Source organism: Hyperoodon ampullatus (assembly GCF_949752795.1).
Source record: "Hyperoodon ampullatus genome assembly, chromosome: 10".
Classification (NCBI taxonomy): Eukaryota; Metazoa; Chordata; class Mammalia; order Artiodactyla; family Ziphiidae; genus Hyperoodon; species Hyperoodon ampullatus.
The window spans coordinates 67893875-68015770 of NC_136923.1; the positions used below are offsets into that span (position 1 = coordinate 67893875).

Consider the following 121896-nt stretch of genomic DNA (forward strand, 5'->3'; position numbering starts at 1 on the left):
AGGGAAGCAGGAAGGTCAGAGTGAGATATGATGACAATACAAGGAAGGGGCCATGAGCCAAGGAATGCAGGCAACTCAACTTCTAGAAGTTGGAGAAGACAAGGAAATGGATTCTTCCCTAGAGCCTACAGAAGAAACAACACGCTGCTGACCCATTTTGGACTTCTAATTCACAAAACTGTAAGATAATAACTTTGTGTTGCTTTAAGCTACTAAATTTATAGCAGCCATAGGAAACTAATACAGCAGCCTAGCATTACTCAAACTAATAACATGCCAGTTCAAGAAAACATTCAAATGTTCTATAAATGCATGAAAAGATCTCAAATCAATAGTAACAGAGAAAAAATTAAAACAAAGATCAATTTTTTGCCCAGTGCCTTGGGAGAAATCAAAAAGCAATTTCATATATTGACAAGGATTTGGAAGGAGTGGGTAGGCACTCTTTTATGCTGTTGATGGGAATAAAATTGGTGAAGTCTTGGGCTTCCCTGGTGGCGCAGTGGTTGAGAGTCCACCTGCTGACGCAGGGGACACAGGTTCGTGCCCAGGTCAGGGAAGATCCCACATGCCGCGGAGCGGCTAGGCCCGTAAGCCATGGCCGCTGAGCCTGCGCGTCCGGAGCCTGTGCTCCGCAACGGGAGAGGCCACAACAGTGAGAGGCCCGCGTACCGTAAAAAAAAAAAAAAAAAAAAAAAAATTGGTGAAGTCTTTGTGAAAGGTAATTTGGCAGTTTAAAGTTTAAAAAATATATATCCTTTGACTAAGTAAGTTTATTTCTGGGAGGCAACAGTTATGGAATATCAAGAACACAGGTACTACTGAAGGGTGACTTCTTGAACTGGGAGTCACTTAACATCCCAAGCCTCAAAAATGACTATTTATAAAATGGGGATAGTAGCTGCTATGAGAATTTGACATTTAATGTAATTAGCATAATGCTTAGTACACAGGTAGTACTACTTGATACATACTACCTATTATTAATGCATTCTAAAGTACATGTATATTTAAAATAACTTGTTGATGAGGATGTGGAGAAATTGGAACCTTTGTGCATTTTGCTGAGATATAAAAATGGTGCAGCTGCTATGAAAAACAGTATGGTGAGTCCCTCCAAAATTAAAAATAGAATCACCATATAATTCAACAATTCCTCTAGGTATATACCTAAAGAATTGAAAGCAAGGACTCAAAATGTTTACTGGGTATAGGGTTTCAGTCATACAAAATGAAAAGCGTTATGGGGATAGATGGTGGTGATGGTTGCACAACAATGTGAATGTATTTAATACGACTGAACTGTACACTTAAAAGTGGTTAAGATGGTGGGGACTTCCCTGGTGGTCCAGTGGATAAGACTCCCTGCTCCCAATGCAGGGGGCCCAAGTTCGATCCCTGCTTAGGGAACCAGATCCCACATGCACACCACAACTAAGAGTCTGCATGCCACTACGAAGGACCCCATGTGCTGCAACTAAGACCCAGCACAGCCTAAATAAATAAATTCAATGTTCTTTTTTAAATATTTATTTTTAAAAATGGTTAGGATGGTAAATTTTGTTATGTGTATTTTACCACAATTTAAAAAAAAAGATCAACATAGGAAAAAAACCAATGCCAAAACACTTTGAGTGGACTTGTTAACAGTGCCTTAGCATGATGCTGTGATGTCACACAGTATCTAGAGTCCTAGATCTTTTAATTAAGCAGGAAATAAATACTGAAGCAAAAAATAAAAAAGCCATCACTTTATTGTTAGTGTAAAATAAATGAATATAACTTGTAATCAATAGCAGCAGTTAAGTAATTGATGGCACATCCATATAATAGAGAGGTACTATCAAGGAAAGTTAAGACACACCATTACAATGAAAAGGACAAGTAACTGGATAAGATAGATAGGTAGGTAGATTAGCTATAGTGTAATCCATTTAATAGCTGATTCACTTCATTGTACAGCAGAAACTAATACAACAGTGTAAAGTAATTATCCTCCAATAAAAAATAAAATAAAATGTATATAGGTACATATATTAGTATACAAACATATTGAGAGGGGTTTAAAGGATACAGACAATTGTTGATAGGGTTCCCCTCCTGGAAATGGTGAAGGAATAAGGATGTGGGGGAATATAAAAGGGAGTTTTCATATTTTGTCTTATATAATACAATTCTGAATTGTTGGAATCTTTTCCTATGAGAATTACTCATGAAATATTCACATCATTTCAAAAACACACAAAATTACAACAAATACAACTCACTGTTATGTTGGGAAGAGTGCAGGGACACTGGACTGCTACTCTCATACTCAGCTTCTTCTGTCTGGCATCATTTTCCTTTCAGGAAATAACCCTCCACAGCTTGGCAAGGCTACTAATCACCTGGTCCTATCCACCCTACCTTCCCATAGGTAGGTACCTCCCTTGCATGATCTAAGCAAGATTAGAAACTTTTAGGGAAGGAAATAATGGACGCTGGAAGCTCTACTTCTGAAATCTTAAGCAATACGGACCAAGGAGTTGTCAGAGGGGATTACTGTCACCAAATAGGAAGAAAATGTCTGAGAATGATATTAAAATACAGGAAAATAAAGCTCAGACATTCACTGGCTAAGAGTGGAGAAAAACAGGGAAATCCACGGAGATATATTCAGAGTCCAGCCTCATAGATCCCTACCTATTAACCCCTCTAGATATAGTCTAAGAAGTGAGTTTGAATTTGGTTATTTATAACAAGAAGCATTCTAAATAGGTCATATACATATACATAATTAGGCAATAATCACAACAATTTTGAACTATTTCACTTATAAATATTTATCCTAAAAATTAAGATAATCACACACTCACCACATACTTTACACCAATGATATACCTAGTTTTGATATTCTTACAGAAGAAGCAACCATTGGGGGAAACCGGATGAAGGGTACCTGGGACCTCCCTGTCTTATCTTTGCAACTTCCTGTGAATCTGCAATTATTCTATTTTATTTATTTATTTATTTATTTTTTGCGTTACGTGGGCCTCTCACTGTTGTGGCGTCTCCCACTGCAGAGCACAGGCTCCGGATGTGCAGGCTCAGCGGCCATGGCTCACGGGCCCAGCTGCTTCACAGCATGTGGGATCTTCCCGGACCGGGGCACGAACCCACGTCCCCTGCATCGGCAGGCGGACTCTCAACCACTGCGCCACCAGGGAAGTCCATGCAATTATTTTAAAATAAAAAGTTTTTTTTAATTATGGAAAAATTAACATATGCACAAAGATTTAGACACAATGATGGCTATCACAGCATTTATTAAAGCAAAGAGCTAGAAACAAAAACTTTAATAGATTGCATAATTATATCATCTCCCCACTCAAAGACAATAAAACTAAAATAAAGAATAAAGTTATAAATCTACCACATGTAGAAACAGGGAGAGGGAGCAATGCTCTGGCAACCTAGGAAAAAACGTGTAGGGTGAGCTGAAGTGGAGAAGGGGGATAGGAACACAGGTGTGAGAAGAGGGATGGTAAAGAGGGAGGTTAACTGAAGGTTTGTATAACAAAGTTGACACCTTACATTTACCCTGCAGGGAAAAAAGGAAAGGAGGGTTATTCCCTAAAGAGAGTGAACAAAACTGGAAAGAGCAAAGGCTGTTAATGTAGATGATGGTATCCCACAGTAAAATTTTCCAGATTCTGGTGCCCAGCATCACTGACAGATCCCTACCTATTCACCTTAAAGAAAAAACCTTGCTAGGGACACAGGGCTTTCAATGAGATCTCTAACACTTCATCCATAAGTATGAAGAGATGACCAAGGATCACTAAACCTTTGACGAAAGTCTTCAACCTCAAAGGTAGAGACCAAGAGAAATAATCGGGAAACTGACCCTACAGGTCAAAAATGCACTCAGGAAAAACACAATTTTTAAAACTAGTTAACATGAATAGAGAAATCTTAAATGATATTGACTTCCAAACAAAATAAGGTGCTCTAGAAGTAGTTGAAGTGAGAAAAAGGATTTTGGGGGGGGGGGGGGAAACGAGTTCTCTAAACGTTGAGAAAAAATTATAGAAATGATAAGTGCACCAAAAAGAGACAAGATACAATCAATCCAGAAGTCCCAACATCCGAACAATGAGAGCTGCAGAAAAAGATGCTTAAGAAAATGGAGGGGAAGAAATATTAAAGAAATACAAGAAATGTCTGAGGATTAAATGGAATCCTCATTTAAATCAAAAGGGCCCTCCTGGTGTTAAACAGGATTACTTTTACCTACAGATAAATATAGTACTAGAGAAATTTCAGAATCCAGTATTAAGAAGATCTTAAAGGCTTCTATGAAAAAGAATAAGGTTAAAGGGGAGTAATCAGACTGGCATTAAATATCTCATCAGAAACCCAGGATAGCAAAAGACCATCAGGCAGTGACTTCTAAATCTGAGGAAATGAATTTTTTACCCAGTCTAACTCTCAATAGCATTGCTCCAAAGCACTAGTGTCTCCTGGAGGGAAGCTTTACCTGTGGCAGATAGGTTTTTACATCTGTTGTCCCGGTTTTTGCAATTGCCACCCAGAAGATGCCCCTTAATTGCCTGTCTCTGGTGGCCAGTTGGTCTTGCATTCTTGAGGCCCAGAGGGCTATGGCAATCAGAGATGACTCTTGGCAGGCTGTCACTCCCAGGGCACTGCAGACAGTAAACTGAGGAACAACTCCCAGTCTTTCTGTGAAGGAGGCCTCTTGACTGTCCTAGAGCTTCGGCCTGAGGAGCAGGCTTCAGGTTTGGCACACATCTGATGCTCTCTGTCTTGTTCCAGCTCACCAGTATCTTACAGAAGAGAACTTATATACTCATCTAGTGCCCTGATTTCTGCAACTGTTACTCAGGGGACACCAACAGACTGCCTGGCCAGCAGGGTTTACACCGGCAGTTCCATAGAACTGTATCAATTTACATACTTTTAAAAGCTGCTTGAGAGTCAAGCTTCCAAACAGCCTGAATCTAGGTGCTGAGATCCTCCCCTTAGGGACAGTGACAGATCTTGGCACCTCCTCAACAATTAGGAGCTATTAAAAATATAATAGCCTGCTAGACTTTCCTGGTGGTCCAATGGTTAAGACTCCACATTTCCACCGCTAGAGGCATGGGTTCAATCCCTGGTCAGAGAACTAAGATCCTGCATGCTGTGCAGTGCAGCCAAAATAAAAAATAGTAACAGCCTGCTTGAACAAGCACAAAGGTTTGAGAGAAGACAGAGTTGGGGAAGTCGTTGAAAGATAAGGTTCAGCTCCTACACGAGGCCACTCCTTCAAGACTTGGAGAGGTGGTTGTTTCCAACCAGTCAACATGGAGAATGAAGCAGAATGAAGAAACAGAGTAATGTATTCCAAATGAAAGAACAAGATAAAACCTCAGAAAAAATCTTTAATGAAATGAAGATAAGTAATTTACCTGATAAAAAGTTCAAAGTAATGGTCATAAAGATACTCAATGACCTGGGAAAAGGAAAAGATGAACACAGTGGAACTTTCAACAAAGAGATGGAAAAAATAAGAAAGTGTATCAAATAAAAGTCACAGAGCTAAAGAATAAAATAATTCACTGAAAAATACACTAGAGGGGTTCAACAGCAGACTAGATGAAGCATAATAATCAGTCAATTCAAAGACAGGTACTGTAACTCACCCAATCAGAGAAGCAAAAAGAAAAAAGAATGAAAAAAACTGAAGATGGTTTAAGGGACAACATCAAACAGACTAACATTCGCATTAAAGGGATACCAGAAGAAGAGAGAAAGAGACAGAAATCTTGTTTGAAGAAATAACAGCTGAAAACTTCCCTAATTTGGGGAGGAAACAGACACCCAGATCCAAGAATCCCAGAAGGTTCCAAAGAAGAAACCCAAAGAGATGCACACCAAGACACATTATAACTGAAATCTCGAAAGTTAAAGACAAGGAGAGGATATTAAAAGCAAGAAGAGAAAAACAACTTGTTACATGCAAGGGAACTCCCATAAGATTATCAGCAGATTCTTCAGCAAAAACTTTGCAGGCTAGAAGGAAGCAGCTGATACACTCAAAGTGCTGAAAGAAAAGAACTAACCAAGAATACTCCACCCAGCAAAGTTATCATTCAGAATTCAAGGAGAGATAGTTTTCCATACAAACAGAATCTAAAGTTGTTCATCACTACCAAACTGGCCTTAACAAGAAATGTTAAAGGGGTTTCTTTAAGCTGGAAAGAAAGAGTGCGAATTGATAAGAAAATATATCAAAGAACAAATTTCACTGGAAAGGTAAAAATATACTAAAGTGGACTAAACACTATTATAGCTAGTATGAGGATTAAAAAACAAAAGTAGTAAAAATAATTATGGTTACAATATTTTTTAATTACTTAATTAATTTTAATTAATTTTTGGCTGTATTGGGTCTTCGTTGCTACACGTGGGCTATCTCTAGTTGCGGTGAGCAGGGGCTCCTCTTTGTTGCGGTATGCAGGCTTCTCATTGTGGTGGCTTTGCTTGTTGCAGAGCCTGGGCTCTAGGTGCGTGGGATTCAGTAGTTGTGGCACGCGGGCTTCAGTAGTTGTGGCTTGCAGGCTCTAGAGTGCAGGCTCAGTAGTTGTGGCACATGGGCTTAGTTGCTCTGCAGCACATGGGATCTTCCCAGACCAAGGCTCAAACCCCTGTCCCCTGCATTGGCAGGAGGATTCTTAACCACTGTGCCACCAGGGAAGTTCCCTTGTTGAGTCTTTAGTAGTTAGAATTTTTCAGAAGTTGAGAGAGATGAACTGAATTGTATAATATCACATATAAAATTGTACACATCTTAGGTCTTTTTGGCTCCAAGTCTATTTCTAGTCACATTTTTCTTGATCCAGAGTTCTATTATTTGAAAGTTTGCTAACCCTTCTTATTGGGTAAATGCTGTGATAGATTCTATGTAAGATGTAAAAACAGGCATCTGCAGTGGCAGGCGGATTCTTAACCACTGCGCCACCAGGGAAGTCCACAATAATTAATTAAGGGATACACAAGTAAAACGTGACATCAAAAACATAAAATGAGGGGAGGGGAAGGAAAGAGTAAAAATGCTGAGCTTCAGAAGAGGATCAAACTTAGTTGTTACCAACTTAAAATAGACTGTTACAGGTCTAAGTTGCCATATGTAAGCCTCACTGTAACCACAAAGCAAAAACCTATAGAAAATTCAAAAAAAGAAATATAAATAAACCATTAAGGGAAATCAAACCACAAAGGAAGAGAGCAAGAGAAGAAGAAAGGAAGAGAGAGGCACTACAAAAACAGCCAGTAAACAATTAACAAAATGGCAATAAGCATATACCTGCCAATAATTACTTTAAATGTAAACAGATTAAATTCTCCAATCAAAAGACACAGAATGGCTGAGTGGATAAAAAGAACAAGATCCACCTATATGCTACCTACAAGTGACTCACCTGAGATGAAAGGACACATACAGACTGAAAGTGAAGGGATAGAAAAAGATATTCCATCCAAATGGAAACCAAAAGAAAGCTAGAGTACATATACCTATATCAGATAAAACAGACTTTAAGACTGTAATGAACAGACAAATATGGGTATTACATAATGAGAAAGAGGTCAATCCAACATGGGAATATAACATTTGTAAATATTTATGCACCCAACAAAAGAACACCTATTGATAAATATATACAGCAAATATATTATTAACAGACCTAAAGGGAGAAACAGACAGCAATACAGTAATAGTAGGGGATATATCATCCAGATAGAAAATCAATTAGGAAAAATACACATTAAATGATACATTAGATCAGATGGACTTAACAGATACATACAGAACATTCTGTCCAAAACCAAAAGAAAACACATTCTTCTCCAGTATACATGGAACATTTTCCAGGATAGATCATACATTAGGCCACAAAACAAGTCTTAATTTAAAAGGACTGAAATCTTATCAAGCATCTTTTCTGACCACAATGGTATGAAATTAGAAATTAATTACATGGAGAAAACTGGAAAACTCACAAATATGTGGAGGTAAAACAACATGCTACTGAACAACCAAAGGGTTAAAGAAGAAATCAAAAGAGAAATTAAAAAATACCTTGAGACAAATGAAAGTGGAAAAGTAACATACCAAACTTTGCGGGATGCGGCAAAGGCAGTTTTAAGAGAGAAATTCATAGTGATAAATGCCTACCTGAAGAAATTAAAAAAGTCTCAAACAACCTACCTTTACACCTCAAGGAATTAGAAAAAGAAGAAAAAACAAAGCCCAAAATTACTAGAAGAAAGGAAATAATGATGAGAGCAGAAATAAATGAAACAGAGATCGAAAAGACAATAGAGAAGATCAATGGAACTAAGTGCTAGTTTTTGAAAAGGTAAACAAAACTGCCAAGCCTTTAGCTAGACTCACCAGGAAAAAAAGAGAAGACTCAAATAAATAAAATCAGAAATGAAACAGATATTACAGCTGATGCAACAGAAATACAAAGGATCATAACTGATCGTATTATGAACAATTACATGCCAACAAATTGACAACCTATAAGAAATGGATAAATTTCTAGAAACATACAACTTACCAATACTGAATCATGGTGAAATAGACAATCTGAACATAGACTGATTACTACTAGTAAGGAGACTAAATCAATAACCAAAAATCTCTTAACAACCAAAGGCCAGGATCAGTCAGCTTCACTGGTGAATTCTAATACATATTCAAATAAGAATTAATACCAGTCCTTCATAAATTCTTCCAAAAACAGTAGAGAAGGGAACTCTTCCAAATTCATTTTATGAGGCTAGCATCACCCTGATCCCAAAACTAGACAAGCATGCCGCAAGAAAATTACAGGTCAGTATCACTGATGAACATAGATGCAAAAATCCTCAACAAAACATTAGCAAACCAAATTCAATAATACAGTAAAAGGATCATAAACCATGATCAAGTGAGATTTACTCCAAGGATGCAAGAATGGTTCAACAGCTGCAAATCAGTTAATGTGATACACCACATTAACAAAATGAAGGATAGAAATCATATGATCTCAATAGATGCAGAAAGCATTTGACAAAAGTCGGCATCCATTTATGATTAAAAACTCTCAACAAAGTGGATACAAAGGAAATATATCTCAACACCATTAAGGCCATCTATGACAAGCCCACAATGACCATCATACTCAGGGGTGAAAAACTTAAAGCTTTTCCTCTAAGATCAGGAACAAGACAAAGATGCCCACTCTCACCACTTGTACTTAACATAGTACTGAAGTCCTAGTCAGCACAATTAGGCAAGAAAAATAAATAAAAGGCATCCAAGTTGGAAAGGAAGAAGTAGAACTTTTACTATTTGCAGATGACATGACATTATATATAGAAAATCCTAAGAACTCCATCAAAAAACTGTTTGGACTAGTAAATCTAGTAAAGTTGTAGGATACAAAATCAATACACAAAAATCTGTTGCATATATATATATAGGGTATATATATATACCCTAATAATGAATTATCAGAGAAATTAAGAAACTATACTATTTATTCATCAAAAAGAGTAAAATACCTAGGAATAAACTTAACCAAGGAGGTGAAAGACCTGTATATTGAAAACTACAAAACAGTAACGAAAGAAATTGAAGAACACACCAATAAACGGATATTCTATGTTCACAGATTAGAAGACTCAATATTGTTAACATGTACATACTATCCAGAGCAACCTACAGATTCAATGCAATCCCTATCAAATTCCAACAGCATTTTTCAAAAAAATAGACAACTCCTAAAATTTGTATGAAACCATAGAAAACCCTGAATAGCCAGAGCTATCTTGAGAAAGAAGAACAAAGCTGGAGGCATCATGCTTTGTGATTTCAAACTACATTACAAACCTACAGTAACCAAAACAGTATGGTACTGGTATAAAAAGACATAACACAATGGAACAGAATAGAGAGCCCTTATATAAATCCACACATATATGGTCAATTAATTTAAGACAAGAAATATGCCAGGATATACAATGAGGAAAAGACAGTCTCTTCAATAAATGGTGCTAGGAAAACTGTAGAGCCACGTGCAAAAAAATGAAACTGAACCCCACCTTACACCATACACAGAAATAAACTCAAAATGGATTAAAGACTTGAACATAAGACGTGAAACCATAGAACTCCTAAAAGAAAATATGGACAGTAAGCTCCTTGACATAGATCTTGGCAGTGATTTTTTTAATCTGACATCAAAAGCAAAGGCAACAAAAGCAAAAGTAAACAAGTGGGATTACATCAAATTAAAATGCTTCTGGACTTCCCTGGTGGCGCAGTGGATAAGACTGCACACTCCCAATGCAGGGGGCCCAGGTTCAATCCCTGGTAAGGGAACTAGATCCCACATGCATACCACAACTAAGAAGCCCTCGTGTCACGACTAAGGAGCCCTGGAGCCATGACTAAGGAGCCTGCCTGCTGCAACTAAGGAGCCCATGTGCTGCAACTAAAGAGCCGGCAAGCTGCAACTAAGGAGCCAGTGAGCCACAATGGAGAAGCCTGCTTGCCACAACTAAGAGCCGGTGCAACCAAATAAATAAATGTTAAAAAATAAACAGTGTTTAAAAATAAAATAAAATGCTTCTGCACAACAAAGGAAACCATCAAAAAAATGATAAGGCTAGCTATGGAATGGGAGAAAATATGTGTAAACCAAAGATCTGATAAGGTGTTACATGGGGACTTCCCTGGTGGTACAGTGGTTAGGAATCCGCCTGCCAATGCAGGGGACATGGGTTCAATCCCTGGTCTGGGAAGATCCTACATGCCACGAAGCAACTAAGCCCATGCCACAACTTCTGAGCCCATAGGCCGCAACTAGTGAAGCCCATGCTCCACAACAAAAGAAGCCCGCACACCGCAACGAACAGTGACCCTGCTCACCACAACTAGAGAAAGCCTGTGTGCATCAACGAAGACCCAACGCAGCCAAAAATAAATAAATTAAAAAAATATATAATGAACTCATACAACTCAGTAGCAAAAAACCAAGCAATCCAATTAAAAAATGGGCAGAAGACATAAATAGACTTTTTTTTAAAAAGAAGACATACAGATGGCCAACAGGTACATGAGAAAGTGCTCCACATCACTAATCATCAGGGAAATGCAAATCAAAACCACAATGAGATGTCACCTCACATCTGTTAGGATGGCTTATTACAAAAAACACAACAGATTGTTGACAAGGATGTAGAGAAAAGAGAACCCTGTGCACTATTGGTGAGAATGTATTGGTGCAGCCACTACTGAATACAGTACGAAGGTTCCTCAAAAAATTAAAAAGAGAACTACCATATGATCCAGCAATTCCACTTTTGGGTATTTACCTGAAGAAAACAAAAACACTAAGTTGATAAAATATACAGATCCCCATGTTCACTGCATTATTTAAATAGCTAAGACATGGAAACAACCTAAGTTTCCATGGATGGATGAATGGATAAAGAAACTGTGGTACACACACACAATGGAATATTATTCAGCCATAAGAAAGAACAAAATCTTCTCACGGACAGACCTCACAGGTATTACGTTAAGTGAAATAAGTCAGAGAAAGACAAATACTATAAGATCTCTCTTACATGTGGAAACTTAAAAAGAAACCAAAAAATAAAAACAAAACAGAACAACTCACAGATACTGGTGGTTGCCAGATGTGGGTGGTGGAGGGTGGGAGAAATGGGTGAAGGCGGTATAAATTTTTTTTTTTTTTTTGCGGTACGCAGGCCTCTCACTGTTGTGGCCTCTCCCGTTGCAAAGCACAGGCTCCGGACGCACAGGCTCAGCAGCCATGGCTCACGGGCCCAGCCGCTCCGCGACATGTGGGATCTTCCCAGACCGGGGCACGAATCCGTTTCCCCTGCATTGGCAGGCGGACTCTCAACCACTGCGCCACCAGGGAAGCCCCAAAGGGGGTATAAATTTTAAAAGGGTAAAATAAAAAGCTTAACATGGAACAAGCTCAACAAAATCCTTTTGAATCTGAAAAAAAATCTGAATTATCTGCATAAAATCATAAAAGTAATAACCTATACATGTATGATTACTTGCAGTATAGAAATCTGTAGATTATCTCACTTTTAACAATGTTGAGACTCATGCCCTTTAAATTGGGCAAACAGAATCAGAGAGGTAGAAAACTTTCCAAAGGTCATAGAGCTAAAGAATGGTAGACACTCTAAATCCAATAATCTCCTTCAACCTTAGAAACTTCTTTTCAGAAGTAAATTTGCAAATTCAGTCTTAATCACCAAACTACAGAATGGCACAGAATGATTCATGCTCTACAACCACCCATTTTAGGAAGGATCAGCTCTTTTTAAAAAGCAACATGTTTTTTAATTATCTACACAGCTCATTGAGCAGTTAGGGGAGTGACACTAATAGAAAGAGACAAGTCTAACAATAAGCTGAATTTGATAAAAATTCTTTTAGATAATCTTGCAGAAGTTTGGGGATCTTGGAAATATCAACTATAATCTTCTGATCAAGTTCCTATTTTAGTTTTAAAGTCTAAGTATTTTGTGTGAAATATGCATGTACTTTATGCAATGATGGAGTCCTAAAAATTGTGTAAAATAAGTTTATAAAATGAATTATTACATGCATACACGGAGGATGCTTATTCCTTCACAGAATCAGTGAATCTTAGAACTAGCAAAGTCCTGAACTCTAACCAGAGCCCCATTTTACAGATGAATACTCAAACCCAGAAGTTAGGGAAGTGTACCAAGTATAGGTAGTGACAGACTAGAACCTAAGTGTGTTGCATTCCAGCCAAATGCTTTTTTCATTGTGCTACCAAGAAAACAAATAAACAAATATTTATGGTGAAAAAACAAAACACAAAATAATTATTGTTACAGAGGAGAATGTAAGGTAATCACCCTAAGATGGTAAAGACAGAATTTAGGGGCAGAGGTGGGAAGGATAGGAGAGGTGTAGATCCACCAAAATTCCATTTTACAAAGTAGGAAATTAAAGTCTGCCTAAAGGGATATGGGGATATATGTATACATATAGCTGATTCACTTTGTTGTGCAGCAGAAAGTAACACAACATGGTAAAGCAATTATACTCTAATAAAGATATTAAATTAAAAAAAATAAAGTTTGCCTAGAGTGGATGAAACCAAAAATAAAGGTTGAGGCACATTAAAGTTATGAAGTAATCAAAAGTGGATCTAGGCAGACAATAACAAGTGAGGATGTGGAGAAATTGGAACCCTCATGTATTGCTGGTGGAAATGCAAAATGGTACAACTACTTTGGAAAACCGTTTTCAGTTCTTCAAAATGTTAAACATCAGAATTACTATATGGGGACTTCCCTGGTGGTCCAGTGGTTAAGACTCCATGCTCCCAATGCCAAGGGGCATGGGTTCAATCCCTGGTTGGGGAACTGAGATCCCACATGCCATGACCAAAAAAAAAAAAAAAAAAAAAAAACTACTATATGGCTCAGCAATTCTACTGCTAGGTATATTTCCAAGAGAAATGAAAACATGTGCCCACACAAAAAATTGCACATAAATGTTCACAACAGCATTATTCATAACAGCCCAAAGTGAAAACAACCCAAATATCCATCAACTAATGAATGGCATCCAAGTGGTGTACTTGCCCCAAAACGCGTCATCTCTAATTCAGCCTCTAGGTCATGGTACTCTATGGAAAGAACTGTCAATGCTATGGAAGAGAACCCCAATAGAGAAAACACTATGAAAGTCTGGAAGGATTAGACAACTGAAGATGCCATCACTGTTATTTAAAAAGCCATGAAAGAAATCAAGCCTGAAACAATAAATTCCTGCTGGAGAAAACTGTGTCAAGGTGTTGTGCATGACTTCACAGGATTTATGAAAGAGCCAATCAAGGAAATCGTGGAAGAGATTGTGGACATGACAGAAAAGGGGGGGCGGTTAAAGTGTTTCAAGATATGGATCTTGGAGAAATTCAAGAACTAAGAGACACAACAGAGGAATTAACAAAAGAAGATTTGATGGAGATGAGTGCTTGCAAATCAGTGACAGATAAGGAAAAAGACATAGAAGAAGCAGTGTCAGAAAACAAACTGACATTATACAGTTCGGAAGAAGGGTTCTGACTATTCAAGATTGCTTTTGGCTTCTTTTATGACATGGACCCTTCTATGTATCACTGAAACTGAAACTAAAGCAAATGGTTGAAAAAGGATTGGTACCATACAGAAACACATTTAGAGAAATGAAAAAGCAAAAAATTTCAGACAGAAATTTCCATGTACTTCCATAAAGCTACACCAAGTGTGCATACCTCTCCTGCCTCCTCTTGCCACATCCTCCACCTTTGCCACCTCTGTGAAAGCAAGACCAACCCCTCCTCTCCCTCCTCCTCCTCCTCACCCTACTCAACGTGAAGACAAAAATGAAGATCTTTATAATCCACTTCCACTTAGTAAATTAGTAAATAATCACCACAGTACACTTAACAAACTTATCTGTTGTGTATGTCTATGTCTTCGTGAAAATCTAATAATTGTAGAGCAAGAACTGTATGAAGTGTTTTTTGCATCATCATCATCATCGCCTAAGAATGCATCATGTAAAACACTGTGTGTAAGACTTGTATTGAAGTGGATAGCCTATCCTTACATAGGCATAAGAATTACATTACTGTATTCAGTATGTCCCCACCTCTTAATTGGAGAAACTGCATGTCAGCCTATCATTACAAGTAAATGGTTTTTTAAAAAAGTAATAATGTTTCCAATACTGCGTTATGAATATCACTATAATATGTAAAACTATATGCCATTAAAATTTTACAATTTGGGCTTCCCTGATGGTGCAGTGGTTGAGAGTCCGTCCGCCTGTCGATGCAGGGGACACGGGTTTGTGCCCCGGTCCGGGAAGATCCCACATGCCGCAGAGCAGCTGGGCCCGTGAGACATGGCCGCTGAGCCTGCGCGTCCGGAGCCTATGCTCCACAACGGGAGAGGCCACAATAGTGAGAGGCCTGCGTACCGCAAAAAAAAAAAAAAAAATTTTACAACAATTCATTCACTAATGTATAGGCCAGGCTACCGGGAAGCAACTGTATCAATCACACAAGGATACCATAAAGCAATCATATTGCTGTTTTATTGTCAATGCATGAATCACTGTACCTGTAAATAAAAATGAATTTTATTTTCACATTATTTTTTCATTTTGATGTCTAGTGTTAGTGATATGTGTAACATCTACAGTGTTTTATACTATGTAAGACAATACTGATGTAGGTACGACAATTTATCTTATGAATAGGTGATGTAAATTTACAATATCGATAAATATAATGCAGTGCTATAAATGTATTTTCTCTTCCTTATGATTTTCTTAGTATCATTTTCTCTCTCAGTAACATTTTTCATTCCTCTTTGCTTATTTTATTGTAAGAACACAGCATGTAATACATATAACATACAAAATATGTGTTAATCGACTTTATGTTATCAGTAAGGTTTCCAATCAACAGTAGGCTATTAGTAGAAAAGTTTTGGGGGAGTCAAAGGTTACCTGCATCCTATATACTAACAACGAAAAATCAGAAAAATAAATTAAGGAAACACTCCCATTTACCACTGCAACAAAAAGAATAAAATACCTAGGCATAAACCTACCTAAGGAGCAAAAGACCTGTATGCAGAAAACTATAAGACACTGATGGAAGAAATCAAAGATTATACAAACAGATGGAGAGATACACCATGTTCTTGGGTTGGAAGAATCAACATTGTGAAAATGACTCTACTATCCAAAGCAATCTACAGATTCAGTGTAATCCCAATCAAATTAACAATGGCATTTTTCACAGAACTAGAACAAGAAATTTTGTAATTTGTATGGGAACACAAAAGACCCTGAATAGCCAAAGCAATCTTGAGAAAGACAAACGGAGCTGGAGGAATCAGGCCCCCTGACTTCAGAATATACTACAAAGCTACAGTAAAGGAAACCATAAACAAGACGAAAAGACAACCCTCAGAATGGGAGAAAATATATGCAAACGAAGCAACTGACAAAGGATTAATCTCCAAAATATACAAGCAGCTCATGCAGCTCAGTATCAAAAAAACAAACAACCCAGTCCCAAAATGGGCAGAAGACCTAAACAGACATTTCTCCAAAGAAAACATACAGATTGCCAACACACACATGAAAAGATGCTCAACATCACTAATCATTAGAGAAATGTAAATCAAAATCACAATGAGGTATCACCTCACACGGGTCATAATGGCCATCATCAAAAAATCTAGACACAGTAAATACTGGAGAGGGTGTGGAGAAAAGGGAATCCTCTTGCACTGTTGGTGGGAATGTAAATTGATACAGCCACTATGGAGAACAGTATGGACGTTCCTTAAAAAACTAAAAATAGAACTACCATATGACCCAGCAATCCTACTACTGGGCATATACCCTGAGAAAACCATAATTTAAAAAGATACATGTGGGCTTCCCCGGTGGCACAGTGGCTGAGAGTCCACCTGCCGATGCAGGGGACACGGGTTCGTGACCCGGTCCGGGAAGATCCCACATGCCGTGGAACAGCTGGGCCCGTGGGCCATGGCTGCTGAGCCTGCGCGTCCGGAGCCTGTGCTCCGCAACGGGAGAGGCCACAACAGTGAGAGGCCTGCGTACCAAAAAAAAAAAAAAAAAAAAAAAGATACATGTACCACACAATGTTCACTACAGCACAATTTACAATAGCCAGGACATGAAAGTAACCTAAATGTCCATCAACAGATGAACGGATAAAGAAGATGTGGTACATATATACAATGGAATATTACTCAGCCATAAAAAGGAAAGAAATTGGATCATTTGTAGAGACGTGGATGAACCTAGAGACTATCATACAGAGTGCAGTAAGTCAGAAAGAGAAAAACAATTATTGTATATTAATGCATATATGTGGAATCTAGAAAAACGGTACAGATGAACTGGTTTGCAAGGCGGAAATAGAGACACAGATTTAGAGAACAAACATATGGACACCAAGGGGGGAAAGTGGGTGGGGGGTGGTGGGGGTAGGATGAACTGGGAGATTGGGATTGACATATATACACTAATATGTATAAAATACATAACTAATAAGAACCTGCTGCATAATAAAATAAAATAAGATAAAGAGTCTTAAAAAATAAAAATATCACTAAGGGTCATTGTAAAAGTGAGCCAACTTTTAGGTACAGCTTTAGAGGTAGTGTTGCTTCATCTTAAATTACAAAAGAAAATAAACTAAAATTCAGAATGAAAAAAATAGAAAATAAAAAAATGGTACTGATGAACCTAGTGGCAGGGCAGGAATAAAGATGCAGACGTAGAGAACGGACTTGAGGACACAGCGGGGGAAAGGGAAGCTGGGACGAAGTGAGAGAGTAGCATTGAAATATATACACTACCAAATGTAAAATGGATGGCTAGTGGGAAGCTGCTGCACAGCACAGGGAGATCAACTCGATGCTTTGTGATAATCTAGAGGGGTGGGATAGGGAGGGTGGGAGGGAGGAGATATGCAGATATATGTATACACATAGCTGATTCACTTTGTTGTACAACAGAAACTAACACAACATTGTAAAGCAATTATACTCCAATAAAGATGTGAAAAAAAAGTTACATGCAAATTTTCAACTGGTGGGGAGACAGGTGCCCCTAACCCCCACAGTGTTCAAGGGTCAACTGTACTTAGAAAGCACACAATGCCTGTTAGCCAATCTGTGGTTTCAAGGGAGTGTGGATGGGGCTGAAGACTTTAAAAAATCTTACATAATTCTCTGTATTTTATGGGGAAAAAAACAAAACAGTACTCCCCTCTCCCCTCAGAACTAAGTGTGAGTATCTTCACACCCCTAGTGTAGGCAAAGATTTCCTAAAACTAAAAAAAACACCCTGACAGAAGAAAAAAATTTTGATAAACTGGACTTTGTCTAAATTAAAAACCTCTGTAATACAATACAAATCTAAGTACAATACAAATAAATACTAAACAAAATTAGAAACCTTTGTAAATACAATACAAACTGATAAAGGACTTGTATCCAGAATATAAAAAGAACTTTTACAACACAATAACAAGACAAACAACTCAATAAAATATGGGCAAGAAATTTGATAACTTCAGTGAAGACAACATACAAATAACTGCATTTTGTAGCCAGACTTATCAAGAAAAAAAGAGGGTCAAATCAACAAAATCAGAAATGAAAAAGGAGGAGATACAACCAATACCACAGAAATACAAAGAATCATAAGAGATTACTGCAACAACTACATGCCAATAAAATGGACAACCTAGCAGAAATGGACAAGCTCCTAGAAATGTACAATCTTCCAAGGCTGAGTCAGGAAGAAATAGAAAATATAAATAGACCAATTATTGGTAATGAAACCAAATCAGTAATAATAAATAAATAAATAAAGACCTCCCAACAAACGAAAGTCCAGGACCAGATGGTTTCATGGGTGAATTCTACAAAACATTTAGAGAAGGGCTAATACTTATCCTTCTCAAACCATTCCAAAAAACTACAGAGGAAGAAATGCTTCTGAACTCATTCTAGGAGGCAAGCATCAAGCTCATACCAAAACAAGAAGATATCACAAAAAAAGTAAATTACAGGCCAATCTCACTGATGAACATACGTGCAAAAATCCTCAATAAAATATTAGCAAACTGAATTCAACAATACACTGAAAGGATCATACACCATGATCAAGTGGGATTTATCCCATGGATGCAAGAATAGTTCAATATCCATAAGTCAGTCAATGATATACCACGTTAACAAGCTGAAGAATAAAAATCTTATGATCACCAACAGATGCAGACAAAGCTTTTAACAAAATTCAACATCCATTTATGATAAAAATTCTCCACAAAGTGGAGCATAAAACATAATAAAGGCCATATATAAGCCCACCAATAATGTCATACTCAACTGCGAAAAGCTGAAAGCATTTCCTCTAAGATCAGGAACAAGACAAGGATGCCCACTCTCACCATTTTTATTCAACACAGTATTTGAAGTCCTAGCTACAGCAATCAGACATTACTTTAAAAATAAGAGGAGTCCAAATTGGAAAGGAAGAATTAAACTGTTTTTGTCTGCAAATAACATGATACTATACATAGAAAATCCTAAAGACAACACCAAAAAAACTACTTGGAGCTCATCAATGAACTCGGTAAAGTTTCAGGATACAATTAACATACAAAAACCTGTTGCATTTCTAAACACTAATAACAAACTATCAGAAAGAGAAATTTTAAAACAATCCAATTTACCATCGCATCTAAAAGAATAAAATACCTAGGAATAAATCTAAGGAAAAAGAACTATACTCAGAAAACTGTAATACACTGATGAAAGAAACTGAAGACAACACAGATGGAAAGATACACTGTGTTCATGGATTCAAAGAATTAATATTGTTAAAATGACCATACTACTCAAGTCAATCTACAGATTCAATGCAATTCCTATTAAAAGACCAATGGCATTTTTTCACAGAACTAGCAATTCTAAAACTTGTATGGAAACACAAAAGATCCTGAATAACCAAAACAATCTTGAGGAAGAATGACAGAGCTGGAGGTATCACGCTCCCTGATTTTAAACTATACTACAAAGCTACAGTAATCAAAACAGTATGGTAACAGACACATAGATAAATGGAACAGAACTGCGGGCCCAGAAATAAACCCATGCACTTACGTTAACCTATGACGAAGGAGGCAAGAATACACAATGGGGAAAAGACAGCCTCTTCGATAAGTGGTGCTGAAAAAACTGGACAGCTACATGTAAAAGAATTAAATTAGAACATTTTCTCACACCATATTAAAAAAAACCCTCAAAATGGATTACACTTCTCTGGACATTTTTTGGGTTATTCTTATGTTTGTATTTTCCATAAAGTTTGGAATTGGTGTCACAGAATGCTGTTACAGGAATAGGAAATTTATATATTAATTTAGGAAGAACTAATTATTAAATCTGAGTCTTCCAAACCAATATATCTCTTCATATATTCAGTATTTTAGATTACTTAATAACCACACACGGAAATATGGAGCTTCAAATACAACATTAATTATCATTGCTCCAGTAGCCTACTCAGCGTAAGGCAATGTCAAAGAACGGGCTCAAAAATAATTATCAGATTTGTCACCTAAGTTTTTCACCAGAAATAAAGAACTGTGATATCACAGAAACCTACCATGCTAACATATTTTCTGACACAAAATTTTTAAGAACTTACTTAAAGTCACACCCAAATCTTGGTTTCTAAATACCAATCCTCATTAAAAGGAACCAGAGCTCCTCAGAGAAATGATTGATTCCAGGGTTGGGGCAGGAAAAGGACAAGATGAACATGGAATATCCTGTGCCAGAGAATACAGAAGTGCTCAAAGAATAAAGGAGACATGTCAAAGAACAAGAAGCCAGCTTGAAGGGGCTCCCAATGGCCAAATAGGAAAGAATTTGAGCATCATAATAATGAAGGTAATGGATTAAAACTCACTGAATAAAAGAATACTCCATAAATTCATGCTAATGTTGATGATTATAATGATAAATAAATGAATGGGGAAAAGGGAAAGTTTTCTACTAACAGAATGCTGACCAATAACTATAGAAGGAAATAGTAGAATTAGATAATTACCATTTTGTAACCATCACATTAATAACTGATTTAGGTGAGAATCAACAATGAATGCTGAAACAGTGAGATTTTGATGAGGAAAAAGTTATTTACATAGGTCAAAGTATCTTCCCACAAATAACTTATGAATTGCAAAGGGAAAAATCGTAATTTTATGGCAGAGAAACTTGGAAGTCACTACCTTATCTCAGCAGTCAAAGGTAACATCACCAATACTGGCAAGGATATCATGTGTCTCCTGATGTGATGCACCAAGGAAGATACATTTCACTTAGGTAGTGCCAGCATGCATAAGCTGAATCACAAGGAAACATAAAAACGCAAACTGAGAGACATTCTAGAAAATAAATGGCCTATATTCTTAAAAAATATCAATGTCAGGAAACACAAAGGCAGGCAAAGAACTGTTCTAGATTTAGGAAACACAAAAACTAAATGCAATGCATGATCCTGGGTTAGATACTAGACCAGAAAAAAAACCCTTTTTTCTACAAAGGACATTGGCACAACTGACAAAAGTTGAATAAGACCTACATTAAATACTGTATTAACTTTTTTTTTTTTTTTTTTTTTTGCGGTACCCGGGCCTCTCACTGTTGTGGCCTCTCCCATTGCGGAGCACAGGCTCTGGACGCGCAGGCTCAGCGGCCATGGCTCATGGGCCCAGCCGCTCCGCGGCATGTGGGATCTTCCCGGACCGGGGCACGAACCCGTGTCCCCTGCATCGGCAGGCGGACTCTCAACCACTGCGCCACCAGGGAAGCCCTGTATTAACATTTTATTTCCTATTTTGATAATTATATTTTGATTATGTAAGCGAATGTCCTCGTTCTAAGGGAATATGTCAAGTATTTAGGGATAAAGGGGCACAATATCTGCAACTTACTCTCAAACAGTTCATATATGAAGGGTTTTTTTTTCAGACATCCACACTTTGCACTGATATGATTAAGCTAGCAACACAAACTTCTGTAGAGCTTGCTTATTTTCTGGAAGGCTTACCCACATTTATGATAAACAGCCACTAGATGGCAATCTGTGATCTCCTAACCCCAGCAGCCTAGGATTCTGCAGGGAGCATTTTAGACTCAATTATACTTAAAAAAACAAAAACAGAAAACAACTGGTGATCTTTAATAAAGCCCTATTATATAATAACATATTATTATGTATTAGGCAACCACTACACTCAAAATAGATGTTTTCACAATGGCCTATACAGGGCTTACATGATCTTTTCATTGCCCGCCCCTGCCCCCCATCTCTCTGACCTTATCTTTTTAGGTCCATGTTAAAGTGTTGCCTTTTCAGAAAACTTCCTTGACCCGCCTGTATAAAACAGCAGTTAGAGGCATGCCCTCCCCTGCCCTCTGACCTTGCTTCATTTTTCTTCAGCACTTGCCATTTCTTCCTACCCACACTCCCAGAATGTAAGTTTCATGAGAACAGACTTTATTTTGCTAACTGCCTGTAAAATAGAAATACCCAGAAAAAGTATCTGTATAAGACAAGTATCTTCTTTTTCATTTTTAGCTGTTACTCATCATTCTTCAATTGAAGACCATTACACCCCACCCCCCCTCCAACCAATCCCCTAATGGAACTAGACTGTGAAGAATATTAAATGTCAAGTGTTGAAGTGTATTATGTGGAAGGAAATCATCAAGAAATTTAAGCAGAAGTAGTGCTTTAGAAAAATTCTTCTGACAAGAAGGTGGTAAAAATGTAGGAGGACTGGAAAGCAAAGATGCAGGAGACACAGCCACGGTCTCTGGTGTCAGGAGTTAGGTTTGATCCTGGTTCCATAGTCTACCAGAGCGCCATGACTTTGGATGAACTGCTAATTCAAGAAGCTCTCTGTGCTTCAGTTGCCCAGTATGTAAAACGAGGGCAGAAAAACATCTACCTCGTGGGGAACACAGAGGTTATGTTTATTCTATATCAGTACCTGATACATAAATTTTAGCATTGCATGTAGGAAATAACGGAAAAGAAACAAGCAAACATTTGTTTACTTATTTAACTTATTTTTACCGAGTGCCTGTAGGTATGTCAGATACCTTTCCAGGCACTGGAAATGCAGCTGTGAGGGAAAAAAAAAAAAAAAAAAGAGTCCCTGGTCTTCATCATACTCGCACAAGGTGACAAAAAATAGCCCTAATTTATATGAATCTATCTGGTTTTTGAGTTTCTGCTGGTGAATAGCTAAAGTTGGGACAGCAAGTCCCATCAAAGTCCTCTCTCAACGTCTCTCAAGGAGATAGATGTTCTAATAATGTCAGGCTATGAGAGGGGCTATAAAGAAAAATTAAATGAGGTAAGGGGACAGAGTATGCTGACATTTTAAATAGGGTTGTGACGTTTTAGTAAAGAGGTAAGAGATGCTAGAGTTTTATCTGGAATGATTCAAAAATAAAACTGAGGGGCTTCCCTGGTGGCGCAGTGGTTGAGAATCTGCCTGCCAATGCAGGGGACACAGGTTCAAGCCCTGGTCTGGGAAGATCCCACATGCCGTGGAGCAAATGGGCCCGTGAGCCACAACTACTGAGCCTGTGCGTCTGGAGCCTGTGCCCCGCAGCAAGAGAGGCAGCGACAGTGAGAGGCCCGCACACCGCAATGAAGAGTGGCCCTTGCTTGCCGTAACTAGAGAAAGCCCTCACACAGAAACGAAGACTCAACACAGCCAAATAAATAAATAAACAAACAAATAAATAAATAAAACTGAAACTCAGGAAGAAGAACTGATTTGAAGATGATGCGTTTGGGTCTTAGAAATGATTTGGCTTCAAAAGACAAACTAAAAGCTGACTGGAGGAACTTCCCTGATGGTCCAGTGGCTAAGACTCTGTGCTCCCAATGCAGGGGGCCTGGGTTCCATCCCTGGTCAGGCAACTAGATCCCACATGCCACAACTAAGAGTTCACATGCCGCAACTGAAGATCCCACATGCTGCAACAAAGATCTCACACACCGCAACAAAGATCCCGTGTGCTGCAACTAAGACCCGGCACAGCCAAATAAATAAATAAGTTAAAAAAAAAAAGCTGACTGGAAAAAGCACCTTAGAAACTCTAGTTTACTTACATATAAATTTCAGTCTTCTATTTCTTCCTGCCTTGGGGAATGCATAATTGTAGGATCTCCTAATGCAGAGATCTATCTTCTATGGACTGTGTTATGGGTTCAACTGTGTCCCCCCAAAAAGACACATTGGAGTCCTAACCTCCAGTTTCTCAGAATGTGACTATTTGGAGATAGGATCTTCATAGAGGTGATCAAGGTAAGATGAGGTCTAGGATGAGTCCTGATCCAATATGACTAGTGTCCTTATAAAAAGAGGAAATTTGGACACAGATTAAAACACAGAGGGAAGATGATGCACAGATATAAGGAGAAGATGGCCATCTTCAACCCTGCTGACACCTTCATTTCAGACTTCTAGGCTCCAGAAGTGTGAGACAATAAATTTCTGTTGTCTAAGCCACCTAGATTGTGGTACTTTGTTCAGTAACCAGAGCAAACTAATAGAGACTAGAAGAAAATCATATTTGTGTACTTATCTCTCTTAAGAAATCCCCTTGAGGGGAAGGCTTAACTGTTTATTTTTAAAATTTATTTATTTATTTATTTATTTATTTTTGGCTGCATTGGGTCTTCGTTGCTGCACGCGGGTTTTCTCTAGTTGCGCAAACGGGGGCTACTCTTCGTTGCGGTGTGCGCGCTTCTCATTGCAGTGGCATCTCTTGTTGCGGAGCACAGGTTCCAGGCGCACGGGCTCAGTAGTTGTGGCTCTCGGGCTCTAGAGTGCAAGCTTAGTAGTGTGATGCACGGGCTTAGTTGCTCTGCAGCATGTGGGATCTTCCTGGACCAGGGATCGAACCTGTGTCCACTGCACTGGCAGGCAAATTCTTAACGACTGCACCACCAGGAAAGTCCCCTTCACTGTGTTTTAAGTCATTTTTGTATCCCTTCTGGAGTACCTAATCTGATGCAAAAATTTAATTAGATACTATTTTAAGTTGCAGGAACTACACACAGTGGAGCTCAATAAATGCTAAATTTCTCCCACAACCTTTTCCATGTATATCTTTCCTGACAGATAATTTCTTTCTTTTGCAAACTGACAAACTGAATTTAATTTCTGAGACATACTCAAGTAGCAATCTCAATTCAGTAATCCTAGGAGCTAGGGTTTGGCAGCACTGAAACAAAAATTTGAGTGCCTAAATTTATCAGATGATATATACACATAATTAAATATAAACTATCCCTGATCTTTAGGGACTCTAACCCAAACTAGACCTGATACATATATATAGGAAATACCAACAGGTGAGTTAAAACCATTATTTCAACACATGAATAGTAATAAGACATGTTACATAAAAGTCAAGGGTAAACCCATTTTAGCTAAGGAAAGAAGCATGAGCATGGGAGTAGTCACCAAAGCACTATACTCCTAGCTGAGTACTGAGCTAGGCATGCAAATACAATTTCAGCATCAGAATCTCGCCATCTGCAGATAAGGCAACTCAGACTCAAGGAAATCAAATGATATTGTCCAAGTTCATCCAACAACCACGTTGGAGGCAAGCTGGAACCTGGGACTGTGTGATTCAAGAAAATAAGCTCTTTTTTAATAAACAGTATTTGAGCATATACCTATTCTATCCTTCCACCTACAACACGAGCATAAGTTAGCTAATTTATCTCATTATATTCTATCTTTTTAAAATTTATTTTATTTATTTATTTTTGGCTGCACTGGGTCTTCGTTCTACGCATGGGCTTTCTCTAGTTACGGCGAGCGGGGACTCCTCTTCATTGCGGTGCGCAGGCTTCTCATTGCAGTGGCTTCTCTTGTTGCGGAGCATGGGCTCTAGGCACACGGGCTTCAGTAGTTGTAGCACATGGGCTCAGTAGTCGTGGCTCGCAGGCTTCTAGAGAGCAGGCTCAGCAGTTGTGGCACATGGGCTTAGTTGCTCTGCAGCATGTGGGATCTTCCCGGACCAGGGATCGAACCCATGTCCCCGGCATTGGCAGGCAGATTCTTAACCACTGTGCCACCAGGGAAGCCCTCTCGTTATATTCCTAATACTAGCAAGAAATATGCAACATACAATTCCTGCAAAATCTATTCTCAAAGGCATAGGTAGTCATAAAAGAGAATAGGAGTATCAAGGGAGCTTGCCACCAAGCTCAGGTATAGACAGAACCTGACATCTGTGGTCAAACTGCTTGGCTTAAAGGACATTCAAGGTCCTTCACAGGCTGAAGGGCAGCACCACAATCAAGAACAAAGTGAATGAGAAGATACAGTTGCCCATAAACTACCTTTATATTAATAATTAGTTACAACATAAGGCCACCTTAGTATTTCAGGAAACAAAAGTTCACAAGACCACCCCCAGAAGAATGGGTAGCATTGTTTAAAATGCCTAATCACTCAGAACAAAGAAGTAAGAATTTGAGTAAATTAAATAATATATAAAGGTCATCAACATGACTCATGGTACCAACACCAAACTTCATGCCATTGATGACAACTCTTATACTGGTGACAATTCTTATATAGTGGTTAAAATATATATCAAATGTTCTCAAACTTTTTGATAAGCAATCTCTAAATACCTATTATGCAAAGCATTTAAGCCACCAAGGAATTTATTACTTAATAGCAATGAATTATACCTGGCCTTTACCTTCATCTATATAACCAAAGGCTCATCATGGTACAAATGAATATGATTTTTATTTATCTAGCTCCTGCCAACTAACTTTTGTGTCCAGTGCTACTATACTTCTCTGAAAATGAACAGAGTATAGTTAACTTATTTTGTGGTTTCTGACAACTTTCTGAAAGCATTCCTTGTTAAAGTAGTTGAAAAACTAGATACTCTGGTCTTCATAGCTAATCGCATGGATCTTTTTCAAATTCCCAAAGTTAATCTTCCAGTAAGAGGTATACAGAACCACAGATCTCTTCCACAACTGTGTTTACTATAACTTTAAGGGGAAGGGCTAGAGATAGTATTAGACCTAATAATTAGGCCAATTAGTAGCTAACTCTCACCCTGAAGATTCTACAGCAGAGATTACAAACTGAAGGCTGTAAAATCCTGCCCCTAAACTTCTGTTTATAATGGTTATAATGGTTAAAAAAAAATCAAAATAGTTGTTGAGAAGCACATAAAAACAAAGATTTCCAGGGTCTCTCAAAAAATCTGAAGACCTGGTAACACGACTCATCTTCTCACAGGACAAGTGAGAAAGCCCACTCCATACATTCTAATAACCACCATTCCCTTTTGGCTTACTGATAGTATGCTTCAGAAGCCATATTCTAAAAATAAATCAAAACAACCACAAATTACTATATATTCAATATTCATTTTAAACTAAGAACACAGATGACCCAAATTCTACAAGATTTAAAAAAGCCAAAGATGTAAAATGAAAGCAAAAGTTAAACAAATGAATCTGTGTACCAGGTGGTAACATAATCACACAGTAAGGAACTAGCTCACAGAACTTTAAAATTCAGTAATTTGACTCTACATCCCTATTGAAATACTATGCCCTAAGAAGAACAATAAGAAGAAATCATTACCTTTCTTCAGTAATCATACTACTGGTTGTAGTGTTGACATTGTCATTCTCAGACTATTCTGTATTTATACTGTGGGAAAAGAAAATGAATAATCATGTTGGTGCTGTTAAGAACAGGGGTTTTCAACGTGGGAGAAAGGAGATAGAGATGTAAAATCAAAGAAGATAAGGAAAGTCCCTGGGTCATTTAATTTGATTTTTAAGTATAACTTGAACTCATGATTTTTTTTTAAAGAGAAAAAACACAACTTATTTCCTAATTAACCACAAAAAAGGCCTAGAAACAATGACTAACTCAGTAGAAATAAGCACCTTAAGGGCCCAGACTGTGATCTCCAAATGTCATTTCCCACTAAAAGGCTTCTTAGAGAAAGGTCTATTTCTTTGACTGGGGCAGAAAATGTACAAGTCTGGACAAACCGTCACACCAGATAGCAGAAAGCTATCAAAGATGCCTCAGGCTGAGTCAAATGACTCAAGGGCCATCATGAAGGGACTACAACTGGCCAAAGATAGGACAATCAATAAAAATAACAACTATACATGCTACAAAATGCATGAGCATTAAAAACATGCTAAGTAAAAGAAGCCAGTCACAAAAGACCACATATTGTACGATTCCATTTATATGAAATATCCAGCCTAAGCAAATCCATAGAGACAGAAAGTAGATTGGTGGTTGCCTATGGTTGGAGGTCAGGTAGCATGGGGGGTAATGAGGAGTGACTGCAAACGGGTACAGTGTTTCTTTCTGAGGTGATGGATATATTTCAAACTTACTAGATCGTGGTGAAGGTTGCACAACTCTGTGAAAATACTGAAAATCACTCAATTGTACACTTTAAACAGGTGAATTTTATGGTATATAAACTATACCTCCATAAAGCTGTACAAAACAAAAACAAAACTACAATGGATTGAACCACAAATATGTTTAAATCTGTGTGTTCATAATCAAATAAATCTTATTGGTCATTTTGGAGGATGCTAGGAACCCAGCTCATTATTTTGAAAACTGGAAAGTATAAAGTATTTATCCAGTCTGTCATACACATGAAGTCTCTCCCTAGATAAGCAAACAGAAGAGATAAAGTTTCTCTTTACACAAGTATTACAATTAATAAATTAAAGAATAATAGAATATTACCATTTTGCAACCCCAAATAAAATCAGGGATCTAGGCAATAATCAAAGGCCACTAACATCACAAATAAAGAGTCAACCAGACAGTAGGTGCCACCTGATAGAAGTATACAACACCACCAATGAAGCAGTCTAGCAAAAAATTTGCAGGGACTTCCCTGGTGGCACAGTTGTTAAGAATCCGCCTGCCAATGCAGGGTACATGGGTTCGATCCCTGGTCTGGGAAGATCCCATATGCCACAGAGCAACTAAGCCCATGTGCCACAACTTCTGAGCCTGAGTTCTACAGCCCGTGAGTCACAGCTACTGAGTCCATGTGCCACAACTACTGAAGCCATTCTCCACAGCAAGAGAAGCTGCCACAATGAGAAGCCCACGCACCGCAAGGAAGATTAGCTCCCGTTTGCCGCAACGAGAGGAAGCCCCCACGCAGCAATGAAGATCCAACGCAGCCAAAAAGAAATAAATTAATTTTAAAAAGTTTGCAAAGAAAGAAAAAACAAAAACCAAAACCATGCAGAACCTATAGATAAAAAGACTAGAGAGACTTTTAAAACAATGGCAAAGTTGGATATTTGATATCAACTTGTGTTAAAAAATTTTAGGTGTCATAATAGTACCGTAGTTATGTTTTTAAAAATTAAGAGTCCATATCTTACAAAATGATAATGTCTAGGGTTTGCTTTAAAATAAGATGGAGGGGAGTAGAAGATATCAATAGATGAAACAACATCAGCCATAGCTGATAACTGTTGGAAGTTAAGGTGGATATATGAAAGTTTATTTTGCCACTTTCTCTCATTTTATACATATTTGAAAATTTCCACAACAAAGCTTTTAAAAAGACAATCATGTTGCCAATTCTGCACAACCTTGGAATTACTGCATTTCACAAACTCAAACATGAAAATGTCTCCCACCATTTTACATCTCTGAAATCAAGACACATCTTACAGTAAATGGTGTATCAGGTTAATTGGTAGTATTTTTTTCTTAGTAGTACATAAAATGGTGAATTAAAAAACTGACAGCATCTTAAATTCAATGAAAAAACCATAAGATTATAAATATATTTAGATATCTATTTCTCTTTAGCTAAATCATTACTTGCATTGTACCTGGAAAGGAAGAGTTAAAAAAAAACTCCTAGCTTTCTGAATTTTCTTATTTGCTTGGGATTAATTCAGTTACAGTGAGAGAAGCATTAAAATGCTTCAGCCAATATAAAAATGAACTTAGTCCCCAAACCAGCATTAGTGGTAGACAGGACCTGAGGAACACTAGGCAAAAGTCTATCTAAGGTGGGTAAAAAACAAAAAAGCTTGCTGCAGTTATCCTACCAGGTCTAAAAACTTGAGTAAAAATAGATTTTAGTTGACTAGCCTGTCTTTTCATTTTTAAGAAAAAAAAGTTTTTTAATACAGCAGGTTCTTACTAGTTATCCATTTTATACATATTAGTGTCTATATGTCAATCCCAATCTCCCAATTCAACACACCCCCACCCCCACCCCCTGCCGCTTTCCCCCCTTGGTGTCCATACGTTTGTTCTCTACATCTGTGTCTCAATTTCTGCCCTGCAAACCAGTTCATCTGTACCATTTTTCTACGTTCCACATATATACGTTAACATAGGATATTTCTTTTTCTTTTTCTGACGTACTTCACTCTGTATGACAGTCTCTAGGTTCATCCACGTACGTTAACATATGATATTTCCTTTACTCTGACTTACTTCACTCTGTATGACAGTCTCTAGGTTCATCCAGGTCTCTACAAATGACCCAATTTCATTCCTTTTTACGGCTAATATTCCATTGTATATATGTACCACATCTTCTTTATCCATTCCTCTGTCAATGGGCATAGAGGTTGCTTCCATGACCTATTGTAAACAGTTTGCTGCAATGAATATTGGGGTGCATGTGTCTTTCTGAATTATGGTTTTCTCTGGGTATATGCCCAGTATTGGGACTGCTGGGTCATATGGTAATTCTATTTTTAGTTTTTAAAGAACCTCCATACTGTTCTCCATAGTGACTGTATCAATTTACATTTCCACCAACACTGCAAGAGGGTTCCCTTTTCTCCACACCCTCTCCTGCACTTGTTGTTTGTAGATTTTTTGATGATGCCCCTTCTAACTGCTTTGAGGTGATACCTCACTGTAGTTTTGATTTGTATTCCTCTAATAATTAGTGATGTTGAGCAGCTTTTCATGTGCTTCTTGGCCATCTGTATGCCTTCTTTGGAGAAATGTCTAATTAGGTCTTCTGCCCATTTTTGGATTGGGTTGTTTGTTTAATATTGAGCTGCATGAGCTGTTTATATATTTTGGAGATTAATCCTTTGTCCGTTGATCTGTTTGCAAATATTTTCTCCCATTCTGAGGGTTGTCTTTTCGTCTTGTTTGTAGTTTCCTTTGCTTTACAAAAGCTTTAAGTTTCATTAGATCCCATTTATTTTTGTTTTTATTTCCATTACTCTAGGAGGTGGATCAAAAAAGATCTTGCTGTGATTTCTGTCAGAGAGTGTTCTTCCTATGTTTTCCTCTAAGAGTTTTATAGTGTCCAGCCTTACATTTAGGTCTCTAATCCATTTTCAGTTTATTGTTGTGTATCGTGTTAGGGAGTGTTCTAATTTCATTCTTTTACATGTAGCTGTCCAGTTTTTCCAGCACCACTTATTGAAGAGACTGTCTTTTCTCCGTTGTATATTCTTGCCTCCTTTGTCATAGATTAGTTGACCATAGGTGCGTGGGTTTATCTCTGGGCTTTCTATCTTGTTCCATTGATCTATATTTCTGTTTTTGTGCCAGTACCATATTGTCTTGATTACTGTAGCTTTGTAGTATAGTCTGAAGTCAGGGAGTCTGATTCATCCAGCTCCGTTTTTTTCCCTCAAGCCTGCTTTGGCTATTTGGGGCCTTTTGTGTCTCCATACAAATTTTAAGATTTTTTGTTCTAGTTCTGTAAAAAATGCCATTGGTAATTTGATAGGGATTGCATTGAACATGTAGATTGCTTTGGGTAGTATAGTCATTTTCACAATATTGATCCTTCCAATCCAAGAACATGGTATGTTTTTCCATCCGTTTGTGTTGTCTTTGATTTCTTTAATCAGTATCCTATAGTTTTCTGAGTACAGGTCTTTTGTCTCCTTAGGTAGGTTTATTCCTAGGTATTATTCTTTTTGTTGTGGTGGTAAATGGGATTGTTTCCTTAATTTCTTTCTGACCTTTCTTTGTTAGTATATAAGAATGCAAGAGATTTCTGTGTATTGATTTTGTATCCTGTAACTTTACCAAATTCATTGATTAGCTCTAGTAGTTTTCTGGTGGCATCTTTTGGATTCTCTATGTATAGTATCATGTCGTCTTCCAACAGTGACAGCTTTATCTTCTCTTTTCTGATTTGGATTCCTTTTATTTCTTTTTCTTCTCTGATTGCCGTAACTAGAACTTCCAAAACTATGTTGAATAACAGTGGCGAGAGTGGACATCCTTGTCTTGTTCCTGACCTTAGAGGAAATGCTCTCAGTTTTTCACCATTGAGAATGATGTTTGCTGTGGGTTTGTCATATATGGCCTTTATTATGTTGAGGTAGGTTCCCTCTATGCCCACTTTCTGGAGAGTTTTTATCATAAATGGGTGTTGAATTTTGTCAAAAGCTTTTTCTGCATCTATTGAGATGATCATATGGTTTTTCTTCAATTTGTTAATATGATGTACCACACTGACTGATTTGCGTATATTGAAGAATCCTTGAATCCCTGGGATAAATCCCATTTGATCATGGTGTATGATCCTTTTAATGTGCTGTTGGATTCTGTTTGCTAGTATTTTGTTGAGGATTTTTGCATCTATACTGATCAGTGATATTGGTCTGTAATTTTCTTTTTTTGTTGTATCTTTTTCTGGTTTTGGTATCAGGGCCTCATAGAATGAGTTTGGGAGGGTTCTTTCCTCTGCAATTTTTTGGAAGAGTTTGAGAAGGATGGGTTTTAGCTCTTCCCTATATGTTTGACAGAATTCACCTGTGAAGCCATCTGGTCCTGGACTTTTGTTTGCTGGAAGATTTTTAATCAGTTTCAATTTCATTACTTGTGATTGGTCTGTTCATATCTTCTATTTCTTCCTGGTTCAGTCTTGGAAGATTATACCTTTCTAAGAATGTCTATTTCTTCCAGGTTGTCCATTTTATTGGCACAGAGTTGCTTGTAGTAGTCTCCCAGGAAGCTTTGTATTTCTGCGGTGTCTGTTGTAACTTCTCCTTTTTCATTTCTAATTTTATTGATTTGAGCCCTCTCCCTCTTTTTCCTTGATAAGTCTGGCTAATTGTTTATCAATTTTGTTTATCTTCTCAAAGAACCAGCTTTTAGTTTTGAGCTTTGCTACTGTTTTCTTTGTTTCTACTCTGATCTTTATGGTTTCTTTCCTTCTGCTAACTTTGGCTTTTGTTAATTCTTCTTTCTCTAGTTCCTTTAGGTGTAAGGTTACATTCTTTATTTGAGATTTTTCTTGTTTCTTGATGTAGGCTTGTATTACTATAAACTTCCCTCTTAGAACTACTTTTGTTGCATCCCATAGGTTTTGGATCGTCGTGTTTTCATTGTCATTTGTCTCTAGGTATTTTCTGATTTCCTCTTTGATTTCTTCACGGTGATCTCTTGGTTATTTAGTAACATACTGTTTAGCCTCCATGTGTTTGTGTTTTTTACGTTTTTTCCCCTGTAATTGATCTCTAATCTCATAGCATTGTGGTCAGAAAAGATGCTTGATTTCAATTTTCTTAAATTTACTGAGGCTTGATTTGTGACCCAAGATGTGATCTGTCCTGGAGAATGTTCCATATGCACTTGAGAAGAAAGTGTAATCTGCTGTTTTGGGATGGAATTAAATATCAATTAAATCTATCTGGTCTATTGTGTCATTTAAAGCTTGTGTTTCCTCATTCATTTTCTGTTCGGATGATCTGCCCATTGGTGTAAGTGAGGTGTTAAAGTCCCCCACTATTATTGTGTTACTGTTGATTTCCTCTTTTATAGCTGTTAGCAGTTGCCTTACGTATTCAGGTGCTCCTGTGTTGGGTGCATATATATTTATAATTGTTGTATCTTCTTCTTGGATTGATCCCTTGATCATTATGTAGTGTCCTTCCTTGTCTCTTGTAACATTCTTTATCTGAAAGTCTATTTTATCTGAAATGAGTATTGCTACTCCAGCTTTCTTTTGATTTCCATTTGCATGGAATATTTTTTTCCATCCCCTCACTTTCAGTCTGTATGTGTTCCTAGGTCTGAAGTGGGTCTCTTGTAGACAGCATATATATGGGTCTTGTTTTTGTATCCATTCAGCAAGCCTGTGTCTTTTGATTGGAGCATTTAATCCATTCACATTTAAGGTAATTATCGATATGTATGTTCCCATGACCATCTTCTTAATTGTTTTGGGTTTGTTTTTGTAGGTCCTTTTCTTCTCTTGTGTTTCCCACTTAGAGAAGTTCCTTTAGCATTTGTTGTAGAGCTGGTTTGGTGGTGCTGAATTCTGTTAGCTTTTGCTTCTCTGTAAAGCTTTTGATTTCTCCATCGAATCTAAATGAGATCCTTGCCGGGTAGAGTAATCTTGGTTGTAGGTTCTTCCCTTTCATCATTTTAAGAGTATCATGTCACTCTCTTCTGGCTTGCAGAGTTTCTGCTGAGAAATCAGCTGTTAACCTCATGGGAGTTCCCCTGTATGTTATTTGTCATTTTTCCCTTGCTGCTTTCAATAATTTTTCTTTGTCTTTAATTTTTGCCAATTTGATTACTATGTGTCTCGGCATGTTTCTCCTTGGGTTTATCCTGTATGGGACTTGCTGCGCTTCCTGGACTTGGGTGGCTATTTCCTCTCCCATGTTAGGGAAGTTTTCGACTATAATCTCTTCAAATATTTTCTTGGGTCCTTTCTCTCTCTCTTCTCCTTCTGGGACCCTTATAATGCGAATATTTTTGCGTTTAATGTTGTCCCAGAGGTCTCTTAGGCTATCTTCATTTCTTTTCATTCTTTTTTCTTTATTCTGTTCCACAGCAGTGAATTCCACCATTCTGTCTTCCAAGTCACTTATCCGTTCTTCTGCCTCAGTTATTCTGCGATTGATTGCTTCTAGTGTATTTTTCATTTCAGTTATTGTATTGTTCATCTGTTTGTTTGTTCTTTAATTCTTCTAGGTCTTTGTTAAACATTTCTTGCATCTTCTCGATCTTTGCCTCCATTCTTTTTCTGAGGTCCTGGATCATCTTCATTATCATTATTCTGAATTCTTTTTCTGGAAGGTTGCCTATCTCCACTTCATTTAGTTGTTTTTCTGGGGTTTTATCTTGTTCCTTCATCTGGTACACAGCCTTTTCAACTTGTCTATCTTTCTGTGAACTGTCTTTTCATTTTTAATATAGGAGTTCCTAAACACCCACCACTTTTAGCACTTCAACAAGTTGCTGGTTTCAAGTAGTAATCTAAAGAAACATGGTAAACTGGCAAGCCTCTGGGCCTCACTGTAGAAGAAACACTAATGCAAATAAAATTTACTAACGTACATAAACTTACTGAGAAAGAAAAGAGGACAAGAAAATATTTCTAAGAGCAATTCTAAAATGCAATTCTAGCAGTACATAATTTTTAAAGTACATACTTTAATGGTATCACACAAAGTTAAAAATGCAACTTTTTTTAAACATAGGAAAGTTGACATCAAAAATTTCAAAGGTAAAAAGCAAAGAAACAGATTAGCCACATTTAAAAACATCAACTTATGTCAAAAACACCCTATAAATGTAATTTGAAAGGCTAACAAGCTAAGAAATACAAATCTGTCACATAACAAAGGGTATCTTCTTAATAAATAGCTCTTAATATCAAGAAAATAATCAACAATCCAACATAAAAATGGACAAAAGATAGTAGCAGGTCAATAAATATATCCTCCAAATGGTCAACCTTTTAGTAATAAAAGAAATGAAAACAAGATACCTTATAGATTACCGTCTTTGGGAAGCTTTTTCAAGTAATACTGTCCAGTTCTGGTGGCTAAGCAGGAGCTATAAGAATATTCCCACTCCTAGTATTCTGCCTAGAGCAGCCCTTCATTTACCTCTTTCAAGTGTCACCTTATCAATGTATCCTCCATCACCCTATTTAAAACTGCACCCCCATTTCCCACTTCTCAGTCCCTTTATTTTAGTAAAATTATTAGATATGAAATCCATTCTGGAATTATATTCCATAGAAACAATTTCGAAAGCAGACATAGGGACTTCCCTGGTGGTCCAGTGGTAGAGAATTCACCTAACAATGCAGGGGACGTGGGTTCGATCCCTGGTCAGGGAACTAAGATCCTACATGCCAGGGGGCAACTAAGCCTGCATGCCACAACTACTGAGCTCACGTGTCTCAACTAGAGAGCCTGCATGCCACAGACTACAGAGCCCACCTGCCCTGGAGCCTGTGTGCCACAATTAGAGAGAAGCCCGCACGCCTCAACGAAGATCCCACGTCCCACAGCTAAGACCCAATGCAGCCAAAAATAAATAAAATAAATAATAAATCTTAAAAAAAAAACAGACATAAATTGTCTTAAATTATAAAAACCTATAACAAACAGATAAAGGCACACAGCTCTTGATATACACATTGAAAACTGAATGCTCAAAGGGAGATACAACGTACCCTTTAAGAGACATACCCAATGGGCCATGAAAGTGTACCTAAACACCCATGCATCCTGAGGTCCCTTATTCAGAAGCCTCTGTTCACTCAGCCTCTATTCTTATTTGTCCTCAGATACACCAAAAGGAATTGTCACTTGGAGACAGCAATGGTTAGTATCCAGGGCTTTGGGGTATGTCAGATCTGGGTTAGAAACCTAGCTTTAAATTTTCTAGGGGAGTAATCTGGCAAATCTCAATTGCCTTATCTGTAAGGTAAAAGAGATTATCACCAACTAGTTAATGTTAGTAAATAAGAGTACAGTGTCTGAAAAACTGAAATGGAGAAGGAATTCTTCAAATAAAACTACTAAAGACAACTAAAAATCCCCAAAGTCAGATCTTTCAGCACAGTAAAAGAACCCAAAGGAAACAAATCCTAAAGAGCACTGAGCTGGAAGGCAGGAGCCCTGGATTCCAGTTTTGACACTGCTACAAACTGGTTCAGCTCCATGGGAATATTATTTAAAGTATGTAGATTCTAGTTTTAAGATCTACAAAATCAGGGGACTGAAAATCCTTTCCACCTGTTCCACACCATGACTAAATTACTAGGATGTTATTTACTGTTGTACATCCATAATTTCTAAAATTTTTCATTTAAATGTTTGTTTTTTTTAAACTTCAAGTCCTGATGAGTTTTCATTATGACTGAGCTACCAGTCATAACATATAAGACTGTTTCCTTAACTAAGTCAGATTGCTAAAAAGCGGCAAAATTCAAACCAGATCTGACTCACTCCAAAGACCAAACTATCGCACTCTTCTTCCTCAGACTTTCTCCCTGACTAATCTCCTGGTAACTAGCAGCTTGCCTTTGCAAAATGACTAGAAGTCAGGAGTGCAGTCAAGAGTCAAGGAATAGAGTCCAGTTACCTGAGACAGGTGGGCTTGAACTTCTGATACAGTACTCTAACCAAGTTAATTAGTTAGACATTTCAAGTACTTAAAAGGAGGCTGGAGAAACCAAAAAAAAAGTAATATTATCAAGAAAAACTATTAATTGAAGACAAAATAAAAAATTAAGTACCTCTGAAACTATAAGTAAATGGGGGTGGTTCACGGAGTCAAAGTTGTACAAGATGAAATATTCAGTAAAATAACTAATTATCTGTACTACTCACTTGCTTTTGTGCAAGTGACTCTAGGTTACCCACAGTAGTGAATGGAGGAGTAACAAATAATACAAAGTACATACATTCAGCTTTACAAATAAAGCCTATGGTCTAAACAGATAATCCACGGGGCTTCCCTGGTGGCACAGTGGTTAAGAATCCACCTGCAAATGCAGGGGACACAGGTTAGAGCCCTGGTCCGGGAAGATCCCACGTGCCTTGGAGCAACTAAGCCCGTGCGCCACTACTACTGAGTCTGCACTCTAGAGCCTAAGAGCCAAATACTAAAGCCCACATGCCTAGAGCCCGTACTCCGCAACAAGAGAAGCCACCACAATGAGAAGCCCGTACACCACAACGAAGAGTAGACCCAACTCGCCGCAACTAGAAAAAGCCCACGCACAGCAACAAAGACCCAATGCAGCCAAAAATAAATGAACAAACTTATTATAAATAAATAGATAATCCAAAGTACTGAATATCTGGTGTTAAAAATAAAGTATATGATCACCCATACATATTTATCTCCCAAGTTATAGGCTGATTCAGGCTAATATCAAGGTTAACTTCCAAGTGGAGAAACCAGGACAGATGAAATCTAAATAATACAGTGAATAATAAAATCACCACCTCCTTACATCAGCAGAAAACAGATGGTTTTATAACACATTCATATCAGCTCCACAGAGAGTAACAAAACTAAGGTTGTGCACACAAGCTCGCACACGCACACACACAGAGTAACATTTAAATTCCCACTGCACGGGAGAACCAGGTTAGCTCCTGGCTGTTTCCATTAAACCAATCTGGGAGTAAAAACTGGTTTTTGAATCATCCATACATGGATAATCAAGAGGCAAATTAAATACACACACAAACATATAGAAACTCACATTTAAATGCACGGGTTACCAAGCACTTCACAAAATAAAAAATTTCATAAGACAGTTGATAGAAATGAAGCAAGAGGTGAGGTTATCTACCACTTTAGCTCTATTGATAGAAGTCATCGTTTGCTCTCCTGAAACAGTAGGCAGCTGCCGAAAACAACACACAAACATACACATATGCACACATGCCCGGATCTTGTATCATCGTTCAGAAAGAAAACCTAGGAAAGCCTCTGAAATGAGTTTTATCAGCTCAGAAAGACTTAGATGGTGTACAACTCCACGTAGCTCCAAGGAAATGGAAAAGTGTCATGAAAATAATGCATTTTTTTCTGAGTACAAACTGTCTAAAAGACAATTTCCAAGGCCCTCTGCAATTAAATGTGAGTACAAGATAAAAGTTCTTCAGACTAAGCCTCACTTGCAGAAGCCCTCTACTGGGCGTTTCTATGACACTCTGACCAACTTTTGTGTTTCCCACAATAGCACGAAACCACGATTATGCATCCTGCTGATAAAAACCGGCAAGTGGCATTTAACACACCAAGCCAAAATCAGCAACAGCGTTGGCTAAAGAACTTCCCCGTCACCACTGTGATGCCCACTCCAGAAGGTATCTGCATTCAGTGCGAGGACTTGAGGTTCAGGGAAAAGAGAAGCAGCAACAGAAACCAGCTGCATACCCCAGAGGGCTGCCTGCAGACTGCAAGGAAGGCCAGGCGCCTGCAGGCTCAGGAAGTTGCCTAACCCAGGGGAAAGCTCCATGCCCTCCTCTATAAAAGGAGTGTGGCTGGCAGACCAAAATACGGAAAATTCATTCAAGAATTCCCTGCCGCCTACCCTGCAGACGGAGGAGGCAAATTAAGACGCTGGGAAGCAGGTATGGAAAGAGAGCAGGGTTCACAAACTGATAGTGATCTACCAGCTCTGTGGGGAGGCTCAAACTCGGGGAGCTTGTGCCTCCTCTCTGGAGTTGGGAAGGTAAGGTACCGGTCGGGCTACGGTCCTCTCCCAACAGCCCTTTCCAGAAGGCGCGGGGCTGCTAAGACGCAGACCTGGCCTCCAGCAACAGAAGCTCCCGCCCACATGGTTCACGGGGCGCGACCCTCCTTGGCCGCCCCGAGGCCATGTGGCTGCGGCCGGCGGGGGTCCAAACCCAGTGCACGTTCAAGACGTGAAACCAGAGACGAGGTGCGGGGGCAAATCCAAAGGAAGGGATGTTGGGGGGCGAGACTCACTTCTTCTGGGCTTTGTCCTTCTTGGCCTTGGTCCTTTTCTTTCGGGCCTGGAGCGCAAGCACTGCAGGAGAGAGGGATGGATGAAGGGCGAATGGGGAGGAAAGGAAGAGACCAAGGTGAGGGTGGAGACCCAGCAGGGGCGCGAGGCCCGGGTGCGGGGCCTGCCTGAGGGGCGGCTCCGGGGCAAGCGCCGCGGCGTCGGCCAGGCGGCCGCTCAGGGGGCTGGCGGCCCACGGAGCGCAGAGCAGCGCCCAAGCGGGGCACGCCGGAAGGGGCTCAGGCCGGGTCAGGGGGCTGGCGCGCCGGGGTCGGCCTCGCCTGCCGAGGGCCGGGCCCTGGAGTGGCCCCAAGGGGCGGGCCGGCCTGGCGGGGAACGAGAGGCGATGACTGCCGGCGCGGAAGGACGCCGGAGCTGAGGGGCGCGGACCGGCTGCCCAGAGGCGGGGGGTGAGGGGCGGCGCCACCTCAGTGGAGGGGCGCCGCACGCCCGGGGACCGGACGGCGGCGGTTAGGCGAAGCTCCCGGCGTTGACCCGGGCCTTGCCCCGGCGGCCGTTGCCCCTCGTGGCGGAGGCCGCTCCACCGCTCACCTTTCCGCTCCATGGCGAGACCGGTAACTGCCTGGCGCCTGCGCACTCCAGTGGCGGTGACTCCCGCTCCCGCCGCGGCCCAAAACCAAGCCCGCGCACACCCCGCCCCCCAGTTCCCGCCCCGCCCCGCCCACGACGGCGCGCGTCTGCGCGTTGAGCGCGGAGCCTACCACCTGTTCCCGAGAAGGGGGGGGCAGTAAAGAATTGGGGGAGGAGGGGTGAAGGAAATAACACCGAGGAGGAACACGCAAGGGGTGTTTGAGGACCGAGCTTGGAAGCCTCGCAGGGTCAGCTTTGTTCTGTTTGCCGGGCGGTTACCCCTGAGGAATGGCGAAGAGCGTGGCACTGAGGGTTCCCTGCGTGCTGAGTCAGAGCTGCGCAGCCAACTGTAATCTGCCTTGTTTTCCTGATCTGTAAAATGGAATAATCAGGTGTGTCCCAGTGCCTCCGCTGAGTTATTGTGAGGGCCAATTGAGAAACTATATAAAGAAAATGGAGGGGGGGCGGGAATTACAAGTGAGAAAGAAAAGGAGGTGGGAGCAACACAAAAGAAACACTCGAAGGAAGGAACCTGTGACCTTATCCTCACTTAAAAAGTAAAAACTTTAAAAGTGAGTTTTCTCTTAAAATTTCAAATTCAACAGAAGACTGTAAACGAAGGAAGCGGGAGAGTAAAAACTTACAGTGTTTTCTTATTTTACAACTTTATCATCTTTTCAGTACAGATAAACACAGTTGTCTTTATAGAATATTTTTATACTTTTCTAAGTGCATTATCTCTTTTGATGTTCATGACAGCTTAAAGGCAAGATAGTTATTACTTCCAATGCACAAACTAAAACTCGGCGGGGATATGTACTCAGAACCTTGGTGTCCTGACACAGTGATCAGTCATCAAATCCTTGTTGTAAAGCAGGGTTAGAAAAGTTTTTCTGTAAAGGGCCATATAGTAAACCCCATAAGATCTCTTAACTATTAAGCTCTGCCACTAGAGCTCAAAAGCAGTCATAGAAAATAGGGGCTCTCAGTGTTCAAAAAAAGTCTTATTTATGGTCCCTGAAATTTGAATTTCATGTAATTTTCATGTATCATGAAATATTATTCTTCTGTTGATCTTTTTTCCACTATTTCAACCATTCTTTGCTCAGGCCTTAGTTTGCCAACCCCTTTGTAAAGTACTGCAGCTGGACTGGGTGGAAGCCTGCAGACCCTTGCCCTTAAAAGAAGTTAGACTCCAGTGGGGAAGACAGACAAGTAATTAATTGAGAAGGGAAGATGAAAGTACAGTGGTGCTGCACAGGTCAAGCGTGGGGCTTGGGCGGGATTTTATTGAGCAAAGTAGGTCATTAAGTCCAGCCAGGGAGGAGGCAGCTTTTGAGTTGGGTCTTGGGAAATGTGTAGGATTTCCAGAGGTGGAGGAGATGTCAGGCTCCTGAATGAGAAAATCAATTGAGCAAAAAGGCACAGGCTTGGAAACTTACAGGCAGGGACTGGGGCTGGTAATGACTGAAGAGATGAAGTGGAATGTGAGGCTGGAAATATAGGCTTGCCAAATTTGAAATTGAGTTAATATCTGTTGCATGGAACCCGAATCATAGCATTTCTGGGCATATTGCAAAAGAGGACAGCACCTGTTGGCCAAGGAAAACTGCAACCCAGTTTCCTCCCAATTCTATCCTTGAAAACAAAAGGTGAGTTGGGGCAGACAGTCAAGCCCTGGAGTATGTGGATTCTCCCAGCTCAGGAAAACCACATGGGGTTTAGAAAAGACAGGAGAGAGCTGGTGGCTGAGGGAAAGTCCCAGAATGGGGAAATTAGTGCCTAGCACTTACTAGGTGCTCAAATATTTGTCTAATCAAAGAATAAATGATGTGCAGTTTATGAGAAAGGTCTAGATGAGGGAGAGAAAACGCTGAGAGGGACAACAGGAGAGCTGTGCTAAAACCCAAATGGGTTAGTGCAGATCCATCAAAAAGGAAATACATCTCTGAGTGACTGTTGATTCTCTCTCTAAGAGCTCACCAGCCATCTGTTTAACAACTCATTTGAGAATTTTTCCAGAGTCAGTGTCAAGTTCACTGGACTGAGTTCCCAGGATTGACTATTTCTCCTTTTTCTTTCATCTGTTTTTCCCCAGTCTCCCAGCATGCTTCAGTTCTTCACACCTTTTCTGTAATTTCTATAATTGTTCATATAAGCTAGTTTGGTTTTTTCCCATATTCTAAAGCCTATACCATTTTTTTGTGTTTCTCGCTTTAAATGTAACTTTAAAAATCACTTTCCCCCCCTGTTTTCACAGGACTTATCCTATTTTGGATTTTCCCCTTCCAGAAGTTATTCTTAAAAGTGGTGGCCATTCTTTGGTATTCATTTTCAATTACATGCATACGCCTCTCCCACAACTGTTTTTCTGCAAGTTCTTTTAAAAGTAGAATTATTCAGAGAACATGAGTCGTCATGTTTTTGCTGCTCATGGGCAGTGTCAAAATTTAATTTCTGCAAGATCCTATTCCTTTTGAGCTAACTTATTTTTTAAGGCTGTTCTAGGATCTTACCTAATGCTTCTTTGGAATTTTTGAAATATGAGCACCTAAAGTGTAGGATACATGTTTCATCACACCCATTCCCTGCCTTGATTACCACAAACTCTCACAATTTTGATCTGAATTAAGTCCAAAGTATCACTTCCCCTCATGGCTTCCTCTATGTCCTGCAAGATGAAATAGGTAACAGAAGAAGAAAGTGAAAATATATTGAATAAGATTCCCAGTAGATGTCTGCATAATTGGAGAACCCCAATAGAACTTTCTCTTGCCTTTGTGATAGTTTTGTGAAGTATATTGGGAAAATATATTTTAGACTTGAGTATCAGTAAACATGGCACAGTCAACAGAATAATTGAAGAGAATTGAATAAAGAGATTGAGGTGTGGACAGGATTAAGGGAAACCAACTAGGGATGGTGAGGACTAGCAACAGTGGGAGTCTTTACCACCCTAGGCCTGAAGACACAAGGGGTGGAGGTGTTACCAGACCCAATGAGAGTTTGTGTTAGTCTGCTAGGGTTGCTTTCACAAAGTACCACAAACTGGGTGGCTTAAACAATAGAAATGTGTTTTCTCAGCCCTGGAGGCTAGAAGTCTGAAACCAAGGCATCAGCAGGGTTGGTTCCTTCTGAGGACTATGAGGGAAGGATTTGTCCTCTTTGCTTGGCTTGTAGGTGACAGCCTTCTCCATGACTCTTCAGATTATCTTCCCTGTATGTGTGTCTCAATCTATGTTCAAATTTCCCCTTTTCATAAGGACATCAGCCATATTGGATTAGGGCTCATCCTCAAGAGCTCATTTTAACTTGATTACCTCTGTAAAGACCCTATCTCCAAAAGGTCACCTTCTGAGGTTCTGGGGGTTAGGACTCCAATATACCTTTTGAGGACGGGGATACAGTTCAACCCATAACAGAGCTGTAGCAGTAAGAAAGGACTGCCTGAATACAGCTGTGCCCTTTGATAAAGGGATATAACCATGGCGCAGCAGGGAAATAAATACCCGACTTCTTTGTCCAATCATCCTCTCCAGCCAGTGCCTCCCATTGACAAAACTCAACTGGAAGTTAGAAGGCAAAGGTGCCTGGGTGATGCAGTCCATGCAGGCCAGCCTCCCAGGGCACAGAGCAGGGTGGAGAGGGTGGAGGGTGAATCTGGAGGGCAAACAAAAGATCCAGCACAGCCTGTCTGGGCAGTGTGTAGGATACACCCAAAGCAGCCAGCACTTTCCAAGCAAGAAGTCAGCCTCTTGGGCTCCCTGATCCCTGGAGAGGCTTGAGAACAGAAGTTGCTTGGAGATAAACCGCTTTCTGGCTTTGTTCTATAAAAGCTTATACTTCACAAGGAAATTGTGCTGGAGTGAAGGGTTGAGGGGTGTAGCTGGAGGAGATATAAGAATAAAAGCCTTGGGACTTCCCTGGTGGTCCAGTGGTGAAGAATCCACCTTACAATGCAGGGGACGTGGGTTCAATCCCTGGTCAGGGAACTAAGAACCCACATGCCACGGGACCACTAAGCCCGCGTGCCACAACTTCTGAGCTCGTGCGCCTCAACTAGAGAGCCTGTGTGCCACAAAACTACAGCGCCCATGCACCCTGGAGCCTGCGCGCCACAACTAGAGAGAGAAAACCGGCATGCCACAACTAGCGAGAAGCCCGTGCACCACGACGAACGAGCCCGCGTGCTGCAACAAAAAGATTCCGCGTGCCTCAACGAAGATGCCACGTGCTGCAACTAAGACCCGACCCAGATAAAGATAAATAAAATTTTAAAAATGATAAATAAATCTTAAAAAAAATAGAAGAATAAAAGCCATGGCTTGGTAGGGTGGGAAACTATGCATCCTTTTGGATGCTCTGGCCACAGCGTGAAGGTTGGAGGAGGGGAGGAGATTCTCTAGCAATGAGGAGGTTACAGAGATTGATGGTTCTGGAGGCAGGTAGAGCCCTTGCTGTGCTCCCTGGAGGTGCTCTGGGGAGGCAGCAGGGTGTTGCAAACTGACCTGCGCTGATCGTGTCCAAGTCTTAGTTCTTCTACCTGGGTAAAGAACTTCTACCAGAGAAGTGTATAGTAATGAGGATTTGTTTGCCCCACATCCTCTCTCCCGGATATAAAGAAAACAAGTTTTGACTAAAATCTGCCACACACATTTGTAAACATTCATTAGCAGGCAGGCACAACACAGCTCTTGTGACTTGTGTTTATTCTCTGAGGTCACTCTGTCCTCTTGGAACCTCTGGCCCCAGGTTTAATTTCTCCAGTTTGGCAATCTCGGGGCCAGAGTGAAAACTGTTTAGGAAATACGTAAAAATGGGCAACATGGTTTAGACATTTGAGTTCTGATTTCTACCTGCTATGCAATGTCAAATTCATATTTCTTTTCCTTCTTTCAGATACTTTCCACCAGGCCCACCCTCATGACAAACATGTATTGAGTACCCACTGCAGCCCGGGCAGGAGACTAAGGGCTTGGAGAAGCAGAGAAGAAGAAAACATAGCCCTTGCCCTGTAGGACTTAATAGCTAATTTTTTTTTTTAATTTTTATTGGGGTATAGTTGATTTACAGTGTTGTGATTCAGGTGTGCAGCAAAGTGAATCATTTATACATACACACATATTCGCTAATTCTTACATAGTAACGACTGCTTACTGGACACTGTTACCCCTCATCCCTCAAACAACTCTGAGATCAGTACCATTATTATCACCTGTGTTTGACAGATGAAGAAGCTGAGGTACAACCAAAGTCGCACAAACTAGTAAGAGGCAGAATTTTGAATCTGAGCAGCCGGGCTCTCAAATTCATACTCTTAACCACACACCCTATCACCTGTCTAGTTTAGTGGGGGATTATAAATACAGTAGATGCACAAAGTACCATAGGAGCACAAAAAAAGAGGCCCGCTCAGCTCAGGATTTGAGAAGGGGTGAGGAGAGAGGCATCTCCTGAATGAGATAACACGGGGGCAGCATTGGAACACATCAAATACGTGTCAGCTGGGAACAGAAGGGAGGGACGGAACCTGCGGTCAGAGAAGACAGCATCGTATGTGGGGGAACCATAAGCAGCGTAGCATCACTGGAGTATAAAATGCAAGGGGGGACTTCCCTGGTGGCGCACCATAAACAGTGTAGCATCACTGGAGTATAAAATGCAAGAGGGGGCTTCCCTGGTAGCGCAGTGGTTGAGAGTCCGCCTGCCGATGCAGGGGACACGGGTTCGTGCCCCAGTCTGGGAAGATCCCACATGCCGCGGAGCGGCTGGGCCCGTGAGCCATGGCTGTTGAGCCTGCGCGTCCGGAGCCTGTGCTCCGCAACGGGAGAGGCCACAACAGTGAGAGGCCCACATACCGCAAAAAAATTAAAAAAAAAAAATGCAAGGGGGAAGGAGGGAGATAGTTTGCTCCGCAAATGCTGATTGGGCCCCTTCCATATGGAGGCACTGTGCTTGTTGTTGGGGGTATAGCAGAGACAGAGTTTCTAAGGAACTTGAACTTGAGCTCTCAAACATTTTGCTTCCTTATTCACTAAAATAACTTTTTGAAACTACCCCCATGCAAAACATGCAACAAATTAGGAATAGAAGGGAATTTCCTCAACCTGATAAAGGCTGAGGAAAAACCCTCAGCTGTCATTATATTTAATGGTGAAAGACGGAAAGCTTTCTCCCTAAGATCAGGAACAAGAAAAGGATGTCCACTCTCTCACCACTTCTGTTCAGTCTTGTATTGGATTTTCTAGCTAGGGTCACTAGGCAAGAAAATTACATAAAAGGCATCCAGATTGCAAAGGAAATTGACACTTTAAAAGTGTTAACATCACAGTTTTGAATGCCATCCAGTGGAATTTAAATACAATAGCAATTTGATACCCACCGTCATTCATTTTTATATGTAAAAAATAAAAATCACTTTAAGAAATTTTATATTACCGCTTTTATCCCTGAACTTGTATTTCTATTTCATTTTACTCTCACAGAAGTTTATCCTCAGGAAATGCAATTTTATGCTCAAAAGTCTTGTATTGATCATCCTATCATACTCCTCCACCATACAAATGTGCGTTTATGTTGTAATTTAATTTGTAAAAATGTTTCCTGAGATCATGATCCTCTAAAAGCTTTCTTACCTATCATTATGAGTATTATTATTGCATGATTAATCAAAATAACATATAAGATCATTTTGTGATAGATGAAATTTTATTGCAAATATACCTCGGTGCAAAGGTAGGTGATTTTTCTCAATAAGCCCTGCATCATTCTATTCATGTTTGTTTGGTAATAGCTACGAAAACTTGGTCACATAAAATAAGTACATGGGAATGGAAAGGGTTTGGCACAGGAGTATCATTGTTTAAACTCCTTCCAAATGCGCCAAAACTCACGTAGTAATCGTCATCAAAATTTATATTAATGACCATCAACTGACAACTCCAAGAGGTCCTTATTCAGTTTTGTCGAAGGCAGATAATTGGAAACCATCTGACTTGCAAAAAGTCATTAAAGTTACTTACTCTCTCAATCCAAACACCAGTATTTCAATATGTTCCTTTGTTTGGACCTTTGAGAGGTTTATACACCCTCTGGCAGTGAACCTGAGAATGATTTTTTGGGGAGGGAGAGGCCTTTTTTGTTTATTTGCTTTGATTGCCCCACTACTCCTTGGAATGACAGTGACTTTTGTTTACTGCTGTATCTCCAGGGCCTACAAGAAAAGTGTCAGATACGTAGTAGGTGCTCAGTGAATTATCTGGGATGTTATGAAAGAATGTAAAAACCATGGGTGTCTGGGTGTATGGCGGGGGAGGGACCAGGGCAGGAGGCAAAGACACAGAGGCACTCAGTGCACTGATTTGAGTTTCTCATGTCAAAGGCACCAAGAAGCCACCTTTCCCCAAATTGAAGCAGCACTGAGTAGAGAAAAGGCCTAATCTTTGTCATCTCACCTGGGTTTGAGTTTTGACATTGACACTGAATAGTGGTGACTTTTGGCAAACTCTTGGTCTTAAGAGTCTTACCCTGGGTAAAAAGAATAACTGTCCCTCTCTCAACGAGAGGCTTTTGAGGAAGTAACAAATATGATCCTGCCTGTGAAGTACCTGCACCATTGCATGCACTCAGTAAATAGGAATTGTCCTTCATTTGAACCTGCTTCTTTTCCTTTTGGTGGCACCACCTTTCCCTCTACTAGGCCAGAAATTTGCACTATTGGACTTATTCTGAACGTTCACTGGCACAGATACTAAGCAGTAGACAAGATGGTAGAGTTAGGGGCCTCAGGTGGAATCCAGGGCAGTGGGACCTCCTGTACCTCAGTTTCCTCATCTAGGAAATGGGAGTAATAACAGCCCTACCTCACAGGGTTGTTGTGCAGAATAATGTGTTAGCTTTTGTGAAGTGCTTAGAACAGAACCTGATACACAGTAAAGGGTTAATAAGTGAGTGCTACCTGGGAGAGAAGGAGCACCCCAGGGTAATAGCAGAGTGGGAGAGTGGGGATCATCTGAGTTGCTGTGTCTCCCACACACCATTTATAAGATGCATCAGGATGTTGCAGGGAGTCAGGCTCTATGGAGGAATGAACACCACTGGGCAAGTTTCAGTGAGTGTAGCAGGTTAAGGGCACCATGCGTATCTGTGGCCAGAAGAACAACATATTTCCTTCAAGGCTCCTGCCCCTCCAAAGCCATGCCTGCTATTGGTCATGAGCTTATAATCAACAGATAAAGTGGGGGAAATATGGAGTAACTTCCAATACAGGTGTCAGAATCTCTTCAGCCATGAAGGAGGAAGCTGTAGTGAAAATGCAGGCATGAACTCCAACAGATGTTTTGTCTGTCAAAGAGAAAAAAATCAGTATAGGAGACAGCTCCTCAGCAACAGGGCAGTCCCTGAAGAGGAAATGTTGCCTTATGACTGGGATTAAGCCCTTCAAAGAATTCTTCAAGGAGAAACCAAAACTGTGCCACTGAAACTCCTCAGATTGTTGAAATAAGCATTGAAATGGCTAATAATTCATGTGTCACCCCAGGAACAAGACTTGCAAGAAGAGGTTTCTACTATTGACATGCTCTGTGGGGTAGGAAGAAAAAACATTCCTGTTCTGCAGAGACACAAAGTTCATTGGATACTGGTAAAAAGCTTGGTGGAGGGAATTCCCTGGTGGTCCAGTGGTTAGGGCTTGGCACTCCCACTGCCAGGGGCCTGGGTTTGATCCCTGGTCGGGGAACTAAGGTCCCACAAGCTGCACTGCCAAAGAAAAAAGAAAAAAAAAAAGTTTGGTGGAACTCGAAGTGGACTTCAAAGGAGAGAGAGGCGAAATGGCATAAGCTCTGTACATGACATGAACATCATTTCCAGCAGCACTATAGGAAGTCACTTTCCAGCAGCTCTATAGGAGACAGAGATTGCAGGATACTGTGGGCTTGTGTTTTCCCATGAGAACTTACAACAAGCGGTCAAAGCTCCTCTTTTCTAATAAAAGAAAAACACGCCTTTCTGAATTAATGCTTGAGAAATGTTCTTTGCCTGCTGTCTCAGATTTAGCCCCTAAATGGCCTTTGATTAAACAGCATATTCCTGTGAGCCCACATTCAACATTTTTTGATACGTTTGCTCTATCCTTGGCTTCTACAGAAGATGAAGAGGATAAGCTTAGAGAGAGAAGGCAGCTTGGTATTGAAAAAGAGGTTGATCCCCTTCCCGATGCACAAATACATACGTCTGAAGACACTGTATCCGTTAATTTTTTCTATAAACTGGAACCAAAGCCAGCTCCTAGAATGACTGAAATAAATCAGAACAATTCTGCAATTTCACAAGCTAATTGTGACTCAGAAGAGGACACAACCACCCGCTGTTTGCAATCACGCAGGCAAGGGCAACGTCAGGTACCCGGAGACAGCCATGCCCATGTTAGTAGGTGGGGAGCTTGGGAAGTCCATAAACAGATTGATTACATACACTGCCTCATGCCCAATTTGCTTCAGATTACAGGCAATCCCTGTCACTGGTGAGTGATGAACCATTACAAAGCAGAGCTGTTCTTGAAGAGAAACCTGAAGGCCCATTTTTGATCAAGGACTCTGTGAAGAGTCCTCTTTTCCGTGATCTCCCGACGTGACAACAGATCCCTGCCTGCCCAAATTGAACAATGGAATCATAACCTTAGTTTTAATGCTCATGACCCTTAGACAATTCATTCTTCCACTGTAACAGGACTTTTGTGGAACGCTTTAAAGATCCCAGCTCTTGCATGTTTTTTGGATCATTGCTTACTATATCACTAAATAGGACATTGTCTTTTAGGCCGCAATATAACTGCCATGCAGTCATCTGTAGGTACACCACATATGATGGTGGTGGGCTCCCTTCCCATCAATGTTACAGGATTTTTAAAAAAGTGTCATTAAAAACAAAAAGAGTTCACTGGTTAGAATGAGAACCAGTCAAGGCAAAGTAAACTCTCCCATCCCCAAAGGGCATTACCTAGATCTGCTTTTATGTGCGTCAGAGAGTACACCTATAGCAAGCACACATATCAGTGTTAGGCTTCTTCAGTACAGTACGTAAGCTTAGTGTTAGTATCTCTCAGACGTGATCTACTGTTACTTAGATAAACGTGGTGCCTATTGAGACAACAGAGGATAGAGCTACAGGTGTTCAGTAAGGCTACAAAAACATTTAGTTGATTTAGTTAATGGGTTTTTAATGGCTGTAGTAATTGAGTGAGGCAACTCTGGGGCATTTGCTGTGAAGAATTCTATTTCTTACTGAAGAATAAATAATTATTGGATGAGTGTTACAACAGTGTGACTAATGTTTGAAATTACCATTTTTCTAAAAATTTTTCTATAAACTTTCAAAAGTAGCAATGTTTGTAGGTACTATAAATCAAGCTTTGGAAGTCCCCCAAATAAAGACTGCTTTCCTTTAAGGAAAAAAAAAATTGCAATTTTCTGGCATGAGGGCATAGTGCATTTCACTTAAGCATTGCTATAGTTTATACTCAGTCTCCTTGTCTGTTTCATGAAAGGTACTGTTAGGTAAACTGGATTTCTGTCAACTCCCTGGCATTTCCCTTACATTTATTAAATCTGAAGAAAGGATACTGGAAATAAAGTTGTAGGCCTGGTGCTTCCTAGAGGGCTGAGGCCAGGTGTGGGCATCCAGCAGTGTTCCCAGGTTGTTTATCTCAGTCCTTGAGAACAAGAAATGCATGTTGGGATGGTGGTATTTTAGATTTAATCAAAGCACCCTCTAATTTACTAAAGAAAAAGTTCTATAACTTTGGGAGGTAAAAATCCCTTCATTACTAAGACAAAGCCCATGCTTTCTAGTAAAACAAAAGAAACACCCTAGAATGTTAACAGAATTTATCTCTAGGGAATGGAAGTACAGGAGATTTCTTCCCCCCCCACCCGCTTTTCTGTATTTTATAGATTTTCATTAAAGAGCAAGTATTATTCTTACAATGAAAAGCTGTATTTTAACAAATTTATAAGATAACACAAAATTAATTAAAGCATGAGGCTCCTTTGATTATATTAAGTCCAATATTCAGAGCATTGGATAGAGTTTTTAGAAAGACTGTCTCAATTTGGGGGAATAATTAGCCCTATACTAAATGGTGCTCTAGTCTCACCTAACAAAGCATAAAAGTCATACTGAAGTGATCAAGCTGTTTCCAAGTAATTTAACCATTTCCCAGAACAAAACTCAAGATTTTTCTTGGTGCTTACTCAGATGGACACTTGATCCACAGTAGCTGTGGCTCCTCTGCTCATCCTTGGTCCATTGGGAGCCTCGTGTTTATCCCACTTAATCTCAATGCCCAGCTCAAATGTCATTTCTTCTCAGTAGTTTTCCCTGACCCACATTCTTTCTAACCCTTCCTGTCATCTGTATTTCTATAGCACTTTACCTCTCATTATTATCACCTTTTCGTTTAGTAGGCATGACACTCTCCCTGCATGTTTGTAGCTTGGGAGCTCCTTGAGGGCAGATATCATATTCTATTCATTCTTTTATCATAGTGTGGTGGATTAAAAATGGCCATAAATTATTTTCTCTTCAAGAAGTGGAGTGTATTTGCCCTCGCACTGAATCATGGCTGGCCTTGTCACTTACTTTGATCTGTGGAATGTGGCAGGTGACATGCTGCCTTGAGCTGCTGTGTGAAGTCCAGGTACACTCCCAGAGAGACTGTGTGGAGAGAGAGATGGCTGCCTGGCCAGCCTCCAGCTCTTCCAGCCATCCCAGCTGAGATGTCAAGACTTGTGAGTAAACCCATCTTCAATTTCTAGCCCCAGGTGAATCTCTAGATGACTGCGGCCTCATGAATGGGCCTAGCTAAACCCAGCCCAGATTGCAGAATAATGAACAAATACATGACTATTGTTTTAAGCCACTAAATTTTGGGTGGATTGTCATGCAGTAATAGATCACGGAAACACAGAGTATCTGGGTTATGGTGAGTCTTCCAATAAGTGTTTGTCGAATTAAATTTATTTTTGTATTTATTTATTTATTTTGGCTGCACCATGTGGCATGCGGGATCTTAGTTCCCCGACCAGGGATCGAACCTGTGTCTCCTGAATTGGGAGTGTGGGGTCTTAACCACTGGACCACCAGGGAAGTCCCAAATTAAATTTAATTGTAAGAGATTGGTTGGGTAAAATTGGTCCAGATGACCCTCATGGTCCTTTTTAACACTGAGATTCTATAATCTCAAGACACTTAATGACCTTGGATTATGCCATTACTTCCTTTATTTCTACCTATAAATGAGAGTTGAATCTAGATGCAATATAGTTAAGTCCTTGGGCATCTTAGTCCATTTGGGCTGCTATAACAAAATACCATAGACTGGGTGGCTTATAAACAACAGAAATTTATTTCTCACAGTTCTGGAGGCTGGGAAGTCCAAGATCAAAGTGCTGGCAGATTAGATGTCTGGTGAGAATCCACTTTCTGGTTCATAGATGGCTGTCTCCTTGCTGTGTCCTTATATAGTGGAAGGGAGGAGGGAACTCTCTGAGGCCTCTTTTATAAGGGCACTGATCCCACTAATAATTGTAAGAGTGACCTAATCACCTCCCAAAGGCCCCATCTCTTAATACCATTATCTTGGATATTAGGAGTTCAACATGTGAATTTTGGGTGACACAAATATTTAGATCATAATATTCCATCTCTGGTTCCCCAAACTTCATGTCCTTCTCACATATCATCAACTCAAAGGTCTAAGTCCAAGGTCTCATCTAACTGTCATCTAAATCAGATATGGGTAAGATCAAGTTACAATCCATTGGGCTTTGTGACATTTAATGTATTAATATTTAGAGACAGCACCTAGGGTCACCTATTTTGACCAATCTCTTTTCCAAACCTAGTTTTCTGCAGTTGTATTGATTTCACTTAATTTCTTATATGTGAAAATCATGCCCCATAACCCATTTACTGTAGAACATAAACTACTTTGAGATTTTTTTCAGTAATGGAGAAAAATACTCTTTCAGATCTGGCCTATACTAGTTTTTTAGTCTTTAAAATTTTTCTCCAATTTCTTATTAGAGGTATAAAATCTGTAATGATGACCATACAATGAAAAGTGAGCTAACCAATCCAAACCATGGCATTTTGTAAAGTTTGAAATGTCTTAGAATTTCAGGCAATCTGCATTTTGGAAGAAGACTCAGCCTTTGAATTGTTACTCACTTTACCCTTTCTTTAATGCTGAACTGTTTACAATCAACTGACCATTTTTCTTCATCTCATTATTTCAGGAGGGGATGGATGCTATGGATTTATGAAGAATATGCTTTAAAGATAGGCTATAGTCCAAGCATCAGGTTGGTCTTTCTGAGGTCATGCATGAAAATCAAGATTTAGCTATGTTGCATTTATAACAGAAAGGTCCGAAGTCTAAACTCTACCAGACTGTCAGAAGCCATTGGTTCTGTGTTTAAAGACCTTCCTCTGATGGAAATGTGGGAATGGAAGGGAGCTGGAGTGAGAGGGCGGCAGCCCACAGAAACTGGGCTCTCCGTGCTCTTTCTAGTCTCCTGTTTTAAATGTGAAATGTTTTCTTGGTTTTGAAACATTTCTGTGCTTGTTCCTGCCACCCTGACAGCCTGGTTTGAACCAGTTTCTGGTTGAGTCCTTGGTGCCATGTTAATCACCCTTAGGCTCCATCTGCATGTGTCCCTGGGTGCCCAGCTTCTGTACTTACCCATGGTTACCACTCTTGGTCCCCCGTTTGGTTCTGCCCTCCTAGCAGTCATTGGAACCTACTTTCAGTCTAGCTCTTTCTCATCCCTCAGATGCAAGGTCATTGTCATTACCATAGGAAGAGTTTCCTTGACACCCAAGGTAGGTTCAGGTCCTCCTGATGTATGCCCTCTTTGTTTCCTGTATTTTACCATCAAGGTACTTATCACAATTTATAACTATCTTTGTCATCTATTCTGCTTATTTTTGTGTCTTCAGCACCTGGGACAGTGGCTGGCACATAGTAGGAGTTCAATAAATGTGTTGAGTAAACATGAACAAATGAAGCTTGTAACTTGGGCCCCCATCTCTTTTAGGGTACAATTGTATGTGACCTTGGGCTAGTTACAAAACTTATGTCTCACTTTATGCATGTGTAAAGTAGGGAGGGATAATATTGTTTTATTTACCCCACAGTTTGGGGTGCTGTGTATATAGCAGATGCTTAGTAAATGTTTGTAGAATGAATAAATGCACCTGTTATCTCTGTGATAAGAGACACTTATTTTAAGAAGTATTTCGTTCATCTAACAGGTGAGAGAAGTTGATTTTCTAAGCAAGGGGAATCTTGTTTACTGAGTGGGAAATAAAATTCAGTATTCCCAATGCCTTTGCCCAGGGGTTTATATTTCTTTTCAGGTTGTACCTTAATACTAGATATTTCTTAGTGGAGGAGGGGAAATTTTTTTAAATGAATTTGGACCAAACTAGTGATTTGATTGACTTTTCCAATTCCTAAGGGGTTTGTGTCTGTCACAGATTTTAACTGTTTGGTCCACCAAGAGTACAGATTCTAGATTGCCCGGATCTTAAAAACCTGTAAGAAAGAAGCAACGGCGAATGTGAATCTGAAGACCAGGGGGAGTTCTATAGAGCTAACATTCTCATTGGGTGGTACAGCTTATTGGCCTTCTGAAACACTGTCAGGATAAGATCCTGACCTTGGAGTGATGGCAAAAGTGCTTTTAGCCTAAAAGTTCTTTGTACTACAAGCCTTCACAGGCTGGCCTTTTTTTTTGTTTTTTGCCACACTGCACGGCATTTGGGATCTCAGTTCCCCGACCAGGGATCAAACCCACACCCCCTGCATTGGAAGCCCAAAGTCTTAACCACTGGACCACCAGGGAAGTCCCAGCCTGGACTTAACCTATTTACCCCCTATTTCCCACTGCAGCAGTGCAGTGAAGATAACATATAAAGTACAAATGCTACACACTTTTTCTTTTTTTTGCTCATCTCTTCCCCACCGTCTCTACCTACTTCTGGAATTTCTTCCACCTGACATTTCCTTTGGCATACAGAATACAGAAAAGGTAGAAGATGCAGGAAGGGTCCAAATGTAACTAGAGTTATGTATTTTATTTGAGCCTCATCTCTTTAGAGAAAGGGGAACACAGATGAGAGGAATAAGTTAGAGATGGTCTGAAAAAAAAAAAAGCACAGAGGTGAGGGGTGTGAAGAAGGAAATCCTTCAGTGGAACATCTGCTGAAGGTGAAACGAAGTGAACCTGGATAAGGAATCAGAGATAATTCTTGGTGTTTAGTATTGTGATCTGGGAGTGAGATCCCAGCGCTGAGGAAGGAAGAAGGCCAACAGGTGGAGGAGTCCCAGAGCAAGTACTGCTAGTTTGTAACTAGCCTACGTCTCCAGACCAAGTGGCCCCATTTGGGTGGGGAGGATTTGCTGAGGGAATCTGACCCCTTATTCTTAGCTCATCTACAAGGTATCCTCACTGGCGTTGCTCTGGGATGTAAATGAATTCATAAGTTGATGCCTCCTCTCTACTGACTGTGTCCTAGGCTGAGTCTGAGGTGGGGACTGGGGAGTTATAGACTGATACAGAGGCTAGTACTGCTGCTGAGACCTTGGCCTGGATGTGGGCTCAGGCTTGGTCTCTGTCTCTGGATCCAGCTCAGATTCAGGCTCCAGCTCTGACTCAGGCTCCACCTCGTGATCCAGGTCTAGGTCCGGATCTAGCCCAGTCTCTTGTTCTGACTCCTGCGTGGGATACAGATCAAAGTCTAGCTCTGATTCCTCCTCTGTTACTGGGTCCTGGAGTATGGTGAAGGCTGGACTTTTACTTCTGGGGGCTTCTATAAGACAGCTGCTCATTTTATGTTTTGATTCTTCTTTCTGAAATATACACAATTAGATGGGTTAAAACTTCCCAATTAGATTTAATTTTTGAACAGTCAAGGAATTTCAGAATACAGTAGGACTTAAGGTACCAGAAAGTATGGGTTCCTGGCAAAGTAGAAAATATTTCTGGCCTAAATTTGCTTTTCATCTTCTTTGTACCCTCTGGTTCCTCAGTTACTTACCATGCTTCAGGCTCAGTCAATCCATAACTTTCAATTTCTCTAGTTTTTCTAGCCCGCCTGGATTTCATGGTCAACCATTTAAATAACAATGGTCTTGTCAGCATTCCTGGACATCTTGTCTTCTTGATTTTACTTGTCTTTCCAACCCCATAATGTAATCCTCAGCAGGCCCTTCATGACCTGGCTTCCTGCTATCTTCTTTAGCTTTATCTCTGTCTATAGTTCTCACCTTTTGCTCTAGCCATAGAGTTAGACTGGCATATCTTTATGTCTGCTAGTTCATCAGTTTTATTATCCATCCCAAGGGTGGTGGTGGTGGGGGATTTTAAAGGGATAGCTAAGGAGGATATTTAAAATATTTAATAATTGGTATGGCATTGGCACTAACCAAGCCTGCTGTAAAAAGATCCTTGAGGCCTCTGCTGGGTTGGGTAACCCCTCTTCAGTTGGGAAAGGATCCTGAATGACACCCAGATGCCATGGCAGTGTGGGAACCTGGGACTCAGGTTTACTGCTATTTATCAACTGGTAAGGGAACCTTTCAACATTTCAAATTCTGGGACAGCCACACTCAAAAACCTTTCCTGGATGTTGCTCATCTCTATCTGATTAGGTGTCTCCTCCCACCTCACCGCCACACCACTCCCCACCCCGATGCTTCACATCATCCAACCTTGTCTGTTTCTGAGTAGGCTTCTTGTATCACTGTCTCCGATTCGTCCACACTTAACTCGGAGGACTCTGGCAACTTCCTTGACAAAGCAAACAGCACAGCATCGTGGAGGGTGAGGAACAGCTGGGCCTTGGTGATGCCAGCGTCAAAGAAATCATTCTTCTCAAGTGCCCTGACCACAGAAGCTACAAACCAAACCGGGAACACACACAGGGTCAGACATCTGGGGAGGAGAGGATCCAGGATACAAAACACAGCCCTCTTCATAAGATGAAAGATACTCACAGTGACACCCTGCAATGAGGAACAAGATGTTGGCGTTTTGGAAAGCACTGAACATCTGTGGGGAGAGAGTAAGCCAGTTTTAGAGATCTTCATACTCAGTAGAGGAAAGGGCCTTTTAATTAGCTGAGGTTTAAAACCTCTTTGGTCATTCACTTGTCTGGGTATATGTACCTTTGCATCCCCACCCCATTTAGCTCTGTAAACATTTGATGAGTGAACTGCTTTATGCCAGGAAATGCCTAAAGTGCCAGAATACAAAAGAGAATCAGATGGTCTTGTGTGAGGTGGGGAGTGAGAGGGAGGGTTGCCCATGGTCTTAAGTGGGGAAACAGTTCACATAAAGAGATAAATGTTCACATGAGGACGGTGCTAGGATAGACACAGGCACAGGTGTGATGGGGACACACTGGACGGGCCTCATGAACAATCATATCTTGGTATTATTGCTTAGTGTTTGCACGTGGCCCCCTTCTCTCTGGAGTCCACTAAGCAGAGGTGGCAAAATGTGGCCCAGAGATGGTCAAGTGATATAGTTGGGAATGGTATTCAGGAACCCTGAGGATCATATTCAGCTCTGCTCTGCAAAGTTGTATATGAATTTAGTAAAACATCAGACACTGACCCCAAGTATATACTTCAGCCTATATATATATATATGCTCTGGAGCTATGAATCTTAACGTTCAATTCAAAAGAAGTCACCATTCACCTTAATATTCTAAGACTCAACAGGTTCCAAACCTGGACACTAAGTTGGAGTGTCAAAAGAAATAAAACAGACAGACTCTACTTCTTTCACTACAAAGGGGAAACAAGAAAGTCATTCTTTTTTTTTTTTTTTTTTTTTTAAAGAGATATCCTTTTATTATTTATTTATTTATTTATTTATTTATTTATTTATTTATTCTGCGGTATGCGGGCCTCTCGCTGTTGTGGCCTCTCCCGTTGCGGAGCACAGGCTCCGGACGCGCAGGCCCAGAGACCATGGCTCACGGTCCCAGCCGCTCCGCGGCACGTGGGATCTTCCCAGACCGGGGCACGAACCCATGTCCCCTGCATCAGCAGGCGGACTCTCAACCACTGCGCCACCAGGGAAGCCCAAGAAAGTCATTCTTGATCATACAGTAAATCATAAAGTTATTTGGTAAAGAGCCACTATAGACATACTCTAAATGACAAGCAATGGGAGATTGAAATCCCGTGAATTAAGAAGAAGCTTAAATGGAGTGGTTGTCTCTAATAAGAACAACTACTGGGATTTTTCTTAGTGGGTTCAAGTTTTCAATTATAAAGTAAACAAAACATAATGACTTCCTCCAACAAGGCGGGTTACAACAAAGCAAACAGCACAGCGTCGTGGAGGGTGAGGAACAGCTGGGCCTTGGTGATGCCAGTGTTAAAGAAATCATTCTTCTCAAATGCTCTGGCCACAGAAGCTACAAACCAAACCCGAACACACACAGAGCCAGACACCTGGGGGGAAACCTGCCTTTTTAAAGTGTGAGGGTGTACCGTGAATCTCTGAAGACTGCAAAGTTAAGGTGCCGGACATTGCCTCAATGATGGGGCCGGAGCAGAAAGTCATCAACATAGGCCAGGTTGATGGAAGGGTCATGCCAAGGACCAGAACATATGGTGCCTCCAAAAAATGGAAGACGAGAGGAGAGAGGAAAGGATGGCCCAATTATACTACAGAACAGGGGGAAGAGTGATATAATGTCAGAGGCTTTAAGTTCCAGTGCTGGACAGGCCCCTTCCTAGCTGCGAGTACAGGACTCTTAGGGGGAAATATGGCTTGTCCCTCAGGGCTGTTGTGAGAACTAAATGAGATAGTGTATATAAATGTGCTCAACTCAGTCTGGCATGTAAGAGACATTCAATAGTGTAGTCAATGAAATCTAAAGCTACAGCTACAGTGTAAGACTGGGAGAAGAGAACACAGCCCAGTAGTACAACCTAAGATGGAAAAGTCCCAAAGATAAGACATTATCAAGTATATTTGAGCCTGCAAATGGAGTGGGGGTGGGGTGTTGGTGGGGAGAGGGTCTCATGGATGGGAAAGCCCTTAATGTAAATCTCTTCTAAGCCTCTCATTTTATAGATGAGGAAACCAAGTGCAATTTATTAAGTTGCCTCGGGTCTGATGGACAGTGAGTGGTAGTAAAGCCAGGACAGAGCACACATCCACAGACCACCAATCAGAGTTCTTTCTGCTATGACAAGCTTCCTATTGCCTTAGACCAAAGAGGAGCTGGACTCACTTAACACAGAATCATATTCAGTTAGGAATAAGACATAGGATAAAATATTTATAAATATTTTGTTCAAATGGAATCTGAGGATACAAGAAGGAAAGTCAGCCAAAGGAGCATATCTCAAAAAATGGTGTGTGTGTGGGGGGACGGACAGTGGTTAAGAATCGCCTGCCAATGCAGGGGACACGGGTTCAAGCCCTGGTCCGGGAAGATCCCACATGCCACCGAGCAACTAAGGCCGTGCACCATAACTACTGGGCCTGAGCTCTAGAGCCTATGCCACAACTACTGAAGCCCATGTGCCTAGAGCCTGTGCTCTGCAACAAGAGAAGCCACTGCAATGAGAAGCCCACGCACCACAACGAAGAGTAGCCCCTGCTCGCCGCAGCTAGAGAAAGCCTGAGCTCAGCAACAAAGACCCAACGTGGCCAAAAATAAATTAATTAAATAAAATTTTTTTAAAAGTGGGTGCAGTTAGAGCCAGGAAGCGAGTGGGTTCAGGATGTGTAAACCTGAGTCATCACCAACAGGAGCAAGAGTGAGATAGAGGACTAAAAACTGAGATAAGCTGGCTTGAAAAAAAAAGACACTGTACTTATGAGACATTAAACAATAAAGCCAATATGGTTAGTTGTGCACCTAAACTGTCCATATTGTACAAGAAAGAAAGAAATGAAATCTGTCTGAGAAACCAGAAAGTGGGAGAGAAGCCAGGACTCAGGGAACATAGCTTTGAAGGAAAAATCTTTCCTGCCCTTTTCACCCAAAGATGCAGGCAATGAAGAAGGAACTGGGGAAGATCCTTACAGGTACCGGACTGGGCGGCCCCACGCTTGGGGTGCCATTTCATCACAAGTTCTTCAAACCTGGGTGCCTTTTAGAGCAGCTGAATAGTGGAGAATTCCTTGTGAACTTTCTTCTGTAGCATTTGAACCTATTCCTTGACATTTTTTGTAGCTAACTCCCAGGATATGCTGGGAGTTGCTGGGGGTGGCACAGATTGCTGTTTCAATGGTGTTAAGAGTTTCCTAGTTTTCAGTCCTTGAGAAAAAATATGCCATGGTTAGGGAACCAACCCTAGTTTAGTAAATCAGAGTTGCTTCATTTTCTTTTTATTCTGGTTGACCTTAAACTGCCTTTGGTGCTCACGTTCCTAGTGGCCTAGGAGTCACAGAGCAGCTGACCAGTGACTAACAGGATTCAATCAGGATCAGGGCTGGGATGGTGGTGGTAGGAGGGGATCAGGGTTCTTGTGAAAGCCTCCTTAGTACTTACCTGTCTTAGTACGACCAAAGCCTGTGCATCCACAAGATGTACCATGGAGAAGTCCAGGATGATGGTGTGGATGCTGGGTAGAAGAGATGAAGTCGAGTAAGGCAGGAGTGTTCTACCTCCGACCTGAGTTTCAGAAGCATCAGGGAGCGTGATCGACATGCTCTTAGAGGGGTCATCAGAAAGCCAAACTTTCTCCACCTCCTTGTAGTTTGGATTTCTCTGGGATGTGGAAGATGTTATGTACGGTACTTGGTCATCGGACATAGTCTGGCCTGTGTCCATGCTCTTGAAACGTGAGCAGTGGACCAGGTTAATGGAGGACGAGTCGAGGCCCCGTTTACTTTCAAATCGTTCTGTGTAAACAACCTGGGATGACAGAGTTAGGGGAGGACTATGATAAGACTCAAACAAGCCTGGAAGCATTCGCAACTATGCTGTTTCTATCTACTAACTCACTTCCCTCTCTCTTGGAAGACTCCGCAGACTATGCATTATACCTTTTTTCCTTAGATATCTCACCGTCACTTCCAGCTTGTGACTAAAACCACGTTCATCTTTCCTGATCCTCACCACTCAGAGCCACCCCTCCCAACTTCCCCACATGCATCAGTGACATTATCATTGTCTTAGTGAGCCAGACTTTAAATCATCTTTGATTTAGTCCTTTCCCTCATCCCTGGATTCTAATTAGTCTCCCGCACCTACTAGAACTTTGAAGTATTTCTTCCATCAGTCCCTTTTCTCAACACCTCCTTCTTTTATCAATGAAACTGTCTTCTGTCAGACTTCCTTAAGGAGACAAAAGGTACTTGAGTGTGGCTATCTTTACCTTTCACTCCTTTCATGCTCCTAGTAGGCCTATGTCGCTTAAAGACAGTACCAAGCCATCGCTTAAGGAGAGTACCAAGCACCGGGAATACAATGGCATGAAAGATGTGAATGCTGACTCTGCAGTCACAGGGACCAGATTCTACCTGGGGAGAGGGCACGTGTCCATTTAAAGGATGAATAACAACCTAAATGGACAAGAACTGTAAGGCATGTGGGAAAATGAAGAGTTCATTTGCTAGAGCGGTATACTTTGGGGTGATGTTTCTTTAAGAAAAATCTGTTGTTCTAATAATGTTGCTTGTGAAATAAACTTTAAAAATAGAAAAAAATGTAAAGATTAAAACTAACAAGGTAGTATATATTGTATTGCTAAAAAAAAGTGGTGTGGACAAATGATAATATTACAGTTCAAAGGAGAGAGGTGCTCCCCAAGACTTGACAGTCACTGAGGCCAGGCCTTTGGGGGACAGCTGAGCACTGGCTCAGTGTTGGGGAGATACAAGGTCCTTCAGGGAGAAGAAACCTCTGAGAGCCTTCCCTTTCTCTCTGTCTACTCTATACTCTTTCAAGAGCTTTCACAATCCACTCCCACCGGGTCTGCCTGAACTTACTGCCCAGGCCAAGCCTATTACTCTGAGGATCCCATGCTTATTTCTACCTCAGTGTCCTTGTCCAAGCCTATTCATGGACTGGGAGTCCTTCTTTTTCCTACCTGACATAAATCCAAATTTCTCTCTCCTGCCCAGCTTAAGTCCATTACTACCGTGAAGTTTCCCTGCCTTTTTGAGTTCATGCCGATCTCTTTAACTGAAGTCTTAGAGTGGTTAGAATATAAACACATGATTTAGAACATAACAGTATACTGCATGGTATGGTTTACCATCTTATTTCATCAGTTTTAAGATGCACCATTACTTTTTGTACTGTCAAGAAACAAACAAAACTCTGCAAATTAAACTATAATAATGCCATCAATTTTATAATGCATCTAAATTTCAGAGATGTGAAAAAAATGTATATTTTTGGATGGATAAATACAATAATAGTCTTAAATGTCACATTAATAGAGAGCTGTTTCCCCAGTTTGATTTTTTTTTTTTTTTTTTTTTTTTGGCCGTACCGCACAGCTTGTGGGATCTTAGCTCCCTGACCAGGGATTGAACCCAGGCCCACAGCAGTGAAAGCACCAAGTCTTAACCACTGGACTGCCAGGAAATCCTCCCCAGTTTGAATTAAAATTCCATAAATTGCTTCAAAATAATCCTGTGATTTTGAGGGGCTGTAGGTGGGTAGGGATATAGATGAAATAAGATCGAATACGAGGTGATAAATCTTAAAGTGGATGGTGAGTACACAGAGGCTCATTATACTTGTCTCTACTCTTGTATATGTTCAAATTTTTCCATGAAAAAATTTTAAAAAAAAAGAACAACCTGGATGAAACTTGAGGACATTATGCTATGTGAAATAAGCCAATTGCAAAAAGACAAATACTGCATGATTCCACTTATGTGAGGCATCTGGAAGAGTCAAAGTCATAGAAACAGAAAGTGTAATAGTGGTTGCCGGGGGCTGGGAGGAGGAGGAAATGGGGAGTTGTTTAATGGGTCAGAGTTCCAGTTTTGTGAGATGAAAAAGTTCTGGAGGTAGATGGTCGTAATGATTGCACAGCAATGTGAATATATTTAACACTATTGAACTGTACACTTAAAAATGGTTAAGATGATAGATTTTATGTTATGTGCCTTATACCACAATTAAAGAGAAAAAGAAAAAGGAACTACCTGGAGACAGAGGCCCCTAAAAATTTGTTTTCCTTTTTCATAGTGTCATAGTTCTGGGCACACAGTATGAGATCAATTAATACGAGATCATATTCTACTCTAAAATGTATTTTCTGATGTCCTGTAAATACTCTCTACAATACTCAGTGCAGTGTGGATACAAAATAAAAATTAGAGATAGTGTTAATTCTAGTAGTAGAGCAGTCCTCTTGGCAGGGAAGTTGGTATTTTCCAGGAACTCAGTAGAACCTATGCTCCATTCGGGTGTATAGCAATGAGAGTGGGTGCTTAGTATTGTAGGTGAGGAGGGGGATGGGAGGTGTTCTTGTGTGTGTGTGTGTGTGTGTGTGTGTGTGTGTGTGTGTGTGTGTGTGTGTAGACAGAGCTGCTCCTCCAGGGTGTTTGTGTGGATGAAAGGCCTTGAAGCTGGAAATGAACAGCCCTGCCCTGGGGAAAGGGAATATTTAGATCAAATCTGAGTTGGAAATTAATGAGCGCTGTAACTCATCCGCTAAAATAATATTCAGATGCTGTAAAATCCCAATGTCTGCTTATCTGCCCTCCACCCCACATCATCATTTCCCTGGTCACAGGCAGACATCAGGAGACTCTGACAGATCCTTGGGAACCCCAGCCACCTTGACCCTGTCTGCCCTTGACCCTGCTGCAGTTAGAAAACAATCTTTAAGTCACTTGTTTTCAGAAATCTATAGCCAGGGAGCTAAGATAAAAGTCAAGGAAACAGGGACAACCAGGGAACTACTGACAATGTCAACAGGCAGACTGTACTCTGTGCTCAGATAAGTTGCTGGCCATTGAGAAGGGAATCAGGAGTCAGGACATCTCCCCCTGCCTCCTACTTTCAGGGCAAGATCTGAACCTGAAAGGGAACCCGTGTCTCCATTTCTGAGTAGAAATCTTTGATTTCCAATTACTCATGGTTCGTCTAAGAGTTAAAATCCCTGAGGGGGGTTAGATTTTCTTTTCTTTTCTTTCTTTTTTTTTTAAAAAAAACTACTAGTGCACTTCTTTTTTATAAAATGTGGAGAAAAATGCAGAAAAGAAGACATGTTTCTAACCCTGGGCGGTGGCTCCGGTTCATCACAGTTGCAGAAACAACAACAAATCTTTCCTCGCTGGGGGCCATCTTCATTTTGATTAAACAGGCTGTAAATTTCTTCTTCTGTAAGAGGCACCTTTACCATTTCAACCTGAAAGACATATGAGGGGGTCTCATACGGATGGTGAGTGGGGGAGGGGAGAATACTCGGGGAAGGGGAGGGGAGCAGGTGGAGAGAGGCTGGGGAGGAAAGACTTCACCCCCTCTAACAGCTTGCGCTTTAGGTAGTGAACATTGACAAATGTAATGGAGTTGCAGCACTGGAAGATCTTCACCCCTGGAATGTTTGTAACCTGCAAGACAAATAAATGGAAACTTGAGGGAAATTTTTCAGCTCTTTTATGGAGTAAGAAAAAAAAATCCTTAGAACCTCCTGGAGAATCTGTATTCTTTATAAGAAGCAAAATCTAGCAAATTCCTTCCTCCCATTATCATCCCGTGCTTTTCCTGCTTTCTTCTTTTCCTCTCCATTTCCTCACACCTCTCTTTTTCTTGGCCTTCCTCCCCCGAAGTACATTTTTAAATTATCCTTAACTGGCTGCATCGCTTTCCCCACCTTTGTAAATGCATATCTGCAGTGCAGCAGACAGGAGCAAAGGGGTTTTGTAGAAAAACTAAGCAGCAGGCCTGGTCCACCCCATCCTTTGGGCAAAGGAGTGGGACTGATTTGGATTCTTACCTCCCGATAGTCATGGAAGCTTCTATAAATATTGGTGTTAGGGATCTGACCCAGGAGGAGAATCTTAGTTCTGAAAGTAAATGCATTTGTCTTTAGGTCACAGTTGCCTTACCTTGCCATGGCCCACCTCCTATTACCTGAGACAAAGTACCTGTGTGACTGAACAGTGATGATGAAGAAGGTAAAAGCTACTGAAACAAGTAATCCAATGTCCAGTCCCAGTAAAATTGCAGATATGAACGTCACCATCCAAATGAGCTTATGGAAAAGAGGAAGAAGGGAAAAGGAAGACCGTGATAACAAGCAGAATTGAGAAAATCACAAGTCCTCTTTCTCAACTCACCTTTACCCTTTCTCTCCCAACACCTAGGATTTAGAGAACAAATTCCACAGCCATATGAACTGATGCCATCACAAATGATTGGGTCTCAGGGCTACCTAGCAATTCTTTTATGCATCCTTGGTCACTTCTCTCTAATTCTCTCTTAAAACTTCAGTTTCCTCGTGTGAAAAATAGGAATAATAGTATCTGATTTATAGAATTTATTGAGATTAGAAATATTATTTGTAAAGCAACCCAGAACACTCACCAAATTAGTGGTTGCTATTTTAAGAGCTATGATAGTTATTGGGAATCTTTAATATCCTTTTCAAGCCCCTATCCCACCACCTTCTCCATCACTCTCAGCAGGTGATGTTGACTTTCATTTTCACAAAGAAGGTAGGCTGAAGGGGGAGGGATAAATTGGAAGATTGGGATTGACATATACACACTACTATATACAAAATAGATAACTAATAAGAACCTGCTGTAGCACAGGGAACTCTACTCAATACTCTGTAATGGCCTATATGGGAGAAGAATCTAAAAAAGAGTGGATATATGTATAACTGATTCACTTTACTGTATACCTGAAACTAACACAACATTGTAAATCAATAATACTCTAATAAAAATTTAAAAAAGAAGATAGGCCGAAACTCCCTTAAGTATTTACTTCCCCCTCCACCTGCCACTTGTTAGTATGTGCACTCAACCTTCCCCCGTTCTCTCCAGGTCTCTTGGAAGGGCTATCCCTCCTCCTAAGACTCGAAGCTCTACCTGTGCACTGGACCACATTTCCCTCTTAACTTCTCAGGGACCTGCATCCAAAAATGATCCCTTTCCCTATCTCTCTGCCTCTTCTGGGTGCTTCTCCTCTCATTGTATCACATCCCCCATCTTTTATTTCTTGCTGTCTCCCCTTTATGTCTTCTAGTTTTGTGCTCTAGAGAGAAGGAGAGTGCTCCATCAGCTACTCTTCCTGGAAAGACACCTCCTTCTCTTGTTAGAATTTCTGTCTCCCATCCTGGAATGTATTTGTATTAACTGGATTAAAAGTCATTCAAATATGCAATGTATGATAAACCCTTTTGACTAGATCTGTACGTAACTGCAGCTACTTAATTAATTGCATTTTATTTAACTTTGCATAGTTGGAATGGGTATTTCCATGCACCAATAACCTTGACTCCCTTTTTACAGCAAAAGTAGAGTACTAGGCAACAGACAGTGGTTTCAGGTTGATCTCTTTTGTTTGTTCGCTTCCCCTCTCTGCAGGCTTCCCCTCCGTCCTTCCCACCCCACCCAGGACATCTACACTCACACAGTCATATTGGTTCTGCCTCCACAGATTGGGTAAGTTGTAAATGGTTTCAAGGTAGGGTAGGACATTGCTCAGAATAATACCAGCCAGCACAGCCTGTGGGGAAAAGATAAACACTGCTTCATTTTCCTTTCAGGGGTAAAACTCCCAAATTTCCACAAAGGTACCACAGAGAGTTAGTCAGCCTTGCCACTCAGAGATATTATGCACTGATATTTCATAAAAATACCAGGTCCATGCTTTGACTCATTGTCTAATCAAATAAGTATTCTCCACGCTCTTCTCTGCTCGCCTCCATAATTTGTCAAACGCACAAAACAAGGCAAGGCCAGGTCACTCATTTGGCCGGTACAGCTACCACAAGCCCCTTTTAGATTCAGGTCACTGATTACTTACCCTGACAGTGAGAGGAAGAGTACCTGCAGGTTATGATCATCTAGCACCTTCTGCTTCCATGTTGTCACTTTGGTGTCTGAGGCAAGCCCTCAGGGAGGCTGGCACCTTGGCCATTTTTCTTATCTTTGCCTACTTGGCCTTGCTTTGTCTAGGTTGCTTGACATAATCTATGTTACCGGTGTTACTTAGAAACCATTCTCAGAAGGGATGACAAATTAAGAGAATTTCCACTCACAGGAATGCTGAAATAGTTTCAGTTGGGCTTTTTTCAAGTCTAATCATGATGTACTACAATTATTTCAACAATAAGATACCAATTTTTTGTCCATCAAATTAAATTAGCAAATTTAAAACATTGAGGACATCCCATAAAAATGGGTGTTGAGTATTGCCCTTTTGGAAAATAATTTGGCAATATATCAAGAAATGCTAATCTGCTTTCACACAGAAATTTTGTTTTACTCTTAGAAATCTATCTTAAATATAGAAAAAGGTAGATGTACAAAATTGCTCACTGTTGTGTTATTTATAATAACAAAAATTCAGATAACCTAATTTAAGAGGATTAAGTTATAGTATGGAGTATCATGCTACATATTAAATTAAAACAAGAATACCAGATTGTACAGTTAGATCACAATTACGCAAAGTATTATACATTTATAGAGAATAATATTGGTTAGATATATGCCAAAATGTTAATAGTGGTTTATTTGTGACTATGGCTTCAGAGACTGCCACCTCAGTGTGTAAACAGTCTATCTAAAAAATAGATTTTTATCTATTGTGAATTTTCCAAAGTTTTAAAAGTAAGCATGTCTCCCTTTCTGATGGAAAGAAAGTGTCCTAAATATAAGAAAATGAAGATGGATACTCATAGGGATGTAAAATCATCAGGGCCTCAAAGTAGAATCGAACCTACTTTAAGAAACATTTTTCATTCTTTTCCTAACCATCCTCTCTTCTATATACTCTGCCTAGGGCTTCCCTGGTGGCGCAGTGGTTGAGAGTCTGCCTGCCGATGAAAGGGACACGGATTCATGCCCCGGTCCAGGAAGATCCAACGTGCCGTGGAGCGGCTGGTCCCGTGAGCCATGGCCGCTGAGCCTGCGCATCCGGAGCCTGTGCTCCGCAATGGGAGAGGCCACAGCAGTGAGAGGCCCGCATACCGCAAAAAAAAAAAAAAAAAAAAATATATATATATATACACACACACACATATATATATATATATATATATATATATATATATATATACACTCTGCCTGCGAATTAGAACTGATCCTATCATCAGGAATGGATTGGATCCAAGCTTACTCTTATTTTCTGAGGTTACTCAGTGACCACTTGGTCTTAACAGGTCAGCAGACGAGGGAAGAACAAAGATGAAGTCAACAGAAATTACTTGTTTCCCATCTTCATCTTCTTTCCAGTCAAGAATCTCCCCAAATTTCCACAATTTGCAGGGAGATGTGGTAGGAAAGATAAGAAATTCAACTTCATAGGGCTTTTACCAGATTTTGGGCTTGATGTATGGAGTATGAAGAGGAAACAAATCTTTTCATGACATAATATACAATAAAATTTTTACCTTTCTTAATATTAAGATAAAACATGCTCATGTATAAAGAAGAATTGAATTTATATATAATTTCCATCATACAAGAGATAACCATTGTTAACATTTTGGTATAGCCTATGTATTTTTTCACACAAAATTGGAACAATATTGAATATACTATTTGTATTATGGTTTTTTTAAGAGTTTTTTTGATGATAACTATTTTAAAAAAATCTTTACTGAATTTGTTACAATATTTGTTCTGTTTTATGTTTTGGTTTTTTGGCCATGAGGCATGTGGGATCTTAGCTCTCTGACCAGGGATCGAACCCGTACCCCGGGCACTGGAAGACGAAGTCCTAACAACTGGAATGCCAGGGAAGTCCCTGTATTACGTTTTTTTAAAATTTATGTTGGTTCCATTGCTAACTAGTTGAGATCCCCGCCAGGATGTTCCACCAATTACTCTCCTAAGGATTTTGCAACAAGCTATCCACAGTTGTTCAAAAAAGGAAGGAATCATTCGTAGTTTAATACTCATAGAGTCCCAGTGTTGTAGAAATTCAGATATTCCACTGATCAGATTGTATTTACATTTTCTCACCCAAAAACATCCTAACTAGATGATATAAAAATAACATGCCATAACATGGTTGGCCAAAAGCAAGGGCTGTTCTATCCCCAGCATATTTATAGTAAGGGAGGGCTTACTTACTTTTATCACTACCCTTCAGTGAATTCTGACAGATTTTTATTTGAGATTTTTAAAAATTCTGACTCTTCTAGAATGGAAAAAATCATTGTTCAAAGTAAATTAGTGAGTGGCCCTCCGAAAATAGACTCCCAAGAGTTATAGCACCAAAGGTGCTATATAAACTAAATTCTGTAGATGGCTTCTGCTGGGAATCAGAGGACAGCTTGTGTGATAAACAGAAGCTTAATCCCACCCACCATGCATATATTCCATGGCTGGTTTCCAAGGTCCCTGAATCACAAGAGCAGAAGGCAGCAACAGCCTTGAGATGGTCCTGCTCTACTGAAACCTGATATTTACCAGGTGGAATAAACGCATTCAAAAGGATGGGCATAATATTTACAACAACTCCAGTTTAGGGACTGCCGCCTCAGTGTGTAACCAAGCTGCTGCACCAGGAATAAAATCTCCTCCCCGCTCCCTTAGTACTATCTAAAAATAGCTAAAGGGAACATTAAGGAAATTTAAAAGGAAATTATGATGACTGGGCATTGATCTGTATTGTCACTTAGACAAATCGATTATAGCTAGTAATTAATGCACCTGGCATCTCTAAATGTAAGGTCATCCGTCTCACACAAAGGGAAGAAATGGCACATAAGTATATAGAGGCATCCTAGCTGAACACAGAGTTAAAACTCAATTTTTAGATGCTGCCTTTAGTGTTCTGAACTGACCAAGAGGCAGTGTGGCAGCAGTAGGGGGATTGAGTTCACATGAATGCAGAACAAGGACTTCTGGAAACTATTTAGGAAAACAGATGGCATGAATGCACAATGAGCTTCCAAGCCTGTGGTGGTATTGGGTGTTCTGGCATCAGAAGTCTATTTTGGTCATGTTTAACTGAATCCTTACTTCCAAAGCTTACTTTATAGCTTAAGCAAAAAAAAAAGATTAACAGAAACGAGAAGAATAACAATTATTTTAGTGCTTATTACTAGCTCAAAACCGTTCTCTCCATATTATACATATTATCTTATTTAACTCCCAATCCTGTGAGGCAGTGGCTGTTATTTTAAAGAAAAGGAACTAGAAATAGGCTGGGGCAACCACTGGGGATCAGTTGAACGCAGTTCTCCTCAGAGATGCCCCACCAAGATGTAATCTGGAGATCCATTCTTTCTTGACTTAGTTATTTGATTAGTTCTACTTACATTTGGCAGTTTGTAGAAAAAGTGTCCCACCTTCACCATCAGGAGCAGCATCACACCTGCGCCTACCAGAGATGCAAACTGAGGAGACAGAGCCAGGTGGAGAGAGACCATCAGGAATGTATTGGTCCCTGTCTGCAACTGAGGCCTTCTGCTTGGTGAGAAGCATGTCATTTTTTTCTTAAAAGGGGTTGAGTATAACCATCCAGCATAAGTGCATTTTTCGTGAACTGACATTTTCAGGTCCTGTCAAAGTGCTAAACACATACTAGGTACTCAATAAATTCTTGTTGATTGGACGTATGAAGGCTTTCTGAAAAGTCGCATATTGTCTGGGATATCTGAATCTTTCTTGCCATAGCTTTGTGGTATGAATCTGAAGTCTCCTAAAATCCAGCCTGCATTTCATCCTAAATTTAACCCTTCTTTGAACAGTTTAGAAAAGCCCTGGTAGACTCATCACTGTCAGCCCTAAAATCCCAACCATTCCACCTCGCTCTTTTGGAGCCTGGATAACTTCCCATCTAACAGCTTCAGTGGTGCTTCATCTTAAAAACACCATGATATTCACTTCTGATTTTCCTACTTCAGTTTCCCTCTGCCTCACTGCCATCAAAAAAGGTTATGAACATGAGTCAGGGCTGTATATAGGAGCTCTGGATCCTATCCCACCTGGGTTGACTACTCTGGGCTCAGTACTACTTGGTAAGCAGTGATTCAGACTGGCAAATACAGGTAGAAAGCTAAGAAGCATAGTTCCCTTTATAATCTCAAGGCTCTCTGGACATAATCTTGAACCATTATATCCTCTATTGATAAATTTCCATTGTTTAAACCCCTACTAAGAAAAAATAATATACAGCAGTGTAATTTCCCACTGTGATGGGGGTGGAGGGGGAATAAAACTGTATGTAACCACAAATCAAAATAATGGCATATACAAGCAAGAACAAGCAACCTTAAATCTAAACCATTAAATGACCACTCAGCAATGATTCTCTAACTTTTTTTCTCTTTTTTTATTAGGTGTGAAAAAAATAACTTCCTACTGGATTCCCTCTCACTACTCACTGCTATTTGCCATATAAATATATCACTGATGATAATCACAATGAAATCAACATCCTACTTCCTTCTTTCCCCATCCCAGCTGATGCACAGCTAATGGGACCAGCCCAACATGGAAAAGTTGAACCTTGAGAGAAGAGTAAAGGGAGAAGGATTCAGGAAAATGGATCACCGACCGTAATTGAACCTCAGGGAGTTCTCATGGCAAACATTTTATACACTGTGGAACTAAAAAAAGGTAACTGACGCCATAAGTTCCTCCAGCCAATGTACATATCAGCCTGTTGCTGCATCCAGTTTTAGGGTCTAGGTTCAGGCAGTCTTGCACTATAAGAAGAAACTGCTTTGATTAGCACAGGAAAATATATCAGGACTTTTCCTTCCTTCTACTCCTTTCTCCAAAATTCTTCTCATTATTTTTAAGGAAGCGAAGACATACAGACACCAAAATTAGCTGTATAAACCTAGTTTAAAATGAGCACAAACCAGACACTGAATCCCATAAAACTTGCTGCTCAGGGAGGCCTGCCAATAATTGTGTGTCCCCCATGGCTGCACACGCAAAGGAGTGGGCTTTGGGATCAGAGGGCCATCCTTGGTGGCATTGTGCCTTAAGAGGATGCTTAATGGCTCTCAGAATCACAGACTCAGTGCCTGAACAGGGTCTAGAGACAACGAGCATGTACAACTTTACATCTCATGCATGTTTTGCTTTTCTGCTCTGATTTTCCATCACTTTTCCAGGCTTTCTTGAACAAAGACTGACTCTACCTTCTTTCTGGGGATTCAAGGCAATGTGAGGTCCCATAAAACACAGCCACTACTGACATGCAGACCCTCAGACACCAAATGCTCCATAAGCAGCGGACAGTACATTACCATGGACCAGCCAGGGCACTAGGGACCTGTGGTAGAAGCTCTGATATTTGAACATCTTAAGTGACACGCACTATGGTGGGCACTATTGTCATCCAGTTTAATTCTCACAACTGAAAGGTTATCCTTATCCCCATTTTACAGATGAGGACTAGAGCCTCAGAAAGTGAAAGTAACTTGCCCAAGGTCACACATCTAGAACTACTGAGTCAGGTTTCAATCTACCTGACCAGTTGACTCCAAAATCCAGGCTCTCTCCACTGCACTATCTGCTTCCTCTAAAAAGAACACAGCTCATTTCTCTCTTTGATAATTTTTTTCTTTTCTTTTTTAAAATAATAACTCATTTTTAAAAGCAGTTCTGGGAGCCTGGGGACAAGGCAAGAAGGCTGGTCCTTGGAAAGCAGAGAACAAGGAAAGGAACCCAGTCATAGAGAAGAGGGAAGCATAGTGGTCAGAACTGGATGAGCAGGCTCAGGCCATGGCTGGAAGGGCTGATAGGTTTTGCTGCAACCAGTAAAGACAAGTGGGTTCTAGACAGGGAGAAATTAAAGTGAAATTCAGACACATTTTATACAGTTTGTATTTATGTCAGACATACATACATACACACATACATACATACACACATACATAATACATATATACATAAGTGGCTCCTGGTGACAAGTCATGTCAGAGAGGTTCAGAGCCAGCCCCCTAGCCTCTCTTTCCTGCAGTCCTGAGGAGCTTTGAAAAAGTGGGGGTGTTCTCAGGCAGAGTGAATCAAAAGTCCCCAGAGAAAAAGGGTGGAGAGAATAACCCCTGCTATGGGATGAAGAAGGCTGAATGAGTCCAGATCAGAAACTTATTGGAGGTGGGGTAGCTCCAATGTGGAGGGCCAGGGTCAGGGGCATTCTCTGCTTGAACCAGCAACTTGCCCTGGGCAAGTCAGGGTCTTGGGGAAGGACTTACCGGTATCCCTGGGGACATACTTCCCTTTGAAGGGTCACTGTACCACAAAGAGAGATGTCATTGGTAGGGGAGAGCAATGCCATAGCAGAAAACAGAATGAGAGCCATCGGCAACCTTTGAAGCAGGCACTTTGTCCAACAGGCTAAAGGCAGCTCTGAGGCTGAACTGAAGCCCTTCTTCCCTCCCTCCATCTATACATATCCTAACCCTCTTGCAATGATCCATGAAAGTCTCACTTTATCCATCATTCTCCTTCTTGCAATATTTATGGCATTTTAAAATTTATTGTATTTATTCTGCACTTAATTTTACCTGCACCATGATTTAGTTTTTTCCAACCACATGCATCTTTTCTCCCCAAATTTGTTATGCTTGTATACTAAATAGACAAAGTGTGTGGTCACAAGTTAGTGGGAACTATTGTCTGGAATTTCCATTTTTTCTTACCATAAAACCCTCTCATTTTGACTTCAAAATTTTTTCACACTTGCATAGAACATCCTTCTTTTTAACATAACTCATCTTCCTTCTTTTGGTTAAATAGTAGTGCAAAACAGCTACATACACCTTAAAGGCCAATGTGTCTGGCAGAAACTCTATAACAAAAAAACTCAGTCCACATAAAATCATATGGTATGGGCTTACTCTAGACCCATGTTCTCACCCCTGTCCAATCTTCTGACTTTTATTAGCTTTCACCTTATATTTCACTTATATTTACCCATGGACTGTGACACTTTATCTTTCCCCATTCAAATTCAGTGTCCATTCTTCTGACACTTTACTTTTTGACCATGGCTATACCTCCCTACTGTGCTGCTGTGGCCTAAGCTTGTCTTTGACTTCTGTCACTGTTTCTGTGCCTCCTGATCCCCGGACTCATTCCATAGGCTTACTCCAGGTTCAATTCTGATAGTTCTTTGACATTTATTCATGCTATATAACTGAGATGCGACACCTCTCATGTTGTCAAGTTGTAACTTTTATCTGGTCAGTTTAAAACTCATGAACGTTGGACTTAAAAACTCTCTTGCCGGGCTTCCCTGGTGGCTCAGTGGTTAAGAATCTGCCTGCCAATGCAGGGGACACAGGTTCGAGCCCTAGTCCAGGAAGATGCCACATGCTGCGGAGCAACTAAGCCCATGTGCCACAACTACTGAGCCTGTGCTATAGAGCCCGCGAGCCACAACTACTGAGCCCACACGCCTGGAGCCTGTGCTCCGCTACACGAGAAGCCACCGCAATAAGAAGCCTGCACACCACAACGAAGAGTAGCCCCTGCTTGCCGCAACTAGAGAAAGCCCACGCGCAGCAACGAAGACCCAACACAGTCAAAAATAAATAAATGAAATAAATAAATTTAAAAAAAATCTCTTACCTACAATTAGACAGAGAGCTTGCCTTTAGTGCCTTCTCTGCCAACATTTTCCCTTTCCCTCTTCCTTTCCATACCCCTATATATTTAGTTTACTAATTCAGGATACCTGAAGAGGGTCTGACCTAGATAATTTTCTCTTACACAAAGGTAGAATGGTCATAAATTCCCTAAGCTCACCTAGACAAAGACTTTATTCTCTATCATGAAAGCTTCTTGTCATGCCCTTTGAGAAAGCCAGGAAAGTTTCTAGTTCTGCTGTCAGGAAGGAGAGAGTTATATTATTATTTTCCCAGACTAGGGCTGAGAATATATCTCCCCACAGAAAAAAAAGTTAATAGGTGATGGTTGGTTTATCTGAAATATTATCTTTTAGGTATGTTACATGTAAAGTAGCTTTTTGTGGGCTAATATACAGAAGCCTTTAACAGAACAGTATTTTTATAGAAAATGACTTTCAAGTTCCACATTGACAGATAGCTTTTAAGACAAAATCTAAGCAAAAATTAAGCCAAGCATGAAATCCAAATTCTTCCCAAACAAGCATCACATTAAAACAGTAACATAGTTAAACTAATATAATCCCCTTCTGTGAATATACATATGAATAGACCTAAGTGTCTTTCTATATTAGAGATCAAATTCTATTTCACATACCTGTTGTCTTCCTCCAGCTTTATCCTGGATAATAGTCCTGACAACAGCACCAGTAAACACATAAGATCTGAAAAATGAACTGACGACATTGCAAAGGCCAATGGCTATTAAATCCTGTAAAGAAATGGCAAATACTTTAGGCCCACTGTTTGTCAAAGAAGGCTGATTTGAGTTTGAACTAAAGGTATACTGTTATTTCTTAGGCATGAAGATAGGGTTGTTTACATCACTTCAAATAACACTGAAATATTATTGGAAAGAAGTGAAGGATGGCAAATCTGATTTCTTCATTTTAGCTAGAGATCATAAGGAAAGTCCTTTTTCAAAGTGAGTAAATGAGCCATTTTCCTTATTATTCTCTTCCGCATGATTTCTGGGAATTAGGATGACAGGGAGAAATATAGTACTATTTTTCTTGCTTCCTTCTATACTATTTTAAAGTCAAAGTGGGACACTGACTGAACCCGGGCCAGGCAGTGAAAGTCCGGAATCCTAACCACTAGGCCACCAGGCCATGCCAAGTGGCTTGCAGGATCTTAGTTCCCCGACCAGGGATTGAACCTTGGGGCCACGGCAGTGAAAGCACCGAGTTCTAATCACTGGACCACCAGGGAAGTCTCCATATTCCCTTTTTAATTTCTAGGGGAAAAGCCAAACTCAAAATGGTCGGAGACTAAAAAAAAAAAATGACAAGGACTATTTCTGGGAGGCCAACTTAATTGTATTATTAGCCTAGTTTTGATATACCACTGCATTTCTTTTTAAAAAATATTTATTTATGGGCTTCCCTGGTGGCGCAGTGGTTGAGAGTCTGCCTGCCGATGCAGGGGACACGGGTTCATGCCCCGGTCCGGGAAGATCCCACATGCCGCGGAGCGGCTGGGCCCGTGAGCCATGGCCGCTGAGCCTGCGCGTCCGGAGCCTGTGCTCCGCAACGGGAGAGGCCACAACAGTGAGAGGCCCACATACCACAAAAAAAATATATATATATTTATTTATTTGGCTGCACTGGGTCTTCGTTGTGGAATGCGGGATCTCTTTAGTTGCAGCATGCGAACTCTTAGTTGCGGCATGTGGGTTCTAGTTCCCTGGCCAGGGATGGAACCCGGAGCCTCCTGCATTGGGAGAGCAGAGTCAGCTACTGGACCACCAGGGAAGTCCCTCCACTGCATTTCTTCTTGTGCTTTGGCATGTGGTTGACTTCTAAGGACTTGGGGGAAAGGAAGATAAAAGGAGAGGAGAGGAACTCTGCTAGCTTAACAACATGATGTCATACATTACCTTCTTGCCTCCCTACACCATATATGTTCTAGAGTAACCACACACATTAATTCAAGTGGCTTCAGAGTTAAGTATGCCACACTTCTCAAAAATCCTTTGGTAGGACTTCCCTGGTGGCGCAGTGGTTAAGAATCCGCCTGCCAATGCAAGGGAAACAGGTTCGAGCCCTGGTCCGGGAAGATCCCACATGCCGTGGAACAACTAAGCCCGTGCGCCATAACTATTGAGCCTCTGCTCTAGAGCCCACGTGCCACAACTACTGAAGCATGCGCGCCTAGAGCCTGTGCTCCGCAACAAAAGAAGCCACCACAATGAGAAGCCCACGCACCACAACGAAGAGTAGTCCCCACTCGCCTCAACTAGAGAAAGCCCCCACACAGCAACAAAGACCCAACATAGCCAAAAATAAATAAATAAATAAATAAATAAATAAATTTAAAACATCCTTTGGTAATTGTAATTCAAATCGTGGTCCAAGTGACTCTCTGGTTACAGAAGAATCCAGTCTTCATTTTAACTGCAGGCTAAGGTTAGAGAACAAAGATTAAAGGGTCACAGAAAGTAATAGAAAGGCCTGTCCTCTCACCTGGTTGGAATTGACATCATATTTATGGAAACTGGCAATCTTCCTGCCCAGAAATATGAGCAGAGAGGAGCTCACTAAAGCTAAGGAGAACGCTTCTAAAAGAACTTCAGTAAGATTGCTCGTATCTGGCGTTATAGGAAACAGGAAGCTGGAATAAAATGGTGGAATTATTCCTAGATAGCAGGAATCATTTATTGGCATCTCCCCCACTCCAACCTTATCATACTTTATCATCCATATCAAAAGGTCTGACCCTTTTTTAAAAAATAAAAATAGGAGATAAGAAGAGCAACTCAGGCAGCAGCTTGACAAAACTGCCAGCAAATCAAGCCAGGTTACAAAAGCCATTAAGAGAACATGCTCTACTATCTTCTAGTTCAAGGTTTCTGCCATGTACCAATGGCAACAGATAAGACAGGCAAAACTACAAAAATCGATGAAAAATAGTTTATTTACACTGTTTGAGACCATAACAGTGGGTAAGCAATAGGCATATGTCATATCTAAGATGGTTTAGAGCTAAAAAGCTCAATGTATTCCCTTCTAGTCAAACGCAAATCTTTTAGGGTATAATTTTAGTCATTGTCCTTTGTAAAAATTGCTTCTGATTCTTATCCACACCTTTTTTTCCCCAATTATTTTAATTGGGTAAAATACACATAACATGATTGACCATCTTAGCCATTTTTAAATGTACTGTTCAGTGGTATTAAATACATTCATAATGTGCAACCATCACCACCATCTACTCCATAACCCTTTCATCTTGTAAAACTGAAACTCTATAACTATTAATCAATAACTCTCCATTTCTCCCTCCCCCCAGCTCTGACAACCACCATTTTACTTTCTGTCTTGGTGATTTTGACTACTAAGTACCTCAGATAAGTGGAATCATATAGTAATTGTCTTTCTCTGACTGGCTTATTTCACTTAGCATAACGTCCTCAAGGTTCATCTATGTTGTAGTATATGTCAGAATTTCCTTCCTTTTTAAGGCTGAATAATATTCTATTGTATGAGGGGAGTTGAATGCTAAAATATTTGGATTTTCAGTGCCCAAATTAAGCACATTCCAGAACCGTTATGAAGCCTTCAGTCTCTCTCTCCCACTTCACAATTAATACTGAATTCCAATAAAATCTTAAACAATTTCAGCTAAGCCACTGGGGCTAGTCACAAGCAAGAAAAGTCCAGCCTTAACATGCTGCCATTGTGAATTCATAGGCACTAGGGAGCCATTGAAGGTTCTTGAGCTGCAGAAAAAAATTAGAGATAGTGTTAATTCTAGTAGTAGAGCAGTCCTCTTGGCACCTGTGTTAGGAGTATCTGTCTATAGGAAAAAAAAAGTGCTTCAGTTGGGGCATTGTTGCGAGATAAATACAGCTTTGTTTAAAGTTTATCTTTCTCTCACACCTGCCATGCTGTGAAGGAGAGTCTGTTTGGTGTTTGTTTTGTCTGATTCACCACCCACTGAATTATTCTGTCATGAGTGTAGCAGCTTCAAGAGTTAGAGTAAAGGCACAGACTAGAGTGAGTTCCAGATTCTATGTGACCTCGACCAACTCAGTCTGAGCTGTTTAATTTGTATTCAAGAGATGTGACAAGATTCTGTTATTTAAAGGTGACAATGGGTCACCTAGTATTCTAGACTCAATGTGAATAAACTGTAAAAATTCATTTCCATATCTTTGTGTCTAAGGTGTTTTGTGTGTAAAATACTTGTGTGGTATATTCCTTTTATTACTTCTATAAATAAAACTATATTCTTACTGTCAAAAAATATTCTATTGTATGTATATAACACATTTTGCTTACCCATTCATCCATCAATGGACACTTTTTATTTCTTCCACATTTCAGCTATTGTGAGTAATGCTGCTATGAACATAGGTGCACAAATATCTCTTCAAGACACTGCTTTTAACTTTGGGCGGTATATATACAGAAGTAGAATTGTTGGATCATTTGGCAATTCTATTTTTAATTTTTTGAGGAATCAGCATACTACTTTCCACAGTGGCTGTACATTTTACATTCCCACTAACAGTGCACAAGAGTTCCATTTTCTCCACATCCTCACCAACACTTGTTATTTTCGTCTTTTTAAAAAAAAATAGTAGTCATACTAATGAGTGTGAGGTGGTATCTATTGAATTATTGTAGTTTTGATTTGCATTTGCCAAATGATTAGTGATGTTGAGCATGTTATGTGTTTATTGGCCATTTGTGTATCATCCTTGGAAAAATGTCTATTCAAGTCCTTTCTCCACTTTTTGAGTCAGGTTGTTGGTTTTTTGTTGTTGCATTTTAGGAGTTCTCTATGTATTTTGGATGTTAATCCCTTAGCATATATTATTTGCAAATATTTTCTCCTATTCTGTGAGTTGTCTTTTTTTCTCTGTTGATAGTGTCTTTTGATGCACAGAAGATTTTAATTTTCATGAATTTATTGCCCAAATCTATGTTAGTAAACCTTAAATATTTAGTATGATAATAGCATAAACTACTGTTTTTTTCCTTCCTGATGTTTTCTGTAACATTCAATTCTTTGTCAGCAATTTAGTTAAAAGGGGACATGGACGTGGAAGGAACTAACCTAAATTGTTCAGTTTTTCTAGTCCCTAGCAACTGTGGATAAACAGGTAATAAAAAGGGAGTTCAAAGCAATACCTAAAATTAAATTTTTGACATGTTTGTTTCTCTACCCATACCCTTGAATCTTATGATGAAATATAAGCAAAGGTTAATTGTGTGTTTTTTAAGTCATTAATAACAGAAGCATATTAAGTAAGTATAATAGAGGGGTTATTATACTAGATTTTGGAATTAAATAGAAATGGGTTTAAATAGTAGCTCTGACACTGACCAGCTGTGTGAGCTTGGATAAGTAATTTAAACTTGGTAACCCTTAGTTTCCTGAGCCATAAAAAGAAGATAATATCTTCCTTATAGTATTACTGTGAGGAACAAATGACATAAAATAATTATGTAAAGCATCAATCCCATTGTTGCCCTTGTCATTTTTTTTTCCTGAGGGCAGACACCAAGTCTTATTTACCATTGTATTCCCTGGTACCTAGGTTGCCTGCTCACAGTTTTAAAAAATTGAACAGAATTTCCAATGTATTTAATCATCATTAGATTTTACTGAGAACTGGTAGGATATGAGATTAATTCAATCTAGTTGCATCAAAGTAGCCTCTGTTTTGTATGCTGGGGGCTAGCCAATATCATTGACTCTTTGCTGTATTCCCTATTGAAGAACATGAGGAAATAAACAATGCTCTTCAAAAGCCTTCTCATGAGCCAAGAAACTGTGGTATGCAGCCTTTCTTAGCTAAAGTGATTCATCTGGTCAAGGTTAAAGAAACTATAATTCCCTAACAGAAGCAAGAGTGATGCCCCATAGTCACTGGTAGGAATCATAATGTAAATTAATTGCAAGTCCTTAAGAACTCCATATGCCAGACTACTTGAAGAAGGCTTTCTACTCAGAGTGATGAAGTAATGTTGCTCGAGGACACCCATTCAGTCTAAGTAGGTGAAGACAGAAGGAATGCTCACATCCTGAGCACTGAACCCCAGAGAGAGGCTAGGAAAACAGAGGTATCTCTTGTCCCATCCTTGAGAGTTAATCAGACAGGTATGGAGGTTGAGAAGCTTCATAATGTGCTGTGAGAAAGATGCATGAGTCTCTCTGGTATCCAGTGCATCCAGCAGTTTACTTGGGTAAGGGGATTGGCTCGACCATGGGAGGAGAGTCAAAGGCTGAACAGAGAAGAATGGGGTTGTCCTAGCCCTTGTCCTTTAGAACCTCTGTGTTCTAAAATGAACTTGAGCCCATGACCCAGATTTGGCTGCGGCCAGAGACTGTTAGCAGAGAATATTGTTTAAAAAAATTAATAAATAGAAAATAATTAAGTAGAGTTGGGAGACCAAAAGGGGGAGTTCTCACACACTGTGACCATTGCAGAGCCCAACAGGAAGAAGAAAGACTCCTCTTCTTTCCTGGCAAAGGACTCAGCCAATGAAAAGCCATAGACTTTTTGTTTACCATGGCTCCCCCCACTCCAATTTTATTTTTTCCTTTATAAAAACTTCTTCCCTTGATGTGGGAGGACTTGCATGTGACTCGCCATGGTTGCAGACCCCAAATTGCAATTCTTTGCTGATCCCAAACAAAACCATCCTTGCTGGAGAACTAACTGGCACTCTGTTTTGGTCAATGATACCAATCAGGCTATGTAGTCAGAGGCTAAGAGGAGTTAACGGGAAGGGAAAAGTAGTCTTGAAAAGTGGAATTACCAACCTATAGGGAATCATATCAATGAGCATCTTGCTGTTTTCTGTGTCCACGTTTATCTTGTTTGCAAATGCAGCGAACCCAAGAATCTGTAGGGGTTTAAAAAGAAAAGGAATGTGATCATCTAAACATTATGCATTGCTTCCAAGAGCAGAGGTGCCCATAGCCTCTGGCAGCACAGGGAATGCAATACGCGGCAGTCCCTATACATGAAGGTTGGAGAAAGAGGCAGTGCCAGTTCAGTGGAACAACAAAGGCAGAAGTCCTCCCCGACTCTTTTGGTTCCCTGAACTCTTTTTAGCACTGTAACCAGAATGAAAAACAACTTCAGGCTTGGTCTCTGACATAGTAATAGGAAAAAAGGGTTGCCCTAGACTTCTCTTTCCTCACCAACTTTAAATATCTGGATCAAGTATAAACATGTTTTCAGATTATAGCTGTAACCAAGGCCTCAGTTTTAAAAGTTTTAAAATCTAGGTACATTGTCCCAATACAAGTAAGCCCTCTGGGGGGTTGTTGAGGTATATTGATAATCATTAATAACCATTAATAAGATGGAGCAGCATTTGATAGCACACACGAAAAATTGCTTTAGCAAAGCAATTACTCGCTTTCTTTTTTCTCCTTTCATTTCCTTCTGAAATGCCAAGTCTCCCTTCCATTTCTAATGTCTGTTAGAGGGAAAACAGACAAGCTAGCAGCTATTACACCTTATAAAGACCTCACACCAGGCTTTCCTGGTGGCGCAGTGGTTGAGGATCTGCCTGCCAATGCAGGGGACACGGGTTCGAGCCCTGGTCTGGGAGGATCCCACATGCCGCGGAGCAGCTAGGCCCGTGGGCCACAACTGCTGAGCCTGCGCGTCTGGAGCCTGTGCTCCACAACGGGAGAGGCCGCGATGGTGAGAGGCCCGCGCACCGCGATGCAGAGTGGCCCCCGCTCGCCACAACTAGAGAGGGCCCTCGCGCAGAAACGAAGACCCAACACAGCAATAATTAATTAATTAATTAATTAATTTCTAAAAAAAGTGGCGTCTTTAAAAAAAAAAAAAAAAGACCTCACACCAAAGAAATTAAAGCAGAGACAAGAGAACTCAATGCCCATTTTAAAATAATAATATATAGTTGCTTTACCCCATTATCCCTACTAACACATAAATCTTTTCCCAGCATCTACTCTAAGAGTTCAGCCAGACACTGAGCAGGATAGCTGTTGGTTTACCTGTGATGCTGTGTTCAGATGACGACCCCTAGGAAGCCTACAGATCAGAATGGAAGGAAGATCTGGATCAACAGAAAAGTTGTGATATTTCTATAGTTAAGGGACAAGAAGTGTGGCAAGTGGCCAAGAAACTCTTTCATTTCCAGTATAAAGGTTACACTTGCTCATTAAGGAAAATAGAGAAAAAATGAAAAATTTAAAAGCAGAAATAAATCACCCAAAGATAACTACTATTGATGCTTTTTTTTGGTGTTTGCTATACAGCTTAAATATACACATATACAAATACACACATACACATACATTAATTATGAACATACGGTATGTACAATTTCTTATATCTATGAAACTCTTGAATTATTTGTCAGTTTATTTCACCTGGATCCCAAATATTGCCTTGAAATTTTCCCTTAATATTTGAGACTACCATCTAAAGGACAGATTGGTGGGTATGAGCAGTTTCCTCCAGCACATCCTTTTTTTTTTTTTTTGGCTGCGTTGGGTCTTCATTGCTGCCCGCGGCCTTCCTCTAGTTGCGGTGAGCGGGGGCTACTCTTTGTTGCGGTGCGCAGGCTTCTCATTGTAGTGGCTTCTTTTGTTGTGGAGCATGGCCTTTAGGCACGCAGGCTTCAGTAGTTGTGGCATGTGGGCTCAGTAGTTGTGGCTCGTGGGCTCTAGAGTGCAGGCTCCGTAGTTGTGGTGCACGGGCTTAGTTGCCCCACGGCATGTGGGACCTCCCCCGACCAGGGCTTGAACCCGTGTCTTCTGCATTGGCAGGTGGATTCTTAACCACTGTGCCACCAGGGAAGCCCATCTCCAGCATATCTTAACAGTAGTTTCTTATGGGGTGTTGTGAAAAGCTTTTCACCCGCTACACCATAGCAGCTCTCATCCTCACTCTCCTACTTTCCTCATTTCCAAGGGAAACATGGAGGTCTTTTTCCAATTCTAAACTATATCACTAATCCCTGCTATATAGTAGAAAATGTTCCCAATCACTTGACTTGACATGTGTATAAGTAGTGTATTGCAGGCTTCAATAACCTTTGAGGATAAATCAGGTCACAAAAAAGTTTAATGCCTAATCTTCAATAATTCTAAGTCTCCACCTACATTTGTTGCTGGACCTCAGTCTATTTCTCCACTTCACTTCATGGTGCATCCTAATTATTTATAGCATTCCCCAAAGGAGTGTCTTAACTGTGGCTCACAAACCAATCTGTCAGCCATAGTCAACCCACAGCATCCTCTATATTCTTACTCCTCTCCTTTCCTAATAACCCAGGTTAATGTTATTGCCTTTGAGGTTGCTTAAAGGAAAATCACTATGATCCCTGCTGCTGATGTCTCTTAAAAGAGGGTTGATTTGTGATAACATGGATGGACCTTGAGGGCATTATGCTAAGTGAAATAAGCTAGACAGAGAAAGACAAATACTGCATGGTATCACTTATACATGGAATCTAAAACAAAAACAGAAACAAAAAACAAAACAGTCACGCTCATAGAAACAGAGAGTAGAAAAGCGGTTGCCAGGGACTGAGGGATGGGGGAATTGAGAAAGGTTGGTAAAACAGTGCAAACTTTCATCTACAAGATGAATAAGGTCTGAGGATCTAATGTAAAACATGGTGACTATAGTTGATAACATTTTATTATATACTTAAAAATTGCCAAGAGAGTAGAACTTAAATGTTCTCACCCAAAAAAAAAAAAAAAAAAAAAGATAAATGTATGGGGTGTGGATGTGTTAATTAACTAGATGGGGGAAATCCTTTCACAATGTATATCTGTATCAAATCACCATGATGCACACTTTAAATATCTTATAATTTTATACCTGAATAAAGCTGGAATCAAAGAGAGACACAGAAACAGAGATAGAAACAGAGAGAGTGCGCTGATGCCTGCGTCACAGATGCCATCTGCTGGTGACTCCAAAGCCTCAGCTTCCTAAGAAGCCAGAGCTGTACTTGGTTCCAAGAGAAGGAGAGGTTGCCTCTGACTCCACTCCCCAAACTCCATATGCACATTGTCCCCTGGGTTCTAGGGCCCCACTATTTGTATACAGTGTTTTGAAAGGTCTTTTGTAAAAGCAGCCATTCAGCTTTTGGCCTTTATGAATTGATAGCTTTTTAACTACTCCAAGGAAGAAAGGATATGCACCTCCACAAGAAGTAGACAACAGTTATGAGACAGAGCTTGGTCTCAGTTTCCAAAGCAATTCCTATACTCTTTCAATCATGAAGAGTATGGACCTGGATTAGTTAGGATAGAATATGTTATACTGTGGCAATATACAAACCGTAAGATCTTAGTTTCCTAGCACTTGAAAGTTATTTTTTTACCCACACAAAGTCCACTGTGGGTCAGTGTCTCTTCAGGGCAGCTTCTTTGCAAATAGTGCCTTGGGGATCCAGGCTAATTCTACCTGGAGACTCTATCACCTCAACATATAGCCCCTATGATTACTACAGCAGGGCAAGAAGGAACATTGGAAACTCATGCCTATTTGCCTGTGCTTTGGCCCCAAAGTTGCATGGTCTCGCCTAATTACAAGGGCAGCTGGGAAATATAGGGGAGCACATGGTGAACTTTAATTATCTCTATCACAGAACACTTCTTAAAGGGAAAATAATGCTCAAGGACACCCAAAGATTTATTGATCCTTGTAAAAGAAATGCTGACTCCAAAAACCTGAGCTTTATTTATAAAAATCTCTTTAGTATTGTAAAAATGTTAACTGCAAAAGATAAATTTTATCAGATTTCTTTTTCTTTTTCTTTTTTGGCCGTGCCACGCGGCTTGTGGGATCTTAGTTCCCTGGACCAGGGATTGAACCCACGCCCTCCTCAGTGAAAGTGTGGAGTCCTAACCAGTGGACCACCAGGGAATTCTCCCAGATTTCCTAAAACTAACAAGAAATGTTATCTTTAGACAACATTTTAAAATATTCTCGAAAAGAAAGAAAACAATCACATTTATTTAGTTTAACATTTCCCCTGATCTAAAGATAAAGATGTTAAAAAAACCTAGGACATATACATGAACACACACCTTCCCCAGCAGCCCCACCTCCCCGAACCCAGCTCTGCCACTGAATGACATGGATTAGTTTTCATTTAACATCTCATCTCCCTCAATTTCTTTACTGTAGCATAGGGAGAATGAAAGGAGGCTGAATAACAGTGTGGTTGCTGCTATATTAAAATAGAAATGAAACCTCTACATAAAAGAATACAGAAATTCATCAACACTGAGCATAGGCCTGTCATGTATTTGTTTGAAAGAGGAAAGGTGAGAATAACTGAAAGTACAGGAATATCAATTGTAGTTGACTTTGGATAGTGCAGCTATAGGAATTTCTTTTCCTCCTTCCTTTTTTTTCTTTCTGTTTTTCAAAATTGCTAGAATTCCCTGGCGGTCCAGTGGTTAGGACTCCATGCTTCCATTGCTGGGGGCCTGCGTTTGATTCCTGGTCAGGGAACTAAGATCCCACAAGCCACGTGGCATGGCCAAACAAAAAATTGCTAGAATGAGCCTGTATTACTGTCATAATGGAAAAAAAAAAACCCAATTTTTCAAATAGTATGAAAAAGAGGCAGTAGATAAAAGTCCTTTGAAAAATAAGCATGTTTAAAAAATATAAGCTAACTAAATGTATGTGTTCAGTTTTGTCACAATTCAACATACATTTTAAAAATATTATTTTTACAACTCTCCTATGAACATTTCCCTTCTGAGGTTACTTACTTTAAATTTAATTTAAAAAAATACGTACTTTAAATGATCTGAACCATGAGTTTGGAGTATCAAAACACTTACCAGAAACATCCCACTTACACCAAAAGATAGATCATCCAGACAGAAAATTAATAAGGAAACACAAGCCTTAAATGGCACATTAGACCAGACGGACTTAACTGATATTTATAGGACATTCCATCCAAAAGCAGCAGAATACACTTTCTTCTCAAGTGTACATGGAACATTCTCTAGGATAGATCACATCTTGGGTCACAAATCAAGACTCAGTAAATTTAAGAAAATTGAAATCATATCAACCATCTTTTCCAACCACAACACTATGAGATTAGAAATCAATTATGGAAAAAAAAACTGTAAGGAACACAAACACATGGAGGCTAAACAATATGCTACTAAATAACCAATGGATCATGGAAGAAATCAAAGAGGAAATCAAAAAATACCTAGAAAAAAATGACAATGAAAACACGATGACCCAAAACATATGGGATGCAGCAAAAGAAATTCTAAGAGGGAAGTTTATAGTAATAAAATCCTACCTCAAGAAACAAGAAAAATCTCAAATAAACAACCCAACCTTACACCTAAAGCAACTAGAAAAAGAAGAACAAACAAAACCCAAAGTTAGTAGAAGGAAAGAAATCATAAAGATCGGAGCAGAAAGAAATGAAATAGAAATGAAGAAAACAATAGCAAAGATCAATGAAACTAAAAGCTGGTTCTTTGAGAAGATAAACAAAATTGATAAGCCTTTAGCCAGACTCAACAAGAAAAAATAGGGAGAGGACTCAAATCAATAAAAATTAGAAATGAAAAAGGAAAAGTAACAACTGACACTGCAGAAATACAAAGGATCATAAGAGACCACTACAAGCAACTCTATGCCAATAAAATGGACAACTTGGAAGAAATGGACAAATTCTTAGAAAGGTACAACCTTCCAAGACTGAACCAGGAAGAAATAGAAAATATGAACAGACCAATCACAAGGAATGAAATTGAAACTGTGATTAAAAATCTTCCAACAAATAAAAGTCCAGGACCAGATGGCTTCACAGGTGAATTCTATCAAGCATTTAGAGAAAAGCTAACACCTATCCTTCTCAAACTTTTCCAAAAAATTGTAGAGGGAGGAACACTCCCAAGCTCATTCTATGAGGCCATCATCACCCTGATACCAAAACCAGACAAAGATATCACAAAAAAAGAAAACTACAGGCCAATATCACTGATGAACATAGATGCAAAAATCTTCAACAAAATACAAGCAAACAGAATCCAACAACACATTAAAAGGATCATACACCATGATCAAGTCAGATTTATTCGAGGGATGTAAGGATTCTTCAATATACACAAATCAATCAATGTGGTACACCACATTAACAAACTGAAGAATAAAATCCATATGATCATCTCAATAGATGCAGAAGAAGCTTTTGACAAAATTCAACACCCATTTATGATAAAAACTCTCCAGAAAGTGGGCATAGAGGGAACCTACCTCAACATAATAAAGGCCATGTATGACAAGTGCACAGCTAACATCACTCTCAATGGTGAAAAACTGAAAGCATTTCCTCTAAGATCGGGAACAAGACAAGGATGTCCACTCTCGCCACTATTATTCAACATAGTGTTGGAAGTCCTGGCCATGGCAATCAGAGAAAAAAAAGAAATAAAAGGAATCCAAATTGGAAAAGAAGAAGTAAAACTGTCACTGTTTGCAGATGACTTGATACTATACACAGCAAATCCTCAAGAGGTCACCAGAAAACTACTAGAACTTATCAGTGAATCTGGTAAAGTTGCAGGATACAAAATCAATACACAGAAATCTCTTGCATTCCTATATACTAACAATGAAAGATCAGAAAGAGAAATTAAGGAAACAATCCCATTTACCACCACAACAAAAAGAATAATACCTAGGAATAAACCTACCTAAGGAGACAAAAGACCTGTACTCAGAAAACTATAGGATACTGATTAAAGAAATCAAAGACAATACAAATGGATGGAGAAACATACCATGTTCTTGGATTGGAAGGATCAATATTGTGAAAATGACTATACTACCCAAAGCAATCTACACGTTCAATGCAATCCCTATCAAATTACCAATGGCAATTTTCCAGAATTAGAACAAAAATTTTTACAATTTGTATGGAAACACTAAAGACCCCAAATAGCCAAAGCAATCTTGAGGGAAAAAAACGGAGCTGGAGGAACCAGACTCTCTGACTTCAGACTATACTACAAAGCTACAGTAATCAAGACAATATGGTACTGGCACAAAAACAGAAATATAGATCAATGGAACAGGATAGAAAGCCCAGAGATAAACCCACGCACCTTCAGTCACCTAATCTATGACAAAGGAGGCAAGAATATACAATGGAAAAAAGACAGTCTCTTCAATAAGTGGTGCTGGGAAAACTGGACAGCTATATGTAAAAGAATGACATTACCCTAACACCATACACAAAAATAAACTCAAAATGGATCAAAGACCTAAATGTAAGGCTGGACATTATAAAACTCTTAGAGGAAAATATAAGCAGAACACTCTTTGACATATTTGTCAAATGTCAAAACACAATTTGACATAAATTGCTGCAAGATTTTTTGACCCACCTCCTAGAGTAATGAAAATAAAACCAAAAATAAACAAATGGGACCTAATGAAACTTAAAAGCTTTTGCACAGAAAAGGAAACGATAAACAAAACAAAAAGACAACCAAGAGGATGGGAGAAAATATTTGCAAACAAAGCAACCATCAAGGGATTAATCTCCAAAATATACAAACAGCTCATGCAGCTCAATATCAAAAAAAACAAACAACTCAATGAAAAGATGGGCAGAAGACCTATATAGACATTTCTCCAAAGAAGACATACAGATGGCCAACAAACACATGAAAACATGCTCAACATCACTGATCGTTAGAGAAATGCAAATCAAAACTACAGTGAGGTATCACCTCACACTGGTCAGAATGGCCATCATCAAAAAATCTACAAATGATAAATGCTGGAGAGGATGTGGAGAAAAGGGAACCCTCCTACACTGTTGGTGGGAATGTAAACTGGTACAACCACTATGGAGAACAGTATGGAGGTTCCTCAAAAAACTAAAAATAGAATTACCATATGATCCAGCAATCCCACTCCTGGGCATATACCCTGAGAAAACCATAATTCAAAAAGATACATGTACCCCAATGATCATTGCAGCACTATTTACAATAGGCAGGATGTGGAAGCAACCTAAATGTCCATCCACAGAGGAATGGATAAAGAAGATGTGGTACCTATATACAATGGAATATTACTCAGCCATAAAAAGGAATGAAATAGTGCCATTTGCAGAGACGTGGATAAACCTAGAGATTATCATACTAAGGGAAATAAATCAGAAAGAGAAAAACAAATATGGTATATTAACACATATGTGGAATCTAGAAAAATGGTACAGATGAACCAGTTTTCAAAGCAGAAATAGACACAGATGTAGAGAACAAACTTATGGATACCAACGGGGGAAGGGGGTGGGATGAATTGGGAGGTTGGGATTGACTTATATACACTACTATGTATAAAATAGACAACTAATGAAAATTTACTGTATAGCACAGGGAACTCTACTCAGTGCTCTGTGGTGACCTAAATGGGAAGGAAATCTAAAAAAGAGGGGATATATGTATATGTATAACTGATTCACTTTGCTGTACAGCAGAAACTAACACAACATTGTAAAGCAGCTATACTCCAATAAAAAGCAAAACAAAACAAAACAAAATGAAAACACCTACCAGAAAAATTTCCATGGGAAACTTGATGGGGTACTGATTGTAGGAAATTCTGATACTTTTGTTGATTCTCAGAGCAGCAATAGCAGTTAGAAATAGTAAGATGCTGGTGGAATTAGCTTTGGGGAGACCTATACAGTAGTTAATTATGTTCTGAAAGAAAACAAAATTACAGAGGCTTAGAAAGGGATGTAATAATTGTCTAAATCTAGAAAATGACGCTCTTTCTAAATTAGTTCAAAAGGAAGTCCCTAGGCAGTGTTGCTGGGCACAGAGGTCTTTATGAGCATTACTAGAACAGTGAGAGCAAGTAGGTGGATACATATTTTTTTAATTGAAAACAATATATTAAAAGACTATAATGTCCAGTAAGAAGATAATACACTGTCTTTTTTTTTTTTTAAATTTATTTTATTTATTTATTTTTGGCTGCATTGGGTCTTCGTTGCTGTGCGTGGGCTTTCCCTAGTTGTGGATAGTGGTGGCTACTCTAGTTGCGGAGCACGGGCTCTAGGCATGTGGGCTTCAGTAGTTGTAGCTCGCGGGCTCTAGAACGCAGGCTCAGTAGCTGTGGCGCAGGGGCTTAGTTCCTCTGCGGCATGTGGGATCTCCCCGGACCAGGGCTTGAACTCGTGTCCCCTGCATTGGCAGGCGGACTCTTAACCACTGCACCACCAGGGAAGCCCGATAATATACTTTCTATGTTTCAGTGTAGTGGAAAGGACCCAGGAGTTCTGTTTATTAGCCTATTCTTTATCAATTTTCCCAGACCATGTATGTTTAGCTTGGCTCCTAGGCCATTCTTGCATTCAGGGACTACTTTGCATTTTATATTCTGTATATATTATATTTTAGGATATATGTCTTTCAGGAGGCATGTAACGGGAAGAAGTATGATAATACAGTATCTCAAAGACCAAATTTTAATATAAATCATGTTGGTTTAAAAGGCTGGGGTGAAATGGTTAATGCAACTAGGAACATGGTCCAACTGGCACCTGCAGTTAATCAAGACTGTAAATCTAGAAGAGGTGAAATTATTTCTAGGACTCTCTTGACCCAGCTGCCTATGCAGGAGTCTATCCATTCGGGTCTACTTCTTTTTGGAGGCAAGGGGAGGGGCAATTGTAAGTCTAGGTGAGGGTAGAAATTACTCACATAGAAGAAGGAGATGGGACCAGAATGGAAACTAATCATAATCCCGAAGATGCAGGTCAACTGGGACAGCATAATGTGTAGTGCCGTGGCAGCCAGGTAAGCACTGATTGCAGCCTCCGGAATATAAGTGATAATGAAGCCAAAACCTAACATGCCCATTGATAGCTGTAGGGGGTTCAGATGGAAAAGAAAACCAGAGTGAGGAGGAATGTCATCAAACCAGCAATGTCACCAATTAGGCAGACTCCAGAGGGGTTCCAACAAAAAAGTTAAGTTAGGCCCCTTTGATAACTCTTGTTCCTCTTTCCCTAATCAGCTGAAATTGATGAGCTAAGGTAGGTCCTTGGTGTTTATTCAGAGGTTTCCTACAGACATAAGACCACACTCCTTTCTTCACGAGTTCATAAGCTTAAGTTCTTACTCTAGAATCTACTGACCTTGTTGATGTGGGGTTAACAGTGACAAAGTGATCAGAACAAGACCTTGCCTTTTCAAAGCCCTTTTCACTAGAAGCTTTGATAGCCCTCTTCATGAGAGGTTAATATCCCTGTGAGGAATGCAGCTTTTCGCAAAGAAAAACATTAAAACAAACTGGGTTCCAGCTTAAACTTTTTGGCCTTTGACATTTATCTTTACAAAGAATGATTAAACTGAATTTATATCTTCAGGATTATATATAAATACATGTATGATATAGCATTTTACATGTACACATGCATATATATGTAAATATATTTTTTAAATGTTTTTTAATAAACAAGCAAAGCATCTAAAAGGATAGATGCCAAACTATTAACAGAAGTTACCTTTGGAGAATGGGGTTAAAAGTTTGGGGCAATATTTGTAATTTATACACTTTTTTATTATTTGAGATTTTTTGCAATATACATGTTCATCTTTTATAATTAAAAAAATTGTAAAATTATGGATGGGGGTGAGCCCCAACCCTCTTAAGAGGGTAGGTTAAGAAAAATGACACAGCCCAATGAAGAAGATGGGGAAAGAAAAACAAAAGTCATGAAGTCTTCTATTGTCACTGCTTCATCTTCCACTGCAGTAGGAACCCTCAGAAAACAAACTTGGAAGAATAAATCTATTAGCTTTAAAAGCTTTTTGTTTCAAAGCTTTCAGTTAGCTGGGCAGTTTGTCTCCCTTAATGTCCTGTCATTACTGCCCAATATGCTCCTTTACTCTAGTCAGGCCAATCTGCTTCCTGTCATTTGTGTGACTGGCTGATTTTTACTTCTGTGCTTATGTCCAAACCCCTCTGCCATCTCTTTGCCAATCCATGTTTATCATCTCTTTCAAAAGTTCAATGAAACTTCTCTTCTTCAGGAGGTGTGGTGCAAACAGCATGATTCCTGGGGATGGAGAACTTGGCTTCAATGCTGGCTCTACCACTCACAGCCTGAGTGAGTTTGGGCAAGTTTATTAAACTCTCCGAACCTCAGTCTCCTCACCTATAGAATGAATAATACCCAACACGCAGTGTTTTGTATGGATTACACTACATAATTCACATAAAACACTTAGCTCAAATCTGAAAATAGTGACAGATGCAAATATGTACCATTCTTTCTTCATGCCATCCCTTCCTTCCACCTTTTAAATGGCAAATATCTATAATTAACCATAGAACTCTTCCTTACCCAGCTGTGATGTGGCATCAGAATCTGGTGTTAATGTAATTTTCTAGGCATCAATTGTCAGTCAGAATTGGTCTGTGACGTGAAACCTATCTGCCATCCTTATTGAAAACAAGTACAGACAGTTCCCAAATTACAATGGTTCTAACATTTTTTTCAACTTTACAATGGTGCAAAAGCATATGCATTCAGTAGAAACCGTACTTTGAATTTTGATTTTTTTTTTTTCTGGGCTAGCCATATGCAGTATGATACTCTGTCGTAATGCTGGGCAGTGGCAGTGAGCGACAGCTCCCTGTCAGCCAAACAATCATGAGGGTAAACAATTGATACACTTATAACTCTTCTGTACTCAGACAGCCATTCTGTTTTTCACCTTTAGTACAGTATTCAACAAATTACATGAGATATTCAATATTTTATTATAAAATAGATAATGTGTTAGATGATTTTGCCCAAGTGTAGTCTAATGTAAGTGTTCTGAGCACGTTTAAGGCAGGCCAGGCTAAGCTATGATGTTTGGTAGGCTAGGTGTATTAAATGTATTTTCGACTTACAGTATTTTCAACTTACCATGGGTTTATCAGTATGTAACCCCATCATAAACTGAGGAAGTTCTGTACTAAATGTTTGGTGAATGAAGGAAAGGCTCAATAAATGGTTGTTTCCTTCCCAGACAACTTCATCCCAGCTAAAATTTATCCCTTCACTTCACATTCTTTTTTTTTTTTTTGGCCACACTGCGCATCATGTGGTATCTTAATTCCCCAACCAGAGATTGAACCCATGCCCTCTGCAGTGGAAGCGTGGACTCTTAACCAATGGACTGCCAGGGAAGTCCCCACTTCATATTCTTTTGACAACAAACTCTTCACTTTTATTAACACTAGTTTGCACTTTAAGGTTATCTAGTGCACAGATTCTAGAGGTAGACAAACTGAGCCTGAATCCCAGTTTGGAATCGTACTGGTTATGTGACCTTGGGCAATTCACTTAACCTCTTTCTACATTTATTTCTTTAAAATAAGTACCAGAATAATACCTACCCTCATACAGGGGGCTGTTGTGAGGATCAAATGAGATAAAACATGTAAAGTGCTTTGAATATTGACAGCACATAGCAATAAATGTTAGATATTAGTATCTAGTTCAGACTTCTTTTTTTAAATTTAAACTTTTTATTTTAAATAATTGTAGATTGACATGAAATTGTAAAAAAGCAACACACAGAGATCCGGTTTACCCAGTTACCCCAATGATAACATCCTGCACAACTATAGTATTGATACAATGCCACAATTAGGATACTGACATCAATACAACCAAGTTACAAAATAATTCCATCAGCACAAAGATCCCTCTTGTTGTCCTTTAATAGCCTCTCACCTCTCATCTCTACCTCCAATCTCCATCCTCTGACCTCTACCCATCTTTAATCCCTGGCAACAACTAATCTATTCTCCATTTCTATAATTTTATCACTTCAAGAATTTTACATAAATGGAATCATCAGTATGTAAACTTTCCAATTTCATTCATTTTTGCTCTTTATTATTTCCTTCCTTCTGCTTATTTTGGGTTTAATTTGCTCTTATTTTTCTAGGTTTTGAAGAGGGAGCTTGTATTATTAATTTGAGACATTTTCTTTATTCTACTGTATGCATTTTAGTGCTATAAATTTCCTTTTCAGCACTGCTTTAGCTGTGTTCCAAAAATTTTAGTATGTTTTATTTTCATTTACTTCAAGGTATTTTTCTTTTAAGATTTAATTTTATTTATTTTTGGCTGTGTTGGGTCTTCATTGCTGCGCGCGGGCTTTCTCTAGTTGTGGCGAGTGGGGGCTATTCTTCATTGTGGTGCGCGGGTTTCTCATTGTGGTGGCTTTTCTTGTTACGGAGCATGGGTTCTAGGCGCGTGGGCTTCAGTAGTTGCAGCACGTGGGCTCAGTAGTTGTGGCTCGTCAGCCCTAGAGCACAGGCTCAGTAGTTGTGGCACACGGGCTTAGTTGCTCCGCAGCATGTGGGATCTTCCTGGACCAGGGATTGAACCCGTGTCCCCTGCATTGGCAGGCAGATTCTCATCCACTGCGCCACCAGGGAAGTCCCTACTTCAATGTATTTTTTAAAAACTTCCCTTGAGATTTCCTACCTGACTTATGGATTATTTAGAAGTATGCTGTTTAGTAGTATCCAGATATTTGGAGACTTTCCTGTTAACTTTTTGTTATTGAGTTCTAGTTTGATTCCACTGTGGTCAGAGAACATACTGTTTGATTTCAATTCTTTTAAATTTATTGAGGTTTGTTTTATAGCTCGGGATACAGTCTATCTTGCTGTATGTTCCATGGGTTGTTGAAAAGAATGTGTATTCTGCTGTTATTGGTGGGAGTATTCTGTAAATGTCTCAAATCCTATTGATGTTGTTGATATTTTGAATTTTATTATATGCTTGCTGATTTTCTGTCTAGTTGTCCAATCAAATGTTGAGCGAGGGGTGTTGAAGTCTCCAACTGTAATTGTGGATTTGTCTATTTCTCCTTTCCAGTTATATCAGTTTTTGCTTCACATATTTTGTAGCTCTGTTGTTTGGTGCATACGTATGTAGGATTGCTATGTCTTCTTGGTAGACTGATACTTTTAACATTATATAATGTCCCTCTCTACCTCTGGTAATTTTCTTAGCTCTGAAGTCTATTTTATCTGATATTAATATAGTCAATCCTGCTTTCCTTTGATTAATATTTGCATAATCTATCTTTCCATTTTTTTACTTTCAACCTGTCTATATTATTATATTTGATGTTTCTTGTAGACAGCATATTTCTAAATATGTCAGTCTCTAACTTTAATGTAAATGTCAATACGTTAGGGCTTAAGTCTGCCATTTTTCTGTTTGTTTTTTCTGTTTTTCAACTCTTTATTTTTCCTGATTTCATTGGTTACTTGAACATTTTTTAGAATTTCATTTTGATTTATCTATAGTGTTTTTGAGTGTATCTCTTTGTATAGATTTTAAGTGGTTGTCCTAGGTATTACATTATATATGCATAACGTATCACAGTCTACCAGTGTAAACATTTTACCAGTTTGAGCAAATTATAGAAACTTTACCTCCCTTTATGTTTTTTATAAAAGAATTGTTTTAAATATTTCTTCCATATGCATTTTGAGCCACATCAGACAGTGCTATAATTTTGTTTCAACCATCGAACATAATTTAGAAAACCCAAGAAGCAAGGAAAACTACCATATTTATCCATATTTTTCCTTTTCCATTGTTCTTTCTTCCTTCTTGATGTTCCAAGATGCCTTCTTTTATCATTTCCTTTCTGTTTAGAGAACTTCCATTAGCCATTCTTTTAGGGTAGGTCTTGCTGGTGACAAATTCTCTTAGTTTTGCTTCATCTGAGAACGTCTTGATATCTCCTTCATTCTTTTTTTAAAATTTATTTATTTTGGGCTCTGTTGGGTCTTCATTGCTGCATGTGGGCTTTCTCTAGTTGCAGCGAGCAGGGGCTACTCTTTGTTGCGGTGCGTGGGCTTCTCATTGCAGTGGCTTCTCTTTGTTGTGGAGCATGGGCTCTAGACATGCAGGCTTCAGTAGTTGTGGAATGTGGGCTCAGTAGTTGTGGCTCACAGGCTCTAGAGCGCAGGCTCAGTAGCTGTGATGCATGGGCTTAGTTGCTCTGCAGCATGTGGGATCTTGCCGGACCAGGGCTCAAACCTGTGTCCCCTGTATTGGCAGGCGGATTCTTAACCACTGCACCACCAGGGAAATCCCTCTCCTTCATTCTTGAAGGATATTTTCACTGAGGCTGTGATTTTGGATTGACAGTTCTTTCATAAACAAAATATACTGTGCAATTTCCTTCTGGTCTCCATGGTTTCTAACAAGAAATCTGCTGTCATTTAAATTATTTTCCCCCTGTAGGTGAAGTGTTTCTCTCACTGCTTTCAAGATTTTTTTTCATTGCTTTTAGTTTTCAGAAGTTGACTATGGGGACTTCCCTGGTGGCACAGTGGTTAAGAATCCGCCTGCCAATGCAGGGGACATGGGTTCAAGCCCTGGTCAGGGAAGATCCCACATGCCACGGAGGAACTGAGCCCATGCACCACAACTACTGAGCCTGCACTCTAGAGCTCGCAAGCCACAACTATTGAGCCCGTGCAGCACAACTGCTGAGCCCACACATCACAACTACTGAAGCCCACATGCCTAGAGCTTGTGCTCTGCAACAAGAGAAGCCACCACAATGAGAAACCCGCACACCACAATGAATAGTGACTCCCACTCGCCACAACTAGAGAAAGTTGCTGAGTGCAGCAACAAAGACCCAATGCAGCCAAAAATTAAAAAAAAAAAAAAAAAAAGAACAGGTTGACTATGATTTGTCTTGATGTGGATTTCTATGGATTTATCTTCATTGGGTTTTTCCAAGCTTCTTAAATCTGTAGGATTATATTTTTTGCCAAATTTGGGGAGTTTTCAGCTATTATTTCTTCAAATAATTCAGCCCCATCTTTTTTCTCCTCCCTTTCTGGTATGCTTATGACACAAATTTTAGAGCTTTTGTTATAGTCCCATTTGTCCCTGAGGCTCTGTTAATTTTTTTTCTGTCTATTTTCTCTCTGTAGTTCGGACTGTGTAATTTCTATTGTTCTGTCTTCAAGTTCATTGATTTTTTCCTCTGTCTCCTCCATTTTGCTGTTGAGCCCATCCTTTGAATTTTTAAATTTGGTTACTGTATTTTTCAGCTCCAAAATTTTCACTTGGTTCTTCTTTACGTCTTCTATTTACTTTTTAAGACTTTCTATTTTTTCACTTGTTTCAAGCATGTTCATAACTGGTTGCTGAAGCGTTTTTAGGATAGCTGCTTTATAATTTATGCCAGATAATTCTGATATCTCTGTCATCTCAGTGCTGGCATCTTTTTCTTCATTTCTTTCTTCATTTAAGTTGAAATGTTCTCGGTTCTTGATATGACAAGTTATTTTCAGTTTAATTGTTGACATTTTGTGTACTATGCTATAAGACTCTGGATCTTATTTAAACCTTCTGTTTTAGCCAGCTTATTTTGATAAAGTGCTTGCAGGGGAAGGGGAAGGTGCCACCTTGTTACTGCCTGGTAAGGCAGAAGTCCAGGTTCTCCTCTCAAAATCCACTGACACTTGAGGCAATAGGGACTCTTCATTTTTGCTGGGAAGGGATGGAAGTTCTGGCTCCCCACTAGGCCTCCCATCCTGGCTGGGAGAGACAGAAATGCCTTTATTTCTCCCTACATCGCCTCCATTGACACTGCTGAAGAGGGGGTTGTCATCATTAATGCTGTGTTGTGGTGAAAGACCTGACCCTTCACTAGGCTTTCTCTGACACACCCCAGCAAAGAGTAGGAAGGGTGTCTCATTACTGCCCAGTGGAGATGAAAGCCTTGACTCCCTATTTGGCCTTCTCTGACAATACCCCAGGTGGCTACCTCATTACAGCTGGGTGAGTGTGGAAGTCTGGGCTCCCTGCTTGGCCTTTGCTGGCATGAGTGGGGATGACACCACAGGTTTGTTTTTTGTTTTTTTGGTGTTTGTCTAGAGTAGAGCAGTTATTGGGTAAAAGTTTTCAGTCTTGCTAGTCTTTCCTGGTCCTGTGGTTATAAAGAGCAGACTTTTGTTGGGGCTTTTTTTTGGTCTGCCCATGTTGGCATTTTGGGTTTCTGGCTTCTTCAGCACCAAGTTTGAGATATATGAGGCAAAAAAGAAAACCCAAGGAACTCACAACTGTGTTGTTCCTTGGGTCTGAGCCAGTTTGTCTTCTTCTCTTCACCTTTCAGAGTCTTTTAACATTTGTTCTGTATATAATTTTCCAAGGTTTTTAGTTGTTCTTAGCAGGAGGAATAGGCAAAAGTACATATATTCCATCTTCCTGTAAATGGAATATCTCCTCCTTTATTACATGAAAGAAAAATGACACTCAAACAATGGGAAAGAACTTGCCAAGGCCACTTAGATAATTAATAGGTTGCTGACTTACTGCCTGTTATTTTATCTTCTCCTACAAGATTGAATATTTTAAACACAGATATTATATCTTTTTATTTTTTTAAATAAATTTATTTATTTAATTTATTTATTTTTGGCTGCACTGGGTCTTCGTTGCTGCTTGCAGGCTTTCTCTAGTTGCAGCAAGCGGGGGCTACTCTTCGTGTGGTGCGTGGGCTTCTCATTGTAGTGGCTTCTGTAGTTGTGGCACGTGGGCTCAGTAGTTGTGGTTCGCAGGCTCCAGAGCGCAGGCTCAGCAGCTGTGGCGCATGGGCCCAGCTGCTCCACGGCATGTGGGATCTTCCCGGACCAGGGCTCGAACCCACGTCGCCTGCATTGGCAGGTGGCCTCTCAATCACTGCGCCATCAGGGAAGCCTGGTATTATATCTTTAAAAAAAAAAATTTGGTCTCTATTAAAGTACAAATTTCATTTCTCTATACTTGGTGATTATAATTTATTAATGCTTACTATGTGACAGGCTCTGGGCTGAATGCTTTGCATGCATTTTCTCACTTAATCCTCACAAGAACTATGCAATATAAATATTATTATTCCCAATTTAAACATGAAGAAACTGAGGCCCACGAAGGTAAGATAACTTAAGTAAGTCACATAGCTGGTAAGTGTCAGGGCTGGGGTCAGCCTACCATAATAGCCTGCCTTTGTAGGCTTCCAGTAAGTCCTTGCATAATAAAAGATGGCCCCGGGGAAATCAGTGAAAATCAGCTATAGAGCAGGTTAGCTGAGAAGAAAGAGGAATAAAACTGAAATATGTGACTTTAGTTTAGTGGGTGACACTTCAGATGGTAGACTCTCAGAAGAAATTAAAGACACTGCCCAAAATAAGGTCTGATATTTTAATAAATCATTGATATTGTCCATTAGTTGAGTCCTGTCATTGCAGAAAAAGGATTTCAGGTCTGACTCTAATGCTCACTAACCAAAAATATAGTATGTGAGCCCATGAATGCTATTCTTCTTGAAAGAATAGAAAGAAATTTTTAAAAAGTGAAATCATGAGTAGAACTCTAGGCCACAGTCCCTGGGACCCTTCTTTAGTCTTAGAGTATCAGGGACTGATGAGAATATTGAGTATCTCATCCTAAACCAATGTGGTAGATTTCAGAGGAGGGAGAAGTTTTGTTACTGAGGAGACAGCCTATCCACAAGACCCATAAGTTTTTGAAAAATTAAATCACTTAAGTAGTGGGAAGCAGCCGCATAGCACAGGGAGATCAGCTCGGTGCTTTGTGACCGCCTGGAGGGGTGGGATAGGGAGGGTGGGAGGGAGGGAGACGCAAGAGGGAAGAGATATGGGAACATATGTATATGTATAACTGATTCACTTTGTTATAAAGCAGAAATTAACACACCATTGTAAGGCAATTATACTCCAATAAAGATGTAAAAGAAAAAAAATTTGTTGAGGGTAAATAAATAATTAAATAAATTGCGCGCGCGCGCACACACACACGCACACACACACACACACACAATCACTTAAGTTCCAGATATATCACAATGGGTAACAGGAGCAATGAAAGGAAGGGGTCCACATGCAGACCCTTTATTTATTTATTGCTTTTTCAGGGGTTCAGAGACTCAGGTCCTACCTGAATAATCCCAGTCAGCAAAGTTGTGGATGCCACCACACTCAAGGATTTGTTATAGCTCTCAAAGAAGGAGAGGTTAGAAAAGTCATCCTTGATGGAAGTTCCCAGTATTAGGTGGCCACTGTTGAATGGGTACGTCCTCAGGACATTTATCGTCAGAGCACTCACAAGGAAGAATGTACCTATGAAAGAAAACGTTTAGGCAGAAGGTGAGGTTTTAAGTCCAGGTAAACTGACAGATATTGACAAAAGCAAGGCATGGTCTGATGTTTTGCCCTTGATCTGACAAACTTTTCTTATTTGAAAGTGGCCACCAAGAAATAAGAAAGAGCAGGGAAAAGAACTCTGGCTCCATGTACTGTAACCAACTTACAAGTTTTAGATCTTGGTGGTCTAGGTATTAACCTCTTTGCATCATGGGCATATGGAATAGGATTAAAGAGAAATTGACTAGAAATGTTTATCAGGCTCAGCCACTGTGTGCGTTCTTAGAAACGGTAAAAAATGAGATGGTGGTGAAAGGATCAGAAAACAAAGCTAATCAATAATAATAAGAAGAAAAATAATACCTAACACTTATGAAGGATTTTTTAGGTGCAAAATGACATGGAGCTAAACCTATTACAAATATAATTTCATTTACTTCTACTATCAACATAAGGGAGGCAAAGGCAAATCTTACCTTTAAAGTACGTAACAGAAACAAAACTCTAGTAGCCCTTGTTATCAGTATTTGGAAATGATTGTAATGTGCTCTGGGAACTTGGAAAAATGGGAATAAAATAGTTCTCTTAGTGTTCAAATGTAAAATCAACACATAATGGATTTTAGTAAAGATATGGAATATTGTCCTTAAAAAAGGCAAAGGAGCACTCAACAGAATGGGATGGCCACTGGACTGAATATACAAACACACCTGGAGAAAAACTGACAGTCAGAATGGTCAGTGTTGGTTGCTTGGTCAGTAATACAGTCTGGAAGCTCAGAAAAAGGCACTTTACTGAGTGAATGTTGGCGATGCCCTTCTGAGACTCTCAGGGCATTTTGTGATTTGATTTCTGTATAGGTTCACCTAGGGGAAGAAATTGTGCTAATTATATGACCTTCAGCTAGTCTGGTCTCTGTAACAGTCATTTCCAATTATAAATTAGTAGATGGACTTTTGACTTAGGGAAGAAAAGTGCTTATCCTGTGGGTTTGAGTGCTTTGATTACTATGACAGCATTTTCTCAATGTAAATTAATAATCTGACATGATTACTGTTATTATTATTTTTTTATATAAATTTATTTTATTTATTGATTGATTTTTGGCCACATTGGGTCTTCATTGCTGCACGCAGGCTTTCTCTAGTTGCGGTGAACAAGGGCTACTCTTTGCTGCGGTGCACAGGCTTCTCATTGCGGTGGCTTCTCTTGTTGCGGAGCACGGGCTCTAGGCGCATGGGCTTCAGTAGTTGTGGCACACAGGCTCAGTAGTTGTGGCTTGCGGGCTCTAAAGTGCAGGCTCGGTAGTTGTGGCACACGGGCTTAGTTGCTCTGTGGCATGTGGGATCTTCCCGGACCAGAGCTTGAATCCGTGTCTCCTGCAGCAGGCGGATTCCTAACCACTGCGCCACCAGGGAAGCCCTGACATGATTATTATAAATCAGGTCCACAGATTTTGGTTATTATGGGTACAGCTGAAAAGTGGATCCAGTCTAGGAGTTTTGGCAAAATCATTTCTGGATCTTCCAGGTTGAGGATAGTCAGATTCCAACATGTGGTAATTTCACCAAGAAAAGTACCTCTTGTCCTATAATTCCTTTAATAGCTTGCTGGCCTGTTTGTCTGGTGGTGACATTAATAATATCACAAAAGAAGTGTTCAATTTCTAAAATCTGAACACTAACCCTATGGATAGAATATCCATCTTCTGCCTCCTTTCTTTCTACCTTAAACATAGCTTTAGCTTGGGTTCTTTAGCAATAAGTAAATGATTGAGATGGAGACTTCATCCACCTCCTGTGGTTCCGGCACTGAACTCACCAATGGACATTTGATGACATGATCCCCAAATTCCATAAATTACTGAAGCACAGAAAGCTGCATAAGAGACATTGAGAGGAGGAATCAGCTGCCTTGCCAGCAAACCAAACGTCAGGACTGAAAAGCAAGATACTTTAAGTAAGCAAAGGTAGTCTGGCTTTTAAAAGTCACCTGAAATAAAAACTGTAAAGAATATTTAAAATAAAAATGACCCATGTATACAGCTGACTATGGTAACAGAATCCCTTGGCATACAGCCCTTAATTAGTACTTTTTATCATCTCCTTTGATTTCTAACTTCTCTTCCTATTTTATCACAAGCTTTTACACATCAATTCTAAATCATAGGCTTAAACACCTTTCACTGTGAGGCCTTCATGCAAATCATGGAAAGCAAACATCACAACAACAAGACCTTTAATTCCAACAGCTCAGAAGAGCCCCATTCTTACCCCCAGTCTAGTACAAGAAGGCCCTAGGAATCCTCCAGGGCTGGAGAAAAAGCTGGAGAACAGGCAAGGATTGTCACACCTAACTGACGTGACTCCAAGTTGGTATGTGTTGTCTCTCTTCCATATGCCAACCACTCCAGTCTCTTCCTTCAGCTCCTTCTTCAATACTTACTTTCTTTTCTAAGAAGCACGATAAGAATTTGGAAATTGTGAGGCAAATGGATTAACATGCATGGTGTCATCCTTTGACGTCTCAAGTCCACAGCTCCTGCCCTGAGGGACTCTCTGCAATTTACATCATACCAGTATGCTCATCAGAAATCAGTTATGAGTCCGGTGAGCCAATTTATTGCCTTAAACGAGCAAGGCTTTTTTTTAATGGAAAAGTTTAAACTTATTGAAAAATAGAGTATAATGAACCCCCAAGTACCCATCACCCACTTCAACGATGGCCAACTCATGGCCAATCTTGTTTCATCAATGCCCCCATTCCTCTCCCATCCCATATTATTTTGAGGCAAATCCAAAACACTAAATCATTTCATCTGTAGATATTTTCAGTATATATCTTTTAAAAAAACACCCTCTTTTGAGTACAATACCATCATCACACCTAAGAAATTATTAATGGTTCTTTAACATCATCAAATATCCAGTCAATGTTCAAATTTCCCTGATTTCTCATATATGGTTGTATTGGTAGACCACCTCTAAGATGATCTACAATGGCTAATGGGTATTCATGCCCTTTTTTGAGCTCCACCACTAAAGCATGAAATAACTTACTTCTAATAAATAGGCTACAACAAAAATGATGTCACTTTTGAGATTAGGTTGCAAGAAGACTGTGGCTTCTGTCTTGGTTGCTCTCTGGCTCTCTCTTTCATTCAGGTCATCAGCTGCCAGAGTTGACTTCAAGGGTGTGTGACCTATGCAGTCACATAGTGCCCTGGGCTTAGAAAGCCTCCACACTTGGCTTAATGCTCTACTCTGACCATCTTGAAATTCTGGATAATTTCTGAACTAGGGACTCTGCATTTTCACCTTGCACTGGGCCCCACACATGGTCCTACCAGCAGCCGTGTTGTGAGGACACTCAAGCAGCCCATGTAGAGGCCCACATGGCGAGAAACCCAGGCCTGCCAGCAAACATGGGTGAGCCTGGAAGCTGATCCTCCAGCCTCAGTAGAGCCTTGAGATAACTGATAAGTTGACTGCCACCTCATGAGAGACCTTGAACCAGAGGTATGGTGGGTTTGGGGGTGATCTTTTAAAAAAGTTATTTGCTATTATATGTTGTGTTTTGTTTTGTTGATGTTGTTGTTGTTGTGCTTTCTTTTACAATCTTTGTGTTTATATCAAATTAGGTCTTCACATTAGTAGATATGTCTCTTGAGTCTTTTGTAATTTATAGGTTCCTCTTCCACATATTTTCCCTAAGCAAGCCTCAGTTGACTGCAAGTAACAGAAAACCTGCTCAAATCAGCTTGAGCAAAAGAGAAGAATTTTTTTTGACTGCACCGCCCAGCTTGAGGGATCTTAGTTCCTCAACCCAGTCTTGACCCCGGGCCCTGGCAGTGAAAGCACTGAGTCCTAACCACTGGACCACCAAGGAATTCCCAAAATAGGAAATTTATTAAAAGAGGACAAAGGTCAGTTGGGCCTCATCAGAGACTGGAAACAGAACTAAAAAGCCATCAGGATCCAGGCAGCTATTTCTCCATTCTCTTTGTCTCCAGGCTTACATAGTCTCCTGTCTTTGTTAACAGTTTTGGGGCCATTATGAACAATAATGCTATGAATATTCTTGTACATGATTCCAGGTGCACAGATGTATAAATTCCTCAAGATGATATACCCTGAAGCATAACTGCTGGGGCATTTACCAGAATATGCTAAACTGTTTTCCAAATGGTTGTACAATTTACATTCCCACCAACACCGTATGACAATTCCCATTATCTACATCTGTAATAGCACATGATACTGTCAGAATTGTTATTTTAGTGTGTATGAGTCAGTTAATTTCCACTTCTACTTCATTGATTACCAATAATGTTGATCAATTTTACTTAGCAGTTCCTTACAGATATGTAGGAATATATATATTATAGATTTAAGTCCTTTGTTGGGTATTCTATGGTTTGCTTTTCAACCTTCATCATGTCTTTGAATAAACAGAAGTTCTTAAGTTTTATTTAATTCAACTTAACAGTCATTTCCTTTTAGGCTAGTGCTTTTTGTGTCTTGTTTAAGAAACATTTTCTACCTCACGACCATGAAGATATTCTCCTATTTTATTCCAAAAACATCTTTACAGTTTTATCTTTCATATTTGGGTCTTTAATCTAAAAGGAACAGATTTTTGTGTATGCTGTGAGGTAGAGGTCTACAAATTGATTTTTTTCATATAAGTATTCAATTGTTTCACATCATTTTTAAAGTCTGTTTCTTTTTTTTTTTTTTGAAAGGTAAAAATTCATATTTAATTTTGAACTTAATGTGTTTTATGGATTTTACACCTTTAATAGGATACACTGTGCTGTGCTGTGCTGCTGCACAGCAGCAACAATCATTTTGAAGATTTACTGTAGACCGTGTATCTTTCTAACATTTTTTTAAATGATTTTTTTTTATTAGTTTCTGCTTTATAACAAAGTGAATCAGTCATACATATACATCTGTTCCCACATCCCTTCCCTCATGCATCTCCCTCCCTCCCACCCTCCCCATCCCACCCCTCCAGGCGGTTACAAAGCACCGAGCTGATCTCCCTGTGCTCTGCGGCTGCTTCCCACTATCTATCTACCTTATGTTTGGTAGTGTATATATGTCCATGCCTCTCTTTAGCTTTGTCACAGCTTACCCTTCCCCCTCCCCATATCCTCAAGTCCATTCTCAAGTAGGTCTGTGTCTTTATTCCCGTTTTACCCCTAGGTTCTTCATGACATTTTTTTTTAATTCCATATATATGTGTTAGCATACGGTATTTGTCTTTCTCTTTCTGACTTACTGCACTCTGTATGACAGACTCTAGGTCTATCCACCTCATTACAAATAGCTCAGTTTCGTTTCTTTTTATGGCTGAGTAATATTCCATTGTATATATGTGCCACATCTTCTTTATCCATTCATCCGATGATGGACACTTAGGTTGTTTCCATCTCCGGGCTATTGTGAATAGAGCTGCAATGAACATTTTGGTACATGTCTCTTTTTGAATTATGGTTTTCTCAGGGTATATGCCTAGTAGTGGGATTGCTGGGTCATATGGTAGTTCTATTTTTAGTTTTTTAAGGAACCTCCATACTGTTCTCCATAGTGGCTGTACCAATTCACATTTCCACCAGCAGTGCAAGAGTGTTCCCTTTTCTCCACACCCTCTCCAGCATTTATTGTTTCTAGATTTCTTGATGATGGCCATTCTGACTGGTGTGAGATGATATCTCATTGTAGTTTTGATTTGCATTTCTCTAATGATTAATGATGTTGAGCATTCTTTCATGTGTTTGTTGGCAGTCTGTATATCTTCTTTGGAGAAATGCCTATTTAAGTCTTCTGCCCAGTTTTGGATTGGGTTGTTTGTTTTTTTGCTATTGAGCTGCATGAGCCATTTATAAATTTTGGAGATTAATCCTTTGTCAGTTGCTTCATTTGCAAATATTTTCTCCCATTCTGAGGGTTGTCTTTTGGTCTTGTTTATCGTTTCCTTTGCTGTGCAAAAGCTTTGAAGTTTCATTAGGTCCCATTTGTTTATCTTTGTTTTTATTTCCATTTCTCTAGGAGGTGGGTCCAAGTCTGTTTCTATAGTGACACATCTGATACAAACCATGCAACATATAAATGTGTGACCCTTTTCTGTTCCACTGGCCTAATTGTCTAAGTCTGTAATACCACACTGTTTTGTTCTTATATAAATTTATTTATTTATTTATTTTTGTCTGTGTTGGGTCTTTGTTGCAGCATGCGGGCTTTCTCTAGTTGTGGCGACCAGGGGCTACTCTGTTGCGCTGCACGGACTTCTCATTGCGGTGGCTTCTCTTGTCGCAGAGCACAGGCTCTAGGCGCGCTAGCTTCAGTAGTCATGACTCACGGGCGCTAGAGCGCAGGCTCAGTAGTTGTGGCGCACGGGCTTAGGTTCTCCGTGGCATGTGGGATCTTCCCGGACCAGGGCTCGAACCCGTGTCCCCTACATTGGCAGGCGGATTCTTAACCACTGCGCCACCAGGGAAGTCCACCACACTGTTTAATTACTTTTTTTAGTAATTAGTCTAGTAATAGTTTTGTAATAAATTTAGTAATCCCCATTTTTATTGTGAAATATATAAATAGAAAGTGCATTAAAATAGATGTTGAGCTTAATAAATATTTATAAAACAAACACCCACATTATCCCCACCCAGATCTTTAATCACAACTCCATCCCTCCCCACAGAGGTATTCATTATTTTGACTTTTGTGATAATAATTTCTTTGCTTTTCTTTATAGTTTTACCACTGGTATACATATCCCTAAATAGTATAATTTAGTTTGTCCACTTTTGAACTTTATATTAATGGAATTACATTGTATACAATTTTTATTTCTGCTTATTTTTCTTATTATTATGTATATAAGTATCTTCCATGTTGCTGTGAGTTGCTTGAGAGTGCTCATTTTCCTTCTGTGTAGTCCAATATACGTATATATGAATGCTTATTTATTCTTTCTACTTTTTTTTTTTTTTTTTTTGCGATACGTGGGCCTCTCACCTTTGTGGCCTCTCCTGTTGCGGAGCACAGACTCTGGATGCGCAGGCTCAGCGGTCGTGGCTCACGGGCCCAGCCGCTCTGCGGCATGTGGGATCTTCCCGGACCAGGGCACGAACCCGTGTCCCCTGCATCGGCAGGCGGATTCTCAACCACTGCGCCACCAGGGAAGCCCTATTCTTTCTACTTTTGATGGACATTATCTTAAACATTATAACTTTATATTCAGTCTTGATAGCTGGAGGAGCAAATCCTCCCGTGTTGCTCTTCAAAAGAATTTGCCTATTCTTGGAAAATGCTATCTTTCAATTAATTTAGGTCCTTATTAATATTTCTCAATAAAGTTGCATATTTTCTCTATAGAGGTCTTGCATACCATTTCTTAGTTTCATTACAACTTACTTCATATTTACTATGCTTTGGTAAATGGTATTTAAAATTTTTTTTTCACTTTCTGTTTCCTGCAGGTATAAAGGGATGTAATTGATTTTTATTTACTCATCTTATATCCAGCAATTTTGATAAAATCTTATTAATTCTATTAATTTATCTGTAGATTCTTTTGAATTTTCTACATTAAAAAATACATCTACGAATGAAGTTTTATTTCTTGCTTTGCAATTCTTTACGTTTATATTTTTTTCCTTGCTTTAATACACTGCCTGTGAATTCCAGTATAATATCGAATAGCCCTATTTACTCTTTTTTTTTTTGGCTGCATTGGGTCTTTGTTGCTTCACGCAGGCTTTCTCTAGTTGCGGTGAGCAGGGGCTACTCTTCGTTGTGGTGCATGGGCTTCTCATTGTGGTGGCTTCTCTTGTTGCAGAGCACAGGCTCTAAGTGCACGGGCTTCAGTAGTTGTGGCTTGCGGGCTCTGGAGCGCATGCTCAGTAGTTGTGGCACACGCGCTTTGTTGCTCCACATCATGTGGGATCTTCCTGGACCAGGGCTCAAACCCGTGTCCCCTGCATTGGCAGGCAGATTCATAACCACTGCGCCACCAGGGAAGTCCCTGAATAGCCCTATTTACTTTTTTTTTTTTTGCGGTACGTGGGTCTCTCACTGTTGTGGCCTCTCCCGTTGCGGAGCACAGGCTCTGGAAGCACAGGCTCCGCGGCCATGGCTCACGGGCCCAGCAGCTCCGCGGCATGTGAGATCTTCCCAGACCAGGGCACGAACCCGTGTCCCCTGCATCGGCAGGCGGACTCTCAACCACTGCGCCACCAGGGAAGCCCAGCCCTATTTACTCTTGATAAGCAACATGTAGTGTGAGGAGAAAGTCTTTTGAAATGTAGGGTTTCAAATAACTCACCAATGCAGGGAAGGTAAGAGAATTACTTGGTAACGGCCTGAGAACTAAGTGGTCTAAGTCTCAGTTAAGCTTAAGCCATGGAGAAACAGAGAGAAACCAAGTCTCCAGACTCTCCAAAACCTCAAAAAGTTTTTACATTTTGAACTAATTTTAGACTTATAGAAAAGCTACAAAAATAATAGAGCATTTCCATATATACCTTACATAGATTCCTCTAATGTTAACATTGTACATAATCATAGTATAATTATTGGGATCAGGAAATTAACATTAGAAATTTAACTAAATACTTTACTTGAATTTCAACAGTTTTTCCCCTAATTTCTTTTTTCTGTTCCAGGATTCTATCCACAGTTCCCTACTCCATTTAGTTGTTATTTCTCCTTAGTCCTAAAATCTGTTATAGTTCCTCAGTCTTTAATTGTCTTTCTTGACTTTGACACTTTGGAAGAGTATTAATAGATGAGCTATTTTGCCAAATGCCCCTCAGTTTGGGGTTGCTTAGGTTCCTTATGATCATACTAAGGTTATACATTTTTGATGCGCATACTACAGAAATGGTATTGTGTCCTTTTTAGTGCATCATATCACAAGATTTGTGATCTCCATATGTCTTACTATTGGTGGTGATAGCACTGATCACTTGTTTAAGGTAGTTTCTCCCAGGTTCTCTACTGTAAATTAGTGGAGTAGTTGATAAATATCTTGAGGAAGATACTTTGAAACTATGCAAATCCTGTTACATAGATTGCAAACTTTTACCCACTAATTTTAACCTCTGTTAGTGGATTTTATCTCCAATAAGTATTACCGTAGTTTTTCACTAATGGTGATTTTCTATTTTCTTTCACATTTGTAAATTGGGATTCTACTGTAAGGAAGAGCCAGCACCTTTTTAATAAGGTTTTCATCATGCAGTATTTTTGTTTCATCTGAAGAAAATTATTAAGTCGTTAGGTCCTACCTGTTTAAATATAAGTAAAACTTTTGAATTATTTACACTACAAATTATTTCATTATTCACACTACTTAAAATAACACACATTTCCTTAGTCAGTCAGCAAGAGTTGCTTGGATTCATTCATTCACACAGTTATATAATCATTATTCAACAAATATCCTGAGTACCTACTATGTACCAAATACTGTGCTGGATGCTAGGTATACTTATACATCCTAATGTCATTCTTATTTTGGTACGAAATTATGCTGATGACTTGGAAATTTAGCAAAGAAATATCCTCAAACTTTGACCATAAATGAAGGATGTTTGATAAGTGGGTGTCAGTAGGGGACTCACAGGCAAAGCATTAGTGCCAAGAGTTCAGGTCTCTCATTTCAGCACCACAAGAATGCTCTAGAGACTTTCTGATACTTTCCTGGAAGTGAATATACTCATACAAATGGATCATTTTGGTTTGTATCTGCCATATGAAAAATTTTAAAGGTACTCCTTTATTCTGGGAATACAAGGCTAGTTCAATATTTTAAAATCAACTCATGTAATCCAGTCTAAAGGGAAAACTTTGACAAAATACAACATTCACTTATGATAAAAATTCTCAGCAAACTAGAAAAGATACAAACTTTCTCCACCTAATAAAGGGCACCTACAAAAACCCTACAGCTAACATCATACTTAATGTTGAACGATTGAATGCTTTTCCCCTGAGATCAGGAACAAAGCAAAATGTCTATTCTCACCACTCTTATTTAACATATACTGGAAGTCTTAGCTAGTACAATAAGCAAGAAAAAGTTATAAAAGCCATTCATATTAGAAGGAAGAAAACATAACTGTCTCTACTCACAGATGATATGACTATCAATGTAGTGAGTCCCAGGGAATCTATAAAAGATTCTTAGAACTAATAAGTGAGTTGCAGGATACAAGGTAAACACACAAAATTCAGTTGTATTTCTATATGCAAACAATGCACAACTGGAAACCAAAAATGTTTTTAATTACCATATACAATATCTCTTCCAAAATGAAATACTTAGATATAAATCTAACAAAATATATACAGAATCTGTATGCTGAAAACTACAAATGCTGATGAAAGAAATTAAAGTAACACCTAAATAAATGAAGAGACATACTGTGATCATGGAGTGGAAACTCAACATAATAAGATATCAATTCTCCTCAAAGTAATCTATGAATTTAATCAATAGCTATCAAAATCTCAGAAGGATTTTTTGTAGATATTGACAAGCTGATTCTAAAATTTGTATGAAAGAATAGTTAAAACAATTTCAAAAAAGAACAAAATTGGAGGAATCACACTACCCAATTTTAAGACTTACTAAAAAGATACAATAATCGATACATGATATTGGGAAAGGGGTAGACATATACATCAATGGAAGAGAATAGAGTCCAGAAATAGTCCCACAAAAATATGGCTATTTGATCTCTGACAAAAGTTCAAAAACAATTCGTTGGAGAATAGTCTTCTTTAAAAATGCAGCAAAAAATACACCTTGACCTAAACTTCACAACTTATTTAAAGATTAACTCAAAATGGATCAGTTCTAAAAGTAAAGCATAAAATGTAAGACTTTTAGAAGAAAACATAGGAGAAAATCTTTGTGACCTGATGGTTAAGTGAAGAGTTTTTATATGTGATAAGAAAAGAACAATCCATAAAAGGAAAAAAAATTGATAAATTGGACTTTATCAAAATTAAAACCTGGGCTTCCCTGGTGGCGCAGTGGTTGAGTGTCCGCCTGCCGATGCAGGGGACACGGGTTCGTGCCCCGGTCCGGGAAGATCCCACATGCCGCGGAGCAGCTGGGCCTGTGAGCCATGGCCGCTGAGCCTGAGCATCCGGAGTCTGTGCTCCACAACAGGGGAGGCCACAGCGGTGAGAGGCCCGCGTACCGCAAAAAAAAAAAAAAAAAAAAAAAATTAAAACCTTTTGCTCTGCTAGAGATACTGTCAAGAGAATGAAAAGATAAGCTACAGACTGAGAGAAAATATTTGAAAATCACATATCTGACAAAGGACTTGTACTCAGAATATAAAAAGAATTATCAAAAATTAACAATAGGAGGGCTTCCCTGGTGGCGCAGTGCTTGAGAGTCCGCCTGCTGATGCAGGGGACGTGGGTTCGTGCCCCGGTCCGGGAAGATCCCACATGTGGCGGGGCGGCTGGGCCTGTGAGCCATGGCCGCTGAGCCTGCGCGTCCGGAGCCTATGCTCCGCAACGGGAGAGGCCACAACAGTGAGAGGCCCGCGTACTGCAAAAAAACAAAAATAAAACAAAACAAAACAAAAAAATTAACAATAGGAAAAAAATTCCAATTAAAAATGGGCAAAAAACTTGAACAGGCACTTTGCCAAAGGGGATCGAAGGACAGCAAATAAAAACATGAAAAGATGTTCAACTTCATTAACCATTAGGGAAATGCAAATTAAAAACACAATGAGATACCACTACATATCTCTTAGAATGGCTAAAATAACAGATATCAAAAAGTAGACCTCATCAAGGTTAGTAATTTTGCTCTGTAAATACTCTGTTAAGAGAATTAAAAGGAAAGTTACAGACTGGGAGAACATATTTGCCAAACACAAAAGACAAAGGACTAGTACCTAGAATATATAAATAACTCTCAAAACTCAAAAGTAAAAATGCAAACAGCCCAGTTAGGATATGAGCAAAAGACAAGAAGAGCCATTTCATTAAAATGTATAGATGGAGAATTAGCATATGAAACAATATTAAACATCATTAACCATTAGGGAAATGCAAACTGAAACCACAATGAGATCTCACTACACACCTATCAGAATGGCTAAAGTAAAAACTAGTGACTACACCAAATGGTAGTGAGGATGAAGAGCAACTGTATCACTCATACATTGACAATAGGAATGTAAAATGATACAACCGCTCTAGAAAATAGCTTGGCAGTTTCTTAGAAAACTAAACATGCCAACTACTATACAATCCAACAATTGCACTCCTGGACATTTATCCCAGAGAAATGAAGGCTATGTTAACTAACCTACATACAGATGTTCATAATAGTTATATTTGTAATAGCCCAAAACTACAAACAATCCAGATGTCTTTCAAGGGTGAAATTTTAAGCAAACTGTGGTATATCCATACCATGGAATACTACTCAGAAATAAAAAGGAATAGACTATTGATATACACAACAACCTAGATGAATCTCCAGAGTATTATTATGAGGGAAAAAAGCCAATACCAAATGGTTACACACTGTATGACTCCATTTATGTAACTTTCTTGAAATGATAACATTATAGAAATGAAGAAAAATTAGTGATTGCTAGGGATTAAGGAGGGGATGGGGGCAGGGAGCAAGTGGGGCTGACTATAAAAGGGCAATATGAGGGATCCTTGTGGTGGTAGAAATGTTCTGTATCTTGACTGCATCAATGTTAACATCCTGATTGTGAGACTGAGCTATAGTTTTGCAAGATTTACTACTGAGGAAAGTGGGTAAGGGATACAAGGGACTTCTCTGTGGTTTCTTACAAATTCATGTGAATCTATAGTTAACTCAAAATAGAAAGCTTAATTTAAAAATACTGACAATATCAAGTGCTGACAAGGGTGTGGAGGAACTAGAATTCTCATACATTGCTGGTGGGAATGTAAAATGGTAGGTACAGCCACTCTGGAAAAACGGTGTGGCAGTTTCTTACAAAGTTAAACATACACTTCCCATATAACCAACAATATCACTCCTGGGTTATTTACCTTAGAGAAACGAAAAATATTTTCAAACGAAAACCTGTGCATGAATGTTCACAGCAGCTCTGTGATGGCCCAAAACTGGAAACAAAATGTTCATCAATAAGTGAATGGACAAAAAACTGTGATATAGCCATATAATGGAATATTGTTCTGCAATAGAAAGGAATAAACTATCAATGCACAAAACAGTTTGCATTAATTTCAAAGGCATAAAGCTGAATTAAAGAAGCCACCCTTCAGAAGTTACATACTGTATGAGTCCATTTATATGACATTCTTGAAAAGACAGAACTATGGTGATGGAGAAGAGATCTGTGGTTGCTGGGGGTTTGAAGTTAGCAGAGGATGTGACTAAAAAGTGATGGCACAAGAGAGTTTGGGGGCTGACGGAACTGTTATGTAATTTGACTGTGGCGCGGTTATATAACCCTATACCTGTGTTTAAATTAATAGAACTGTATGAAAGAAGTAAATTTTACTGTATGATAATTAATTAATTATTTTAAAGGGATCCCTTTTCTCCAGCTAACAGCCCTATCCCAGAGTTGAATTTCAGCTACCACTGGCCCTTTGGTTGGCTTCATTGTGCTTTACAATCACAAGTTTCAACCCTGCTTGGTTTGCCCCAGAAGAATAGAGAAACAGAGGTGTTTAAAGACTACGTAGGGAATAGTGAACTACTCTGAGTAACAGATTAACACAAAATCCTTTCTCTTTCTCTGATAAAGTTGATCTTGGGTTAACCTTCTAGCTCTGTTTCTTTGGAAACCTGATAATGGTGGAATGTCAGCTGTGTTACCAGCCAACATTAGTTATGGTAAAAGGAGCCTGATTAGTATATTCTATCTGGACCAAGGGGACTATGAATTAAAGATTAATATCTTGTGGGAAGCCTTAGTTTTGAGCTTCTCAGAGCACAATGACTCTTGTAACTGGGCATGTCGCTGTGGGACCCATGGAGGCATCAGTTATGGGAATTACAAGAGATGTTGGTTTCTATTTGGGAAATGAGGCTTCTAAAGCCCAGATAGCTCCCGTACCTATCTGTGTGATCTTGTTGTGTTATATCTGAACTGCCACTTGTAAGACCAAAGAGTAGCCCCTGGACTACTGTGTGTGTAACTTGCTGAAGGTAAGCTAGCATGCTGTGTTTCCTATCCTTCACCTTTTTAAGTAAAACCAATGCCAAGTGAGATCTATTGGAGTGAGTATAAAATGACTAGTTAAGCAAAAAATGACCATGAGCAGGCATTACAAATACTCTAGAAAGTATCAGGGGTCTAAACTAAACTGAGACTTTTGGAACTACCCTAGAAGAGTTAGAAATTTGGCAGGTAAGGAAACAAATGGTAATGATGTGAATGGAATTCACATTTTTTTTGTATTCATCTAGCACAAGTAATTTGTTTACTCTGGGCAAGTGACCAGGTCTGATGTATTGTCTGTGGGTGAAAAACCTTCGTATCTTCCTTACCTTGGGGAACTTGCACAAGGCCAACACTTATCCCAGCAAGTAAGTCTCCAAGAAGCCAATCCTTGAATCGATAACAACACATCCACTCTAGGAATGGAAAGATTGTAAGCATGCATCTTCGAAACTTGTGCCATGAGCAGCTGTGAGAAAGAACAGAGACTTGATTAGGTTCTCAAAGGAAAAGCCCACATGGCCAAGAAAAGGCATAGTGAGTACCTTCTTCTTCCCATACAACAGAGTTTCTTTCAACACTACTGATGTTTGGACATATTGGACTGGATAAGTCTTTGTTGTGAGGCTGTCCTGTGCATTATAGGATGTTTAGCAGCATCTCTGATCTCTACCCATTAGATGCCATAGCATCCCCTCCCCTAGTTGTGACAATGAAAAATGTCTCCAGACACTGCTAAATGTTCCCTGGGGGACAGTATCACCTTCAACTGAGAATCAGTGTCATATGAAAGTATGACAAGAACTAGGCCTTGTAAGTCCAGCATACGAATCAGGCCTGTGGTTTTACAGAATGTTTGAAAAGAATTCAACCTACCAAAATTTTCCAGTAAAAAAATGGATTGTTATGGCTTTCTCTTGGTAAGGACAGTTTTTTGAGATGTGCTATTGGTGGGTGGCAGGGAATTAACACAGTCACATCATTCTTGTATACTAAAATTTTTACCAAGCATTAACTCTACATGGCTTTGACCGGTAATATGCAGAAATTTACAGAAAATATAGAATATGGAGTCTTGTGCTTATGGCATTAGCCATGGAAAGAAAAGGCAATAAAATAAGGTTGTATTATCTTTTAACCCAGTGGATAACAACCAGAAGCAATTTTGTTCCCTAAGGGACATCTGGTAATGTCTGGAGACATTTTTGATTGTCATGACTCACATCTAGTGGGTAGAGGCCAGGGATGCCACCAAACATCCTACAATGCACAGGACAGCCCTCCACAAGAAATGATTTCATGGTCCGAAATGTCAACAGTACTGAGATTGAGAAAACCTACTTTAACCTTTAGATCATCTAAAACAGCAGAATCATTGTAAACCAGTCAATCAATCTGTTAATCAATTAATCCATTAGTAAAGCTAATATGGTTTTAAATTGCTTTTTGCTATTTATATCTCATTATGGGCTGAAAACAAAGAGTATGGAGATTCTTCATGTATGAGCTATTGCTGAATAATTGGGATTTGACTGTAGCAACAAATATAACTTCAGTGTATGCAAGGCTAAAATGTATGCTCAGAAAAGAAGTAATTTCAATATGCTTGACTCTAACAAATATGAGCATTACAGTCCCTAAGGTAATTAAGGCCAGAGAAGTGTAAATGTCTTTGCCAAGGTCACAGTAACAAGTGTGGGCAGAACTGGGGCTAGAAACCAGATTTCGTGATTTTTAGTTCAGTGTTCTATCCAGTCTATTACCATCACAGTTCCTATCGACAGCTGTTGAATTCTGCTCAGGAGCCAGAAGCAAGACCGTAGGTTTAGAAAGAACACCACATTGCTATTTTTATGAGAATCCCTGGGTGTGGAGAGTGTGCTGTCTCCAATTATGGCCCTCTATGGGGGAGAATACAGCATGGCATTGGGACAATTTGTTTCTGCATCTGGTCCAGTGTCCCTTCCTCTCCATGTGCCACCCTGGAAGACCAGCCACCCTAGGAAGAGTCATCAAAGCTCTTTGGCATGGCAAAAAAATAAAATGGACATGGAATAATGAGGACCTAAGACTGACAGGGATCAAGGAAGGAGTTAGAGGAACAGAAACTGAAGCTGGTGGTGGAAGAGTTATAAGCACTTCGACATGAATCTGGATCCTAGTTAAAGCATCTTTAAAGTGAGGAATGTAAGAGTTGATGTGAAAGCACAGGGGAGATTTTTGTAAAGAGAGGGAGTATTGCAGTTGGGTAACTAAAAGGGAGAAAATGAAGGAAGATATGAGGTTTTCTGCAGAAAGAAAGAGATGAAATTAAAAGATTATTATTATTATTATTTTACTATTTGCTAGGTGCTTTACAAATATTCTTTAAATCCTCACAATTGCCTTATAAGGTAGGTGCTTTTATCATCCCCATTTTATAGATGAGGATACTGAAGCACAGTAGGCATGGATAGCTTACCTAAGGTCACACAGTTGGAAAGCAGCAGAACTGGGATTCAAAACCAGGCAATCTGGCTTCTGAGTCTTGCTCTTAACCACAGTGCTGTGCTACCTTTCAGAAGTGGATTCAGAAATTCAGAAGTGGATATAAAATTCAGAAGTGGATATAACTGTTTGTTTTAGAAGTAGGGAATAAGCACTGCTATAAAAACCCATGGGAGGCAGTGTGGGTCAGATTTAAGGGTCTAAGCATAGGGCAGCTGGAGGGGAATAAGGCTGAAATTTCTTTGGTAGTACCTGTTTATGATGAGGTATAAGTCAGGAAAAGATTATCCTTTTGTAGAGACAAAACCAATGTGGCCCCCAAATGCTCTCTTTGATATATGACCTCTGACCCATCCTGGAGCAGAAAAAATGAGAGTTGTGGTATAGGACAGGGGAGGGACATCCAAAACCACGACTTGCAAAAGTCAGGATATGGGCAAAGGGGAAGGCTCAGAGGGAGGAAGGTCTGCAATAGGGCTGCATGGAGGCCTTCTTCACTTGTCACCTAACTCATGCCAATTGTGAGTGATAAATCAAGGGACAAGAGGGACTAATGAATCTGGAGTGTGAGTGAGGACAGTTTGAGTAGTTAGGGTTAATATCATGATGTAGGTCACAAAGGATTTTTAACCTGAGGTCCATGGATGACCAAGGTGTCTCTAGATAGAATTCATGGGGGTATGTGACTTTAGGAAAAATTATATCTTTATTTTCATTAACCTCCTAACTGAAATGTAGCATTTCCTTCAGTTATGAACATTGACAACAAACCACAGTAGTATCAGCAGAGCTTCACTTCTTCACCAATAGAATCACAAATATCTTCATATTACATTAAAATTGCTGCAGATATCTTAAAATGGCATTTATATTCATCATTACTTAGAAAGTATGGTAGTTATTAGACCCACAATCATTAAATATAATTTTTGGATATTTTCATATTTTGATAACTATATTTCAATATAACTGGTTTCCTTTATAATATTATGTATTTTATGCATTTAAAAATATTCTGGCCAAGACCATTCAATGGAGAAATAATAGACTCTTCAACATATAGGGCTGGGAAAATGGGATAGCTACATGGAAAAAATTGAAGTCAGACTTTTACTCTATACCGTATACAAAATTAACTCAGAATGGATGAAGGATCTAAATTTAAGAGCTAAAACTATAAAACTCTTAGAAGAAAACAGGGGAAAATCTTCATTACCTTGGATTTCACAATAGTTTCTTAAATATGACACAAAAATCACAAGCAACAAAAGAAAAAAATAGATAAATAGGATTTCATTAAAATGAAAACTGTGTACACAGGACACTATCAACAGACAACCTACAGAATGGGAGAAAATATTTGCAAATCATATATCTGATAAGGGTTTAATATCCAGAATACATAAAAGAACTCCTATAATTCAACAACAAAAAGATAAACAACCTAATTTTTAAAAGGGCAAAGGAAGTAAATAGACATTTCTCCAAAAAAGATATACAAGTGACCAATAAGCACATGAAAAGATGCTCATCATATTTAGTTATTAGGGAAATGCAAAAAAAAAAAGCAACACACAATGTGATACCATTTTACACCTACTAGTATGGCTATAATTTTAAAAAATGGAAAATAACAAATGTTGGAGAGGATATGGAGAAATTGGAACACTTGCTGATGTGAATGCACAATGCTGCAGGTGCTGTGAAAAAAAATTCCTCAAAAAGTTAAACATATGATCCAACAAGTCCACTCTTAGGTGTATACCTAAAAGAATTGTAAGCAGGGACTTGAACAGATACTCCTATGCCAATATTCATGGTAGCATTATTCACGATAGCCAAAAATTGGAAACAACCTAAGTATCCATTAACAGATGAATGGATAAACAAAATGTGGTACATACATACAATGGAATATCATCAGCCATAAAATGAAATGAAGCACTGATCCATGATACACCATTGTGCTAAGTGAAATAAACCAGACATGAAAGACAAATATTGTCTGATTCCATTTAAATGAAATATTTAGAATACACAATCCATAGAGACAGAAAGTAGAAGAGAGGCTACCAGGGGCCGGAGGAGGGGGAAATGGGGAGTTATTGCCTAATGGGTACAGAGTTTCTGTTTGGGGTGATGAAAAAGTTTTGGAAATAGATAGTGGTGATGGTTGCACAACAACGTGAATGTCATAAATGCTGCTAATTTGTACACTTTAAAATGGTTAAAACAACAAATTTTATATTATATATATTTTACCACAATTTAAAAAAGTAAAAAAAAAATTATTCTGAAAGGATGTTCATTAGCTCTGATAGACTGCTAAAAGGTTCACAGCACAAAAACAGGCTACGAGCCCCTGAACTATAGGGTTTACATAGTCATTCTGCTATCATTAATTAGTTCACCACGGTTGCTTTTGTTGTTGTTGTTAGGAGACTGGCAATGGTGGTTAATCAAACAATGTATTTATTAAATATCATCCCTAGATGCTGTGGGGGACAGCTAAGGTCTTTATGTCCATGAAGTTTATAATCAACAAGGTGCTACAAGGGACTTCCCTGGTGGCGCAGTGGTTAAGAATCTGCCTGCCAATGCAGGGGACACGGGTTCGATCCCTGGTCTGGGAAGATCCCACATGCCACGGAGCGACTGAGCCTGTGTGCCACAATTACTTAGCCCACGCGCCACACCTGCTGAGCCCACGTGCCACAACTACCGAAGCCCGCACGCCTAGAGCCTGTGCTCCACAACGAGAAGCCACCACGATGAGGAGCCTGCGCAGCAACGAGAAACAGTGTGCAGCAACAAAGACCCAACACAGCCAAAAATAAAATTAAAAATTAAAAAAAAAGAAGGTGCTACAAGACAAACCACAAAAAAACTGTAGAGGAATTATGCAATAAGCTAAGGGTTCTGATGACAGGAATTCAGAGGAGGAAAACAGAAGTAGGCACCAAAGGTGTCAAGTAGAGTTTTAGGGCTGCCAGCTTGGTGGCAGTTGAATGATCGCACACACGCACCGGCACTGGACATGGTGACTGATGGTGCTGATGTTGATGCCCAAGTTTCCAGAGAAAGTGGTCTTCCTTCTGTGTTCCTGTTGAAAGGTCTCCTCATTGTACACATCTCGCTTTACATCATACATGAAAGAGTTTTGCCTGTATCTAGAGCCCAAACTCTGGAAGCTCCTCTCTGGTTGCATCATTCCTGGATAAGTGGAAAGAAGTTAAACAAAAGACAGTTTTTAAAAAATCTAGATCCTTGGCACATTTTTATGGAAATAAAAATTCCATTTATTGTATAATTTTATACTTAAAACAACCCTATAAAGAAAGCAAGGTATATATTATTTTCATTTTCAAAATGGAGAAACCAAAGCCCAGAAGTTTAAACAGCCTTGGTTTTTGAATAATTAGAGTCAGGACTAGAACCCAGGTGTCCAGCTAGAAAGCCTAGTTTTCTTTATATTCATTTATGTTGCTATGTTGCTGGGGAAAAGATTAAGAGGTAAAAGTATAATCACCAATTTTCACTGAAAATGCTAAGGACATAGTGTCTTTTAACTCCTTTTCTCTCTAAAATAGCATCCATCATTATCCCTTTACCCTTTTCTTTTCTTCATAGAACTAACCAGTACCTGATTCAATATTTGTCTATTTGTTCATTCTCTGTTTCCCACACTAAAATGTAAATCCAAGAGGCAGGACTTTGTTCATGGCTGTATCCCCAGAGCCCAGGATAATGCCTGATGCTTAGCAGGCCCTCAACAAATATTTCTTGAATTATGGTCAAGTATCCAGTTAGTGGCATCATGATGTAGCAGAAAAAGCACTGCACAGGATATCAGGATTCTGGAGATCTAGCCCTGGCTGTTTTTATAACTAGCTGTATGACTGGGGGCAAGTTTCTTAGAAAGTGAATTTCAGTTTCTTTGTCCATGAAATGACATGGTTTGACAATATGATCTCTAAGG

At 39.6% G+C, this 121896-nt stretch overlaps 1 protein-coding gene and 1 pseudogene across 2 annotated transcripts; one reads left to right on the forward strand and one right to left on the reverse strand.

The window, feature by feature from the left end:
* The first annotated feature begins 40115 nt into the window (after window positions 1-40115).
* On the forward strand, window positions 40116-50113 carry LOC307058938 (suppressor of cytokine signaling 5-like; annotated as a pseudogene). The gene is made up of 3 exons: window positions 40116-40248; window positions 48375-48792; window positions 48929-50113. The product of its transcript is annotated as a suppressor of cytokine signaling 5-like (transcript).
* A 5655-nt stretch (window positions 50114-55768) lies between these two features.
* Window positions 55769-121128, reverse strand: SLC26A8 (solute carrier family 26 member 8; the record flags this gene model as incomplete). Its single annotated transcript, XM_079713968.1, has 19 exons — window positions 55769-56056; window positions 56918-57102; window positions 57203-57257; window positions 60732-61097; window positions 64426-64557; window positions 64667-64759; window positions 65146-65215; window positions 65297-65403; window positions 66792-66887; window positions 70657-70734; window positions 75584-75697; window positions 77451-77598; window positions 81763-81845; window positions 90562-90711; window positions 91717-91881; window positions 101007-101188; window positions 103034-103150; window positions 115760-115899; window positions 120944-121128. 19 exons carry the CDS (start codon window positions 121126-121128, stop codon window positions 55769-55771), a joined length of 2754 nt encoding a protein of 917 aa, XP_079570094.1.
* Window positions 121129-121896: the final 768 nt, after the last annotated feature.